This window comes from Eptatretus burgeri, chromosome 12, assembly GCF_056783735.1.
Source record: "Eptatretus burgeri isolate ZD-2024b chromosome 12, Ebu_testis_v1, whole genome shotgun sequence".
Lineage (NCBI taxonomy): Eukaryota > Metazoa > Chordata > Myxini > Myxiniformes > Myxinidae > Eptatretus > Eptatretus burgeri.
Genome location: NC_140972.1, coordinates 45185809 through 45313723, shown reverse-complemented (window position 1 = coordinate 45313723; position 127915 = coordinate 45185809). Strand labels below are relative to the sequence as shown.

At 42.8% G+C, this 127915-nt stretch overlaps 1 protein-coding gene across 7 annotated transcripts; it reads left to right on the top strand.

Moving 5' to 3' along the window:
- The first annotated feature begins 11860 nt into the window (after window positions 1-11860).
- On the top strand, window positions 11861-119838 carry LOC147015525 (sodium/potassium/calcium exchanger 2-like). 7 transcript variants are annotated; one of them, XM_085850341.1, is made up of 10 exons: window positions 11861-12056; window positions 13407-14452; window positions 64269-64377; window positions 64909-64953; window positions 80302-80400; window positions 86447-86640; window positions 103377-103571; window positions 105887-105976; window positions 109698-109864; window positions 117931-119838. In XM_085850341.1, the coding sequence occupies exons 2-10, from the start codon at window positions 13610-13612 to the stop codon at window positions 118178-118180; spliced, it is 1992 nt and encodes a 663-aa protein (XP_085706467.1). In that variant the 5' UTR covers window positions 11861-12056; window positions 13407-13609; the 3' UTR covers window positions 118181-119838. The 7 variants fall into 7 exon arrangements, with proteins under 7 accessions (XP_085706467.1, XP_085706462.1, XP_085706468.1 ...); XM_085850336.1 differs by having other exon boundaries at window positions 64906-64953; XM_085850338.1 differs by lacking the exon at window positions 11861-12056 and adding an exon at window positions 12069-12362 and having other exon boundaries at window positions 64906-64953.
- Window positions 119839-127915: the final 8077 nt, after the last annotated feature.

Here is a 127915-nt window from a genome sequence, read left to right as displayed (position 1 = left end):
GCCCCGTTGGGCCACTGAATTAATACACCAGGGGGTTGACTCAGCCTGTCATCCTTCTGAGGTCGGCGAAATGAGTACCAGTATACTGGGCCGGTGTATACCCCGGTTAAAATAGGTGTACCATATCCCTGTGTCGTAAGAGGCGACCAGGGTTGCGTCAGGAAGGGCATCCGGCGTAAAACATGTGCCAAATCACTATGCGGATCATATGGATGATCCGCTGTGGCGACCCCTAATGGGAGCAGCCGAAAGAAGAAGAAGAAGAAGAAGAAGAAGATCATGTCAAGTTTGCATATTTCCTTTTAGATATGTCGATTGAATTTACATTAGCAAGAATTGTGTAATAGGCTGCTCCAGACATTGTAATTCGATGTCTGACCTGGGTTAGATTCTCAACCAGATAATGAGCGCAGCAAAGCACAAGTCATTTTGCACTCTTTCAGTAGATTATGTAATGAAGAAGATATTGCCTTACTCGGTATACAAAACGTTGCTGCAAAGCATAAATGGACCATACTGGGCAGCAGATTGTTAAAGCAATGGAAATTGTAGAGCCAGTGATTTTCCATTTCAAAAAACTAAATTCCGTCTCTCCGAGCCATTTACCCTGACTGTTTCAAGGGGGCGGTTCCAAACAAGCTTTGCCCAGGTGAGTTTATCTGTCCCTCTTCCTCAGCGGTGTCTCTGAATGATGTACTGTATATTACCAGCAAGCCAACGCAAAAATGGAGGGGATATTAAAATGATTGTTTCTCTTGATGTTTTCAACATTATTTTTTTGGCAATCTTGTCTGTATTTCGACAATTTTCTAACGGAGGCCATTATATTTGTGTTCAACTTTCCTGGACAAAGCAATCTTTATATTCGGGTTTTCCAGCAATGTGGATCTTGAATACAGGGTAAATATGCATTGACTAAAACATGGTCTGAATGATTGTTTTAACCAGGTTGCCTTGTACAGATGACCGATTGTAAATGTAAAATACTAAAAACATGCACTGTAACAGTTACCACTGTACACCATCAGTAAACGATAAATGCTTTACGATTTCCTACCACTGCACACCATCCATAAAGGACAAACACCCACAGACACTTTTCAAATAATCGTGCCATAAAACCTAGAATCACCTGTGAGCGATCGTGCCAGTACAAGATCATGTGATGTGCCATTGTCTTTGGCTACGTGACCCTCTGTGAGCGTTTATGGACATATGTGGACTGTTTTGCGATTTCTCCTGGAATCGTGGCTTTAAGTTATACCAGTATGCAAATTTTCCATTTTCTACCACACCTACAAAGTGCTAAACATTTATATCAATGTGTGAGGTCAGTCAGATGATACAATGATACCCTTTGGTTTATTTGATACAGAAACTCATAAAGTTTTGTGCATTCTGTCAATACACTTCAATGTGAGTTCTGGTTGGCGCACGCAGGACATAAAGGCGGTATATGAATGAGTTTTTGCCGTGTTCAGCTCAGCATGTTTGCGTCCACCAGTGCACATGCAGCTGTGATCCAAGTACAACGATCCTGCAGGTTTGCCACCTTGGTGTTGCAGACAACATCTTTGACAAGCCCCCACAGAAAAAAAATAATGGGGGTTATGTCTGGTGATCATGGGGGCCAGGTGGTTTGTCTGTTTCGGCTTATCCAGCGACCTGGAAAATTTTCATTCATGACGGCTCAAATGATTAAGGCCCAATGAGAGGGAACACCAACCTGTTGAAAAATATCGGGTTGTAGGTCTTCAATCTGTGATGAGGCGAATCTTTCCAGCATGTTCATGTAAACTGTTGAGGTCACCTTATCCTCCTCAAAGACAAACAAACCCACCAAGCGGTCATGGAGAAGGCCACACCACACATTGACTTTTGGACTGTTGAGTATGTGTTCAATGATCACGTGGGTTTTATTTTTAAGGGATTATATAGTTAACTATATTAATTAACTATAATTTTTAAGGGATTCTTCACCATTGAGTGATTATGGCTAAAAACTACACATAGCATGATATCTCAAAAAGTTATAAACGGATTTGGACAAAACTTGATGGGCAAGTCGGGTGCGTGACGAGGACGAATTGCTTGCACGACGACCTGGACATGAGAATTTTTTTAATGATTCTTCACTATTCAGAGATGGGACTATAAACGATACTGAGCATATTAGCAAGATATTTCAAGTTGTGGACGGGTTATGACAAACAAAGTGGATGAGTTGGTTAGGTCACAAGAACAAGCCGATTAGATTTTGGTTAAGGTCCGAATCCAGATCTGGCTTATCAGTGAGATACAAAACATAAACTGTTCAGCCTGGCGGAGGGAGGCAGTCGGGATTGCCATATTAGTGAGTCTTTGGTATGACCCGGTCAATGTAGGTTTTCATCTGCCAACCTCCCAGATTCAGAGTGGATGCTCAAACCATTATGCTCCCCAGTCTGGCCAATCGACATTCGTGAAGTTATCGACTTTTATATTCACTGATATAAAAAACCGAAAATAATTAAACCTTTTTTTATTTTCAAGGTTTACCTACATGGTAATTTGATTTTCCAAACGCTGCGAGTAAATGGTAAGGTAAGACCATATTAGATTACACTTACTGTGTGTTTTCTTGTATTAAATGACCAATGTCACGCATATGTATCGGACGCACCAGCTGTCATTCGTTTTTACCTTGATTTGTTCTGTCTGTCCTCGTGTCTGGTAGTCCTTTTGTGTGCATCATCATTCAGTGTTGGTGCCTTCAGGGTCCAAATTCTGATGCAATATATATCAAACGACTCGTACTGTTTTCCTGAGGTTTACAAAGGGAAAGTTATCAGGAATGTTCTCTTTAGCCAGCAAAGCAAAGAATATAGAATATATGCGAAAATAACAACTTTAAAGTATTTGATAAATGGCCGACACACTGCCCAAGTGGATCTGAGTAATGTCAACCAAACTTCAAACTATTCAATACACTTAATCCTAGGTAATTGTTTTTCCATTGTGTCATAATGTCCTTGTTCTTCACAGAAATTCTGAGTGTCTGAGTCATTGTAGCTAAAATAAAGTCTGACCTACTCATGATATTGGAGAACAGCATCATGCGATCAGCCAAGGTATTCTCGGCTCAATTTCTTGGAATCCATGAGATCACTTCCCTGGCAATGATAAAGGATAGTCTCAGCTCAGATGTTTTACAAATTGTTGGGGAGACCAGGATAGCTTGGATCCCTTAAAGGGGACCCGAATGCAATTTTTTTCTTCTGAAAACCATTGTGACTCATTAATCACGGTCTAATTTCAAGGGCAGCAAAAATTGAATTTTTTTTTCCAATCACAGTGTTGAAAATAGCTTGAGAGTGTCGATTTTCAATTTCACCAGTGACGTCACATCTGGAATTCATGTTGATCCAAACGGTGGTTTTACATTGAGAAACGGTGCATGTCGAGCTTGGATTATGATACTGATTCCACCCTCATTATCAACTCTCTGAAAGGTTCTCAGTTGGTTGAAAGTGCTCAGTGGGATTTTGAAGAAATAATTGGAGACAAAATTATTGATAGAAATTTTTTCCGGTGGGATTTTGTGGTGCCGAATCATTTGGAGCCTTGTGCGAGCCATTCAGAGGAAGAAAGCGGAAGTGTTCATGAAGATGAAAATGCTGGTCACATGATCACTTCAGCTCAGTAAGGTTTGATTTTCCGTTCAATTAACCATTTATAAGGGAGATATTTTGTATTAATTGATAAATAGGTTTATATATATTTCTCGAGCAGAAATACCCATCATCTCCTGACAGCACAGGCACCACAGACAAAATGGGTGACAAATGCTTTGTCCCACTGTCGCAGGCTGAGCAGATGTCTTGTATGTTACGGGATCGTGCTGTTTCATATTTTTCCTGGACGCCATTTGAATCCATGCCGTGTCCCACCATCATGCCCGTGAGGTGTCGATGTCCCTCCTCAGTGGATGGGGGATTATGGGGGTGATGATTGATGGTGGAGGAATAAATGATGATACATACTGTACATACTTTCACTCCACTATAAATAGACGGTGGTTCATTTGACTTGCAGGAATTTGTGTTGATATGAGATAATTATTTTTCAGGTGCTCTTGTGGTAACTGCCAGGCAACGAAAACAGGTGTTTTGATTCAGCACTCAAATCATCCATGTACATGTGCTGGTCGCTGGGTAGAGATGATGTTACATTTTCGAGTGACGGCTGTTTCTTTATTCCGCGTAATCATGGGTATGGCATACTCGCTCAAACATGCCGGATAACCACAAGATCGAGCCATCTCTGTTGTTTCATTACTGTACTCTGTAACAAATTGCGAGCACAAAACCGAACATTTTTTAGTCCTGGTCCACACTTGGGTATTTCAGACAAACCTCGTCCAATTTCTGACAAACTTAGGGTGTTGCAATCACCAGTGTGGCATGAAACCATCTCCGTTTGCATTACCCTAACAAGCATCAAGGATGCATCGACTCGGCATATTTGTGGAAAAATGTAAAATTATTCGCTGTTTTAGTGAAATTGTACTGCAATGTCACCCGTACACAGTAGGATCTGGCAGTGGACTTCTAGATGTGACTTCACAGCTCTTCTGAAGAAGAAGAGAAGGAGATTTCGACTTTTAATCGCAAATTTACCCACTTTATAATTTAGAAATCGGACAACGACACATCGTATCTATTTTTTGTGTATCGGCATAGCTTAATGTCGAGGTGGTCTGAGCGGATGAGCTTCCCTTTGAATAACTCCAATTTGCTTGGGGTTATGTGAGCTAATATACAGTAGACTAGGCGTAAGTCGTCACCATCAGGACCGAGAAAAAAGTGACGACTTGGAAATGTGACGACTTAAGCGTATGCGAACATTCATGATGACTGTGGGGTGAAGGATGATGTCGCGCGTGGCCTGGACACATACGTGTGAGAGCCGGCTATTGTACCAAAAGGAGAACACAATCCTCGGGGCATAGGTGGGGGTTCATTGGTGAGTTGGAAAGTGATCAAGCAACGATGGAATTCATGAATCAGTTTATCAAAAGTAAAGATAATGAACAACTGTAAGACAACTCATATACCATCGGTGATGGTATGGTGACAAATTACATGACACACAGTCATCGTGGTGATGATTACCACTCAATTCCTATGTGAAAGTGAGTGCGGTAATGTACAAAACAAGCCAATATAAAACCGTGATCGGACTTCAACACTAAGCTCGATCACTCCTTTACTCCTTCACGAAGTAATCCGTGATGTTTGACTGCCTTAAACTCTTGGGCATCTGGTGCATGAGAAAGGACTCAAACCGGTCATTGTATTCCATGATGTTGTCTGGGCAATCCTCCACCGAAAGACAGTATCGGCCGAATATTTGGCCGAATCGGCCGAATCGGCCGAAACCGAATATTTGGCTGAGCCGACATTTGCCGAAACCAGATGATGAGCGCGTCATCGACATCTTCAAAGGACACACATTTCACGCGTTTCACGCTTACCACCGGCCTCGCGATCTTCTCCACTTGTCCAAATATCTTGCCCTTATTCTTCAAGATATCATTCAATGTCTGCCGTTTGATGTCCAACTTCTCAGCTATGGCTGATTTCTTCATCAGCGGGTTTGCCTCGCAAAACTAGATAATGACGTATTTTTCTTGGTATGTTTTAGGTGTAAGCTTACGCTTAGTCGCCATTGTGCTGCCTGCAGTGCGACCAACGTGTGTACGCAGTTATAAATAGCCTATCACTGGCGGTGTAAACAAATGAGCGAGCATCACGATTCCATGAAATTGGGCTTCTCACGAGGCAGCAGTTCCGTGTGACGAGTTAGGAGTGGTAATTTACTTGAGTTTCCATTATGTGGGAACGGACAACATCTGACGACTTAGGACGAAGTGACGACTTCGAGATGACGACTTACAGAGGGATGACCCTTTATTCAAAGGGATTTAACATGAGATAAATTTGGGACTTTTGACGCTGCTGACTTAGGCGAAGTGACGAGTTACACGCTGCCGACTTACGCCTAGTCTACTGTATGTCAAAATATCATTTCATAGACATATAGACATTCATGAGACCAAAGTTAAATGTAAAATAAGAATCTTTCTTTTTTGTTATCTTTTCATGATCACCTTGATCTTGTGTATATTTCACTATTTATGGCTCAGTGATGAGATAGTACACAGGAGTCATCTGTGCACTTATACATGACTTACAAAAACATTGGTTCTTCGGATTTTCTGCTTCTGATGTACCATAGTCTGTTACAGAGCGTCGTTGGTGCCGAAGCAGTTTCTTAGCAACGGTTACACTGGTTGTTTTGCCATCACCTTCCTCGTAATAGTTAGGGCAGGAATTTGGAATTTGGTCATGATGCCGGTGATGGCTCGCCTACTCTTCACGAAGGACACGATGGTATCTTTAATGTTCATCGTTTAACATCCATCCACGAGACGGCACACACATTGATGAATCACCCTCCCTGTGAAACATCGAGGTGATGGTTTATAGCTGGGTCGGGATTCGAACCCAGGCTAGACAGCTGACAGGCCTGCCTGTGTCGCTCTGGGCCATTGCGTCACTGACACCCTTGTAGTGAACAGCATGAAGGCTTCAGCCGTGAGACGGATTACCCACACCTCAAATGGCAAAAACCACACCCCGAGTAACGGAGCCGGTTGTGGCCCGGATTCCGAGCAGGTGGAGTAAACAGGCAGTTGAACCAAATATCAAGGAAAGAAGATTTGTCACAATGTTGGTAATTAAAACAACTCGATAAGTCACAAACTTTAACCAAATTACCCAGATCATCTTGATCCTATTGTTAACTAAGAAAATACCCAGAAGCACAGTTCACCAACATGTCAGAACATTCACTGAATTCTGCAACTGGAGCAGCAGTCACAATATGTGAGATGTTGGATTTAGCACATGATTGTCTACTTGCCAGTGTAGGCAGCAACATATGCAGTTCTAATGAAACGATTTACAGTGCACGAAATTGGGAAGCAGAGGATTACTCAATAGCAGAAGTAGATGTTATAAGTTATGTGGCTGCGGTGATGCTAATAAGCAGTGCTTTGTTTAGTGTCTCTGTGAAAGGACATCCATATGGATATATAACGTGTCTCGGCACAGAGAATCACTCCTGCCTGTTGATGCGAGTCACCAGCATGATGAATGGAGCTGACAGGAGCTCACAAGACTTGCGAGACAATGCGAGTCCAACAAAGCATGCTCCAGACAGCTGAGTCGGTCCCACTGAGGATCGAGTTCTGTTGAATTCCGAGCCTCCAATAGGGTCCTCATATGGAAGGGAAAACCCATCAAAGCACGACTTAAACGATGTGAGTTGATGCGGTGTGATGCGATCTCAACAAAGCAACTTCACCCACGTCTCTTTCCTTGACCTGGTTCCTCTGTCCGTTGACGTACTGTCTCTCTTAGCTTGGTTTGCACATTATATAAGCTGTATGCATAGTCTCTCAAGGGCCCATGTATCCATGGCCGTAACTTGTTTGGGCATGGCTCCAGGTGCCTGGGCAAATCCCTGCCCTGCCATTCTGTCGTTATTGTCCAACAATGGGACTATTTCTGAGTTATGGTGAGTTTCTCATTACGCACCACTGTTACTGTGATTATGAGCCTGGTGTTGGCTTAACGGTTGAGGTCGCTGGCTTGAGATCTTGGGGTCTTGAATTTGAGCCCCTGTTCTGTTGAAATAACACCAGGTGGGTTGACAGTCTGTCATCCTCCTGAGGTCTACAAAATGAGCATTAGGAGCACTGCCACACTTTCAGAAAATGATGCCGCCACAGGAATATGATGACGATGACTACAACTACTATTACTGTTCCATCCATCCATCCATTGGGACCATACTCTGTGCAGAGTGTTGGTGCTACCAAAGCAGTCTCCTTGGCTAGTGGGCACAATCCTGGATGGGCCACCACTCGGACGCAGGATATCAGCAAGCTGGCACTCATTTTGCTGACCTCCAAAGGATGACAAGCAGAGTCAACCCCACCTGTTGTTAATTCAACAGCCAAGTGGGCTTTGAACTCAGGATCCTCGGATCCCAAGATCACCATCTGAACCATTAAGCCAACACCAGGCATATATTTCATATCGAGGTCCCTTAATTGCAGTCTAAGACATGAAAGTACTCACATAATTCGCTCTGGGGCTTTATAGATACTACCTGATGACACCTTGTACTTCAGTTGGGGTGTTCAGTCACCGAGCAGATAGCTAACACTTGCCAAGCCAGCCGTTCCTTATCGACGGTTTCAAATGGAGTGCTTGCTTGAGTGCTTAAGCCACTTGGCGAGTGCTGTCCAAGAAACTTGGAAATTGAACACACCCCTGGATGCTGCACCTTGAATGGAAAAGAAAGTTGCATCTAAAATTCTGGGTGGGGTTTTGATCACGGTTTTACCAACCCCACACTCCACCGCCCCCACCCCTTCCCCTTTCTCCAAGGGTCCACAGACCACAGCTTGGGATCACTTGTCTCGGGCTCTCGGCTCACCTGCTCGAGCCCATGATCCGTCACAGATTAAAAACACAATTTACCAATCTGGTTCAACTATACACCAATCGATGTGGCCTTTCATTCATTTACCCTGTGACGTGTGAACGGTTCATTTTGAACCCATTTATCATGATATATATATATATATATATATATATATATATATATATATATATATATATATATATATATATATATATATATATATATATATATATATCTTCTTCCTTCGGCTGCTCCCGTTAGGGGTCGCCACAGCAGATCATCCGTATGATCCGCATAGTGATTTGGCACATGTTTTACGCCGGATGCCCTTCCTGACGCAACCCTGGTCGCCTCTTACGACACAGGGATATGGTACACCTATTTTAACTGGGGTATACACCGGCCCAGTACACTGGTACTCACTTCGCCGACCTTGGAAGGATGACAGGCTGAGTGAACCCCCTGGTGTATTAATTCAGTGGCGGAATGGGGCTTGAACTCAGGACCTTTTGGATCCCAAGCCGCTGCCCTAACCACTGCGCCAACACCAGGATGGATATATATATATATATATATATATATATATATATATATATATATATATATATATATATATATATATATATATATATATATATATATATATATATATATATGTTGTTCATCTTTCGGCTGCTCCCGTTAGGGGTCGCCACAGCGGATCATCCGTTATGATCCGCACACTGATTTGGCACAAGTTTTACGCCGGATGCCCTTCCTGACGCAACCCTGGTCGCCTCTTACGACACAGGGATCAGGATTTGGGTTTCGCCATGATTCCGGGCTGCTCTACACCCTGCCCAGTGCAGAGCCCCCGTCCTCAAGCGATCCTCCAACCCAAGCCTCCGAGTCGCCGGATTACAGGCGCACGCCACCACGCCCGGTATATATATATATATATATATATCACTCTTCCCTGGTGCATTGGAATTAATTGTAATATGAATCTTCGATGTGAAAATAATTCCACATTATTTATTTCTGTTCTGATTATCCTTTAATTCACCTCCAAATGCTCATGTCCCCGAGCTGGTTCTATACTATTTCAAAGTCTATTGCTTTCCTCCAACATGTATATATATATATATATATTATATAATATAATATAATATATAATATATATATATATATATATATATATATATATATATATATATATATATATATATATATATTGTTGCGGATTCGCGCCCGCCGGCGTGCGGACGGCCACGTAACTCGAATCACGTCACGTCGCCCACCGGACGGACAATCCCGTCGTGACCCTCTCGGACTAAAGCCGGGAACTAGTCACGGGTGGACCTTTCGGCCTCACCACGATCGTGCCAATCGGCCCCTGCGTGGGATAGGGTTGCTCGCCAAATTCGACCTACCTAAGTACCCACACGGAGGGTAGACCGGGCGATCGCACCTCGCCGCAGGTCGACTTCGGACACGGGCCACTTTAAGCGACCCGTTCCGTACTATCGGGATAACCGAGCGGTGTTATCGTCGGCCTCGACGGTTCGATTAATTATCGGGCGTTTTAGCCCACGACCAACCCTTTACGTGAAGTAAGATGGAGATTCAATAAAGGAAAAGACGAAGCGAAACGGGAAAACAGTTCAACATAAAGCACATTTATTTCGCGATGAACGGAAAGCACACATATACAATTACACCAAAAGCAAATGTAAAAGAAGAAGAAGAAACACACAATAATGCACAAAAAGCAAATGTAAAAGCAAAAGACAATGCGGAGCTAACCGACGACCGAGCACACGGCAACACTTATACAGTTTTACTTCACAGACGGCGCCGACAACACATATACTCAAAGCAAAAGAAAAAGGGACCACCCTCCACTATGAGGGGGCAGACGGCCTGGGGCCGAGACCACGTCGAGCCTACCCGTCTGGTGATGAGCCGCAAAATGGCGCTTTCGTCCCGACTCCGCGGGCCTCGCGGACAGTGTCTGGTAGGGGGTGGGAACGGGGCCCCCTTCTCGCACTATCTCAGCGCGGGGGGAAACAGGAGGGGGTTGTTGATGCTCGGGGGAAGGAGGATATCTCCCTGCCTCGGGTCCCGCGACGAGCGTCTCCATCACGACCTCGGTCGCGCCGCCGGCCTCTCCCTCCGCAGCTCCCCGACTCCGATACGAGCACCCCCTCGACCGCCTTCGCCGCCGCCATCTCTCCACAGCTCCGTCCAACCGCCTTCTCCGACTCCTCTCTTGACTCGTCCCAACTCTTCACTGACTCCGAACTCTTAACTGCTCCGAACTCTTCACTGACTACTACTGCTTCTTCTTCTTCTTCTTCTTCTTCTTCTTCTTCCCAACTCCACCGACTCCGAACTCTTCACTCCCTTGACTGACGAACGCAGCCCCTTATATGCCCCGTGGCCTTGCTCCTTCACCTTCGACCCTTTACCTCCGACCCTTCACCTCTAACTGGCTCCCCATTGGACTGAGGAAAAGTGGGCGTGAATGCTTTTTGATCCATGAATTTGCATATAGCGACCACACTCCAACGCCCCTGGAGGCGGGGCCAAATCGCCCCACGCTCGCCGATAGGACGGAACAGAAGTGGGCGTGAGTCGTTTTTGATCCGTTTTCTTTGGAAAGGCTGTGATGTTTCTGCCCACGCTGCTTGGTGCGCGCCCTGCACGAGTCCAGTATCGGTGCCCACAAGCGGCGCCGGAATGACGGTGATGCGATGGTTGCGAGGGCGAGTTGTGACGGTAAAGGTCGTGGCTGTGGTTGTGAAGCGGAGTTGCGGTTGGTGGTTGTTGTGTGATGGCTGTTGAGACGTGGTTGGTGGTGGTAGTAATGGCGGCTGGTCCAAAATAAAGACAGTAAAAGAAAAACGGCTATCTAGAAGGGTCGCAGCCCGCATGAATGACATTTATTCCCTCTAAACAACGGGTTTGGGCCTAACTACACATATACTTACAGAGATATCTCACCTAAGGGACCTGAATGGTGGTTTGCGAATTTCGTCAACCACAACAATATTATATATATATATATATATATATATATATATATATATATATATATATATATATATATATATATATATATATATATATATATAATGTCCCAAGACCCTAAGATCTTAAGCCAGCCACCTTGACCGTTAAGCCAACACTACCCTTATAGACCACCATGATGTATTACAAGGAGTAAGTTGTTCAAGGGTAAGCCATCAGTCCAGGTCTTCTGTCCTTCCAATCCGTCAACGTATCCAACAATGAAGGCTGAATCAGTAAGAGGGCGGGGCCTCCTCCATCGTACCGTCACGAGAAGCACACACCGAGGAACCAGCAGGTCGAAGAGTAAGTCGGTCGCTGTCCGTATCTCGCTGAACCGACCCAGCAGCGTCCACTTTGACCGCGACTTGAGCTGAGCTGGGACTATATATTGACGTCAACAAGAGGAGTGAGAAACGGAAGAGAGGAAGGAGCGATTCGTGTGGGAGGGGCCAACGTTGGCTCAGGTGCGTACGGTACCTGAACACGATACGCTCGGTGCACGGAATGCCGTGCTTGCGATCAAGGATTCCATCGGAACGTCGTGCGGATGACGGGAGCCTTTGCCGTGCGACGCGCTGTTAATCTCGGGGCACGTTTTTAAGCTCGAACGTCCTTTCAAGGGCTTCGAAGCGATCCCAAGGACGAGTGTATTCACTTTGCCGCGACACGAAGCTCCCCGGGCGCCGCTGCCTGGCAGCGTGCCGTGCTGTGCCGTGCCGTGCTGTGCCGTGCCGTGCCGTGTCATCCGCGCCCGCTACGTGCTCGCCAAGGTGAGCGAGGCACCGCGTGCTGCTAAACTGCCGCAGATCTGGACCAACCGTCATTCCGTACGGGTGTACGTACGTACTTTAATATACCCGGATGACTCACGATCCTCGCTTAGATTTGTCGATGATCGATAATCACTCGATGTGAACATCACCCTGTTCGGGTATGCATGCTGATCGCATATGTGTATGTATATATGTAGATATATTCGTAATTAATCGTGTATCCTCTGCTAACGGAATACTTGTGTTGAATCGATTCTGTCTGTCGGTCCAACGTGCTGTTGGGAACCGTTTCCACCTCTCGATAGTCCGTTGCCCTTGGAATCCGCGACCCTGCGGCGCTTCCTTGCGGTTCTCCCGAAGACGATCCACGTTGGGACGGACAGCTCGGAAATCAATGATTGAATGCGCTCTTTAGTATCGGGAAGCGCGATAAAATGTTTAAATGACATATGCTGTCATCATAATGTCACGTCGAGCGAAAGTGTTTGATTGTTTTTTTGTAAATAATAAATAATAGATATTTATCTACCTGTAACGATCAGGTGTCTCGGTTACAGCCCAGGTGCACTGCACACGTTGATCAGTTTACAATGTCAGTTCTGTGACATCTTTCCATCCCCTCCCCCTCCCCCCCCCCCACACCCCGGCCCACAACAATATCTCCAACAACTGAGCTGTGTAATCTTCCCATCATCCCCTTGTCTCATGGTACACGCTCGAAAGTCTCTCCACTCTTAACCCAGACATTTCATCACACCCCCCACCCACTCCCCAACCACTCTGCAAACCCACCATGTAAAACCACAATCCTCTTTGTGTATTGCAGCTGTAAAATCAAACACAAGCGCACACTTAACCTGTCGTCAAGTTTCAGAGATTTGTAGAAAGTAAACTTTATCTGTCTTAAAAAAAGAAAAAAAAAGACTCGTCACAGCGTTAGGAAAAAAATGTTTACAATGTGTGTTTTTATATCGTTGTTTTGAATGTTTTATAGAAGAACTTTGAAATGAGATGGGGGGGGGGCTTGCCTTTCTTTGCCAGGCTTGAACATATCTCCCCTGAAGGAGCTCTTGAGGAGGATGCTGAAAAATAATTTGGGATGACCTGGACGTCTGCAGGAGGAACGCCGGCAAGGTGGTCCCACGTGTGATCAGCCGTCGGCGACCGCAGTGATTCCGGCTCTTCACTTTTCCAAAAAGCTATCTGAGCTGTGCTGCAACCTTGAAGGATCTCCTCAGCAAGCAATGCCGCACAACAGGAAAAGATTCCAGGCCTTCCGAGTGCTGACGCTGCTTCTACTTGTGATTGGCACTTGCATAGCTGCAGCGACCTACAATGCCTTGACGTGGTTTGATAATGGTATATTCAATGTGGAGGGACTGCACCGCACAAGCCCAAGGTCAAATCATGAAAAACGGTTGTTGTGGTCTGGAAGGAAGCTTTTGGAACAGACGCAAAAAGTAATGGCGAACGACACCGATACGCTCGAAAGAAACGTCACTCAATCCATTGGTCAATATCCAAAGGACATATTTTCCCTGGAGGATAGGGAAAAGGGCGCCATTGTCCTACACGTCTTCGGCATGATCTATATCTTCATCGCCTTGGCCATTGTTTGTGACGAGTTTTTTGTGCCAGCTTTGACGGTCATCACATCGAAATGCAACATCTCGGACGATGTGGCCGGTGCCACGTTGATGGCAGCCGGCGGTTCAGCTCCAGAGCTCTTCACCTCCTTCATCGGGGTGTTCTTTGCTCACAGCAACGTGGGCATTGGCACGATAGTTGGCTCCGCTGTCTTCAACATCCTTTTTGTCATCGGCATGTGCTCCATATTTTCGAAAGAAATTCTGCAGCTTACTTGGTGGCCACTGTTTCGTGATGTCAGCTTTTATATAATTGACCTCATTCTTCTCATCATCTTCTTTTTGGACAATGAAATAAGGTGGTGGGAAAGCCTGATCTTATTCTGCGCCTATGTTGTGTACGTAACTTTCATGAAGTACAATGTCCCGATTGAGCGCTGGGTCAAGAGCTCTGCGCAGAATCGAGTCTTCAAGGTGACAACCACAGACCCGGAAGAAAGGGTGAGTTTCTTGGCATTGGAATGCTTTGTTTGCTCTTTGAGAAATTAATGTTTCTGTTTTTGAGACCCATAATTGAGTCTCACAACATTTGCTGACCATAGCTCACATCAGTTTGAGACTGAAACAGACCCTTATTGGACAGGATATCTTTCTGAATTCTTGGCCTAGATATTAGAACACCATGTATGACCTAAGAACACAATCTTTCCCAAAGAGCAGGCCGTTTTCTGCAGTGAAATATTTGACATATGGGTTCAAATGGCTACACAACACGTTTAAACAGCTGCATAAAAGATCCATCTATCGCTAAAAGGACAAGCATCCGTCCATGTGTGATGTCCGTGTGTGCGTTACGCTTCATGCTAAAGGGTTACTGCTGTCGTAGAACAATAAATATGGTATCGGTGTCTAATAAGTGATTTTACTTGGTTGGAAAGCGAATAATCTATTTATTTCAAACAAAAATTTGTGTGTTTAACCATAAAGATTCCTCTTTTGAAAGCCCTCTTTCTAGATTGAAAAAGAAGAAGCGGCATTGGAGCTCATTGTCGCGCTTCCAACGGTAGCATTTATTGTTCTTTGACGGGAGGAACCCTTTAGAAGGACATGGAAGGAGTACACAATTATATACTGTATAGTACATTTCTCGAAGCAATATAAAACTACACAGGAGCAGCACACAAACGACAACAACTACAGTGGCAATAACAACAGCAGTTACGTGTTATAAAAGATCCATTTTTTGCTTATTTTGCTTCATTTTTCCATCCTCATTGAGATTCACAGATAGACATGCAATATGTTTGTGAAGCACAACATGCTGTATTTTGATTAAACCCGTGAGCGAAGGGACGGGTCGGCATACTCTAGTGCTGCACAAAATCAAAGTAGTGTAGAAGTTTGAAATATTATATACCATGTACATGTATGTCTGAATCTGAGCTAGTCATGCAATCATCTCCAAAAATCATATATTGCCGTGAACATAATATAGACCCCCTAAAGGATCCTTATCCCAACCTGCCCTCAAATGGATTGGCTATGTCTATGAATGTCTTATTTTGGATGTCCGATATATCTGTGACATGATCGTAGCCATGATTTATAAGACCCAAAATGAAACGTGAAAAGGTCCAAAGACGTACTCGGTCAGTCTTTTTATTGCCCTTAATTGCTTAGGGTCCATATTACCCTGAGGATAAATGCTATCCCATCTTCCTCTGTTATTAAACTTGCATTGTTTATGATTCTAGATCCTAGGTCTGTGTGAGATATTTCAAAGTGTCTTTTGTGGGGAAAGGAAAGAAAATGCTTTTGAACATTGACTTGCATTATCATGTTTAGTTTGTTGCTGATCTTCCATGTAACTCTACTTTGTTGAATGTATTTCAAGAAATTGTTTTAGTTGTTTTGAGATGTCTTTGGTGAAAGTAACCGCATGGGTTTATCGTCATCTCTTTTTCTTCTTCTTTCGGCTGTTCCCGTTAGGGGTCGCCACAGCGGATCATCCGTATGATTCGCATTGTGATTTGGCACATGTTTTACGCCGGATGCCCTTCCTGACGCAACCCTGGTCGCCTCTTACGACACAGGGATATGGTGCACCTATTTTAACTGGGGTATACACCGGCCCAGTATACTGGTACTCATTTCGCCGACCTCGGAAGGATGACAGGCTGAGTCAACCCCCTGGTGTATTAATTCAGTGGCTCAACGGGGCTTGAACTCAGGACCTTTTGGATCCCAAGCCGCTGCCCTAACCACTGCGCCAACACCAGGCTATGGGTTTATCGTCATGTGGCATTCAAAAAGTTCAATGAATGAGACACTTAAATAGTTCAAAAAACAGACCAAATAAAACCTCAAAAGAGAAGTACTGTATAACAAGGCTGTGTGTGTTTGTGCTTGTGTTTGCACACACACACACACACACACACACACACACACACACACACACACACACACACACACACACGCGCACACACACACACACACACACACAGACACACACACACACACACACACACACACACACACACACACACACACACACACACACAGGCATTTTAAAGCTCATTTTCCCTGCAATAGTAGAGGTTAGCATATGGAATATATTTAAGTATTTACTAACAATTGTACACTTATATACCTGTATATTTAAAAGGTGTTCACTTGTCTTCGACTAATGTGAGTTTCTCATTCATAGAACCTTTCTAACTCTCCTCGTATTTCTCTTTATTTAGGTCATTTCTTACTTCACGGCCATTTACTTATTAAGTTTGTTAAACAAAGGAATGTTTAAGACTCTCATCCACCACCCCTCCCATCCCATATAGACTACTACATACATACCCTTTGTTTAAATATATATCCTCTCAACCTTTTCCCTTCTCTCCCCACATGTTGGTGACCACTGCTTCGTGATGTCAGCCTTGAAACAATTGACCTCATTATTGTCTTACTTTCACCTATCCCCCTTCTCTTCCTGCAATGTACAACAAAGAAAATAGAGGGTACTAATGGACATGCATATAATTGTTAAACAAGAAATTGTATCAACAAAAAACAACTGTTATTAGTCCCCTACCAGTTTCACTGGAGGAGACCATAGGTTTGTTGTTGGTCCATCCCACCTGTGGTTTTCCAGTTTTTATTTTTTATTATTGTTATTTCCCCCCATACCCTTTAAGATATTCAATTAAAACTTGGGACACGGCTTTATTATGATAAGTTGCAGATCAAGTTCGAGATTCAGGGCGTTTTGTAAATTTTTCAGTTACACCCTTTTTGGACTTGGAAAATATCACCTGTTGGGGACAGGTGTTGCAAAGCAATTTTTGCTCTTGCTAATTACCTCTGCCACCAAAGGTGGAAGAGGTTTGTTTTCAACTCTCTCTGTTTGTTTGTTTGTTTGCAGGATATCTCAAAAAGTTGTTGCCGGATCCAGATTAAATTTTGTGGACAGGTTCGGTGTATGACGAGGGCAAACTGATTAGATTTGGTGAAGATCTGGATCTTGATCCGACAACTCGAATTTTTAAAATGATACTTCACCATTGAGAGAGAGGGCCAAAGATGATATATATAGCACAATATCTCAAAAAGTTGTGGATGGATTCAAACGAAAGTTGGTGGAGACGTTGAGTGTGTAACAAGGTGAATTGATTCGATTTTGGTGAAAATCCGAATCCGGATCCGGATACGAGAATTATTTAGTTTTTAAAGTGATTCTTCACCATTGAGAGATAGGACCAAAAAACGATATAGTACGAGTATAGCATGATATTTCAAAAATTATTGGGCCCGATATGTTCTCGTGGGTCAGGCATTGTGTGGCGGAGGTATGCGCTCCACCAAGTGCCCTTCTAGTTTATGCTGTTTACACCTGTTGTTTTCTTTTCTATGATCAGTCATTGTATATTCAACTTCTTTGGAAACTGAGATTCAATTGAAACCCAATAGCAGGAGTTGCTAATCTCACCAGTATGAGAAATATAAAGGTAATTACTGGCAGAAAACAAGTTGTTTCACATCCAGAGAACCTGAGCACTGCCTCGTTATGTCTGAATGGAATGCTGTTTCTTACGTAGGATGTATGTGCAAGCTTCAACAACAACGATGATGAATATATTGTTGCGAATTCGCGCCCGCCGGCGTGCGAACGGCCACGTGACTCGAATCGCGGCACGTCGCCCACCGGACGGACAATTCTGTCGTGACCCGCTCGGACTAACGCCAGGAGCTAGTCACGGGTGGGCTTTTCGGCCTCACCACGATTGTGCCAATCGGCCACCCGCATGGGATAGGGTTGTTCGCCAAACTCGACCTACCTAAGTACCCACGCGGATGGTAGACCGGGCGATCGCACCTCGCCACAGGTCGACTCCGGACACGGGCCGCTTAAGCAATCCGTTCCGTGCTATCGGGATAACCGAGCGGTGTTATCGTCGGCCTCGACGCTTCCGATTAATTATCGGGCGTATTAAGCCCACAACGAACCCGTTACGTGAAGCAAGATGGAGATTCAATTAAAGAAAAGACGAAGCGGAACGGGAAAACAGTTCAACATAATGCACATTTATTCCTCGGCACACGGAGAGCACACATATACAGCCAAACAGAATGCACATCAAATGCTACAAAAGAAACAATGACGCAGAGACACTACCAACTAAGACCGACACACAGCAACACTTAAACAGTTTTACTTCACCAGACTGGCGCCGACACACATTTACTCAAAAGCAAAGGAAACAAGCCACCCTCATAGGCAAGGGGGCGGACGGGCCCGTAGGCCAATGTGTGCGCGGGACCTGAAGGAGCGGTCAGGTCCGCGAGACCGGGGGGGTGGTCCTACCCACGTCCTCGTGATGAGCCGCAAATGTGGCTGTGCAGCGGTGCCCGAACTTCGTGCTCCTTCGCGGGTTTCGTTGGCACCGCTTGGAGTGGGGTGGGAACGGGGCCCCCTTTTTGCACTCTCTCAGCGCGGGGGAAAGGGGGAATTGTTGATGCTCTGGGGAAGGAGTATAGCAGGCTTGCTTGGGTCCCGTGACGAGCGATTCCACCGCGACCTCGTCGCCGACCACCGTCTTCCTCGCCTCGGACCCGAGCTCCTTGGACTCTTCCCCCAATTCTCCTCAGCAGACTGCAGAAAACCACCTTGACGCCTTCGCCTCCCGACTCCACTCCGCTCCGCTCTCCAACCTGACTTGACTGCCTCCGTCTCCCGACTCCACTCTCTGCCACCAAAACTGACTCTCTGCGCAACAACTCCTCTGCGCAACAACTCTTTTTTTTTTCTCTCTGCCCCAAAACTCTCTTCGCTTTTCTGCCACGAAACTCTGCTTTTCTGCTCGGCATTGTATAGGCCGGCAGGAGAACCCATATGCAAATTTCCGGATCAGGATGAGCTCGGGGGCGGAGCCACGCTCGCCCATTGGATGGAGGAAAAGGGGCGTGAATCTCCCCTGATCCTAGAATTTGCATATCTCTATTCCACACAGACGCGCCTGGAGGCGGGGCCAAGCCGCCCCGCGCTTGCTGATTGGACGGATCAGAAGTGGGCGTGTAGCATTCCTGATCCGAATTCTCCTCAGAAAGGCTGCTATTTGCACTCGCGGCTCGGTGCGTATCTTGTACGAGCCCAGGACAGCCCGACGCTCGGTGCTCACAGGTGATGCGGGAATGGCCGTAGAAGGAGAGAGGTGAAGGTGGTGGAGGGTTTCTGGTGGTGGCCGATGGCCATGGTGCCGTTTGGAATGGCGGTGATGCGATGTTTGCGGGAGCAAGTAGTTAAGGTAAAGGTCGTGGCTGTTGGCGTTGTTGTTGTTGTTGTTGTTGTTGTTGTTGTTGTTGTTGTCTGACGGTTGGAGCGTGGTTGGTTCAAAATAAAGATAGAACAGAAAAACGGCTATCTCAAAGCGTCGCAGCCCGAATGAATCACATTTATTCCCTCTAAACAACTGGTTTGGGGCTAACCACACATGTACTTACAGAGATATCTCACCTACGGGACCTGAATGGTGGTTTGCGAATTTCCACAACCGTAACACTACCCCCTCCCCTTTTTACAGACTCGTCCCGAGTCGTCAAATTCTCGTGTGCCATCATGTGTAGTTCTCCCCTAGTACGTTTTACCTACGGATCCCTCGGTGCGACATTCATGGTATTCGTGTCCCCAAAATAAATAAACTGAGGGCTGAGTAACTAACTAAACAAACCCACTCATACGGACGACTTGAATAAAATTGCCGGCGCCAGACAGACATTCCGGGGGCGCACTCATATTTACAGTACATCTTAACACCTTATAAATTTTACACTAAACCATGGCCCAGAATCAATGGACTCTGCAGGCAGAAAAAGTCAAAAGAAAAACGGTGCATGGGCTGCCACTGCAGGCCCGTGTTGTAGCTGCCAACAGGACAGTCCTTGTGGCTTGCAGACGATCCTGGCGCACATGGCAATAAACAAGGGGGGCAAAGCAAAATTGAACAGGCCTGGTGAACAGGGGCAGTGGGCATGGTATGCCAAAGGTGGACAGGCATACAAAGCCGGCAGAACAGGGCCGCTGCAGGCGAACACAGCCGGCAGACGAACTGGCCGGCACAGGCCTTGAAGCATAGCAGCTGCAGACGATCCGGCCGGCACTTGTCCTTGCAGCAAAAACAGCCGGCAATGGAGATGACCGGCACAGGCCTTGCAGCAAAAAGCCAGCCGACGAAGTGGGCCGGCCTTTGCCTTTCAATGGAGGTTGGTGGAGGGAGTGCGGTGGTGCTGGCCACTCGGAAGGCGGGCTCGGACCTCCCCTACGGTCTCCTTCCCATCCTATCGCCTTTGCCTGTCACTGTCCCTACCCACTCCCTTAATTTGTCAAAAACCAATTTATCCCCAATTAATTTAAAAAAAAAATTATTTCCATACTATAAATCGTCCCCTAACCCCCTTTACTGTCTCTGTTCGGCTAACCTATCGTCTACTAGCCTACTCCCAACCCCTACGTTCCCTTCCCGGAGGGGAATAAGTGAGGGCTAGCGTCTTGTGTCGAGGCCCAACGAAGCCTCAGGATGGCCTCCCCAGACTTCAGCGATCTATAACACAAAGTGGGTCCAGCGGCCCACAACGAGAGTGAAGGGATGGATGGTGCGGAGGGGTACATCTCCTAATCTACCCTAACCATTATCTCTTAAACTACCCCGGGGCTTTCAACAAGCACCTCTCGCTTAAACTATTGGTTCTAACAACCCAGATTCCCGTCGCCTGTGTTAGTGTCCTCACAATTTCAGGCCTCGCCCCCCCAATTTTCTTTCCGTGCCCTCACACGGTTTCATGGCTGGGACACGTGGCTCCCTTGGCAGGCACGACCCTCTGCCGAAACTCCAGCTATGGCACCCCCGGGCACTACACTGCCTCCGAGCCGACCAGCTCCCTAAACACCGGGGAGTGCCCCCCATGGCAACTCCCCTGAAACGCACAGGTGGCAGGCTGGCTTCCTGGGCCCCTTTCCGAGGGTCACCCATGCCCACAACATTGCCCACGCGGCTAATGGTGCCCCGGGCCCCGCACCATGTGGGCGCACCCGTGCCCACGATGCAATCACGGCCCCCCATGGGCCCTTGGGCTACTACGGCCGACTAGCCTGGTGCCCGGGGTACCCACTCGGTGATACTCACCTTTCGCAGCCACGCTCCCAGCCCGTCAACAGGGCTCCTGCACCCCTCGAAATGGGTTTCGGGCCTACACTCCCACCAACAGCAAAACGACCTCCATTTTGTCAATTTAACTAACCCAGCTAACTCACTTTACACTGACCCGGGGTCCCTTGGGCGGGAGTCACTCCTCCCCCCAATCACTCGTCGCACCATGCGTTCCACATTCGCTCCATTCACACAGACCCGCTGGCCTCACTCACTCACCCAGCACATGTACTCACCTCACAACTCTTCAACGCACACACACCGCTGAACTCTGCCATCCTTCTAACTACCTCCCCTAACGACCTCGTGCTCCCACGTCGTCCCTTATACTAGTAGCACGTTCCATTTAACACTACGTAGCTAATCTACGTCCCCACTACACATCCAAAGTCTGTCACTGTCTCCAAAATAATCCCATACTCCATTTTCCCAACCTAAAGCTCACTAAATCCCTCTACCTAATCCATTCCACAGGCCCCATGAGGACTTACCCCTGCCCCATGAGACCGGTCTAGCTAAGCTAACCCTTCCCCCTAGCTAGTGTCATCCTGTGCCATGGCCAAGGGGATCATCCACCCATTGCCCAGGAATCCTGTTCACCCGAAAGCGAGGCTTGCTTTTCCTTTTTTTTTTTTTTTTTTTTTTTTTTTTCATCGCGCAGCAGCAGCGCGGCAACTCGCAACCTGCGCACCAGCGCAGCAATTCACAGCCGCGCACCTTTGGCGGGACGTCATGGCAGCTGTTTGCGTCCCTCGTCCCTCTTGGACGGTACCATCCGGCAGGGATTCCACCCTCCTGCCGGATTCCAACCATACACGCAGCCATGACATCACCCGGCACATTAAAAAAAAACACAAGCCCCACGTCTCGAGGGGTTCCCCACGCGAACACATGTGCTCTGCCCGTTGGAGCTTAACACACACGCCCACGTGGAGAACCCGTCCGGTCCAAATCCGTTTACCTGCCTAGACTTTGTCCGTCCGTGGGATCGGCAAATCCACCACTGGCGTTTCCGGACCGGGCTTCACTCCCGCAAGCGAGCACGTGGTGGCCTCGTGCGTTGCACAGCACGGACCTCACGCTCGCTGCTGGGTGAACCCGGCGCGGTTCCCAATCCAACTACAGCCGCCACTCGGCTTTTGTCCCTCTGTCGCCGTCTCCGTCGCCATTCGACCCACGCACACCTGCGTGTCACGACGCTCACACACCACTCCATTACATTGACCCCGGGAGACGCGGCTGCGTGCTCCCGCATGCCGACCAACATCTCCCTCACACACAGCGACCTTACACACATTGTCTCCCTCACACTCGGCCGCTCACTCACTCATGCCGTTTCCCTTGCACACTCCATACCACTCACACACGCGGGGGCACTCACCCGCGATGCCTCATCCACACACGGCGTGCTGGGAAGCACGCCCTTCGGCACACTTGCCACCACACCACTAACACACGGGGGCTCACTCACACCTGGCACCACACACACAGGGACAACCACACTGGGGATTTGTGCCACTCCAAAGGTTTCCGTGGCCTCTATACCCCCAAGCTCTCCGTGCACCTGTTCGCAGCACCCGTCCCCTCGACCTCACACAGCACGACCGAACCCACCTGGTCGTGATTCGCCTCAAGGGGGCATACTCCCTCCCCTCGTTCCTGGAGGAGGCTATCCAACTGCTCGCACCGGGTCGTACACGTTCCATGAGCTCACCCTCATCGTCCTCCACTAACTCCGTGTGTGTGTGTGCGCGTCTCTAACCCCGCCTTCATCGTGTAATCTTCCCTCTTTCGTTCCCATCTCCCGTGTCTCTGTACATTTATTGGTTTCTGTTGTTTCCTCGTGTCTATTAGTCTCTGCTTCTTTCTGGCGTCTTTCCCTTATCTTTACGTAGGTCAACCTTGCTTTCTCCTTAAGTCGCTCCCGTCCTTCCCTCTGTTTCACTCCTTGCTCTTTCACGATCTCCGCGTACCTCATCCTTGCTTTCCGTCTTAATTGTTCTATTCTCTCCCTCCCAATTCCTTTAACCTCGTCTCTTATCTCCCTCGTGCACGTCTCCGTCACCCCAATTAGTTTTTCCCTCTCGGTCACTGTCACGCTTCTCGCCCAACACGTCCCCCGAATTATTTTGTCCTTGCCTGCCTCCACCGCGGGCCTGACAGCCGTTGCACTCCCCTCCAGCTCGTTCGCTCCCACACGTGGCGTCGCCATTACGCACTCCCCTATTATTGCCTTCATGCCCGCCTGCAGGCTTCGGCCCATGTTCTGCGTCTCACCCCGCAGTTCTTTCATTTCTTCCTTCAAATTCACCTTCATTTCGTTTTTCATTTGTTGCGTATTCGTATCCATTTTCGTTTTCATTTCGTTTATTTGTTGCGTATTCGCTGTGATTGCCTGCAGAATCCTGTCGAGTGCACTCGGTTCGACAAGGATCGGGGGGTTTTGGCGGAGAGGTGGAGGGGAGGTGTCATACGCCGCGGCCGCTGCCGCGCCCATTTCGGGCTCTGGGTTCAGTTGGGGGAGTTCGTGTTCCTGCACAACCAACATTTCCTGCTTGGGGCTTCTATCCTGGACCATGGATTCTAACAATTCTACATCCATCTCTAATACCCCCGGCTCCCGCTCGCCTTGAGACACCATCTTATTTCTCGTAAGGGGTTAATTTAAATCGCTCGTAATTTGGAGGGAATCGGGGGTCGCTCCTCTCACCTCTGGACCGATTCCCGTGAATTTAGCTGGAGACAGGAGAGTTTGTTTTCCTGCTCTCTGACACCAGTGTCACGAGGAGGGGGATGGGTTTGTGTCCCACGACCTGACACCAGTGTTGCGAGGAGGGGGATGGGTTTGTATCCCACTCCTGACACCAGTGTTGCGAATTCGCGCCCGCCGGCGTGCGAACGGCCACGTGACTCGAATCGCGGCACGTCGCCCACCGGACGGACAATTGTGTCGTGACCGTCTCAGACTAACGCCGGGAGCTAGTCATGGGTGGGCTTTTCGGCCTCACCATGATCGTGCCAATCGGCCACCCACGTGGGATAGGGTTGTTCGCCAAACTCGACCTACCTAAGTACCCACGCGGATGGTAGACCGGGCGCTCGCACCTCACCGCAGGCCGACTCCGGACACAGGCCGCTTAAGCGATCTGTTCTGTGCTATCGGGATAACCGAGCGGTGTTATCGTCGGCCTCGACGGTTCCGATTAATTATCGGGCATATTAAGCCCACGACGAACCCGTTACGTGAAGCAAGATGGAGATTCAATTAAAGAAAAGACGAAGCGAAACGGGAAAACAGTTCAACATAATGCACATTTATTCCGCGGCACACGGAGAGCACACATATGCAGCCAAACAGAATGCACATATATCAAATGCTACAAAAGAAACAATGACGCAGAGATACTACCGACTAAGACCGACACACAGCAACACTTAAACAGTTTTCCTTCACCAGGCTGGCGCCGACACACATTTACTCAAAAGCAAAGGAAACGAGCCACCCTCATAGGCAAGGGGGCAGACGGGCCCGTAGGCCAATGTGTGCGCGGGACCTGAAGGAGCGGTCAGGTCGGCGGGACCGGGGGGGTCCTACCCACGTCCTCGTGATGAGCCGCAAATGTGGCTGCGCGGCGGTGCCCCGACTTCGTGCTCCTTCGTGGGTTTCGTTGGCACCGCTTGGAGTGGGGTGGGAATGGGGCCCCCTTTTTCCACTCTCTTAGCGCGGGGGAAAGGGGGAATTGTTGATGCTCTGGGGAAGGAGTATAGCTGGCTTGCTTGGGTCCCGTGACGAGCGATTCCACCGCGACCTCGTCGCCAACCGCCGTCTTCCTCGCCTCGGACCCGAGCTCCTTGGACTCTTCCCCCAATTCTCCACAGCCGACTGCAGAAAACCACCTTGACGCCTTCGCCTCCCGACTCCACTCCGCTCCGCTCTCCAACCCGACTTAACTGCCTCCGTCTCCCAACTCCACTCTCTGCCACCAAAACTGACTCTTCTGCGCAACAACTCCTCTGCGCAACAGCTCCTCTGCGCAACAGCTCCTCTGCGCAACAGCTCCTCTGCGCAACAACTCTTTTTTTCTCTCTGCCCCAAAACTCTTCGCTTTTCTGCCACGAAACTCTGCTTTTCTGCTCGGCGTTTTATAGGCCGGCAGGAGAACCCATATGCAAATTTCCGGATCAGGTTGAGCTCGGGGGCGGAGTCACGCTCGCCCATTGGATGGAGGAAAAGGGTCGTGAATCTTCCCTGATCCTAGAATTTGCATATCTCGATTCCACACAGACGCGCCTGGAGGCGGGGCCAAACCGCCCCGCGCTTGCTGATTGGACGGATCAGAAGTGGGCGTGTTGCATTCCTGATCCGAATTCTCCTCGGAAAGGCCGCTATTTGCACTCGCGGCTCGGTGCGTATCTTGTACGAGCCCAGGACAGCCTGACGCTCGGTGCTCACAGGTGGTGCGGGAATGGCCGTAGAAGGAGAGAGGTGAAGGTGGTGGAGGGTTTCCGGCGGTGGCCGATGGCCATGGTGCCGTTTGGAATGGTGGTGATGCGATGTTTGCGGAAGCGAGTTGTGAAGGTAAAGGTCGTGGCTGTTGGCGTTGTTGTTGTTGTCTGACGGTTGGAGCATGGTTGGTTCAAAATAAAGATAGAACAGAAAAAACGGCTATCTCAAAGCGTCACAGCCCGAATGAATCACATTTATTCCCTCTAAACAACTGGTTTAGGGCTAACTACACATGTACTTACAGAGATGTCTCACCTATGGACCTGAATGGTGGTTTGCGACTTTCCACAACCGTAACAATATAATCCCGAGAGCCATAGTTTTGGGAGAGTCCACTTTGTGTGATTGAGTTTTTTCAAAAGTATCTTGTCCATTGTAGTGAAGGATGGAATTAGTTGTACTTTTGGTACATCTTGTATGGCTATGGTCGATGCCAATATTATTCACACAATAGTTTCATGTTTACGAGAGAAAAAATGTTCTTTTTAATGCTGCTCGATTCATAAGTCAAGTGATATGGTGCAAACATGCATTGCAGCACTTGGCCTTGCACCATACACATTTCTCCACTTTATCTCCTTCCTTGAAGCCTCCCTTTTGCCTTTCCCTCCTCTTCACCTTCCACACACTCCCTCTCCCCCCACCCCACTTATCAAAATGATTAATAGTATAAATTGATTTTAAACTCACCCCATGCATTAACAAGCCCCAGATATGACCTGCCCATCGGTGATGAGGAGCATCCAAACCAGACACGATGTCTCCCTCAGGGAAATCTGCCTGGTACTTCTTTCTCCCAAGTCACACATAAATTATTGCTGGCACAAGCATGGTGTATTTTCACATCATGAAGATGTCCTTTCCCAAAGAGTTGTTTACTGTTATTTGATAATGACGCACAGCATTGTCTTTCCAATTGCAGACGCTCATTAAATAAATCGCCAAACCTGCCATGGTTATGGGACTGGACAAAAGGAACAGCAGAGATTGGGAGGGGGTTGGTTTTGGATTGGGGATAATTTAAGATGGTGTTGAACAGCTATCTTGAAGACCTCGATGGAAGAATGAGATTGAAGAGAATGTGGAGGTTGGTTCCACAGGGTGGGGAGAAAGAGGTACAAATGAGTGGAGGTGAGCAGTGATCCTGGATTTAGGTAGTTTTAGCGAGAAGGGGGTTTGGGTGACTGTAAATGTCTTTCAGAAACCTGGCGGTGGGGGGGGGGGAGGGGAGAGACAGAGGATGCAAGATCAGAAAGGAGGTGGTATAAGACAGAGACCACCGACCTGTCTGCAATGGTGTAGTGATACACCCATAAATTCAGCTTCATCATGGGAGATTTCAATGATCTTGAAACCTTTGGATTCCGCAGTATCTAGTTGAGCAAGGTGTGAGGCAGGGGAGCCAGCCCAAAGTTTTGTATCCCACTGATAGGCTGGATCTCTATCTGGACCTTAACCAAAATCTAATCAATTTGTTCTTGTCACCTCCCCAACTTGTCCACCAAGTTTTGTTTGAATCCGTCCATAACTTTTTGAGATATCCTGCTCAGACACAGACAGATAAGGGTGAAACATAACCTCGTTCAATCTTAAGCAGCGGAGGTAACAAAAAAACCAAATACAGCATTGGAACCTCCAGAAGGAATAGAAATCAGCAAAAATGGAGTCATCGGGAGGAACCTGGATAGGATTCGGGTTTTGGCTGCTGCTACTACTCTACCGCCAAACCCGAGTGAGTGAGCGAGTGATATCTTTGTTTTGTATTCTGCGACAAATTGTGGTAGTCTACGACAACACTGCTAAAAATGAAAAATTAGCCTCATCCATTCCAAACGCGATTGGGAAGGGCATTGCCGTATATAAAGTGTCTGGCTAACTGTGCAATAGGTGTCATGTTGCTCTCTAGCGAGCCGTGACCAGTGTGACCACTCATTTTCATAAATGCCAAGGTGAGCCAATGAAAAAAGCCAAGACTTCAGAAGGTTTCGAAAAAGCGATTATAATAGAAAACCTATACACCAAGAAAACCGATAGAAAACCAAGATGCCAAGGTGAACAACGAATAGCCAAGATCTTGTGAAAAAAGCCAAGGAGTGGTCACACTGCCCGTGACCCATTGGGTGAATAGTACTCGAGAGATGGGAGCCGATGCCCATACTCATACTAATATGTTTATCGCCGCAGATCTATGCAATTTAGGCAGCATATTCTTTTGAAAATTAGTTTACAAGTTTGGAGCTTGGTGATACCATGAATGGAGACATCCATCCAAAGATAATATTTCCAGTACTTTTCCTTATTGGATTTAGTACACGCAGGCTGGCTTTCGGCTAAATTCAGAGTACTGGAGCTGTAATTCAGCACATCAAATGAGAGATATGGTTAGGGTAGCGGCTTGGGATCCAAAAGGTCCTGAGTTCAAGCCCCGTTGGCCGCTTGAATTAATACACACCAGGAGGTTAACTCAGCCTGTCATCCTTCCGAGGTCGGCGAAATGAGTACCAGTGTACTGGGCCCGGTGTATGCCCCGGTTAAAATAGGTGTACCATATCCCTGTGTCATAAGAGGCGATCAGGGTTGCGTCAGAAAGGGCATCCGGCGTAAAACCTGTGCCAAGTCTTCCCTTTCAGCTGCCCTTTGACCTCTCTAAAGTAGCACTCTCCAGTGATGATGAGTTTCATTCCTATGTCCAAGCAATAGGTGAGACGGCCTTCCTTGTATTCCTTGAACACAGTCGGAGCTGTTCAAATGGGGAGCAACATGGTGCCTTGAAACCACGTTACTGCGATCGCCGAATTGCAGTGTTCCAAGGAGAAAACAAACGATGGCGTGTGTGCGTGTGTGTGTGTGTGTGTGTGTGTGTGTGTGTGTGTGTGTGTGTGTGTGTGTGTGTGTGTGTGTGTGTGTGTGTGTGTGTGTGTGTGTGTGTGTGTGTGTGTGTGTGTGTGTGTGTATATATATATATGTATGTATGTTTCCACATGCAGACCAACTTTGAAATAGTGCTCCCAGGTGGCCTATTTTAAAATTGTGCCCAAACATCATAAAGCACAGTTTGATAAACTTGTTCAATGTAACCATAATAGCTCTACATGTAATTTAACTGTAAATTGATTTTGGACCTTAGGTATGTGTTTGTCTGCACCACCTGTGTTTCTTTTGCTGTGCTACAAGGCCAACAGACCCAACTAGCACACACAAGCTAAACCGGCATGAAGGCCCTGTCACACCTTGACGATTTAGCCAGCGTATGCCGACGTATGAAAATTTGTCTAAAACGCTGGCACACGTCGAATACGTTATGGGTAAGTTTTGTATACGTTAAGAGCACGCTATTCTGTCGTAGTATATGTCGTAGTATGCTGGTATACGTCGTAGTACGCTGAGCTGTTAGACAAATTTTCCATGCTTGAAATTTTTCGACGTATACCAGCGTATGACTCGCACGTTCTGCGACACTGGCCATAAGTTGTAGGCACATTACACGATCATTAACACACGTCGACACAAGTTACTGTTAAGTTAATCATAAGTCGAAACATGTCGAGGTAATGGTTAGCATCCCCAAAACTTATTTCTAACCTATGAGTAATGTGTTGTAGGCACGTTACGCGATCGTTGACACACGTCGAGGTAATGGTTAGCATCAGTGTTCCAGACTCCCTGTTTTTTTTTTTTTTTTTCTTTTCTTTGGTATGACGGTGATGTTGACACTTCAATCTGTAGTGCGGTTATGATATAATTTAATTAATAGGCTGCCGCTCAACGATTTAAATCGTAACTGCACTGGAAATCGAAGTGTCAACATCACCGTCATACCGAAGAAAAAAACAAAAAACAAAAACAGAGATTCTGGAACACTGACGCTAAGCATTACCTCGACGTGTTTTGACTTATGAGTAACTTACAAGCAGTGTGTCAACGATCGTGTAACGTGCCTACAACTTATGGCCAGCGTATGCGGAACGTGTGTCATACGCCGAGTACGTCGAAAAATTTTCAATATGCTGAAAATTTGTCGGCATACTACGATGTATGCCAGCATGCTTCAGCATGCTCTTAACGTATACAAAACTTACCCTTGATACCTTGCCATACGCTGGCTAAAACGTCAAGGTGTGACAGGGCCCTAAGGCATGGCTTGACTGAGTTGTTTTGTTTTTACAATTTAACCACAAGCTGAATTTTTACCTTCAATGTGCATTATTTATAAGTTAGAAATGATCCTATGTTTTCTAGTTTGTGTAGCCTCTTTTCCCTACCTGTCTGTGCATCCATCTGCATGTTGTCAAGGGCCATACTTTTCTTACCTCCACTCTCTATGGAGGATGCTTTACTTCTGTGTGAGACAAGTATCCTGCTCGTTCGCATGTGTGCATTAATTGGACAAGTTAATTTTCACGATGTTCGAATGATTACTGACTTTTTCATGGTATCTATATATTGATGTGGGAATGTAACAGGTGATTTAACCTCTGCACTTTGCCGAAGGACCATGAAAAACTACTGTAATGGTACTGTGTGTCAGTTAGTGAGTGAGTGTGCACTGAATCTCGGATCTACTTTAATCTATAAGCCATTTGGTGAGGCTCTGCGTTTATATGCTTTGTCTTATAAACTTGTTTAACTTGTGTGTTTAACTCATTAACTTGTGTGTTAAACTTTAACTTGTGTGTTAAACAGCTTGTGTTTAACTCATTTAATTGAGGAAATTCCTCCAAAACATAATTCTTCTCTCCCCACCCACCACTGCCTCCACTTTCTTTTCAAACGCTTATTCAAGGAGACTGAGTAGATGTATATTACAATCAAAAACTCAACAATGGTTTGTTAATGTTGGAGGAAATCATAATGTATGGAATGGGGAAGGGCCGACACAACAGGCCTTTGTCTTCTTTGAAAAGATGTTCAATAGTTTATCCGTCAGGATGTCCTGTGGTTAATTTAGCTTTTCTTGTTGATTTAGGGTATCCTTTAAGGACGATTTGATTAGATTTTGGTGAAGATCCGGATCCAGATAGAAGAACTAAAAAAATTTTGTTAAGTTATTCTTCACCATTGGGAGATGCAATCGAAAACGATGTGCTGTTGTAGCATGATATTTTAAAAAGTTGTGGCAGGATTGTAGCAACACGTGGTGGATGAGTTGAGTAGGTGACAAGAAAAGCCGATTAGATTTGGATTCAGGTCCTGATGCAGATCTGGCCTATCCATGGGATTCAAAACGTGAACTGTATATCTTGGTGGAGGGATGCATTCTACCTCGTGCCGTTCTAGTGTTGTGTTATTTTATGACAAGTATGCAAGTTTAATAGAGACTATAAAGATAGATATAGCTCGTCTTAACTCTAAAAATATTTTTGAAACGAATCTTTCTCGTACATTATGAAACACCTGTTGAGTGTTCTCATCTGAGCACTTGCCTCCTGCCACTGCAATCTCAGATTCAAATCCTACTTACCATGTTTAGTTTTCCATTGGCTATTAATGTCCTTGTCGTACATCTATCTATAATTACGGCAATCTCTGTGTGTGTCTGTCTGTCTGTCTGTCTGTCTCTCTGTCTGCGACCGCCGTTTCTCGACGACCGCCGGTCCGATCTGATTGAAACTTGCCAGGAATATTTCTGGGACCCGCAGATGTGCCTTTTCAAGGTTTGATATTAATCGGACGAGCAGTTCCCAAGTTACGGCCATTTATCTGTCGACCAATGACAAGACACGGTGTTATGACGTCACGAATTACGTCACAATAAATGTTTATTTTATTTTATTATTATTTTTTTGCATAATTGACGGTCCGATCTGATTGAAACTTGCCAGGAATATTGCTGGGGACCCCCGGATGTGCCTTTTCAAGGTTTGATATTAATCGGACGAGCTGTTCCCAAGTTACGGCCATTTATCTGTCAACCAATGACAAGACACGGTGCTATGACATCACTAATGACGTCACAATTAATGTTTTTTTTAACAGAGAGATTTACATTTACAGGAAGAGAGGGGGGCAGGAGAGGGGGCGAGAGAGGGGAGGGAGAGAGGGGGGTGAGAGAGAGGAGGCATCACAATGCAAGAGAGGGGAGAGAGGAGGAGGCGAGAGAGGGGGGATGAGAGTGGGGGAGAGGGAGGGGTGAGAGGGAGTGAGAGAGAGGGAGAGAGAGGGGAGAGAGAGGGGAGAGAGAGGGGAGAGAGAGGGGAGAGAGAGGGCTGCTATGACGTCAAGACATGGTGCTATGACATCACGAATGATGTCACAATTAATGTTTATTTATTTTTCCACGATTGACGTCACAATTCTTCTTCTTCTTCGTTTGGTATGACGTCACAATCGACGCTGGGACCTGAGTATGTGCCTTTTCAAGGTTTGATATTAATCGGACAAGCGGTGCCCAAGTTATGGCCATTTATTTACCAAACCAATGACAGGACACATTGCTATGACGTCACGAATGACGTCACAATTAATGTTTATTTATTTATTTATTTATTGTTTTTTTTTGTGAATACATTTACAGAGAGAATGAGAGAGGGGCGAGAGAGGGGAGGGAGGGAGGGGGTGAGAGAGAGGGGGCGTCACAATTCTTCTTCGCTTGATATGACATCATAATTGACGCTGGGGACCTGAGTATGTTTCCTGTTTCCCAAGTTATGGCCATTTATGATACGGTTGGTCCGATCTAATTGAAAAAATGCCCCAATCCAGTCGTTGTTTAGGGGAGCAAAGGAACGAAGCTGCACATACTGGCATGCCTCACCCACGAGAGAGGGTACTGGCATGAGAGAGGAGGGGCGGGGGAGAGGGGGGGGTGAAAAAATGCCCCAATCCAGTCGTCGTTTACGCACCTATGGGCACGCACCTACGGGCCCGCACTCGTATTATTAAAAAGTACAAGCTTTTCAATGAGGAAAATATTTTTGAAACAAATCTTTCTCGTACATTAGGAAACACCTGTTGAGTGTTCTCATCTGAGCACTTGCCTTCTGCCACTGCAATCTCACGTTCAAATCCTACGTACCATGTTTAGTTTTCCATTGGCTATTAATGTCCAATGTCGTACATATGATTAAAAAGTACAAGCTTTTGAATGAGCCTTGAATCTGATTTAAATAAATAAATACATCTAATCTACAAAGTTATACTTTCTACAATACATCTAATCTACAAATCTACAAAAATAAATCAATACATCTAATCTACAAAGTTATACAAACAATACTTTCTTTCCCCAAGCATTCCCACATTCTTGTGGGATCGGCCTGCTTATGGCTCATGTATTTCACAAACGTGCTTGTGAGGCCTGATGTTTGACTGAAGGTGTGAGGAATTTGTAAATTGTTCAGGTTGTCTCCAATAACTCACATACTCTCTACAGAAGACACTGGCAGATCTTTAATTTCGAAATTTACACTATATTAACAAATGTCATCATAGGTAGACTTCAAATATACTGTGCAAATTTTGTTTTCAATGGGTGCCCGACCATATTGCTGAAGATTTGATACATTTCATACGTGATGCGCACAGTACCTTTTATATGATTATAGTTAACCAATCTTTACTTACAAAAACGTTTCTTCAATGAGATGGCTCATGCTTAAATATTAAACGCGTTATTCTTGCTTACATTTTTTTTTCTTTTGTTTCAACAAAGATTGAAATTATTGTTATGAATTTGTATTATTATTATTTTTAATACAACTATAAAAAATTGTTAGAAATAGGAGTTGCTACAACTTGTGCAATTTTCTTTTTGAAGTTAAGCTCCTGTCAGTCTAAGAAATTAATCGGTGTTCGTTAATCCGATGATAATCCTCAATGTATACACAGTTGAATGTAATTAATAAATTATTGTTCAAGTGTGAATAGTCTATGGAAGAAAATAATCAAACTTGTTTTAAATTTTATTTGAATCGCGTACGTGCACAATTTGTAATATTAACTAGTCATTATGACAAATGCTGATTATTGTCCATTTGGCCTTTGACATTATGGGCTCATCCCCATGAAGCGCGATGGAGTCACAACGTTGGATCCACTTTGAAAGGTAAAACTTCACTATGCCAACATGAAGTATTAGGACAAAGCTACCACTGGGGTTGGAATATAAAGTGCTTGCAAAAAAAAAAAAAAGTTTTGCGATTTCATTTGGAGAACAGTTTAGCCTCGATTCCTCGCCATGTTACAGAGTGAGCAGTTTCAAGTGATCGTTCAAGTTGTAGTGGGTTATACTGTGCAGGTGCCTTCGAGACTTCGCATCCCTCTCGTCAAACCACTTGAAGCATGCTATGATCAGTTCAACTACAATGGGGTGCACTCTATCATTCTCCAAGGACTTGTTCACAATTGTTTGGTGGTCGCTAGAGTACCCTTAGTGTGTGTGTGTGTGTGTGTGTGTGTGTGTGTGTGTGTGTGTGTGTGTGTGTGTGTGTGTGTGTGTGTGTGTGTGTGTGTGTGTGTGTGTGTGTCTGCCTGCAACGCAAGGCTCCACAGCACAAACCAGCAAACCGATTTCGATGAAACTTGGCGAACAGGTGCCATATGGGCTGGGAGTGTGTGCGTTTGAGTTTCGTTGCTAAGCAACCACCCGTTGCTATGCAGCGGCCAAAAAACCGCGTACGGTATTTTCAATACTTGTCCTACAGTTTTGAATGTGGAGAAACGAGACTTTGGAATTAAACACTTCAACATATTTAGAAAATGTTACTCGAGCCGATTTTTGATTTAGGTTTTATTTTTCAAATGGTAGTCCTTCAAAAATCGGGTGTCTATTTACCGTCATTTTTTTTTGTTTGTTTGTTTGTTTGTTTGTTTGTATGTAATGGACAGCTCTGGAGGCCAGATGAGTCAACCGATTTTGATGAAACCTGACAGGTAGGTTCATACCAGGATCGAGTTCGATGCTTTTGAGCACCGTTGCTATGGACACCACCATTGCCTCGTAACGGGACTTTGAAATGTTTGAAAAATCATTAAAAAAAATCATTTTTCGAAAATAAAAAATGGCCTTTAGGCTTTTATGCGCACTATAATCAACCTCTTTGTCAAAAATTTTCAGCCTGATCCGTTAAAAACTGTATGACTAGTATGCAATTATGTCGCAACCACCCATGTCGCCTACCGGCTTGTTACAATTACTTGTTTGTTTATTTTTTTACACGTGCATTAGGATACCTGGGATCTGTTCACGACGACGCACAGGTTCTAGAAAACGCAAAAGATTGTTTAACAGGAACATTCTTCTCTGAAGTCCACACCCAAATTTGTTTTGGATGAAATTAGTTCACTTATGGTTGGCAATGCTGTCTACCCTTGATTACCATGGCTTATGAAGCCATCCCGTAAATAGGCGACAATGCGTTCTGTTGAGAGAAACTTTAATAACAGAATTAGCCATGCATCAAGGTGTGTGGAAATTATATTTGATGTTTGGGTGTTGTGAAAAAGGACTGATTGTGATCTTGAAATAAACGCAAGTTGGGAGGTGCCTGTTGCGTCTTCCTTAACAATGATGAATTTTGGAGGGACTCGTTCAAAAATGATTGGTTACAAATGCAAGAGGTTCAAGAGATTGATTCTGCGAGTCATTCCATAGACACAATGCCACAGGCCAGAGGATAAAGAGCTTAGGTTCACTTGACCTATTTTTGTAACACAATTTGATTTTCAAAATGTAAACCTCAACAATGTGCCATTTTAACGTTTTTACTTTTGTCTTCGGATTAAAACACTTGTTAATGTAGATTATAACCTTTTCTCTCCCCCCCCCCCCCACCTCCTTCTTCTCTCATTGCATGCCCTTTTAAAAGCAGTTAACTTTGCTTTTGCAGATCGAATATTGATCAACTAATGTCACAAAATATACCCTCTCCACCATAAAGAACCCAAACATTTAGAATTGTTAAGGACTGTTCAGGCATTCTGTAATTGAAGGACTGTTCCAGTGTTCATTCCAAGGACTCAGCTCCCTGAACAGCTCAGCTCTGCCATTCAGTCTGTCCCTGCGACTCTGGTCAATGGTATCCAGTGTCCCTTGAGAGAGAATTTTCTTCGCCCTTCGGTAAGTTCCAAGACATCTACCGGCAACATCAAAGACAGTGGTCTTGAAACGCACTCCACAACTCTTCAGGATCCCCCAAAGCACCCAGACTCCCCAAATATCCACTCAGCCTGTTCGCAAACTCTTCAACTACCCTCTCATCCTTGAGCTTGCCAACATCCAGCCTCGGCTGGGATGGTACCATCCTCATGGATTTATGCTGCAACTTAAGAGTTGCTACAACAAGTCTGTGGTCCGTATTGAGGAACTGAGCACTCCAGTAAACCCTGCAGTTCTGGATCATCCTCCAGCAAGCATCAATGAAAACATGGTCAATCTCCTTTGCCACACTGCCAGCGTTGGAATACCAAGTCCAGCGATGAGCTTGTGGGCGCTGAAACGATGAACCAGCCAACCTAAATCCAAGACTTCTTGCAAAGTCAAGGGACTTAGTGCTATTTTGGTTCACAGTTCCAGATCCATGGGGACTAACATATATCTCATAACCATCCCTATCCATTTCAGTCGATGCATTGAAATCTCCCAAGACTAGAAGTGTATCTTCGCTGGGGCACTGATCAACCACAGACTCGAGCATGGCATGTGATGCGTTCTTCATGGTGAGATCACTCGCCTCAGTCGGAGCATATACAGAGATTAGGGAAATGACACCTCAAGTTAACCCAAGGAGACCGCCGTCTGGTGGACGACACCTCAGCACCACTCCGACACACTCTCCCGCAATCTGACCCAGGAATGTTACCCCGTGGTTTCCCTCCTATCATCAAAGATTGGGGGTCCCGAAGGCTTTTCCCCAATCCCGTCATCTGGTGAGCTGCCCTGAGAAGGGAAGCTGCACAGGAGGTACTCCCATGCAGTAGGTTTTCAGATTTCTTTGCATTTTTGTGTTTTGTGGAATGAAGGGTTTTACGGTGGAAGGAGTGCAAATCCTGCCACCAACCTCCTAATAAGAAGAAACCCAACCACAGGAGGATGACCGCAGACGCAGTTGGGCACTAGATATGGATGGCCGTTGGCTCACAAGGAGCTCCTCAACCCTTTGACAGGTTTTGTTTTTAATCCTGCTGGGTGTCCATATCCAAACACCCTCCTCACCAAAAAAACCTGGTGGGGGAGACGGTTTAGTCGCCGACAACCCGACCATTGAACAGGTTAGTACAGGTTTACATGATACCTGTAGCAAGTCACAGATCTAATCCTGCCTGACCTGACTTAAAGAATTAAGTCAGAGGATTAAATGGCACCAATTTAGTATCTCTGACTGCTGAGACCAGGTTCTCCATTTAAAGGAAACAGAGCAGAGACAGCATATCATAAACATGACTCAACAGAACGTATGAAGGAATTGAAGAATACTAATCTCCTATTCATCCCTGAAAATATTGCATATTCAGATACTAGACCCTTTCAATTTGACAAAAATCCTTGATTACACCCTTTGGGGGCATCCATGAAGTGTATACTCTTCAAAATAGTAAACTTTAACCCACCTGCCACTCCCAACTAAAGGCCCTGTCACACATTGACGATTTAGCCAGCGTATGCCTGACATGTGCAAAATTTGGCTAAAATGCTGGCACACGTGGAATACGTTATGGGTAAGTTTTTATACGTTAAGAGCATGCTGGCATACGTCATAGTACGCTGGCTTTTTTTCGTAGTACGCTGGCATATGTCTTGGTACGCTGGCTTTTTTTCGTAGTACGCTGGCATACGTCATAGTACGCCGAGGTGTTAGACAAATTTTCTATGCTTGAAATTTTTCGATGTATGCCAGTGTATGACTCGCACGTTCCACATACGCTGGCCATAAGTTGTAGGCACGTTACGCGATCGTCGACACATGTCGACACACGTTACTTGTAAGTTACTCATCAGTCGAAACACGTCGAGGTAATGTTTAGCATACCCGAAACTTATTTCTAACCTATGAGTAACGTGTTGTAGGCACGTTATGCGATCGTTGACACACGTTACTTGTACATTACTCATAAGTCGAAACACGTCAAGGTAATGGTTAGCGTCAGTGTTCCAGACTCCCTGGTTTTTTTTTGGGGGGGGGGGTTCTTTTTCTACAGTGTGACCGTGATGTTGACACTTTGATTTCTAGTGTGGTTATGATATAATATAACTAATAGGCTGCCGCTCAACGATTTAAATCATAACCGCACTATAAATCGAAGTGTCAACATCACCGTCATACCGAAGAAAGAAAAAAAAAAAACCAGGGAGTCTGGAACACTGACACGAACCATTACGTCGACGTGTTTCGACTTATTAGTAACGTACAAGTAACATGTGTCAACGATCACGTAACGTGCCTACAACTTATGCCAACGTATGTGGAACGTGTGTCATACGCCGAGTACGTCAAGAAATTTTCAACATGCTGAATATTACTCGGCGTATGACAACATATGCCAGCGTACTACGATGTATGCCAGCGTGCTCTTAACATATACAAAACTTACCCATAACGTATTCAACGTGTGCCAGCTTGGTTCGGCAAATTTTTCATACGTCGGCATATGCTGGCTAAAACGTCAAGATGTGACAGCGGCTTCACACTTCGATGTCTAGTGCGGTTATGATTTGAATCGTCGAGCCCCTGCCAATTAATAGCCTACGCCACGTGATCGTTGGCAATATGCTGCCGCGCTATGCATAAGTTAGACTATCATTGGGCATAGGTTGTGAACGCTGACAACATGCTCAGCATTCGTTGGTATAAGTTATCTATATGTGATTGAAACGTTCTGTGTACGTTACTAATATGTTATGCATACGTCCAACACGTTATTATATGCCCAAAACTTAAAAAAAAACATCAATAGTTCAGCGTACGCCAGCATTTTACATCCATTTTGATACCTTGCCATACGCTGGCTAAAACGTCAAGGTGTGACAGGGTCCTAACTCACTTTTAATTTAATTTGCATAATCCAGCAACATAGCAATTGTTATATTCCCTCTCTTCTCCCCCTCCACACTCTCCCCCTCCCCCTTTCCCCCCTCCTCCTCCATACTCTCCCCTCTCCCCCTTTCCCCCTCCCCTCCATACTCTCCCCCCCGCCCTCCCCCTCTCCACACTCTCCTCCCTCCCCCTTTCCCCCTCCTCCTCCATACTCTCCCCTCTCCCCCTTTCCCCCTCCCCTCCACACTCCCCCACCCTCCCCCTCTCCACACTCTCCTCCCTCCCCTTCACCTCCTTCTCCCCTCCCTCCTTTTCCTCTCACCTCTCTGCTTCCCCTGCTCCCCCTCCCCCTGCTCCCCCTTCCTCTCCTCCCACCCTCTCCTCCTCTGTATTCCTGTCGGCGAAGTGACACGTGGTACTTTCTGGAATAAAATAAAATGTGTCAACTGTTTGCAGGGTATAAATAGGCCCATCCCCCAATAAAGTAGAATACAGTCTATTAAAGGCACACACTAAACTGAGATAATGATTATCTCTTGCAATTTTTCTAACTTTATAACAAAACTGGTTTAAAATAATTTTCAAGAAATTTAGTTCTGTATTTTAAAATATTCATTTACACTTCGTTTTCGATTTTATATCTATGTTCACAATATGCTGCTTCTTCTTCAACAACTTCTTCACAACATACCTTTTTGGACTTTTTTTTTTTGGTAGCCGTTTTTCGCCAGACAGCGTGTAAAAATGCAGACCTCATGGGTCTGACATCTTGTGTATCTTGGTGACAACATTGGCACTTTAAATGAACAAAATGAACACCAAGTGTCTGCGCGGCAGCCATGACTTCTGTCAATGTTGGGAATGCCTATCCAGGGTCCATTTTCCGACTGAACAAGACACCATCGATGTGTCCAGGTGGGTTGTGCAATGTTTTTAAAATGTCGATAAAACTTTCTGACCCCTTAAATGAAATAAATAGCCGTTGATTTTCTCTGTTGAGACCACAATGGTCAACAATGGCACAGAATAATGCATTCACAGTGGGCATAAAATGGCTGCCCGGAAGTCGACCCTCGCAAAAAATAAATAAATAAAATTGGGGTCGGCAGGTATTATTCGGGTAGGTCAGGTTACCGGAAACTCGACATTATTATTTTTTTTTTTTTTAGGCCGAATAAGCTGTGCTAGTTTCAATTATATATCTTAAAACTTTTTGAGACACAGCAATAATAAAATCAAAGTCCAATTTGATTATAATGGGGTGAAAAAGTCTTCATGGAAACCACTGACGTACTAAAACGGATAAATTGACCATTCAGAGTTTTTGGTGAAAAATCCAGTGATCAAATATGCAAATCCTGTTCAAATTTAAAAACAATCGGATTAAAATTGACGATTTTTGAAATTTGACCTCAAGGTCCACATTTTTGCCCTTGACCACTTCAGAAAATGCCAGACTGGAAGTGATCGACCAACCATTGATTTTTAAAGTGATGATCGAGTAAAATGAAACTACACAAACTGGAAGTTTCAACAATGACTCTGTGCCAAGTTATCTCAAAACGTATGTCAGGAAACATTACCTTGCTGTGACCTTGACATTTGACATTTGAGATTTTAACCTCAAAACCAGTAGGCTTCTTGATTTTGACGAGCTCTACTAGTTAACCTCCGCCATCGAAGATGGATGGAGGTTACTGTTTGCACCCCTTTCTGTTTGTTTGTGAACAGTATTGCGGAAAAACTCCTAGACGGATTTCGACGAAACTTGGTGGGGGGGGGTTAGGTATGGTCCAAGGATCATGCCATTAGATTTTGGACTTGGTCCAAAATCCAATATGGCCGCTATGGCGGCCATTTTGAAAAAAGATTTGAATTTTTTTTTTTTTGCATTTCTACATGTTTTAAGTGATTTCCAACCCTCCCCCCAAAAAAAAATTGCTAGAGGAAAAAAAAAATTTTTGCAACTTTTTTTTCAACAAAATTTCGATTTTTTTTATTTTTTTTTTATTTTTTTATTTTTTTTTTGCATTTCTACATGTTATAAGTGATTTCCAACAAAAAAAACATGCCAAAATTATAATTGCGGCTGATTTTGGAACTTCAGGGGGATATACCCACGTAAAATCAATTTCTGTCTCGAGGAATCTATTTATGACGAATGAATTGAGTATGTAGAAAGGAAAGTTGCAAACTATAACTCTGTGAGCACTGTTGACATCAAATTGAATGAATAGGATATCAGGTTCACTTGAGTGACCGAGTAGTATTGGCGGCGGAGGTTTTGCACTCTACCGAGTGCTCCCCCTCTAGTTGTTTAAGTTTTGGTTTATCTCAAAAAGCATGTCAGGAAACATGACTTGCTAAGGCCTTGACCTGGCCTTTTGACCAAATAAAGAATAGGCTTCTAGCTTTTCGTTATGTTTCTTGAAGTTGGTTATTCTCTTGCAATCTCGATCGGTTGGTTTTGTGAAGATCGGTGTGGAATTGCAACTTGGAGGCAACTGAACAGACAAATACTCAGGAAACAAAAATACTACCGAATCTTTGATTTTGCAAGTAACAAACACAGAAATGGATACATCTCAACTTGTAGTATGATGATAGTTGAGGAAGTAAGAAGATTACGCTTTGAGGTTCCACCATACTCTGTTTATCACAAAGATTTCCAGGCATCAGGCTGTAATTGGAGTTCTTCACAGGGTCTCTGCAAGTGTAATATTTTTGCCATTTTATTTTCTTTACAGGAGACAGTCCCATGGAAGATCAAGGTAGAACTGACAGTGGTACAAATATCAAGGAAATAAATGAACGGGAAGGAAAAGAGGGAGGAGGGGAGGAAATGCTGAAACTAGCAAGTAACATGGTTGGGCCAGTGATGAATATGTACAAAGACTAGTGCAAGACTGACTAAAACAACAGCAGCATTCTTTCTTCATTACTGGTATAGAAGCTTGTCTCTGAAAAGGAAGACGTACAAGTTAATGTTGGACATTAGACAAATTGTGTTTCTTTTACCAGTGATTATGCTGAAGCCCTGCTGAAAAGTCTAAAACATTGTAAATGTATCTCTATTAAAAGTCTTGGAAAAGTTCTTTCCTTATTATACCACCCTCATCGTCCCCAGAATATGGCTGTGAATACTGTTTGCAGTTTATTAATCTAGGGAGTTTTCAAACAAAACATTTTGCTCTGCTATTTAGAAATACGGAATGGAAAATAACATTACCTGATGTAGAAATGTAGTTTGATGTTCAGTATCGAGCACCTGACGAAAACAGAGCAGACAGCAAATGACGACTTGAAGGTGACCTTTGGTCAGTTGGAATGTCCTTAAATAAATCTGTGATTATGAGCACAGCATTGCATCAATATCCTCCTTTTACAATGGAAGCACTGCTATGATTTGGAAAATTGTAAACTTTTGTGCAATCAACCAATTTTATAACATGTTGATGCAGCACAAGCATAACAACCAAAATTGCCTAATCTTTTCATTCTTCATTCGTATGCAGCACAATGCTACTGGGTTGCATCATTGGCTGAGGGTGCGGCTGTTCCTCCGATGCAATGCCTTCTGCAAGTTATGGCAGGAATTTATCATTTGACCACGGTGCCAGTGATAGCTCGCCTACTCTTTGTGATGGACACTGAGCTGTGAGATCTTTAACGTCCACCAACGAATGATTTAACGTCCCTCCGAGGGAACGCGCACACATTGATGAATCGCACCGCCGGTAAAACACCGGGTAATAGTTTTAGCTGGCTCGGGATTTGATCCCAGGCTCGAAAGCTTAAAGGAGAGTGTGTGTACCTCTCATCTATCATGCCAGTATGTATATTTATACATATGCATATACAAATACACATACAAATATGAACATCAGACACACCTCCTGGACTGTTATGGTGAGCATTGCCGCGGATTATGTCTCACACGGTAAAACCGCATAATCCGCATGGAACAACCATCCGTCTGCCACCCAGACGATTTTTCCTGCCAATGCAAACCATTCAACGAGAAGGCACGTGATGTCATCGTTGGGAAAATCAACACATGTGGAGTGTGACGACACAAGTTTGCATTAGCAGGAACAATGTCTGATGTATAAACGACAAATGTGGTCATCATTGGTTAGATATTTATCGGTATGCAATCCAGATGAGGGCAAATAACGCCGAAATCTGGATCGGTGGCTCCGCTGGATGTTTAACTGATGTTGACCATATCATCTTTGTCTGTTTGACAGAGTCACTGGGCCGAGGCCTCTGTGTTGGAGGAATGCTTTGGTTTAGGCTAATGCAAACCAAGAGGAGGCTGGTAAATGCTCTGGTATTTCCAAATGCAATGTCAGGATGTAGATTGTGGCTAATGAAAAAGAAAGAAAAGAAGCAGAATGACAGTTTTGAAATGTGGTGTTGGAGATGAATGTTAATAATCGCATGGACTTCAAGAAGAAAAAACAAATCGGTCCTTAAATAATTTCACCACAATGTACATTAGAAGTGCTGATACTAAAACCTTGGTTGTCATTCTTTGGACATCATGCATGCAGAAAAAGAAAGTCTGGAAAAGTCAACCATGCTTGGTATGGTTGAGAGAAGAGGTCCAGTCAGAAATGTATTAATTGAGACGTGATAATAAAATATACTAGAACGGCTCTCGGTGGAGTGCATACTTCTACCAGGCTGAGCAGTTTATGTTTTGTAGCCCACTGATGGGTCGGATCTGAATCCGGACCCTAACCCAAATCGAATCTGCTTGTTCTTGTCATCTAACCAACTCGTACACCTAGTTTTGTCATAACTCGTCCACAACTTTTTGAGATATCATGCTGCACATGGTTTTTGACCCCATCTCTCAATGGTGAAGAATCAGTTGAAAATTAAATAATTATCGAATCCAGATTCAGATGTTCACCAAAACTGAATTGATTCGTATTCTTCATACACTTAACCTGTCCACCAAGCTTCGTCCGAATCCATCCATAACCTTTTGAGATATTGTGCTATACATCATTTTTGGCCCTATCTCTCAATGGCGAAGAATCACTTAATTTTGGTAATCTGAAATTTTTTTTAAGTGTTGATGTCCTTGGCCCTTCACCACGCACAAAATAAATTCAGAATGATTGCTTGAAAACGGTGGCCAAAAATCGTGTGAGACAAACAGACAGGCACTCCAGACCAACATACTTGCCAAAAAGAAAATTTTTGCCAAGTAAAAATTCTAAATGTTGGCTTGGTACTCTTTGGGGTATAAGAAACTCTGTTGCTATTAAAATTGTGGGCATTAATTGTACAAAACCCTACAACAGCTATGAGCCTACCCCGATAGAATATTCTATAGGGGGAGGCGTAATTACATTTATGCCTCTGCGAAGACACTCATTAAGGAAATATCTGCTCTATTTTATTCATTATAATTATATCCCTCGGAGTCATTTTCATTTCCATTTTTTTTTTTAACTTAAGCTTCAATATATACTTTATTTGGCTCATCTTGGACAATCACGAGTATCCTGTTTGTTTCACTCTTTGAACGCTCCACGTAATTGCAAATTAATATTTATATCTTGCCTCATAAAAGATTCCACGAATAGAGGTTAATTATGCAGGACATGAGGATGCTTTACTTGTAACAATTAAGTGTTCATCAGAATGCTCTGTTCCATGCAGTTGTTTATTTTGCCAAAAAAAACTATTCCTTTCAATGTTGTAGAATTACAAAAAAAAAAAACATGACAATAATAAACTTAATACGATATTTTACAATAAATAAATTTCACAGATCTCCTGATGTCTCTGTTTCCCACTGTTTTGTCCTTCCCACTCCCACCCCCTCTTGTCTCATGTCCCCCTTGCTGTGCGTTGTGTTACCTCTCGTACGAGCCTCGTCAAGGTATACAAAAAAATAAATAAATAAATATTTTATATTTATATATATATATATATTTTTTTATTTTTATATATATATATATACACACAAATGGTGTTATCATTCTTTTAATCATTCCTTTCCCATCACCTCAATTAGTCCTACCTAACTGAACCCAATCCTCTGACAAGTTATTGTTTCTTCATCTCCTTTCTCTCTTCTTTTCATGTCTGTTCAGTTGCTTGTTTGTTTGGTGTTTTTTTTGTCGTTTTTTTTTTAGCTCATCTATGCCAAAATCAAGAAGCCATAACGATGTCAGTCAGTCCGGCAATGGGTCCATTAACATTTGTTGTTGGTGTTTTTTCCATGCTGCTCCTCTGATGCTGCTCAATGAATCAATTTGAAACTTGGCATGATGATGATGTCGATGCACAAAAACGAATGGAGCCTTTTTAAATTTTTTTATTTCCATCCAGGTGGTGAGATAATTATTAGTTAATTAACTCAAATGTAATCTATGTTTGTATGTTCATCTCGTATTGTAAGATTCCATTATCTTTCGAGATGTTTCATTGTTGTTTAATTTAAGCCTCTTAATTTTACCCCTTGATTACCCTCACCATAGGAGAGGGTATTACAGTTGGGTCTGTCTGTTTGTCCGCACATAACGTGAGTAGGTGTATTAATTACATACTACTGAAAAACCTTAAGACACTTTAAGACCCCCTTTATCACCTGCAGCCCGACTATCAGGAGATGAGCATCTGTCTCACTTGGGACTATTGATTCCATATGTTATCTCTCCATCCCACTGTCATGTTGTTTCCTTTTTACCCTCTTCCACCTGTACACTCTTCCCAGTCTCAATCTTGTATATACAGTGGAATATTTCTGTGTCCCAGCATAGTTGAAAATGACCGATCACATACACCATGTGAACACTTGGGAGCATGAGATTGATCATTGTGTTGGAGTTGGTGTCGATACAGAAATCACACTTGGAGGAAGCAAACAGTGTAACCTTGTGTCATGGAATATTCAAAACTAGACCACTTGTTATCTGCATTTAGTAATACCATTACCTTGGAAAGCTATCTCTCAATCGGTGAACACTGGGTTCCTATTCACGAACCACCAAAGTGAACAGGGGTATTTAGAGAAAGGTTAACTTCCCTCCCTTATTCAGGAATCAAACTGGGGTCCTATTATTTACAAAGTAAGGAGCTATCCACTACATCAAGGGACTCCCATTTCACATGGTTCACACAGTCCTTGAAACTCCTTAAAAGTCTTGGATAAATGTGAAAGCATTTTCCAGAACTGGGAAGTCCTGGAAAACTTGTTGAAGTCCTTGAAACTCCTGGAAAATCAAGAGAATTGCACAGATAAAAAAATAATCTGGTGCCTCTTCCTCTCCCCCCACACTCCCACACTCTCCATCAGAGTTGTTAATTCCACCAGAAAGAGACCCTTACCAATATTAACTTCCCCCAAGGATTTACCAAACCCAAAATGGCTTCTCACACATCATGCATAAATTCTGCAAGTGTTTCAGGAAACTCCCACAGTGCAAAGGGAAAGGAAGAGAGCTTGAAGGCTGTCAAAGCTTTACTATTTTAATTCCTGGTGGCTGGGTCTTGGCAGTGACCGGTATTGGCTCATAAAGGAGTCCATTCACAAGGCTTGATCCAGGGTCTGAGAAGACATTAAATATCGGGAATATAGGGGAGTTTAGGAGTCTTGTAAACTATGCATTTAGGAGTCACGTAAACCACTACATGTCTGCATGATACTTGCAGATAATGCAGAGCTAGCACTACTTGCCACTGCAGATCTGGTTGATCATCTCATTGACACCTCCACCACAGCATGTCACACAGCCACAGTATGAAATGGCAGACCTTAAGAAGCTCGTCTTGAAACTCCCGACAAAGGGTATATGAAGATGGGTACGACTGCCGTTGAACAAGCTGTGCAACACCAGTCATGCCCATCTTCGTTTACCCTTTGTAGGGACAGATAGAAACTTCGTACCTTGTGTTACCGTTCGCCTTTACCTTCCATGAATAATCCAGATTGTTGTTGGTGCCATGTGACATTTGGTGCTAATACTCGTCAGTGTAGAACACTGTGCTCATACTGGCCACAGGAAAAAGACGAGGTCCACAACTAATGGCAGTGAGTTCACTTAGGCCATACATCAGTTGCATTCTCTTCCTCGTGGATCGTACGAGCGGACTTCATGTCCTTGTGGATACAGGGGCAGGGGTGAGCATTGTGCCACTATCTGCCACTGAATAGAAAAATCGACAGGAATATTCATTGCATGCTGCTAACAACAGTGCTATTGCTACTTTTGAAGAACATTTCCTCCAGCTTGATTTGGGTTTGTCGTTAATTTCCGTAGGTGTTTACTATTGCCGACCATCTATTCTGGGTATGGATTTTTAAGCAGTGCAGCCATTCAATATTTGCTTTGTCCATCCATCCGTCTGTCAAAAAATAATTTAAACGGTACATCCGCTGAATTGACACAAGAGGGAGGTCTAGTTGCCTAACATCACGAGAAGGAAATTCCGAACTGCACCACTTCCTTCGGACATGGATGTGATTTTTGTAATTTTAATTTCCTCCTAGACGTGAAAAATCGCCGTCTATCGGATGCCTTAACACAGCTTCGTGTTCTTGGAAAAGCATCTAGCATTTTGTCGCTGAATATCACTTCGGGGTCACCAGTTTAGCGTGGAAGAAAAGACGGCTGAGACTTTCGGATTCCAAGTGAATTATTTATTCAAACGCCACCATACAACCCACTCGTACTTCTTCCGGGATTCCGGGAGCCCCGTCCCGGAAATTGCCCGATAAATCAAAGCTCAAGCAACATGCTATAAAATCCAAGGCAAAATGATGCTGCTACACATACTTTCCTGCTCTCCACCTACTTATCCCATTCAGCAACTTTTGGAAGCAGAGGAAGTTGTGCTTCTTTTATTAATTTTTTTTTTTTTTAACTACAACCTTTCTCTTCAAACAATCTATTCTGGGAACATCCTTTCGATCCATCCTGAATATGTTGTTTCTTCCCTCTGCAGTTCTGTTCTGTTCTTGTGTATGGCGGCTTGGCTGCCAGATAGCTATCATTTCTTGGAGTGTGGCAGTGCCACTGATGCTGTACCCCTATACCAATACACTGGTACTCATTTTAACGACCTCTGAATGATGACAGGCTGAGACAACCCCGGGTGTTAATTCATCAGCCAACAGGGCTCAAACTCAGGACCCTAGATCCTAAGTTAGCCATTAAGCCAAAACCAGGCTTCCCTTTGCAGTATTCAAGCTCTTTCTCAACTCTTCATGTTCTCTATTTTTTTTGCTTTAGCTATTTCTTTCTTGGCTTCCTTCTTTGAATGGTTATATTCCTCTCTATCCATGTGTTCCTTACTCTTCCACCACTTATTATAAGCATTCTTCTTCTTAGCTATTGCTTCCTGAACATAAACATTCCAACACCATGTTTCCCTTCTTTTCTACATTTTCCTGCAGTCATTTCACATGTTTCCTGAGCTATCTTCTTACATGCATCCCTCATTTGTCCCCCAAAAACCATTAACCTTAGTTGCATTCACTCGTTCTTTTTCATTGTGCAACTTCTCCTGAAATCTCTCCCTAATTTTTCTGTCCTTCAATTTCATACTTAACCCTTTAAGCCAACAACTAATCTGTGTTGTGTCAAGCATTCTTCCCCAGGTATCGCTTTCATATTAATTACACTTCCTCTGAGAGTCTAAAGTACTAACAAATAGTCAATCTGATGCTTCGATTCTCCATTCATGGATGTTATCAGCTGTTCTGCCCTTTTCTTAAACCATATATTAAGTACACATGCAGCATATCAGTTGTTTCTGCCATTCCTAATATATATTCAGCTGATTTATTTCTTCATACACATAACCCCCATGTACTCCCTAAAATGCACCTGTCTTTTCTCCTACATGTCCACTTCAGTCCCCACCTAGTATTAACTTCTCAAAAACATCTACTTTTTGCACCACATCCTCAAATTCTTCCCAAAACTGTATTCTCTCCTCCTCACCTTGGTGTACTTGTGGTGCATAAGCTGACACTACATTCTTCAACTTTACTCCTGCCATCAGCTTCAATTTCATGATTCTCCTGCTGTATCTCAACACTTCCAAAACTTTTTGTATGGACTTTCCTACAATTAGCACACTGACACCCCCTTCATCCTCTTCATCTCCTGACCAAAATAACTTGTACTTTTCCTGTCCTGAGCCAATTGTCCTTGCCTCTTGACCTCTCCATCACAATATATCTACCCTTCTCTTTATTTCCACCACTTCCGAACTTCTCCCACTCTGCCCCCACATTAGCTGTACCAACTCTCAACACGACCTCGATAACCTTATTTTCCCTCTTGTGTGCTGACGTCATATAATTGAATGAGCAGGTGCTGAAAATGGGCCAAGCAATTCAACGAGGTATTATTAGACCAGATTAAATAACACCACAATGTCCAAGGGACTAAAGGGCTGGCTCAAATCTTCATTCACTTATTTCCCGTCAGACCGCAGCTGCGATGTGCAAAGTCTTCCCTTAAATTTTGGCATATGTACCTAGCTTCTGATCCACTGCTATACCGAATCATGTACAGCATATACTCACATAATATATTAATTTTTGTACTGTACAACTATGTTCAAATGAAGTGTACCTCACCCTCAATAGTTAGTACAGTTTTGTGCACCATCCGACGTATGTGTCGATAACCATGGGGAAAACAGTCAATGTTTTTTAACCATTTTGTTTCCAAGAAGGAATCTCTTCTCTGCATGCAGTTTCATTCCAAATGAGTGAGTTCCTTCTTGATTGCTATCAGAAAGGCACCCAGTATGCAGTAATTTCGGAGTTTTTTTTTTGAATGACAACAGAATGTGATGTTGGTTATGGCAGACCCTTTGTGATCCAGCCCAAAATGTTAACCACCATTGGTGTGCCACTGTGGGCATCATTCGGAGTCGAATGGTCTTTCCCCTGACCAGGAAGTAATGCTGATCCAGGGCTTGCATCAGCAAAAACGAGGCAGACATGTTAAGTCCATTGCAATATATCGTGTCCAGCCAGTATCGCACGTTTTCCCAGTGTTGGGTGAGTTTCCTGATGCCAGAATAATTAAAGTAACACTTTTCACTGAAACTGGAATTTGACTGCAGTATTTACCTGCTCATCACTTTCAAATTGCTTTCCATTGAGATTGGAATTCAGCTTTGGAGAAAAAGAAGTCTAATGGAGCAATTTCAGTTGAACACTCACCTTTGATCCGTCTAGCCTGGCTTTGAATGTCTATCCAGCTAGAAACTGTCACCCTTGTGTTTCACAAGCTGAGCGATTCATCAATGCGTGTGCAGTCCCTCAGATGGACGTTAAACCGGGGGTCCCTTCTGCCAGAATTAGTTGGTGGATGTTCAAGATGGCCTTCGTGAAGCGTAGGTGAGCTATCTCTAGCACCACGAACAACTTCCAAATTCCTGCTCTCACCAACAGGGGGCATGCATGAATGGCACAGCCATGGACCCAGCAAATGATGGAACCAGCAGCCATGTACTGCAGACGAATAGAAAGTTCAGGTGAATGCGGTGGGTGAAGTAACAGTTCATCATCACAATCTTTTCCACACTGCACTGTCTCACAATAGGTGTGGGATGCAGACTATGTTGTAAAGTAGCCACATCCCTTTCCTTAACAAGCAACGTTTGCCATTGATCTGTTCATAAAGGGATTTTCTTTTTTAGATAGATAATTGTAGTGTGTTGGCTTAATGGTTAGGGTGGTGAGGTTGGGATCCTAGGTTCCTGAGTTCAAATCTCCCTTTGCTGTTTAATGAATACCAGGTGGGGTTGACTCTGCCTGTCATCCTTCCGAGGTCAGCAAAATGAGTACACGCTTGCTAGTATCCTGTGTCGGAGTGGTCACCTGTCCAGGATTGTACTCAACAGCCAAGGAGATTGCTTCGGCAGCACCAACGCTCTGCACAGAGGATGATCTCAATGGAATGGACGTATTGTCTGAATGTCGTTTTCCAAATTTGTGGGTAATCGGTCAAGATAATTGCCTGAGAGATCAGGATAACTGAAAGCATGATATTTCTTTATAATATTTTTCCAGTGACGACTGTCATTATTTGTGACCTCCGTCCACCGAAGGTGGACCCCTGTCTGTTTGTGTCTCTGTCTATTTGTCTGTGAACATGATATTTCAAGAAGTTATGGATGATTCAGATGAAACTTCGACAGGTTAAGTGTGTGACGAGGACCAATTTATTTGATTTTTGGTGAATTTTTGTATCCAATAATTATTTTTTCCATGATTCTTCACCAGTGAGTGATGACACATAGTACTATACGTAGTGCACAGGTTGGGTGTATGAGAAAAACAAATTGATTTGATTCTGGTGAAGATTCGGATTAGGATATGAGCATTTACAAGATTTTCAAGTTATTCTTCACCATCGAGATATGGGGCCAAAAACTATCTATAGCATGATATTTCAAACAGTTGTGGACTGATTATGACAAAACTAAAGGCCCTATCACACCTTGACGTTTTAGCCAGCGTATGGCAAGGTATCAAAATATATGTAAAACGCTGGCGTATGCTGAACTATTTATGTGTTTTTTTTTAAAGTTTTGGGCATATAATAACGACTTGGACGTATGCATAACGCATTAGTAACGTACACAGAATGTTTCGATGACATATAGATAACCTATACCAACGAATGCTGAGCGTGTTGTCGGCGTTCACAATCTATGCCCAACGATAATCTAACTCATGCATAGCGCGGCAGCGTATTGCCGACGATCACGTAGCGTAGGCTATTCATAGGCGGCGGCTCGACGATTCAAATCATAACCGCACTAGACATCGAAGTGTCAAGCCGCTATCACACCTTGACGTTTTAGCCAGCGTATGCCGACGTATGAAAAATTTGCCGAACCAAGCTGGCACACGTCCAATAAGTTATGGGTAAGTTTTGTATACGTTAAGAGCACGCTGGCATATGTCGTAGTATGCTGGCATACGCCGAGTACGTCGAGAAATTTTCAGCATGTTGAAAATTTTTCGATGTACTCGGCGTATGACACATGTTCCGCATACGCTGGCATAAGTTGTAGGCACGTTACGTGATCGTTGACACACGTCGACACACGTTACTTGTACGTTACTCATAAGTCAAAACACATTGACGTAATGGTTAGCGTCAGTGTTCCAGACTCACTGGTGTTTTTTTTTTCTTTTCTTCGGTATGACGGTGATGTTGACACTTCGATGTCTAGTGCGGTTATGATTTAAATCGTTGAGCGTCAGCCTATTAATTATATTATATCATAACTGCACTAGAAATCAAAGTGTCAACATCACCGTCACGCCGACGAAAAAAAAATAATAATAAAAAAACAGGGAGTCTGGAACACTGACGCTAACCATTACCTTGACGTCTTTCGACTTATGAGTAACTTACAAGTAACGTGTGTCAATGATCGCGTAACGTGCCTACAACACATTACTCATAGGTTAGAAATAAGTTTCGGGTACGCTAATCATTACCTCGACGTGTTTCGACTTATGAGTAACTTACAAGTAACGTATGTCAACGATCGCGTAACTTGCCTACAATTTATTGCCAAGCGTATGCGGAACGTGTGAGTCATACGCTGGCATACGTCGAAAAAATTCAAGCATGGAAAATTTGTCTAACACCTCGGCATACTACGACGTATGCCAGCGTACTACGAAAAAAAGCCAGCGTACTACGACGTATGCCAGCGTGCTCTTAACGTATACAAACTTACCCATAACGTATTCGACGTGTGCCAGTGTTTTAGCCAAATTTTGCATACGTCAGGCATATGCTGGCTAAATCGTCAACGTGTGGACAGGGCCTTTTGTGGATTTGTTGGGAAGGTGCCGAGAACAAGCTGGTTAGATTTTGGTTTCCGTCCGGATGCAGATGCAGCCTATTAGTAGGATACAAAACGTAATGGGCCATGTGCTACTATAGCTGTCCATGTACCCCCCCCCCTCCATCAACAAAGTACAATATTGCCTGCACCCAGCGGACATATCCGACGCGTCATGAAAATTATGAAATTTCTACATTTATTTTTGTTTGAAGTGAATTTGTGAGACTTTATTCATCCAAGTCATATATTAAAATAAACTGTGTCCCTATGCCAAACATTTAATTCCACAACTATGATTCTATGACATAAACTGACAAAGTTATGAGGAGGAGGAAATTGGGACCATACTCTGTGCAGAGCATTGGTGCTGCTTAAGCAGTCTCCTTGGCTATTGAGCACAATCCTGGACGGGTCGCCACTCTGACACAGGATACCAGCAAGTGTGCACTCATTTTGCCGACCTCGGAAGGATGACAGGCCGAGTTAACCCCACCTGGTATTGATTCAACAGTGAGTGGGATTTGAACTCAGGACCCGAAGAGCCAAAGCCCGCCACTCTAACCATTAAGCCAACACCAGGCATACAAAGTTATGGCACCGTTTACTCGAGGAAAGCAAAACAGCAAGCATACATTAATGGGATTCAATGCTTCAACAACTCGTGTACCAATTCAATATTTTGTATTTCTCTGATGTAACATATGGTCATAAATATTTTGAATATTATGAAGGGTGAAACGAGCCTGACAATGTATGCACATTAACAAATGAATAAGCTACCACCAAGCAAGATATATTGGGTTATGTATTCAACAAAATTAACGGGCATTGAGTTCATTAACTGGTGAACATTGTCAATCTTGATAAATGTCAGTGCTGTCTCAACCAAACTGATATGGGATATCTGACAGTTCTGAGTCCACATCAACAGAATCTTGTGGTTTCGGATGGTATTGTCGCGTCCAGGGGGTTAACCCCTACCTGGACGGATGGCCAAACTTCTCCCTTGGGAGCTTACAGCCGAGACTCTCGGAGATTAATGCACGTGCGGGAAAGAAATGTGAGGCGCTTCACCAGGATGGTAGCACAGCACTGGGGTATTACTCAACCCACAACAGATACACGGACACAAGCAAATGAAGTTGAACAAATAATAATTTAATAACAGCAATCAAATATGTATAATTCAAATTGTAATAATGAAAGAAAAACGTGAGGTTAACGAAATCTAAATGTAAATCTAATTGAGGCACCTCCGCACCGACTTAAATGCAGACAAGGGAACAGAATAATAAAAGGGAAGTCCGTCCTTTATCCCAGAACTTAGCTGTGGACCCAGGTATGCACTTCTTAAGCTTGAAGGGCAAATTAAGTTGTTAAAACCTTTGCCTTACGACCCGTAGTTCTCTTGGCAAGTTTAACTGGTTGAGATTGCGTTACGACTGACTACATTGACGTCAGACAGATGGACACCGAAATGCTTATTTTAGTGTGATGACAGTTTCACGGGTTGACAGGGTCTGCGGTCGAGCACAATGGGCCGCTATTGCATTTTGTATGGGGCCCCCAACTGACTAATGCCGCCTCTGGACCAAGGTGAGCAGGAGCTGCTCTCTTCCCTCCCAGCAGACTCGGTGAAGAAGTTGGATGATGTGTTACAACCGCTCACAACAATTACATTGGAGGCAGCAATAAATTATGATGCAGTCAATAACTACATCCAGAGTTACTTGCAATATAGAGTGGATGTCAGTGGAGGTAGTCTCAGAAAAACGGGTCAACTGTGCACTTCCTACATGAATCATATATGGCTAGTACTGTCTCTCATACAGGCGGTGAAGTACAATGACTTCCTCACATGTGCTCACTGTTTGCATCTCATGGGAGGCCTATTCTTCACAGTCTGTGGTCACAACTATGCCTGACTTATTTCTCTTCCTTCTTGGCTAACATCAAGATATCACACCCAGGAGCAATTGATTTGTTGAGGAGAGGAACGATGTGTGGCTTGTTTGTTCGTTCTCGGAAACTTGTGCTGTCGATAAAACAATGGAAGAAACATTCGTTGAGGCATGCAAAATCTCATGGTGATGCTGGTGGGGGTGGCATTGATGTTTCTGGGGTTCTCAGCAACCATGACGCATACCAAAGGTGTTTGAGAACAGCACACACTTGATCCCATGATGTCAACACCACACTGAACATGGCCGACATGCCGACAGACAACCTCAGTGGAACAATGCATCGTGATGTACAACCTGCAGAAATCTTGAAGAGTAAGAATTGTGCAACAAAAGCACAATAAGTAATTGAGAGCTTCCTCGATCCATTCATGGTTAAAGACCAGGACAAGCTTCTAAGTCTTTCATCTGGAGCTGCAGCCACCGAAGCTATCACAACTGATGTACTGAGGGCAGAAACAGCAGGAAGAGAGGAAAAGGAAACTTCCATCAGAGATAGACTGGAGAAGAATGCCAACTTATTTGAACCAGTAAAGCAGATGAACTTGAGAACCCTTGGTGATATGAACAAGGAGATGAAAGCAACAACGGCAAAGAACACAGTGGTCCAGTATAAGCAACAGGGCAATATTGTTGTGGAGCCGGTTATCGGCTGCAAGCACGACCGCTAGGGGGAGCAGTAGGGTCGACTCTGCCGAACACCCGGAATCCAGATCGTACCTTTCGGAAAACTCCGAGTGTACGGGTCCCTTACCGGACCGTGAATCGTCAATAATTCCACCACGTGGTACAGGGTTATTTGCCAATCTTCAAAATACCTAGAGATCCACGTGGCGAGTTAGAGTATTCACACCCTCGACTGCACTCGTACAAGTCGAGCCGTTAGCGTGCCCGACCCGTGCGCAACCCGAGCGGATGGTTGACGAAGTCGTGTCGGTCCAAATGTACATTTACAGCGGCAACAGCCTTTGTAATTCACCAACACGCACCATGCTAAGCCAATGGAAGAAACACAGAAACAAGCTGATACCTTTAACAAAAGTATTTATTTATAATGGGGGAAAGGGGGGAGCACGCAAGAAGCAGAGTTATCCGACTATAGAGATGCAAGTATGTACAGCAAAGAGCACTTAAACAATTCCTACTTACAGACGGGCCCACTGACACACACACACACACACACACACACACACACACACACACACACACACACACACACACACACACACACACACACGCACATGGACCTGTCCACCTCGTGTGGTTCGGCTGACACGGGTGAACCAGGCCAGCGTCGAGATGCGATGATAAAATCCAGAGCTCCCTTCAGCACTCGTCCCGGCAACCAAAACTCTCCTCTGTATCCCAAACTGTCGAGAAGGCAGTAGGTTTCTCTGTCACTTCTCCACTTATTTGAGTTGAACGTCAAAGTGAGGACTGATAACTCCACACTTGGTCAACCTGCCCGTCAGATTGACCACAACCTTGCCTGCTCGATGGTCATCAACTATCTCCAAAACTCTCCAGTTCACCGACAAACAGACGGCGCGAAAACGACTTGCGGTTCTTGTGGAGGAAGGATCTCTCCTCATCCGATCACACCGCAACCTTATTCACCCTTCTCCAGGGAGGGGGGGAGGGGATGCCTCCGCCCTCCCCACTCTCCCTAACTGGACGGTTTTGGCACGCAGAATCGCTCGTTGCCCTGTCATTGGCCAAAATGAGCGGCAAGTCCGTCGATTGGCCCGGGGGCGTGGTGACATCACACGGACCGCCTTTCTCACCATCGCAGGGTCTGATTGGCTGAGCGGTAGCCACCTCACTCGTAGCACGCTGATTAGTCAAGGGCCACCGCGAGGCTCCTCCTTGAACTCCGCCCACCATGACTTCGGCCAGAGCGAGGTGAAGGTGAGGGTGATTCTGGCGTTGTTGTAGTTGATGTTGGTGGTGTAAAAAATAAAATAAAACCCTGACTATCAAAGTAACTTCGCAGCGCATGTACATTTAATTACCCATTAGACATGGGATGGGGACCCTAACTAAAAACGCATACTTACCGATATAACTGTTCTATAGGACCTGTATGTTGAGTGCTCATGGCTTCCAGATTCGCAACACTATTGCTTTACAAATATTTGGAAAGCCCCAAAGCCAAGGATTGCAGTTGGACATGAAGGAACTGATGATGTACCCATTGACCCCTGTTCCATATAGCATCGGGACAGCTGATGGATTTCTGGCAAAGACGGGCAAGTCAAAATGTTTGCAGTATCTGACCAGAGTGTAAAGTTACTCCAGTACCATCATGGGAATCTGCACTTGTGGTCCATCGTGAGAATGATTCCCTCCACCACATGAAGGAGATAACAGCTAATTTCAGTCAAATTTGCCACAAGACTTTTGAAATGATATCAAAGACGACAGACACGGTGTTCAGCATGGATATGTATCCTGCCCATTCCGTCAAATCAATGGAACATGAACAAAGGGTCTGCAGTGAGAAACTCATCGTCAAGAGTGAAAGCACATACAAGTCCCCTGACTGGAAGCTGTTCTTGACAAACGATGAGAACAGGACGCCATTAATCAATCTCCTCTGTAAAGTACGGAGTCATCAGAGGTATGCCAGTAAGTTCCTGGGAAGAAAAGCTGTCTTGATCTGTGAAAGGGGATACCAGTTGACGTCTGAAGATGGGACGACCACGAAGAAGATCGAAATTGAAACTATGAGTTCAACCTCAGAGGAAATAGATTCCAGAGTACTGTAGTTCTATACTGTGTGTATGGGAAAAACAAGGGATCCAGATCAAAAGGCCAGACAGTGATGTGTTGTTCATTCTGCTACGCTATGCCCTCACACTGGGAAATGTTGTCATTCTCTTTGATACTGGCATGGGAAATAAGCAAAGACTGATCAACATCACTGAGCTTGCAGAGGGCTACACACAGCAGCACTGCACGGCACTCATGTGTCTCCACGTGTACACTGGATGTGAAAAAACCATTGGCTTCAAGGGACAATGAATAATCACGCCCATGGAAACTCTCCTGAAAACTCCAAAGTTTGCAGCTGTATTGTCCAAGTTTGGAGAAACGTGGGACATGGCAGAAGACATAATTGATGAACTATATAGGTGTTATCTTGCGCCATCTGTGGTTGCGCTCGAGTGTATAAGGTCAATGAACTGCGACACGTCTGCATAAAGTAGCTATGTGCCAAGGAGGACCAGCTAAACTCTTCAAAGAATGTGTCTGGAAATACTACCATCATGCTACTACCATCAAAAAGTCTAGAGCAGTGCATAAGGTGGGTAAACTATCAGATTGGAATCGGGAAGAAGGCCCATATTGCAAAACCAGATATTCCAGATGCAACGGTTGGCCATGGATGGGAGTTAAGAGATGGTAAACTTGAGCCGCGATGGTACGTAGGAAATGTTCTGCCACAATAGCTCATTGACATCATCGACGAACCACTAGATTCTGACGATATGGGCTTGGATGACTCAGATGACTCGGATGCAGAACTTTTAGATATCCCACATCAGTTTGGTGAAGACAACACTGACGGACTGACGGTGATCAAGATTAACTGTTCACCAGTGAATGAACTCTGTGCCCATTCATTATATTGAATACATTACCCAGTATATCTTGCTTGGTAGTAGCTTGTTCATTTGTTAATGTGTATACATTATTTGATCCTTCATTATAGTTATGCCCCTATGTTACATCAGAGAAGCATAAAATATGGAATTGGTCCATGAGTCGATTTACTGAATCCCATGAATGTATGTATGCTCACTGCTTTGCTTTCTTCTATTAACAAATGCCATTTCTGAACTCGCCATAACTTTGTCAGTTTGTCATGGAATCATAGTTGTGTTATCCACTGTTATGTATGTGAACACAGTTTATTTTTTAAATTTGACTGGGATAAATAAAGTCTCACATGTGCACTTGAAAGAAAAGTAAATATAGATTTTATTTTTTTCATTTTGTGACGTGCCGGATATGTACGTGAGGTGTGGACATATGTAGTCCAATAACTTTCATGAAATATTTTTGAAACATGAAAATATTGCTTTCGTAAGAACCAGCAGAAGCAAAGCTTTCATTTGGTACCTCATTTGTGTGCATTACTGCTTTTATGACCTCACAAATTATGAAAGTATGAAACATGGAAATGGAGTGTGACTCGAATAGACCACGGTCACGTTTTGAGGGTACCTCTAAATATTGAACCAAAATGACAAGTTCATCTCAACTCATGAAATGTTAACATTTGACTTCATGTTCAGGATACTCTCATGGCTCACACAAATATAGTGTCAGAGGTTTGGCAGGGGGATGCACAGGCAACTTTCGTAGCCCATGTTCTATAAACTGTTCAGCCTGGTGGAGGTATTTCCTCTACCGAGTGTACCATTCTAGTTTAACATGTAATTCACCCCATCCATGTCTGCATCAGAGGATGTACACTGAGACGAATGGAAATGATACCATGTATAACGTAATATGTTAAAAGGCTAAATATTAGTGTCATGACTTCGGATGCAATCTGTTGGTCGGTCCATTTTTAGCCATAAACCTAGCATTTACTTGAAATTGCTTCAAATTGTGGGTCGGACCAAAATAGATAATTGCTGAAGTGAAACTATCAGAATAAAGTAATTGTCTCACACTGTATTGACATTTGGAACTGTGATAAATCAGTTATTTAAAGGATATTATGCAAGTTTAATAAATATGGCACAACAGAGTGCTCGTGAAAAAATAAAACTTTGGAGGCAGATAGGAAAACGTGAATCATCGAATGAAATATTTGGAGAAACTGAAAACCTCAATCTTCCATCACTTACCTCTCCAACCTGCCCCTCCCATCTCCCCCCCCCCCAACACTGTCTCATCCCAAAGTTTTCCCACTCTCTTCTCCCCCTTTGTCCACCCATATAGAATTAGAATACTGCAACAAAGCATTATGATGTGTCAAAGAAATTTCAAATGCTTTGTCTGGTTTTTTTTTGGTTTTTTTTGTTTGTTTTTTTTTCAAAACAATGATTTGTATGAATTTCTTTTCTTTTGCTGTTTGCCTATTATAATCCTTAACTGTACTCGGTGACGTAATGGTGAGGGCGTCTGGGTGGTCAGTGGTTCAAACCCCTTCCAAGTCGTACCAGAGTTTAAAAATGGTAATTGCCGCTTCCTTGCTTGATGTTCAGCATTTAAAACGATGAAGCATGGACAAAATGCTGAGCAAGAAATGGCAAACCACTCCATATAACCCTTTCCAAGAAACTACGTTAGTAGCACCAATGCTCTGGAAGATTGATGTTTCAAGTTGGAGGAAAAAAATGAACTCGGGAGTGCATCACAGCAGTGATGGGCCAAATTGAGGTTAGTTTCTCCTTGGTCTCATGTTGTCCAGCACTCATGTCTTTTTTTCTTTTTTCTTTTTATGCATTATTTTCACACACACACACACACACACACACACACACACACACACACACACACACACACACACACACACACACACACACACACACACACACACACACACACACACACACACACCTCCAACGATGGCAAAAATGACAAAAAAGGAACAAAAACCAAATATCAACAGATAAACACCACCAAATGGAAAAATGTTAAAAGAAAACGGACTATATTAAATAAAATAAAAAAAAAGAGTTGAATACATTGGGCATAGACAAATAAGGCTCATTGGAATGGCTAAGAAGCGGTCAGCTCAACTGCGATGAAGAACAATTCATAATAAATGCCCAAGACCAGGGACATGACATGAATGGCTTTAAGAAAATGGCAGGACTGAGTCATTCGGATAGGTGTAGGTTCTGTAAGTTCAAAACGTAAAGCACAAGTCACCTCCGACCGGGATGTAAAAAAAAAACTCATGTCAGAACAGCTGTACACACAGACACAAGGTATGCAGAGTAAACTACTGGCACATCTGCAGAAATTTCAATATCCCAGTTCCACAAAACTCATGGAAACATGAACCAAAGTAATCATTGAAAACAAAGAAGTAACGCTCATGTACGACCTGCTGATCACATCGAGCGTGAACATAGAAAACAAAGCATTACAACTGGATATGGCACTTGATTATACTAAAATATGCAATTTGGTGCCTGTCTCTTTTTTTTTATTATTAGCGCAATACATTCGGTCATTACTGATCCAATCTCAACCAAACTTAGCAGGACAACGAAGGATCACACGATGGAGGTTGTAGCGACTTAATTTGCGCCCCTCCCCAAGGGGGTTTTCCACCTTGGGGAAAATCCATGTTGAGGTGTACAGTATATTCATTTTAGGATGGCTAATCACGTTGTTCTTCCAAGGCCACTTCTAATAATAGTAATAACAACATGAATGATAATAGCATAATATTAATGTCATTACACAACTATTAATACTAATAATAACCCCTCTCCACAAGGAGGTTTTCTTCCTTGGACAAATGCCGTGTTGATGTGTATAAATCTCTTATTGTGGAGTGTGTGTATATATATATATATATATATATATATCCTACCAGAAGTAAGAACATTATGAATCACAAACAAGTATGATTACCCTTTTAAACAGTCACAACTGTTGTTTAACACTAAACTGAAAGAAATCTGGAGGAATCATGGCATCCTTGAGGTATTCTATACTTATCATGTCCACCACAGACTAACGGATGCTAGTCTAGATCTACTGTAATCTCTATATCCTGGAGAGGATAGTAACATGACCCTTACTGTCATTCCTGTTGGGAGTGGGTGTACTTGTAGGTATAAAAAGAAAATAAGGCATTCCTAATTGAGGCGTCAGTTCCAAGATTATTTTGTCGAAACAAGTGAAATAGACATAAAATGTCACAGCTCCTATTGTTTTAATAATTTTGTTGTATGGAGTTAAAGGGCTAGCCCATTTTTACGTACAAATAAAATGGCAGCCAGTCTACCAGTCAGCCATCTTTGATCAGATTGCAAAATAAAGTGAGAGACACCTGTATGCCGCCATGTACTGTGCGTGTGTCAAGTTTGAATAAAATCGGACCTTGAGTGTCTGAGAAATGGTTTGAGACACATTTAAGTAACAATGGCCACCAGTCAGCCATCTTGGATCTGATCACGAAAAAAAAAATGACATGCATATGTAAGCCGTCATTCATTATCTGTGTTTCAAGTTTGAACAACATCAGTAAATGCATGTCCGAGAAATGGCTGAGGACGTGTTTGACACTGGGGTTTTTGTTTTTTTTACAACTAAAGTGGCCACCAGTCAGCCATCTTTGATGAGATGATGTGCATATGTATGCCATCATATGTCATCTTTGTGCCTAATACGAATAAAATCGGTCTATATGTCCGAGATATGGTTGTGGACGCATGCACGCACGCACGCACGCACGCACGCACACACAAAAATCGGGACCAAATCCATAAGCCCCCGTTTCGGACTAAGTCCAATATGGGCTTATAATGTGTGTTGGGGGGGGGGGATGAACGGTAGGGGAGGATGCATGAATTGGGCAAGGTGGATATAGAACAATTTCTCCCAAGTCACCATTTTTTTTCACTTTGCTCGTCCAACCTCTTCTTGCACTTCCTAAAGAAAAAACAAATTCAAATCTTTTGTTGATTTTTGCCTTCTTCAAATTATCTGGTCTCTTGACCTCCTGTTCATTCAAAATTGCTCTGAAGACAGCTCCATTTTTACAAGTCTTTAATTAATTTCTTTCTTTTTAAGTTTCATAAAATTTGTATTAAACGTATCAGCACTTTTATCGCCTTGTTTGAAAAGTACATTGTTATTAATTATTATTAGTAGTAGTATTGCTCAATTAGTGCTGTTATTATCCCCACCGTTTTTGAAAAAAAAAAAGGGGTTGGTGTGGTGGGGGGGGGGGTATTGTAATCGGCTCTGTCTCTGTATGTCCTGTTCTGTCTGTCTGTCCGTCCTTCCTGCTATCTTCTAAATGGTTGTGCAGAAATTCACCAAACATGGTAGTTACCAGCAGATGGCATGGAGGTGTGGAAGCAGTATAATCTATTTTCCCCCACCCATTGGGACAGGTTAAAATGGTCAAAAACCAAAAAATGCAATTCTGGGCACAATTTAAAACATTTTTAAATGGAGCTTTTTATTTGCAATCAACATTGGGGGATGCATGAAATATATTATGATTTATTGCATTTGACCCTCATGCTCATGCCCCATGGGTCTTAGGGTCACAGGGGTCAGAATAGAAAAAAAAATTCACTCAAAATTTGATATTGGGTTATTCCTAGTGGATCTTTGTCATATTTCAACTTTGCTTTAGGTGGGAAGTGTGGGGGTTTGTGATGGCGTGCCATTGACTTCGCTCTAATTATTATTGTGAATCAACATTCCTATACTTGGTGTTGGTTTTCATGGTTAGGGTGGTGGGCTTGGGATCCTAGGATCCTGAGTTCAACTCCTGCTTGGATATTGAATTAATACAAGGTGGGATTGATTCTGCCTGTCATCCTTCCGAAGTCAGCAATATGAAGACCAGCTTGCTGGTATACGGTGTCGGGGTGGTGACCCATCCAAGATTGTGCCAAAATAGCACAGAAGACTACTTAGGGAGCACCAACGCTCTGCACAGAGTATGGTCCCAATGGATGGATTGACATTCCTTGTCCTTTCAAAAAGTAATCTCAAAACAGAATGTAATATCACTGCAATGAAAGTTTACTGTAACTAATCATTTGCTGACAAGAGGAAATAGGAACATGAAAATGGCAGAAACGACACGAAAGATGCATCGTCACATGCACAAGAAACAACAATACAATGCAACAGAAACAACAAGAAACCAGAATACCTGAAGATGCGTTACCCCAAATTGATTTGTTTTAAAATGTACTTCACCAGTAGTCGCACAAGTAATGGGAGGTGAGCTCCTGCAAATAAAAAATTCCTCTAAAAATTCTCTTTCATTTGCCTGCCGTGCACACATTAACGCTTCATATGTCATGGTGAGTTTTCCTTGGAGAAATGGTAATGGTTTCAACAGTGTATGGTAGGAAGTAGATGGATGGACTGATTTGTAGATGTTTTATGGCTTGAGAAAAAGTCATTATCCACTTTGAGAAGCTCTTCTGGTTGTCTAATAAGCTTACATTTGAAGTTCCAAAAATGAAAAAGTTTGAACACCAGTACTGTTAGTAAAGAAATTTAGTCTGATACTTTTCAGTTGCTTGTCTCTTGTATAGTGCTACTAAATTAAGACCTCTTGTACACTCCTGTCTTTCCCCTGTGGACCTCATGCAGCCTAAGCCACAGCTGCAACGTGGAGGCAGCACTGCTTCGCTTCATAACAGCATGATGCGCAATGGGATCTTTCAGCTTATGATTCACACGTTGGACCCACTTGGAGAAGGTAATGCAATTCGACACCACCATGCCGGGGACTGCTATATGGGCCCAATTTTTTTGTTCATTTAGAATTTATTTGTAGACGTGATTTAATGTTTATTGTACGATCTTGTAATTTATAGTCAGTGCATTTTTTTTTTTTTTTGTATCATACCTGGTTATACAGTGACAAGATTGAAATTGCTTTTTGTATTATGTTGTGATTCGACTATTGAGTGGTCTCACTAGAATCATTAAAGTTTTAGTTGTACACATTTTTGGAATAAATCAGTAGGTATTTGTTTTGTTGCTTTTCAAAATCGGTATTTACCTGGCTCTTCTTCTTTTGTCTTTTTTTAATATATATTTTTTTAAACAAGATTGATTTAAGGCAAAGCAGGATAAAGGTTAATTATGATGCATCAACACCCTTCACCTTTCTTCTTCCTTATGATTTTGTTTTTAATGGTACTGCATTATATGTTTGTACTTCGATAACTTATTTACCCTGTTCATTTTCAAAGCTTTTACACTAGCAATGTCTTTCATGCAGTAGACAGTTTGGCAGAAGGGCAGCACAGACCCCACGTGAGTGATGAAGGTAAGAAGGAACATCAGCTTCTGGGTTATTTTCGCCATCGATTATTTTTCCATCATTAATACAGTTGACTTGGTGATTAAAGGTCTACATTTTTTTTTTTTGCATGCAAAACCTTTTTATTTTTATTTTTTTACAATTTCACAGTGGAGTAGTTTATATTCCCCCCCCCCCACCCCACCCCTTTGCTAAAGAGGGTGTGTACTTGGCAACAGTGATGGTAATAGCAATCATAACTACAACAGCACTCAGTGCATCACATACCTCCGTCAGCTTGACAAATTTGCGTTTTGTATCCCACTGATAGGCCGGATCTGGATCCAGACCTGAACCAAAATCGAATCAATTTGCCCATGTCAAACACCCAACCTGTACACCAAATTTCATCCAAATCCGTTCCTAACTTTTTGAGATATCCTGCTCACAGACAGATGAACAGACCGAAGGGTGAAAACACAACCTCCGTCCACCTTCGGTGGAGGAGGTAGTAATCATTCAAACAGACCTTATACCTAAAGATGCATTATTATATACCCCCAAATTACTTTGTTTTTCAATGTACTACACCAGGAGTCGCACAAGTAATGGAAGGTAAGCTCCTGAAAATGTGGTCACAATGGTAATAATAATAATCATAATTATAATAATAATTGATAATTAATGTGACCCCACTTTGGTGAAGCAGTGTGCTTCAACAGTAGTCAAGTTGATGGAAGCGAGGCTCGAGCAAGAAGTGTAGTTCCTTCTCCGGATGTAACCTGTACCCTTTATTTTAACACTCTCCAGGGATGGTCAACCTGCTGTTCGGATTAAAAGCGGAAACTGGGCCAGTGGAAAAAAAAAACAAAAGAACTTGCACACTTTTCATAAGGAATATAAAATAATTTATTAGTGATGAGACAGGACAATGCAAACGGGCAGATCAATGGGCAGGAAACATAAATATATCTACACTAATAAAAGTGTGTGTGTGTGTGTGTGTGTGTGTGTGTGTGTGTATGCACCATAACTCCAAAACCATAAAACCTAGCAGTTTGAAACTTTGCTTGCATACTAAGAAAACTCCAAGGAAGTGCAAGAGTGAAAATTGGGTGTTTGGGTTAATTAAATCACCCCTTTTGAAAAGAATTAATGGCCTTATTTAATTATATCCTTCATCAGGCGATTTTCGGTCACATCCCTCTACAGGACTTAAGGCATTTCCTAGGTAACATCACTGGGGTCTGAAGCCACCATGTTTATTGGCCTGCTCAACCATGCCTTGACTTGGACGAGGCCTCAACGATTTCTTCCTGATAAAGTTGTTTTTAGATCCTCGTGGAGGATCTCTAAGTCTTACTCACGTTGTTGTTCTGTGGATTTTTTTTGTTTCACAGCCTGCAGTTTTCATCAAAACTTCCTGAAACTTGGCGTATGTATGTAAAAAATACCCTGCGCAGACAGTAACCATCTCCAATTTTGAAAATCCCTCATAGAAAAAAAGTTATAACATCAAAATATCTCCACTAATGGAAATCGCCTAAAATATTATCTCCGAAACTAGACAAGCTTTTTGAATTCTGTTTGTGGGAATCGAACCGGGCATTAGCAGAGATGATTTACCGCACATATGATACATCACTATGACGTCATATAAATTTTCATGACGTCATTCTTATTTTTTGACATTTTTTGGATCACAACCCAGAGTTTTCATCAGATCTTCGTGAAACTTGCCATTTACATGTAAAATGGCCCACGTGCAGGCAGTAACCATCTCTGATTTTGGAAATTCTTCCTAGAAAAAAAGTTGACGTCATAATATCGCCGCTAATGGAAATCGCCTATACCATTATCTCCGAAACTAGGCAAGCTGTTTGAATTTTGTCTGCGGGAATCAAGCCGGGCATTAGCACAGATAATTATTTATCGCAAACCTGATACATCACAATGATGTCATATTCGTTTTTATGACGTCATCATTAAGAGGACGAGGATCTTGGCTCATTCGAGCTTGTTTTTTCACTTTCCTCACTCTTATTATCGAATGCTGATTTATCATAGCGACACAATTCAGATATATTTGACATTTCAGGAATCTCCGGGAGGTGTATGTTTAATGTGATGGTTCGGTGATTGGCACTGGCTTGCCGAAAATGTGAAATTTTATTTTCCATGAAGTTTCCTCTTTTTGTACATTCTTCCATCACATGACACGTCACTTCGACATTGATACGCACACATATAGATATATGTATATATGACAATAACGTCCACATGCCGCATCGACTGAGCTGCACGATGGTGGACAGTCTCCCAGGTGGTGTCTCGCAGGCTGAAAATGTTGTGCAATTTCATTTTTAGATGACATTGCTTTGTTTCACTTTTTGTGCGATCTGTTTTCATCATGTACCTGTCATTTCGACATTTATACATTAAGAAAAAACCTCCATCGACCTCTTGTTCGGAGTTCCTTCATGTTGTTTTGAGCTGTGAAAAGCGTGTGCCAACATTTTGTGGTCACTTTGGATTGGTATATCTTTGAATTACATTTTGATATTTTTTTTCGCTTGATTTCCATGTTGAAGAATTGTATTTACAAGCTAAGCCTTTGTGGTTCTTCTTGTGTGCTTTATCCAAAGCAGAACTTCAAATGGAACTTGGAACAGGTGTGTTTGCCATCACCTGGTGATTTAACAGGCTTAGCGGGAAACCAACCTTTTAAATGAGAAAAAACAAATTTAACTGATGCTTTAATGGAGTTGGGTACACCTGTTCTTTGATGTTGGTTTGAGCTGTGAAAAGTGTGCCGACATTTTGTGGTCACTTTGGATTTTTATATCTTTGACTCCGGGAGGTGTATGTTTAATAAAGGACTTTGTTTAAAGGTAAATCTTTGTGTTGTATTACCATAACGGGTGTGTGTGTGTGTGTGTGTGTGTGTGTGTGGTGTGGTGTGTGTGTGTGTGTGTGTGTGTGTGTGTGTGTGTGTGTGTGTGTGTGTCTGTCGTTGATTGGTGTCTACATATGGGGTTTCAGAATGTGGAATGGAGTGCTCCCAGGGTGAGCTCAAAGTTTCCACCTTTATTTCGGTAAGAGGTCACGATTCATGGACCAAGCTGTGAAGTTTTCTGTTTTCAAATTTTGTGCCGAGGGCTCTCTTCAGGAATGTTACTGAGCCCTTCCAACTGTAGTTTGTTTGTAGTAACATTCCCAGGGATTGTTTTTAATGTCTCTGTGAGGTTATTCGTCGTCATTCCCATTGCTACAACTCTCACTGGTACAACTTTGTCATTCTTCGGCTTCCAGGATCTTTTCACATCATGCTTGAGGTCTTGGTATTTGGTCATTTTCTTGATTTCTGCATCATTAGTCCAAATTTACTGGTATTAACACGTCCATTTGCAATGCCTTATCTCTCTCTCTGTACCTAAGTATGACATTTGGTCACAATGTTCGCTTTCAATGGGATCATTAGGTCATTAGTGAGCGGAAGGTACTTCAAAGTTTTCAGTGATTGCTTTTGATTCATTTTCCCACAAGTTTTCTGGAACTGGAATATCTAAAGTTTTTGCAGGTGTGCCAGCGGATTACTTTATAAACTCTGTTGTGTTGTGTGTACAGCTGTTCTGACATGTTTTTTTTTCATGTTCGGTCATTAAGTATCACATTATTCTCTTAGCTAACCCCACCTCCACCCCTCACCTGTCTTTTTTTTTTTCTTCCTCCCCCCCCCCACCATTTTTCTCACTGTGCCCTCCTAATAAAATGCAGCACTCTCCTCCCACACCTATGTCACTGTCTCTGACTGTCTGTCTGTCTGTCTCTCTTCTTTCCTTCTCTCTTCTCTCTCTCTCTCACTGTAATGCACTCAATACACAGGCACGAAAGCTCTGAAGTGGGAACAGGTTTAATCTTGCCACGGGGTCACAACACAGCACAGCACCGGAACATGGGCGGGTCACCTGACTCTGCTGAACCACACCCCGGTGCACCCATGTATGCATGCATTAGCATAAGCAACTGATACATCTCCTTTTACCCCCACCCACTTTTTTTTTCTTACAAATCAAGATGCTCAGGAGGCTTACAGACACGAGCTGATCTTCTAAGGGCTAACTAACTGCTGTGGGCTTCTCAATATTGGGTACAGAGTTGGGAAGGAGTTCAGGTACATTGATGGGTGAAAAGCTTTCATGAGGAAACATCTCAGGTTCAAATGCAGGTGGTGTTAATCCAGGAGTGGGTGACAAAGGCACTTGAGCCGGTTCAATGTTTGGCTCCCCATGACGTCACCTTTGTTGGTCAACATGTTTACACATACATCTACCATCACACAACTTCACAAGAAACATCATTTCACCAATGTTAGCGATAATGATGCCAGATAACCACTTGGTTCCACATCCGGAGTTCAACACGTTTACAGGATCATTGATCTGGAAGTTGCTGTATATAAACATTTGGTCATGATTACGTTTCTGTTGATAATTGTTATTCGCGACCTCGACCGTTATGTCCGGGTGCACTAATGAAAACCGTGTTGTTAATTCATGGCCCATCAGAAGCTTGGCAGGTGAGTGACCGGTGGTTTCATGTGGTCTGGTGCAGTAGTTGAGCAACACACGAGCTAGAAGAGTTTGAATGGAGGCGCTTTCATTCGTTGAAGCGCTTGGACCATTCTTGATGATCTGAACAGCACGTTCGGATGGACGATTTCTGGCAGGTTTGTAGGGGGCAAATGTGTTGTGCTTGATGCCATTCATTTTACAAAAGTTCTGCAACACTGAACTTGTAAATGACAATCCATTATCTGATACAATGGAGTTTGGAATACCATGCTGCGCGAACATGGTATGCAGAGCTTCAATTGTTGCAGTGGAGGATGAGGATGGCACCACGAGAGCTTCAATCCATTCTGAGTGGGCATCAACTATGATAAGGAAAAGCTTCCCTTGAAATGGACCAGCATGGTCAATGTGTCATCTGGACCATGGTTTTGATGGCCACGGCCACATTGACAATGGAGACTGCGGCGGTGTCTTGGCATGGGCTTGACAAGTATAACAATGGTGTGCACTGGACTCCATGTCACTGTCCAATCCAGGCCACCAAACATGGGCTCAGGCAATCGCCTTCATGGTGACTCTGCCTGGATGAGCATTATGGAGTTCACTGATAATTTCCCCATGGAGTTTATGCGGAATTATCACTCGGCTACCCCAAAGCAGGCAGTCTGCATCAATAGAGAGCCCATCCTTCTGCATGAGCTACGGTTTCTCCTTCCAGTAGTGATGCCCAATTACCTGACATAACACAGCGTTTAATTTGTGACAAATCTGGATTGCTATTGGTAGCACAAGCAATCTGCTTCGCAGTTACGAGCACCTCATCGTGAATGACGTCAGCCATGAGATGAACGATATCGCCAGATTGTGGAGGTTCTGGGATGGTTACGGGAAGCGGCAAGCGACTGAGCACATCAGCACAGTACATTTCCTTACCCAGGTGGTAAACCAATGAACAGTCATAACCAGCAAGGGTCAATGCCCAACATTGTACACGACCTGATGATGTGGGCAGAACAGGTCTGGTTTCTCCCAGGAGATCTAACTAAGGTTTGTAATCAGTCTCAATGGTAATATGTCTTCCAAAGACATGTTGGTGCATCTTTCAGGTGCCCCAGACACATGCTAACGCCTCTCATTCTCGAGCAGAGTGACGTTCAGTGCCAGATAGGGTTCGTGATGCATCCGCAACAGGCTGGAGATTACTGTTTCCATTTATTTTGTAACAATACACAACCAATGCCATATGAAGAGCTATCACAACTGAGAATAAGTTCCTCGGATGGGTCGTAATGGACAAGTAACGGTGAGGAGGGCAGCATGGTTTAGTGGCCTTCAATGCTCTTATTTGTGCAGCTTCCCATTTCCAGACAACGCCTTTCCCGAGGAGACGATGCAGAGGCTTGACGGTTGTGCTTAGGGCCCTGTCACGCCTTGACGTTTTCGCCATCGTATGCCGACGCATGAAAAATTTGTCGAATACGTTATGGGTAAGTTTTGTATACATTAAGAGCACGCTGAAGCAGACTGGCATACGTCGTAGTACGTCGAGCTCGTCGACAAATTTTCAGCATGTTGAAAATTTTTCGATGTATGCCAGCATATGACACACGTTCCGCATATGCTGGCCATAAGTTGTAGGCACGTTACGCGATCTTTGACACACGTCAACACACGTTACTTGTAAGTTACTCATAAGTCGAAACACGTCGAGGTAATGGTTAGCGTCAGTGTTCCAGACTCCCTGGTTTTTTTGGGGGGGGGGGTTTTGGGGGTTTTTTTCTTCGGTATGACGGTGATGTTGACACTTCAATTCCGAGTGCGGTTATGATTTAAATCGTTGAGCGGAAGCCTATTAATTATATTATATTATAACCGCACTAGAAATCGAAGTGTCAACATCACCATCATGCCGAAGAAAGAAAGAAAAAAAAAAAAACCAGGGAGTCTGGAACACTGACGCTAACCATTACCTTGACGTGTTTCGACTTATGAGTAACTTACAAGTAACGTGTGTCGACGTGTGTCAACGATCGCGTAACGTGCCTACAACTTATGGCCAGCGTATGCGGAACGTTTGAGTCATACGTTGGCATACGTCGAAAAATTTCAAGCATGGAAAATTTGTCGAACAGCTCGGCGTACTACAACGTATGCCAGCGTGCTCTTAACGTATACAAAACTTACCCAAACGTATTCGACGTGTGCCAGCGTTTTAGACAATTTTTTCATACGTTGGCATATGCTGGCTAAATCGTTAAGGTGTGACAGGGCCTTCAGTTGAGGCAGGAAATTACCAAAGCATGTCAAAATACCCAGGAATGCATGAAGTTCTGAAATGTTTTGTGGCATTGGTGCATTCGCAATTGCTTCAACTTTGCTCGGAGAGGGCAAAATGCCTTGACAGAAGATTTGTTCACCCAGGTATTCAACTTCAAGTGCCATAAAGGTACACTTCTCACACCTTAGGCGTAAATCCCGCGATGAGGCTGAGTCTTTGGGCCTCTCACTCTCTCACCGCAGGCAGGTCGGTGGTCTTTCTGTCTTCTACAGTCTCCTCTCCAGTCTTGCCCCCCCCCCACCTCCCTGCTATGTCTGCGATTTGTCCCCACCATATTTCCGCAGGGCGCTCAAGGTCCGCCAACTTCCCACTTCTGGTAAAACTACCAAAATCACGAATCACTGCTCATCTTCACTCTCATTCCTCTTTTTTCCCGCCTTTGGAATAAACTCCCTCATTCTGTACAATCCCATTCTTCCCTCCAGGCCTTCAAAACAGCTGTTCACCACCACCTCTTATTGTCCCCCATCCAAACCCTCGATCTTTTTCTACCCCCGTTAATACACCCCAAACCACCTCCTTCAAATTCCCTGCTTTCCTTCCTGAAAGTCCCTGTAATGTCCATCTTGTATTCTCTGTTTTCCCCACCCCATCCCTCTCCCTTCCACAGATCTCCTAATGTCTCTGTTCCCCACTGTTTTGTCCTTCCCACTCCCGCCCCTCTTGTCTCATGCCCCCCTTGCTGTGTGTTGTGTGTTATCTCTCAGACGAGCCTCGACAAGGTATACAAAAAAAAACACAGCTTGTGACAGCTAATTGAGAAATTTGTTTAGGTTCTTGAGGTACTCATGTTGTGACTTGCCAATCACTCCCATGTCATTCGGAAATATGACTGTCTTTGGTACAGTTTTCAATAATGTCTCCATCTTGCGTTGGAAAATTGGTGCAGCAGAGCGTATGCCAAAGGGGCATCTGTTGTACATGTAGAGTCCTCGATGAGTGTAGATGCACGTGTAGGGCTTGGAATCATCATCCAGTTCCATTTAAGCATCGGCATTGGTTAAGTCAAGTTTAGTGAATGTCTGACCACCCATGAGAGTGGTGAACAGATCCTCTGCTTTGGGCAAAGGGTAGCTTTCCTGCTTTGAATAATGGTTGATGGTTGTTTTATTGTCCTCACAAATGTGCACTGTTCCATCTGCTTTGAGTTTTGGAATGATAGGTGCTGCCCAGTCGGAGTACTCAACTGGTGAGATGATGCCCTCACTCTGCAGGTGGTCAAGCTCACATTAAATCATTGAGGGCACAGGTCTAGCCCCTTATGGAACAATGGCTGAGCATCTGCAGAAACATGAATCTTCACTTTGGGCCCTGAAAAGGTGCCAACACCATCGTTGAACAGGCCAGGGTACTTGTTGAGCACGGTGTCGTCTCCAGCATCAGAGTTGGAGACTGTTTACGTCACTCCAATTAAGTCTTATTCAAAACCAATCTCGGCGGAAGTGGGTTGGTCCTTCACCGCGCACTATCAGTAGTGGTAGGACATGAGTGCTGTTTCCATATCCTACAGTTATGTTAGCTGAGCAACTACAGGAACCACCGACTTGGTGTATGTTCTCAAGTCAGTAGATACCGGCCGGAGTGCAGGATCCTTTCTCGGAGGGTAGATGGAGGTGAACTTGCTCTTGCTCATAACTGATCTGGAAGCACCGGTATCAACTTTCATCCTCACCGGGATCTTATCGATTGTTACATAACTACAATTGGAGCATCGGAGCTCTTTGTTCCAACAGAGAAAATCTCATAAAGTTTCTCTCTTGATTCTTGGCTGCAGACTGTACTCTGTGACCTAACGTCTGCTGCATCAGAGTTCACCCCAATGTGATAAGCAGGAGATAAGTTCTTCAGCTTAGATCAAGAATAATGACACTTCAAGTGTCCCTGCTTACCACAGTTGTCACAGGTATAATTCCTGTCCCGACATTGGAAAGCTTGATGATTACAACCACAACGCCAATAAGTTACCCCAACCTTCTGAGTAGATTCAGAAATGTCAGGAGGTGGAGGTGAATTGTGTGGCTTGCTAAAACACTTTTGCTTGTAGCCAAAGGTTACCTTCTTAACTGATGGGTCCTGCTGCATAACTTTTGACTTGTTAGAGATCACATGCAGGCTCTCAGCCATTTTCATACACTCAGTGACTATTTCCATGACTTTAGCCAAATTGGGGTTGGATTCAGAAAGGAGTTTCTACAGAATTGAATTGTCATTGATGCCAATTATAAAGAATCACGAAACATCTCTTTGAGTTTATCTATAAACTCACAATGTTCGGTGAGTCAGTGTAAATCAGCCGTGAACTTGGATGCTGACTGACCATCTTGACGATGGTGGGTATAAAATTTATACTTGATGATCTTACCCGGTTTAGGGTGATTATATCTTTTCACGAGATTGACGAGCTCTTCATACGACTTGTATGAAGAGCTGGGACAAAAAGATCTTTGATGAGGCTGTATGTTGGGGTGCCGCATATGGTCAGTAATACAGCTTGCCCCCTTTCAGCATCCTCATTGTGGATTTTTTTTAACCCACCTTGTTGTGATCGTTGTAGGATTCTACCTGGCTGATTGTGGAATCCTATTTGACTTCAGACAGAGTTTAACGTTTGTCCGATTTGGTTATCCCGACACTGATACCCTGACACGGCATAAAACCCGATCGACACTGATAACCGATGTCCACTCAAGTCCTTCCTTGTGAAACAATTTATTATTCTAATTATACACCATACACTTCTCACCCTCGTACAATGAACTTAAGAATCCCTATTGATTGCAATATTATTTGGTTCTATTTCATTTATTCTTACTTTAGTTAACAGTTAGACCAACCCGATTCAATTCGCTTCCACATTACATCAGAGAGTTTTATTTTAACTTGGTACTTGGTCAGTTCCAAGGAGCACAAGCCACTGAGATTCTAATACTTCCTCGGGTACTTGCACTGAAACAATTTTACATTTCAAAGCATTTTGTACTTTCATGAGAGTGTGGTGGGGGCTATCAACCCAGACTGCAGACGTGTCCTTTAGACGAGAAGCCACTTCGTACATTTTGAGGCAAAGGTTCGCATTTATCAGCTCAGGTTACACCGCTCCAGACCAAGACATTTATCAACATTTAGGGCAAAAGTCTCTTGGCCAGAAAGGACAGCCAATTCAACTTATAGCATAAAAGTTACATTTCTAAAACTCCATTTGTTACAATTTAGAATACATTAACATAAATTTTTCCCCCACAGTGTCCATTTTGTTTGCCATGAAGTACTGCCTCAGACGATCTGTATCGTCTTCTCAATCATCCCCCAGTGTGTATTCACGCAATATACCGATGCACGAAGATATCCTCGTCACCACTGTAATGTACTTGATAGACAGGGACAAAGGCTCTGGAGTGGGAACAACAGGTTTAATCTGGACATGGGCACAACACAACACAACACAACACAGCACAGCATTGGAACATGGGTGGGTCACGTAACTCTCTTTAACCGTGCCCCGGTGTACCCATGTATGTGTGCATTAGCATAAACGACTGATCTTTCTTGCTTTCTTTCTTTTTCTTCCTCTCTCTCTCTCTCTCTCTCTCTCTCTCTCTCTCTCTCTCTCTCTCTGTCTCTCTGTCTCTCTCTCTCTGTCTCTCTCTCTCTGTCTCTCTCTCTGTCTCTGTCTCTGTCTCTGTCTCTGTCTCTGTCTCTGTCTCTCTCTCTGTCTCTCTCTCTGTCTCTGTCTCTCTCTCTGTCTCTCTCTCTGTCTCTCTCTCTGTCTCTCTCTCTGTCTCTCTCTCTTTCTCTCTCTTTCTCTCTCTTTCTCTCTCTTTCTCTCTCTCTTTCTCTCTCTCTTTCTCTCTCTCTTTCTCTCTCTCTTTCTCTCTCTCTTTCTCTCTCTCTTTCTCTCTCTCTTTCTCTCTCTCTTTCTGTCTCTCTTTCTCTCTCTCTTTCTCTCTCTCTTTCTCTCTCTCTTTCTCTCTCTCTTTCTCTCTCTCTTTCTCTCTCATACACCTCCCCTCCCACAGTGAATAGCAATGTTTGGTTGCGTGTCGCTTTCCCTATCTACCCTTTCTACATCCTCTCTGCCTCCCCTCCCCCCTCTCAGCCTACACATGCATTCTCTTTCTCCCCCCCCCTTTCCTTTATTGTCCCCATGAGCAAAGTGACGGGTTGGACTTTTTCACCACCAAACTAATTCCGTACCCACCTTCCTCTAAGTAGTTGAAATCTCAAATCACTCACACCAGATAAAGGGGGGCTAGGCAAGGAATTTGAAGAATACTGCACGCAGCATGGCAGAGATCTATCCGGGGTGGGCCACTTGGGCAGCAGTGCTCGCACAGCAAGTAAGGTTCGGACCATAGGCTATGACAATTCACTGCCCCCTCCCTGCCCCACCCCTGACGCCTGCATCAGCATTTGTGCATGGCCTTTTTATAACCCTCCAAACCACCTCTTTTCCACACCCCAACCATATCCTGGACATTTATGGACAGATTTTTGTTTGTACTTGGAACAAAGACAACACATGAGAGTATACATTTGCACATCATTTTTTTTTCTTGACATCAGATCCAAGATGGCCGACTGTCGGCCATTTTAGTTGTAAAAAAAAAAAACCCAGTGTCAAACACGTCCTCAACCATTTCTCGGACATGCATTTACCAATCTTGTTTAAACTTGGCAAACGGATAATGAATGATAGCTTATATAAGCATGTCATCTTTTTTTCGAGATCACATCCAAGATGGCTGATGAGAGACCATTTTAAGAGACCAGTTAAGTATTGCAAAATCTCTGTCTTTCTGAGTGAGTACCTGGGTGCTGATTGCTGTTTTCCGTTTGAGGTTGGTTGCATTGTCTTCGAGCGTTCGAATGTTCCATGTACCAAAGTGCAACTTTTTTGTTTTGATTTCTTTTTTCTTTAATTCTTTTTACCGCGGAAATTAGATGGCACTTCCTCCAGTCCCCACCGCCCCTTCCCCAACACCACAAGACTTTAAATGGTCGGAGGTGGTGGCAAAGTCCTCCTGCACTGTGTGGGATTAGAGAGAGAGTGACATGTGCTCCATCAGACTTGCTCTCTCGTCCACCACAGCCTATGAGCCTAGGTCTAGAAGCCCAGGAATGTGAACACAGCATCTGAGGGATGCATCAGAATGGTGTTAGGTTATGATCTCCCCATTTAAGGTGTAGTACTTGAATAGACAGGAGTTCCGATACAGCACGTGGTTGCGGATTTGCACCCATTAATGCAAGGGCACAGCGATGCCACTGATGCAGTAACCCCTGTTAGATGAAGTTAGATGAAGAATTTCGAATTTGGACGGGATGTCGGCAATAACTCGCCTCTTCACGAAGGACACTGGGATTTTTAACGTCCACCAGGAGTGAGTATCGAGCAGTAAGGATGGTTCCAAAGATGGCATGGCTGTTATGAGAAAATATTTGAAAGACACTGATGACATTGATCGTTTTGAAAAAAAAAGGACAACATCGGGACCTTGTATAAGTTTCCGGGAAAATTTGTGGAATTAAGGATAATTGACAAGTTTAAAAGGAAATTTATCAATTATCTCAAAGCACGAGAGACTCGAAGCATAGAGAGAGCTCATGGGATGAGCAAGCAGGTAAGATGATAATGTATAGGTATGACTTGAATTTTGTTTTTAATATATTTTTTGTCCTGTTCATTTTCTCATTGTGTTTGGATTACATGTCTTCTTTGTGCAAACATGCTGTCCATTAAGGCCATCATTTTCAGTCTGGAATGCTTTTTATCCCCTTCCTGTTTTTTGTTTCCCTTGTTGCTGCACGTGCATGTTACCTTCCTTCACCCCTCTCATGCACCTACCTCACCTCCCTCCACCTCCTTCCTCCTCTGTGTGCATATTTTCCCTCCCACATGTGCTTCGTGTCCCCTTGCGTGTTGTTACAACAACATCCCAAAGCCATCAAATATAATTAGACCAATAACCCATTCTTTCGGCCAAAAAAAATTAGTTTCCAATGTCCTAAACCAATTATTTTTTGAGGATTTTAATAATTTAAAATGAGGAGAGTTCTCATTTTGGAAAAAATAATTTTAAGTGAGCAAAATGTGTTTTTGGCCCACATTTTAATTTTCAGTTATGAACATTCAGTGCTTATACAGTAAAAGGTAAGTATGATGGGGAATATGTGGTTTGGTTCCACTTTATGAATAGCTTATAATCACACAATCATCCCTGATCTCCATGTTCTGTTCCTGGCTGCAGTTTAATCACACCTGCTTTGAATGCTCCTTTTCTTTGACCATTAATATTGATATCATATGAGCAGTAACCATGACTAAAAAATACTTCCTAATGATGCAAACAAACTTTCTTTGTTAAAAGTGTTTCCCATTGAGTAAAGCAGATTGCTGCTTTCTTGAAGGATACTGTACTGCATTTTGTGTACGTGCACAGGCATGTTAAAGGAGCTTAATGGAAAACTACCGACTGGTCTGCAAGCATCATAGCTTTATGAGCTCGGTTTTATGCATCAGCATACATAACGTATTTACAATGTACCTATACAAACATTAAAAAAATTTAAATGCAAGACGCTTTATGCTTCACATGTTTGTTTGAGGACCTTAAAAAAAAATACAGACATCTATGCTCATTGCTCACGAATGAGCTAAGCACTTAATGTACGAATGGTGACTGAATTTGTCAACATTTGTCCCATGACATCCCATGTCAACAAATAGGCAATAAGTGCAGCGGGCAAATGATCTGAAGTGTTTCTATTGGTAACCTGTTAACTTTCTATGTAAATGATAATTACGTGTATGGACATGAACTGAATAACTGTCATACAAGAAAAGACATTGAGTAATGTTCCATTCAGTGGTGTAATGGTTAGAGCGGTAAGTCAACAGTTCAAAGACTTAAACCAAAGACCAAAGACTTAAAAATACCAAAGACTTAAAAAATAGTATGTGCTGTTTCTTTGCTTGATGATTTACATTTAAAATGAATAGAGCACAGACAAGCAACCATTGTGTAGACTTGATGAGCCTCATGGTCTCCTGCATTGAAGCTCCTTTTTAAGGGAACTCATATTATAAATGTTCAAATTCTCAGTGAACTCGAGGAAAGGGTGGCGTTGGGTCTCGTATCGTTTTTATTAACTTGAGAACATTTCACAAACACTTTCATACTCAATCTCTATGACTCATATTTGAAAGGTATAGATGTAATTATATATTAGTTAGTCACTTTGCTGTTTCAAGACCCTGCCCATGGCTCTAAGAATGGAGGTGCAGCAGGTACTGTCCAATACTCCTCCTACCCAATTAGCATCATCTGTTAAAACATAAAAATAAATCATTTTTATAAAGGAATCAGTTTTTCATGGTCTAAAACAGCCTTCCACCTGGAAAGGCAGGTTGAGTAATATAAATTTTATAACAGTTTTTAAAACGTCGTTTTCAAAGTGAAGTTTGATAGCAATTTTCTTTACATCCAGATAAGATATTCGAAAGGCCATCTTTTATCCAATAATACATAACGAGTTGTGACTTTAGCCTCAAACTGGCACTTTAATTGATTGATGATATCGAGCGTATACAGTGTGTTTCATTGACCATTCATTAATTTTTTGCTTTTTGATTTGTGATGTAATAATTGTAACTTTATAACAAAATAACTTTACTCTTAAGAAAAGAGTGAATTTGAGATTTTATTTAATAAGAAAAGAAAATTGGCAAAGCCTGAGAAGAGTCACACTTTCATCCTATGTTCGAGTATGAGATTGTCACCAAATGAAATTATCAACATGTTAAAGAAATTACCTGAAAATTTAAATATCTTGAGCAAAACCTCACCTGCATCCTACAATTAATTTGCAAGTGGTCACTGGCTTTGACATCAATACAAAATTTTATTACGGAACAATGACATTTTTTATAAAGCGACGTATATCGAACAAACAGTTTCAAATTGAGCATCTCGTCACCATTAGAGCATTTATATTGCATCAGATGTGGCAATGAATACGAATTGTTGCTCCCAGCTTTCCGGCTCGATGACAGAAGATGCCATTTGCATTTTTGCTTACTCCATCCCAACAATGTTTGGAATCCCGTACTGGCATGGGCAACTTGCGAGTTCCTGCAAAGTGTGCTTTTGGGAATTATTCTCAGCAGTTTAGTCATTTTCTTGTCTTCAATCCTGATGTTACTTTCAAATTTTGAGATTACAAATTTGAGATGAAAATGTTAACGTCATGCATAATGTTGCATTTCACATACCATAATTGCTCATTATAACTAACACGATCAATTTTTTTTCCCTCATGTTTGCCGATCATGTTAGCATGCTTATTGATTTTACCACTTCTCGGACAGATTTGCAAATACAGCTGAAAGTATCAACTGAAATTTCATAATAGAAGCCTTGTGGGTATGTTTGTATGACTTAACGTGCTCCTGGATTACTGCAGGAAAATTTCGGGAGAAAGCAGTGATGCTGCATAATATGGCGAAGAGGAAGGTTCATGCCGTGGAAGGTGATACTATGGAAGACAGTAGAATCCAAAACGGTGAGATTTACTTGCATCTGATGCTACCCTTCACAACAGATTCACTTGTTCTGACCCTCTCTTTTTTATTTTTTATCAGAATCACTATTCTAATGCAGAAACTCATGTTTTTCATGAAATAGTGTCCATTTTAGCTTGTACTAAAGCAGAACAACACATTTTACATGATAAAACTTTTTTCATGCAAAAACAGTTTTATTTGCCTAAAACAAGTGTTTATAACAACACATTTGCTTGTTCTGTCCACATTTTTTGGTCTTAATCACTATTCTTATGCAACAGCATGTTTTTCATGAAATAGTGTGTATTTTAGCTTGTTCTAAGCAAAACAAAATATTTTACACAAGAAACCTGATTCACGCAAAAACGGTCAAATTTTATGAGCACAAGCGTTTTTAACAATACAATAGCTTGTTCGGCCCCATTTTTTGTTCCAAATACTATTCTAATGCAGAAACACATGTTTTTCATGCAATAGTATGTATTTTACCTTGTTCTAAACAAAACATTTCACACAAGAAACCTAATTCACCCCAAAACTATCGAATTTGCCGAATACATGCCTGGTGTTGGCTTAATGGTTCGGGTGATGACCTTGGAATCAAAGGATCCTGAGTTCAAATACCACTCGGCTGTTGAATTGCTACCAGGTGGGGTTGACTCTGCCTGTCATCCTTCCGAGGTCGGCAAAATGAGTACCAGATTGCTGGTATCTTGTGCCGGAGTGGCGACCCGTCCAGGATTGTGTCCAATAGCCAAGGAGACTGCTAAGGAAGCACCATTGTTCTGCACAAAGTATGGTCCCAATGGATGGATGGATTGCCTAATAAAAGCATTTTTAACAACACATTAGCTTGTTCTGACCTGGTTTTTGGTCTCAATCACTACGCTAATGCAGAAACTTGTGTTTTTCATCAAATAGTGTGTATTTTGGCAGGTACGAAGCAAAACAACACGTATTGCACAAGAAACCTAATTCATGCAAAAACGGTCTTATTTGCCTGAAGGAAGCATTTTTAACAACACATCAGCTTGTTCTGACCCTGATTTTTGTTCCAAATCACTATCCTTCTGCAGAAACGCATGTTTTTCATGGCATCATGTATATTTTATCTTGTTCAAAGCAAAACAAAATATTTTACACAAGAAACCTAATTCACACAAAAATGGTCAAATTTTACAAACACAAGTGTTCTTAACAACACAATAGCTTGTTCAGCCCCATTTTTTGTTCCAAATCACTATCCTAATGCAAAAACACGTGTTTTTCATGAAATAATGTGTATTTTAGCTTGTTCGAAGCAAAACAATTTTATACAAGAAATCTTTTTCATGCAAAAACCTTTTTGTTTGCTCAGGAGCGTTTTTAACAACACAATAAACCTTGTTAATGCAAAAACGCTCTTATTTGCCTAAAATAAGCTTTTTTCAAAGCACACGAGCTTGTTCTGACCATGGTTTCTTTTTGTTCTAAATCGCTATTCTGATGAGTAAACGAGTGTTTTTCATCAAATAGTGTGTATTTTAGCTGGTATTAAGCAAAATAACGCATTTTACACAAGAAACCTTTTTCGTGCAAAAACGGTCTAATTTTCATAATACAACACAACATATTAGCTTGTTCTGACCACGTTTTTGTTCTATATCACACTTCCATTGCAAAAAAAACGTGTTTTTCATGAAATAGTGTATATTTTAGCTTGTACAAAGCAAAACAACACATTGTACACAAGAAAATTTATTCGTGCAAAAATGGTGTTTTCTCCTGAATACAAGCTTTTAAATACTGGTTGGCCAAGATATTTAATGGTGTTTTTGGATCTGCAATCTCAATGCAGGCACTGATTATGTTCAACTTCCAGGAAAATATTTTTATACCTCCGTAGCTGAAGGTCAGAGGTATTATGTTTTTGACTTGTCCATGCATCCGTCTGTCCCTTATCGTTTTTTTTTTTGTTACTTCGATAGCAAGTGAACCACAAAAGGGATTTCAATCAAACTTGGCACAAGTATGGGGTGAAACAAATATGAGCTAATTCGATTTTGGGTTCAAATGGTCAAAGGTCATTAAAAAATCATTTTGCAGACCTCAACAAGTTAGAAGCATCTGATGTGTCTCTTTGACAAATCTCTCTCTCTCTCTCTCTCTCTCTCTCTCTCTCTCTCTCTCTCTCTCTCTCTCTCTCTCTCTCTCTCTCTCTCTCTCTCTCTCTCTCTCTCTCTCACTCTCACTCTCACTCTCACTCTCACTCTCACTCTCACTCTCACTCTCACTCTCACTCTCACTCTCACTCTCACTCTCACTCTCACTCTCACTCTCACTCTCACTCTCACTCTCACTCTCACTCTCACTCTCACTCTCACTCTCACTCTCACTCTCACTCTCACTCTCACTCTCACTCTCACTCTCACTCTCACTCTCACTCTCACTCTCACTCTCACTCTCACTCGCACTCGCACTCTCTCGCACTCTCTCGCACTCTCTCGCACTCTCTCGCACTCTCTCGCACTCTCTCTCTCGCACTCTCTCTCTCGCACTCTCTCTCTCGCACTCTCTCTCTCGCACTCTCTCTCTCGCACTCTCTCTCTCGCACTCTCTCTCTCGCACTCTCTCTCTCGCACTCTCTCTCTCGCACTCTCTCTCTCGCACACTCTCTCTCGCACACTCTCTCTCGCACACTCTCTCTCGCACACTCTCTCTCGCACACTCTCTCTCGCACACTCTCTCTCGCACACTCTCTCTCGCACTCTCTCGCACTCTCTCGCACTCTCTCTCTCGCACACTCTCGCTCTCTCTCTCTCTCACACTCGCACACTCTCTCTCTCTCGCTCTCTCTCTCTCTCACACTCTCACTCTCGCACACTCTCTCTCTCTCTCGCTCTCTCTCTCTCTCTCACACTCTCACTCTCTCTCTCTCTCTCTTCTCTCTCTCTCTCTCTCTCTCTCTCTCTCTCTCTCTCTCTCTCTCTCTCTCTCTCTCTCTCTCTCTCTCTCTCTCTCTCACTCTCTCTCTCTCACACTCTCTCTCGCACACTCTCTCTCGCACACTCTCTCTCTCTCGCACACTCTCTCTCGCACACTCTCTCGCACACTCTCTCTCTCACACTCTCTCTCGCACACTCTCTCTCGCACACTCTCTCTCTCACACTCTCTCTCTCTCTCTCTCCCACACTCTCACTCTCTCTCTCACGCTCTCACTGTCTCTCTCACACTCTCACTGTCTCTCTCACACTCTCACTCTCTCTCTCACACTCTCACTCTCTCTCTCTCTCACACTCTCTCTCTCTCACACTCTCACTGTCTCTCTCTCTCACACACTCTCTCTCTCTCTCACACTCTCACTCTCTCTCTCTCACACTCTCACTCTCTCTCACACTCTCACTCTCTCTCTCTCACACTCTCACTCTCTCTCTCTCACACTCTCACTCTCTCACTCTCTCTCTCTCTCTCTCACACTCTCACTCTCTCTCTCTCACACTCTCTCTCTCTCTCTCTCTCTCTCTCTCTCTCACTCTCTCATGTGACCTTTTATTTTCATGCGACCTTCAACTGAGATAAAACATAACAGTGGGTTTACATCTAATGCATGCGGAGGCATGTCCATCGACTCATTTGTGTCAAATTCTATTTTCTAGTTCTTACTATTGTAGGTTTCGCACTTTATGGATTCACAGTAATAGCTTAATCCATGAATAGGGCCATTATATTGTAGTCATAGTTAAGAATGTCCAATCAATCTTTTTATTTTTTTAATTTTTATTTTTATTTTTTTACCATCACTTGAATGTAAGGTTATGAGATTAGGGAATATGAAAATTTGTGATAGAGAAAAGTGTTGCAATGATGCAAGTATTCTGGTCATCACCATATGGTAATTTGGGAACATCCTCTTTGATTACTGTGATAGATTATTGCCCAACAGGATGATGCAGAGATGCTTACCTTCAAGCTTTCAGCCTGCAGTTGATTATTGGGCTGACAAAAAATAAAACTCAGATTTGTGATTTTGCAGGTAGGGTGTTGCATCACAAAGTGTGCCATCCCTCAGATTGCACATTTAGTTGTGGTCCTGTCTGTTAGCATTAGTTATTGGTCATTTTGAAGGTCCCCATGGTGTCTTTCATGAAGAGTAGGCAAGTTAACACCAGTACCCTGAACAAATTACAAATTCCTATCATAACTATCACTGAGAAGGCAAAAGCAAACCACCTAGTGTAATCTTTGTCAGGGGGTTGCTTTATCAGTACTGAAAGAGACAGACACAGAGACACATACAGAGACACATACAGACAGACACACAGAGACACATACAGACAGACACACAGAGACACATACAGACAGACACACGGAGAGAGCGGAAAAAACCCAACAATTATTCTCTTCTTTTATTTTCATATTTTCGATAAAAGCACACTCATCTGATGTTATTAAAAGCTGTCATTTTCTTGTCTAGTTCATGATGGAGAAAAGTGCATATGCTCAATGCTGTTTCTCTAAAGCCTGGTGTGATATACGATCCCACAATCTAGCAAAGAGACGAGGTGATCTAATGCCTGGATGAAAAACACGAAGCTCTAATTATAATGATTTTGATTGTCTTGTGTTAACACACCAAACGGACCAAAATCACAATGTGACCTCAGATGTGGGATAAACAAATCTAACAGCTTATTGTCGGACCTGGAATCAAAACCAGACGAGGCAGCTCAATGGAACTTTTTGCTAGTGTATTTGTTATTTGTTTGATGGAATTGAGTATAGATCCGTTTTTTATTTCAAAAAAAAAAAAATTCAGCTTGGTCATTGATCAAAAAAACAGTGTGTGACAGGCATTTGGAGTAATTATTTTGAAAGAATGTTTTATAACATTGAGAAGAAAAACAATAAGTGATGGAAAAAAAACAAACCCCCTCCTCATATTCTCTGGTCTACACATTCTGAATGTGCAATGCACAGTGAAACGAAGACTTCTTCATTTATATGGTGGGGACATTGTGATTGGGAGCTCACACCCACCTACATCACTACAACCTTTATAGCCATTCTAAGAATGGAATCTTCTTCTTTAACTGAAACCAATGGGGTACTATTATGCGAGAACCATAAAAATAAATTCGAGGAAAAAAAAAAATAAACATTACTTTTCAATCCATCTGGAATAAACTATGATAACTTGTCGAATTATGTCCCCCATTCCTGGTTACTTGGGAACGCTTGATCTTTGGGAATACGTCAAGTCCCTCTCTTCCTCGGAAATGAGGTAAATTACCCACAGGTGATTAAAAGACGGAAACACCAGGCGGCTGACATTTTTCAGAAACTGGTCTGACCTGGGTTGCCAGTTGAGTCCTTTCATCTTGTTGAAGCAAACTTATGTTTTCTGATAAAGTGATATGCACAAATGGGATTTCCAGCTCCATGGACAGTTCAGTGCTGCCTACTGTTTCCATTGCCCAGATGCTTAAAAAACATAAGAAAATGCATGCAAGGAAATTACAAAATACTCGTTCAATGCGATTTGTTGTTGATAAACCCTGTTGTTGACAAACTCATTGATCCATTTGATAACCCTTAATTTTTTTTAATTTTTTTATTATAACATTTCATACTTTGCTTAATCTAGTTTTGTTCTGCCATTTATAATTTAATGTCTTTCTCTTACCTGCACAAGTCAAAATACTCTTATTTTTCTTACCCTCCCTCAAAGTTCTAAATGTGGATGTGCAACCACTCTTTTCTTGCATGCGTGATTGGCTTTAACTATCCGACATCTTTATTTTTTTATTTTTTGTGAAGCATTTAATCTGTATGCACACATCCTTGCAGTGACCTCCATTACATTTCTTCATTAATTTGTGACCTTTTTGATTGTTAATTGAAATAATTGTTGCCCTGATATCCCGAATGCACTAAAGTCACTTTTAATTTTTCTGCATTGATCTTCAAACAATACATTAGAGAGTTTCATTAAATATCCTGTTTGTGGTATTTTTGGTGGATCAAAATGAAACTTTGATGTGAACTCTCCTGCAATGCCGTTACCAGCGGTTCATGGAGTGGTCAGCCCGGATACACTGCCCAACTCTGTCAATGGAGCCAATGGTGCAACATCCACCAACAGCACTGCTGCACGCAAGTTTCATCCACCAAGCACTGTGAGTGCCGACGTGGCCATGGGACCGGTTACATCATCACTGCAAAATGGAAGCCTGCATCAAATTGAGCACAGTGTCAGACAGGTGAGGAAGAATTGAAAGTAGTTTAAATTATCATAATCATCATTGAAAGTATTAATCGATATAATCTATTTATTTAAGAGGAATGATGCTTGGATGGCTTAGAGGGGTATCCACACTCTCCTCGAAGCTGTCTAGCCTGGGTTTGAACCTCGACCCAGCTATAAACCGTCATCCCAGTGTTTTACAGTCATGGCAATTCTTGAATATGGGTGCAGTCCTGCGGATTAATGTTAAATGGGAATCCCGTCTGCCAGCATTAGTTGGTGGACGCTAAAGATCACACGGTGTCCTTCGTGAAGAGTAGGCGAGCTATTGCCGGCACCATGGCCAAATTCCAAATTCCTGCCAAGACCAGCAGAGGGCACTGCATCAGCGGTATAGCCACGGCTGCAGCCAATGATGCTACCCTGCAACCTTGTACTGCATACGGATGCAGAAGAATTTAAGAGCCAGTCTGTTTGTTCCTCGTAGATTCACAAACCCTTGGGTCAATTTTCACAGATTGCTGTACTGCATTATACTCACACATGGAAGGTAAATGTCACACAATTATACTCACATGGAAACAATTATACTCATTATACTCACACAAGAAAAACTTTTAATTCTTAATCAAATTGGTATAAAAACGTGAAATAATGGTGCATTCACTTTTGTATGTCAGGTGCCACCCTCAGCAGGGAGATGGGCAGAGCTTGGCTGTGCCTCCTCGTTTGAAGGTCAATGTCTCTGTCGGGAATGGAGCAATTGCATTTAAATACCAGTATTTATATTATTCATGCAGAATATAAATTAACATACAAAGGGTCCACAGTCTCTGCAGGACTATACACTGAGTGTAATAAAGGGTCACATGCTTCTGCACAACCTTAAACAAAGCAATTAGGAGACCATTTGGCCCATCAATGCCGTGTTGCACTCCAGAGTTGATCTTTGCTTCTGCTGTAAAGAACAATCTTCTTGATGTTTTACTAAAGTCGAAACAACCCGATGACCCAACTTTTCTTATGGGAAAGGACTTAACTGTTCATGTCACAATCTCAAAAAAGGGGAAAAGTTGAGTGGATTGTGTTGACCTCGTGGACACAACAGTCGGGTCAAAATACCACCTGACCCACAACAAATTGCAACAAAAGGTTTTTCAGTGGTTTTCATTCCTACTGGATATATTGATCAACAGAAAAAGTCTACCAAAATCTGACATCCGGAAATGGGTTAAAACAGTCATTTTCAAGATGGCCACCACCGGGCTTTGAAATAACTAAAACAGCTATAATTTCTTCAATAATTGTGATAATAACATAATTGTTGGTTCTGCTCCATGGTTTTAATGGATCAGCAATCCACTGGTGTCAATAAAATTTAGATCTGATCAGTATTTAACATGAAATCCAAGATGGCGGCAAAATTCTAGAGTGCAAAAATCAAATTTTCCATCTGAACCAAAATCACTGAACCCCTGGTGCCACTGAAACATTTATTCATGAACATTACATAATAGCAGTTTAGGTTACAATTTCAGTCCTCATCACTGTCCTCTAGTTCCTCAGAGGCTTGATTTAGTGGATTGTCACAAAACGTCACTTGGCATGATCCACATGCAGACGTACACAGAAGCCCATTCTTTCTGCAGCTGCAACGGGGTGTGTCACAAGCTGTGGTGCAGTTGCAGTGTATCATCTTCAGAAGAGTGTCTGGTGCAGCATTAATGGCAGTCATGATAGGTACAAATCGATTAACTTCAAGTCCCCAGCCCCAGTCCAGAGGATCGAGGTCACCCTCCATCCCCATCCAAACCATGACCTGGTGGTACACTCGAAGACAATGAAACTTGGTGGCAGATTCCGTTGGGGGAAGACGTTCAGGTGTAACGAAAGACTTAGCAGCAGTGACCTTCTTTGTGAATATCTTGTAATGCATGGCTGCCAGAGAACTTGTGCTCTCCCCACCAAATATAACGGCCATCGCTTGGCTGCCAAGTCTCTTTATTTCAGCGTGGCTGAGCCTCTCGAAGTGAATGTATCTGTACACAACTGGAGGCCTTGATCATCCTCCAAGAGTTTCTGAAAGACTGATTTTTTTCCCAATGCTATACACACGAGATGTTGAATCACATCCTGTGAAGGCGTGCAGGAATAATAGTTGGGTGCACAACCTATTCCCAAGAAGATGCTTCATCCAATTGATGTCATATACTTTCAGATTGCTTCTTGACTGGTTGTCTGATCTGAAATATAGTGGTTTTCCATCTGGTATACAGTAATGGAGCAAAAGCATCAACAAATCTGTGTCCTCTCTGGTTAGTGTGGTGGAATGCAGAATTGTGCTGTTTACGGCTGTCTTGGCAATGTCCACATCAGTGTCCCCTTCTGCCTGAATAACTGTGCAGCCCACTTTCTTCAGCTGATCACCTATTAAGGTGATCAGCTGTTGCTTGTTACTGCCGACAGATAGGAATTCATCTCTCTTTCCGTCAAATTCAGTTTCTCCGGTGAAGTTCACAGTCGGATAGCTGTTGGCTTGTCCACGTCTCTGCTGAGTGTTATCCTTTATCGAAGGGCCTGCACCATAGCCATCAAAGACAACAGTTGCTGTCCCATAGTGTTTTGTTGTGAAGTCCACATATGCTCTGGCTATTTTGCCATATGTATCTCCCTTCTTCCACTTGAGCTTGTGCAGCAAGAATCCACCATCAAGAACATACCTTTCAGTCTTAAGGTGTGCTGAAGGTGTGGTGTCAGGTACTCCTTCACATGCCAGTGCCTTTGTACTGTGGTCATTGACTGCTTGAGTGAGTTGAGGTTTGTTGGCCTTCCTCAAGATCTTGTTGTCCTCAAAGAGGGATGGAGGGTATGGACTGAGCTAAAAACTCATCAGGTCCTCAAGTGACAAATCACAGATCTGGGATACCACCAGGAATCGCTGGAATCGCACACTGGAGTCGATGGTTTTGTGAGGAGCAACCTGGAGAGCATTAGAATTTTCAGGGTCTTTGCTTTCTCTGTCCTCTTGATGGAGAAGAAAAACACAGGTTGTCCAATCATTCTCTTGATGATTTTGTTCCCAACAGCTTCATATTCATGCACGTTGATGTCTTCGCTTGCCACGATGCCATTTATGATATTTCTCAATGTAGGATCAGAGGAGAAAGGTGAAAATGCATTCAGCTTTGTGCTTATCTTCGAGAGATCGAATGCATGTCTTTCAATTCTGGCACCAGTTGCTTCTTTATGCTGTTTGCTTGTTGCGTATGTGAGATCATTGAAGTCCTGCATGGCGACGTTGACCTCAGATGTTATGGGGGCTGACATTGTCCACAATGCTCGGTGTTCCTCTGTCATCTTACTGCCATGAGTCAAGCCACCGGTGCTCTTTAGTGATCTCATGAGTGTTTGTTCGATGACTAGATCACAGCTGAGGCCTGCCCAAAACTGGTTTGTTCGCCAGATCACATGGAAGCCATTTTGAAACTTCTCATTCACATCTGGGTGTTTGCTCTCCAGTTCACTCATTTCTTGTACGTAGAGATAAGCGGACTTCTGGTAGTTGTAGTGTCCAGCTGCTGCAAATATTGGCAAGGCATCAGCAACAGCTTGCAAGTGATCCTTCCAAGACCCAGTGCGATCTGCCTTGATCATTGCCCGAGCAATATAGAGCATTTTCTGATAATCCAGCCACAGCTTACTCGTTTTGGATTGTGCAGCAAGTTCAGATTTCTTTTTTTCAAGTTCATCAGTGATCTTCACAATTGCAGCTGATTCGTCAAGACTTTCAAGAGAGATGTCACCCGTTAGCAAGGATGAATACATTTTCTCAATCTCTTCTACTTGGAGCATGAACTCAGGATTTTCCTCCACTACAGATGCCACAATAATTCGATGTAGACACTTGCTCACCAGTAGATGGCCTCTAAATGTTGGGTGATTGCCAAACAAAGGTTTGATTATATAGACAATTTATTGATTTTACACCGTTCATTTTTTTGCCGCCTTCTTGGATTTCAGGTTAAATACTGATGAGATCTAAATTTTATTGACACCAGTGGATTGCTGATCCATTAAAACCATGGACCAGAACCAACAATTATGTTTTTATCACAATTATTGAAGAAGTTATAGCTGTTTTAGTTATTTCAAAGCCCGGTGGCGGCCATCTTGAAAATGACTGTTTTAACCCATTTCCGGATGTCAGATTTTGGTAGTTTTTTTATATTGATCAGTAGAAATAAAAACCACTGAGAAACCTTTTGTTGTGGGTTTGGTGGTTGTTTGTCATAAATTGACCCGACTACAATGTAATATTTTGTTTGATACATCTCTCTCGAACAATTTGACAATGTTAGTTGAGTGTGACCCTTCAGACTAAAAAAAAATTAAAGAAACGTCCACCAGTTTGTTCATCATGTAGCACTTCCTTGAGAAATATTTGGTGTCATCTCTTTATTACTTTGCCAAAAATTGAGAAATATTCACCCCGACCTCATATGCCTCTCCTTCACTACCTTATCCTTTATCCTTTATCCTTCTTTCTTTTAGCAAAAGTATTTTTTTCCTAACATCCACCTCCCATCCTCTTCCTTTCACTTGTATGTAACATAAATAGCACCTTCCTGGACAGAAAGCAGACATACCTGACAGTATTGTAAAATTGTATGGACAATCCTGGCAACTTTTGCAATTGACACATTTGACCCTCTGGAATATAAAGGTACCAAATTAGTCTTTCTTTGTTTCGGCAAATTAAAAAAAAATCACGCTTTGGAATTGGGAATCTTTACATTTTTTTCCCCCTTCAGTCGCGTTTTCTTAACATTACCATGGTGACTATATACCGTATCTGAAACAGTGGTACATTGGGGCATCCCCTTGAGCAGCTATTCTTGGCCATTGATATTAACTGTCAACACCTTAAATAGAATGGACCAGTGCAAGAGTAAATTGTTTGAGATTGCAAGATGAACAGTGTAGTGCTTTCTTGTGTAGTGCACAATTGCTTGGTTGGAATTCTGCCTATGATTGGTTTATTATCAAACTTTATATCTGGTTACATTATACATGGTTACATGTTATATTATACAAGTTACATAGGCTTGCTTTGAACTCTTTGTTGAGAGCTTTCCCTTACTGCAGGTGTGTGTGTGTGTGTGTGTGTGTGTGTGTGTGTGTGTGTGTGTGTGTGTGTGTGTGTGTGTGTGTGTGTGTGTGTGTGTGTGTGTGTGTGTGTGTGTGTGTGTGTTGTTAATTTATTTTCTTCTTCTGTTTCTCTTTTCATGGAAAATCCACTAAACTGTTTCTTACATTTTTTAATTCTATAAAAGCGATGCTTTACAAGAAAATTAAAGGTGTAGCAGGGCAGTCGCAGATAAATTACCTTCTCGGAAGATGTTCCTCGACAAGGTAAAGCTGTTGTAAACTCAGATAACTTGGTGGTATGAGTTGGCCTTTTGAGGTTATCCAATGGGGAGCATTTAACCAAATGTGGGATTCGCATTTGCAAGCATGCCCTATTTTTATCCTTAAAGATACAATTAATTGCACATAATGGCTAGATCTTGTATGTCACAATAAACCATGGAAACGATCACATGTAAAACCTAATGGTTATTATCCCAATACACTGCTACTCATTTCATTGACCTTGGAAGGATGACACGCTGAGTGAACCAACCCCACCTGGTATTAATTCACCAGCGTGACAGGGGCTTGAACTCCATCCATCCATCCATCCATCCATTGGGACCATACTCTGTGCACAGTATTGGTGCTGCCTAAGTGGTCTCCTTGGCTATCGGGTACAATCCTGGATACCACTCCGACAATCGCCACTCCGACACAGGATACCAGCATGCTGGCACTCATTTTTCCGACCTCGGAAGGATGACAGGCAGTCAACCCCACCTGGTATTGATTCAATAGCTGAGTGGGGTTTAAACTCAGGATCCTGGGATCCCAAGCCCACCACCCTCACCATAAAGCCAACACCAGGCATAAAGTCGACTTGGATGAGAGATAATGACAATTACGAAAATGTAGTGGAAGTAAAGCAATTGTGTAATAGATTCATTTTCTGGATTAAAGAACTAAGAAGTGCTTGCTTCCATTTTTAACACTGCCAAGTGACTAGGAAACAGAGCAAATGATTATGGATATAAACATCCAGTTACGGACACTACAACAGATCATAAATGAGTGCTTAAATCTCATAAAATCCAATATCCGTAGATTATTTAGTTTTCCTCGAATCAAGATCAAGACATTAAAAAAAAACACCTGAAAGAGCTTTTGGCACAATAATTTACAGAATAATTAGAGAGAATTATCAAAAGGAATTCCCAATCCACCACATGAAAACCATTCTGGATATGAATGACCATAGAATGTACTAAAAAGTACTAAAAGTTTCACAAAAGAGAAACTAAAATAACTTGAGAGTAAAAAGGAAAAGGATTTAATCCTTATTGTATTTGACAAACAAAGGTGGAAATGACCAACAATGAAAACAATACAATAATAAAGGTAAAAGTGGAAGAAAAATACACTTCTTGAGAAACACTATAACCAAACCACCAAGGGTTGTGTACATTTACGGACACTACAACATGTCGGTGGTGTAGACTCGTAAGGAATGGTTGAAGAGCACACATCAATCATTTTAATTGTGAACATTCTGTATTTAACTATTTGCATCATAAACACGTCATCAAAGGTGATCTCAGAATACTGTTACGAGTTCCGGGGTCAGGGGCTATCACAATTGTGGGGGAGGCGGGTGAGAGAGAGGGTCTCTCAGATCCACCCCTTGACCTCCGACCCTGAGGTCACCAGGCCATGCATAACTCTGAGGGCTGATGGGTTGTTAAGCAACTGCAGATGCCAGTTGGGATTATTAGGCCAAACAGGGTCATCGCGCCGTTAATACATACCAAGAGCAAGAAACATACCAAGGCACGCCAAGAGCAGGTCTCGAGCAGAACGAGCATTAACGGTGCGAGTGTCACCCACCGACAGGAGCCACCAGGAGCCACAACCAACGGACAGCTGTGAGGAGCTGTGAGAAGCTGTAAGGTTGCAAGGCCGTCACCAACTGTCTAAAACTCAACTGTCGCCAGCTCACCGACCGTCTGACCGGAACTGATGAGCTGAAAATAGCCGTCGCCCAGCTGTCACAAACTGACTGACTGACTAAAATGGTCCATTCGTCATTTTTGTAGGCAGCCAGTCTGGGTGGAGCCTCTTGCAGACTTCAGCCAAATCCACCTTGCCTATTGGCGCATCATTGCTTGTGACAAATTTCCAATCTCGCGATCATTGTAACAGCAACTGGACGAACAGCAGAGAGCAGCCATTTGCCAGAATTACCGAGCGAAACCGTGAAACGCTCGTACAACGTCAACGACAACGGAGCTGCCCAAACAGAGCATCAAACGTCGATGGAAAGAGGTAGACGAGCCTCCGTTCGGCCAATGGCTATCTCACATGCATGAATGTGTCTGCCATCCCATAAGAAAGGGAATCTATTATTTACCCTTCTTAACGCATCAAAGTTAGAATCCCACCAGACATGGCGATGGGTCTATCCTGGACATGCATTTCGGGAAATAACTGTCGAGGACCTAAATGTTTGTATGCATTCGTTGAATCCGATTCTGAAATCCATAAGTGTGTGTGTGTATGTGTGTGTGTGTGTGTGTGTGTGTGTGTGTGTGTGTGTGTGTGTGTGTGTGTGTGTGTGTGTGTGTGTGTGTGTGTGTGTGTGTGTTGTTATGTCTTGCTTCCTTCTTGGGACTATGGTGGCAAGGATGAATTGATTTGATTTTGGTGAAGATCCAAATCCGGATCTGGATATGAGAGTTATTTATTTTTAAGTGATTCTTCACCATTGGGAGATGGAGACAAAAACGATATAGTACTGCATCGCATGATATTTCAAAAATGTATTTGGCCCGATATGTTCTCTTGGATCAGGCATTACGTGGCGGAGGTATGTGCTCTACTGAGTGCCCTTCTAGTTTTGATTAGGAAAAGCCTATGCTGTGCAATCAATTAAAAGTGTGTATTTATGTGTGTGTGAATGTGATGTAATTATGAGGAACAGAAATGAAAAAAATGAGCGGTGTGTGTGTGTGTCTGTGCCTGTTTGTTAAATTAACAGTAAAGAGCAATTAATTGTGTTTTTAGTGAATAAACGCGCTTTAAAAACTGCTTGTTATGCCTGTATCCTCTGAAGTGCATTAATATTTCACAGTAAATATACATATATATATATATATATATATATATATATATTGCAGAATGTAAAGGCTTGCAATTCCCAATATACTGACAATGACAACCATTTCCCCCTTTCCACCCCCACTTCCTCACTTATTGCTAATCATTTTCACACATCTTTTTGCTCATGGCCTCTTTCACCCACCACAAGCCAAATTATTTATTGGGTGCACAAGTATGTTCAGTGCAAACACTCTTGTTGTTGAATGCATCCCACAATTTAGGCAGGACAACTTTTCCCATGTCAGCAGTAAAGAACAGGTATTATTTTATTACTTGCCTCACTTGGGGCAAATTGTCACTGAACAAATTGCTTTTTATCGCTTTAGCCATGATTTAAAACTTTCTGGATCGAGTGAATTTCAGAACTGTATTCTACAAATTACACCAGAAGTCTTACGATATAAAAATGTAATTATGACACGGTAATAAGGCATAACGTATTCTGGATGTCACCATGGTGAGACTGTCGTTTCCATATCTGTGGAGCCTGAGTTTGTTCTTCGGAAAATTGTTGGATTTTTATTTTGTCTCATGTGTGCTCTCTTCTGCATGAGTATGCTGTGCAAACAAAATTTTTCTACCAAGGAAGTCATTTTGTCTCATTTTATTAATAATTATTCTTCACCGATGAGAAGAATAATACAATGATTGTACATCACGAGTTTCACGTAAATGTGTCATTTCAATTTCTGGACAGAGAAATTACAATACATATTATTTGTTCATATGTGGTTTGTGAAGCATAATTAATTGTTCAATTAAATGGAAGCTTGTTCAATCACACGACTACATTTTATATATACAGTGGCTTCATGAAATAAATAAGGTGAATGGAAAAAACTTTGACTTGTTTGATCCAATGGGAACAAACACATGAAAGGCAAAAAAAAAATTGGTGACAGATTTTGATGTGACATTAATACATTGATTATAAACACAACACTGTCTGCACTTTATTATAAATTGTTTACAGTATATACGGCTCTTTAATTATCTCTGCAATAAATTGTTTGCGTGTTTGTAATTGAAAATGCAAAAATGCAGGTAACGACTTCTTCCAGCAATTCTATCAATCTCTATAAATCAATTTTGTATCTTCTACCATGTTTGAATTTGAATTTTATCCTCACCAATGCAGTATTCAAGCATTTCAAATTTAGCGAATAATTTGAGAAATATTACAATATAAAGGAGGAGGAGGAGATTGGGACCATACTCTGTTCAGAGCATTGGTGCTGCCTTAGCAGTCTCCTTGGCTCTTGGGCACAATCCTGGATGGGTCGCCACTCCGACACAGTATACCAGCATGCTGGCACTCATTTTGCCGACCTCGGAAGGATGGCAGGTCGAGTTAACCTCATCTGGTATTAATTCAACAGCTGAGCAGGATTTGAACTCAGGACCCTAGGATCCAAAGCCCGCCACCCTAAACATTAAGCCAACACCAGGCATAATATAAAGGTACCCCCAAAATCACCTCGATTAATGAATCCTTTAAAAAGAGGGATAATGAGCAACAATGTGATGTAAAAAGTGATGTCACGGTCGCACTTCCGCTCCAAGTTGTCCACCGTGGAAGGTATGATCATCATACCACATTGATCATCGTACTGCATTTCGTTGTATAAAATGACACTAAGTTCCTTTAATTTTAAGACAAACTGCAGAATATTTGGGATATAGTGCACATCATTAGACATAACGGTGTCCAAAGAGTGAATCCACCCCAATTTTTTGAATGGAATCGATCTATTAATGGGTGCTCAGCTGCCCCAGCAATCTTTTGATTCCATCAGAGAGTAAAAGAGAAACTTTAAATTGGAATAAAGTGACGGGAAGTAATACAAATTATTGTCAAAAATTCAAGGCTGTGTCTGGAGTGTTTGAGACTTTCTATTGTCACGAATCCTATCAAATCTCTGACTTGTTGGATTTCCTCTTGGATTTCTGACTTCTCCACTCATGTAGTCAATGTGTTGCCATCAGTGGAACCCGCTCCCAGTGGGGGCTAGAGTTCCCCAAGAGTGTTTTTGGCCCAGTCTTGTTCCTTGTCTATATAAATGACCTCCAATGCTCTGGAAAATCCTCTTTTCCAATTTTCAGATAACTTCACATTGTGCTGTACAGTTGCCCAGCCCACTGCTTGTCAGACAGCAGTTGCATTACTCTCTGCTGATCTGGAAATAATTTGATGCTGGTCTGATAATGGAACATGTCTTTCAATCCTAGAAAATCTCACTGTCTTGTCCTGTCGCTTTGGGTCGTCTCACTAACCCACCTGTCTATTTCAATGGTCAGCCACTGGAAGAGGTCCAGTCGCTTGAACCTCTCGGACTCATCACCAGCCATGACCTGGCGAATCTAAGCTTCACATAGTGAAGCTGGCCTCTTAAACCAGCCACAGATTGGGCATCCTCCAGTAGGTCTATCCTAGTCTTTCCTTGGGAAATCAAAAGTACTCACAGTCTATAAGGCCTTTGTCTGTAAAGCAATGGAGTGTTGCTCTCCTCGATGGGTGGATGCCCCAGCATCACATGTCTCTCCTGGATTCTGTGCAATCTAAAGCTCTCAACATTATTGGAATCTACCATGATGATATGAAGCAAAAGGTCTGTCGCTTTCATATCGCAAGAAGGGTGATGGGCTCTTTAAAAAAAAAAAAAAATTTTCCTGTCAGACTGTCTATTCTCCAACATTGCTCCCTCTGCTCTCTCAGTCCTCTGACACTCCCTGGTAATTCCAGGATACATGTCTCTTTCCAGTAACCTCCTCCTGATGAAACATCAAAAATCCAGGCTGACTGCAGAACCCAACACCATTGTACCTCACTTCTCCAGTCTATTGAACCACCTTCAAGAGACCACTCCTTTCCACTCTTCCCTCCAAGGCTTCAAGCAGGCAGTGTACTGCCACCTCATGTCATGTCCAAACCTATCTCATCATCTTTATTACCCACACAAACTCTTCCAAACAACTTTCTTCTTTGCTGGTTTTGGTGTCTCTTCGCATTCTCCCTTCATTTCCTCCTCCATCAAAGGTGGACAGAGTTTATGTTTTCACTCCTGTCAAAACCTGTCAATACTTTTCATCTCAAAACGTTATGGACAGATTCAGACGAAATTTGGTGAACTGGTTGGGTTTGCGACGAGGATGGATTGCTTAGATGTTGGTTAAAATCTGGATTCAGATCCAAGAATTTTAATTTTTTTAAAGTGATTCTTCACCATTGAGAGACAGGTCAGGTCAGGTCAGGTATGGGAGCATGTGCCAGAACAGCGCGTCGCTGCGTCCACTTTCCGCCGGTACTCCAGGGGCCTCCGTCTGGCCATCCCCCAGGCAGATGCCAGGCCCATCCCCATCTCCTTGAGATGATGGTCAACCTGTTGCAACCATGAGGCACGTGGTCGGCCCACTGGCCTCCTCCACTCATGAGACTCCCTCGCTGAGAGAATCTGGTGAGCAGGATCAGAGTCAGGAAAACGAGCCACATGTCCATACAGCCGCAACTGACGCTCACGGACTATGCAGGTAACAAATCTCATCCGAGTCTCTCTCAGCAACCGCTCGTTGGACACAAAATCCGACCAGCGATAGCCAAGGATTCTCCGAAGAGACCTGGTACCAAAGGAATTAAGTCTCCGTCTCAGATCCTTGGTCAGAGTCCAAGTCTCGCACCCATAGAGCAAGACTGGAAGTACCAAGGACCTGAAGACTCGGACTTTCGTCCTCCCGCACAGGTACCGGCAGCGCCACACCCCATGATCCAATGAATCCATGACTCCCCAGGCCCGACCCAGACGTCTATTGACCTCTGACTCGCAGCCAGCAGAGACATGAATATCACTGCCAAGGTAAGTGAATCTCTCCACGACCTCAACATCCTCACCACAAACACACAGACAGGACAGCAGCATCCAAGATGTCACCGAAAGCCTGGATCTTAGTTTTGACCCAAGAAACCCGTAATCCCAACGGCTCCGACTCCTCATTCAGCACCTCGAGGGCCCCCAAGAGGATGTCTAAAGTCTCCGCAAAGATGACTGCATCATCTGCAAAGTCAAGGTCCGAGATCTTGACATTCCCAAATGACGCACCGCAACTTGATCTCTCCGACATCCTCCCTAGAATCCAGTCCATACAAGTGCTGAAAAGTGTGGGGGCAAGTACACATCCCTGACGAACTCCAGTAACAACTGGAAATAAGTCAGAGATGGTACCACCACACTTCACAGCACTCTCAGTACCAGAGTAGAGTTCAGACATTAGATCGATCAGTTTTGGTGGCACCCCACGAAGACCAAGAATCCTCCAGAGGACATCCCGATTCACTGAATCGAACGCTTTACAGAGATCAACATAGGCTGCAAGCAGCCCCTGCCGAAACTCTCGTCTGCGTTCGGTGAGGACACGAAGTGCAAGGATACGGTCAATCGTTGACCTCTTTGGTGTAAAGCCTGACTGCTCTGGACGCTGGTGCTCAAGCAGATGGTGGCGAACCCTATCGAGAATTATCCGAGCAAAGACCTTGCCCGGCACTGAGAGCAGCATCACCCCTCGGTAGTTGTTGCAGTCTTGGCGATCACCCTTCCCTTTCCAGAGAGGGACAACAAGGCCCCTCTTCCAGTCAGTTGGGATGATGCCTGTGTTCCAGGCAGAGCACAAAACTGCATGCAACGACACGAGTGCAGCATTTCCACCAGTCTTGAGAAGTTCGGCATGGATGCCACAGATCCCTGGAGCTTTGCCCTGTTTCAACTGGTTCACCGCAGCCCGTGTTTCCACAAGCGTAGGTGGACCACAGTTGATTCAAGGGTCAGCAACAGGGATTGTAACACCCTTGACGTCCAACTCGACAGTTGGGGGATCAGCCTGGTACAACCGCTCAAAGTAACCGGCCCAGCGGGCCTTCACTTCAGACTCCTCTGTCAAGAGCCTACCACTCTCTGCTCGAACTGTAGTGCTCCGAGGGATGGGCTTGGATGAACGTAATGCGCGAATTCCCCTGTAAGCGGGACGAGAATCACCTGTCCACAGGTGATGCTCTACCCCCTCACAGATTCCTCGCACATAGGCCTCCTTGTCCACCCTCAGTGCACGTACAGTTTTACGCCTCAGCTCCCTGAACAGCTCAGCTCTGCCATTCAGCCTGGCCCTGCAACTCTGGTCAATGGTATCCAGTGTCCCTTGAGAGACAAAATTCTTCTTTGCCCTGTGGTGAGCTCCAAGGCATCCACCGGCAACATCAAGGACGGTGGTCTTGAAGGCGCTCCACAACTCTTCAGGACCCCCCAAAGCACCCAGACCCCCCAAGTGTCCACTCAGCCTGTTCGCAAACTCCTCAGCTACTCTCTCATCCCTGAGCTTGGCAACATCCAGTCTCAGCTGGGATGGTACCATTCTCCAGGATTTAAGGTGCAGCTTTAGAGTTGCTACAACAAGCCTGTGGTCAGTATTGAGGAACTGAGCACTCCGGTAGACCCTGCAGTTCTGGATCATCCTCCAACGACCGTCAATGAGGACATGGTCAATCTCCTTTGCCACACCGCCAGCGTTGGAATACCAAGTCCAGCGATGAGCTTGTGGGCGCTGAAACCATGAACCAGCCACCCTAAGTCCATGACTTCTTGCAAAGTCAAGGAACTTAGTGCCATTCTGGTTCATAGTTCCTGACCCATGGGGACCAACACATACCTCATAACCATCCCTATCAGTTCCAGTCGATGCATTGAAATCCCCCAAGACTAGAAGTGTATCTCGTCTGGGGCACTGATCAACCACAGACTCCAGTGTGGCGTAGAATGCATCCTTCACGGTGAGATCACTCGCCTCAGTCGGAGCATAAACAGAGACCAGGGAAATGACACCCAAGGAGTGACGAATCCTTAATTTCATAATACGCTCGTTGACCGGTGTTACCTCAATTATCATTGGGGTCAGCTTATTGGACACAGCTGCAGCAACTCCTTGGGTATGGTAACCATCAGAGAGACAGGGCCAAAAACGATATAGCCTATAGCATGATATTTCAAACAGTTGAAGACTGGTTATGACAAAAATTGGTGGCTGAGTTGGGTATGTGACAAGAATAAGCCAATTCGATTTTGCTCAAGGTACGGATGCAGATTCAGCTGGAGTGGGATTATAAAACAAAACTTAAACCGTTCAGCCTGGCAGAGGTAAGTGCTCTACCTTGTGTCGTTCGTTTCCTGTTTGTTTATTCCCCTGCTGATTGTGCCCAACTATTGTCCCACTCCCCCACTGTCGAATTGACCATTGCCTTCCATGAGACTCACTAGTTTTAGAGAGGAAAAAAAAATTCTCTCTCTCAACTCCTACCTTTACGTTGAGATGAGGAGTGGGAGTGGAAGGGTGTATTCAATAGGAATAGTGAATATTTAATCCTAAAACCTTGAAATTATGTAAAAAAAAAAAATCCAAAGTCATTGTGGGGGGGGGGGGGGGGTTAAGGGAAAAAGAAAAGTGCAGAATTGAAAGCTTCTGCTGAAGGGCAATTGAATGAACACAGAGACTGCATTGACCAAGGCCAAAAAGCATGCTCCAACAAAGGCCGTAAATTTCATTTTGCAGACTGACCTGACTCGTGTATGCCTGGTGTGGGCATAATGGTTAGGGTGGTGGGTTTTGGATCCCAGGGTCCTGAGTTCAAATCTCACTCAGCTGTTGAATTAATACCAGGTGGGGTTAACTTGGCCTGTCATCCTCCCGAGGTCGGCAAAATGAGTGCCAGCTTGCTGGTATCCTGTGTCGGAGTGGCGACCCGTCCAGGATTGTGCCCAATAGTCAAGGAGACTGCTTAAGCAGCACAAACGCTCTGCACAGAGTATGGTCCCAATCTCCTCCTAACTCGTGTTCCTTGATCTGTACACGTTTGCACGTGTAAAAAAAAAAAAAAAGGCTGACCATAAAATGTAACAATCCTTATTGTATGAGGGCTAGCCACTCAGCCATCTTGTAATTAGATCACAGTGAGACGGTCATTAGGACCATTCAGGATTTGAGGGTGGTAGTACACAATGCCATCAACTCAATCAAACAAGTAAAGGAGGTTGTAAACATTTTTTTTCAATGTCGAGCTGAGAATCAAGGAGAGGCATCACCTTCATAGAAATTTATCATGCATGTCACAATCCAATTCACCATGGGTGTCTTGTTTCTGACTATTTATCAAAAAATTGGCAATGTATTACATTTTGAACATTGCATCAGATTTATTTTACTGTATTCTCCTTCAAAGGATAATTGAACTCAAATGTGATGTGTTTAATATAAATGATTTGTAATGGATGAAGGCTTTGAAAATTTTTTTTTAAATAATTTCATGGAGTGGAGCAACATCTTGCAAGAGCCAGAACTTGTACATATTTATTTATCTCCTGTGTTCTCTCATTTTTAGCTCACCTGGACTTTATTCCGGTGAGGTTATGCGATCACGCAGTGTCCGTATAGTAGCTCAGTCAGTTCTGTTCTTGCGTATGTCAGCTTGGCTGCCAGGTAGCTAACATTTTGTTGGGACACGGCTGTGCTGCTGATGCTGTGGCCCTATATCAGTACACTGATATTCATTTCGCCGACCTCGGAAAGGATGACAGGCCGAGTCAACCCCACCTGGTGTTAATTCAGCAGCCAACAGGGCTTAACCTTGGTACCCTAAGATCCCAAACCAGCCACCCTAACCACTAAGCCAACCCCAGGCTTAATGAGTCTGTGAACACTTCAGTCATGATTGCTTGAACCAAACACAATTTTAATGAAATTTGGCCACAAGCTTCATATCTGATGCCTAATGAAGGTGTAATGACCTCATCAAAATCTGCGCTCATGAAAGGATTGAAATCGGACCGAAAACGCAAAAAAAACAAACATCCTGCACCAACCTACCCGGGGTGTTGCATCAGCAGCACGGCCATGCCCTCATATGAGCCAACATGAGCTATAGCCTGTAGAAACATGAGCTGTAATCAGCATCGCGAGGGCTTCTATTCAACCAATCACGTGACCAGATTCTGCACATGAACAAAATTTCGATATTTTATTGACGTTATTGACTCTTGCTCCTGATCCAGGTGAGCTTCACGATCCCTGGTCCTATTTTTACTCTCCATATGGAGTGTACTCCTACGATGCTCTATCCCAAGCAACACAAGTCTTTTTTTTTTCTTTCTTTCGTTTTTCTGTATACATAGTTGAGGCTTGTGGAAGAGCTAGTGTTAGTACACTGATCGGATCAGGAGAAAATGAACAGTTGAGAGAGGGGGGAGGCACCAACAGCAGAGTTGAAAGCCAAGATAGTTACAAAGCCTGATGCCATTCTTTGAATCAAAACTTATTTGGAAAGATTAATGAACTGTACAGTCTATTGTGCCAACATAAATGTTTATCTAAAAAGCCTTTATGACTACAAGCACTAGGAAAAAAAAAATAGTGTCTTTGTGTGTTGTGCAGAATGGCGGTGGAACTGTGGATGGAGTAGCAAGCAATGGAAATGGTATTCTTGAGATCATGACTGACGAAGAGGAAGAAGATGAGAAACCTTTGACTTTAGAGTGGCCAGACACCTGCCGAAAACGCATCACCTACCTGTTTCTCCTGCCACTCATTTTTCCTCTGTGGCTTACTTTGCCAGATATGAGGAAGCCCGTGAGTTTTCCCACTCAGTTGTAGTCTTTAGTCTCTAATTTTCTCTCTCTTCCTGACATGCGTGTCAAGGGTTCCATGTGCGTGGGAAAAGGTAATAGCTTCGAAGTGTTATTAATTTAACAGGACATCCTGCTCTGGAAATAATATATAGTTCCTCATTGTGCCACATGATGATTAACATTGCAGCCACTTTGATTCACTATAATTATTGTGTGTTTCGCACATTTGCAAATTGCTCTTTGGATTACAGCTCCTCATTAAGCCACATTTGGAGATCTTGCTTTGCCTTTTATTTAAACGGAAAAACATCAAGACAAAAAAAAGAAAACAACTCACAATTCCATCATTGCATGGTCATCTATGGATTTGGAGGATAGGTCAGCGGGCGCATACGTGGCATCGAGATATCTAGTCTGGGTTTGGCTGGCAGGATGGCCAATAATGTGTGACGAGCCAACCAGGATTGTAGCCTCGTAACTGCTTTGGCAGCACCATTGCTCTGCATAGAGTATACTACATGATGATGATGATGATGATAATGATGGTGAGTGTGGATTTTATTTTTGGTCTGACTATAAACTACCATCCTGGTGTCTTTCAGGCAGAGAGGTTATTAATCAGGGCGACCATTCCTTGGAAGAGATGTTATGCAGGGTATCTCATCGACTGGTATTCATTTGTTGATAAATAATCCACAGTAAATTTTGAAAAGAGTAGGGCAAAGTGTGCTGGAACTCTGGCCAAATTATACAACCCTACCCTCACTCTGGGCTGCTTTGTCAGCACCTGCAATCGACTAGCGAGTGTCGAGGGTACATTTTCAGTGATCGCAAGTCGGTTCATTTGTCGCAAGTCCCCATGATTTCCACATAAAGCAAAGTCGAAAGATGGCAAAAAGTTCCGACAGGAATGACCCAATATCAAATTTTGAATTAAAAACAAAAATCTTCTGTTTTGACCTCTGTGACTCCAACTCCCCACCCTCTGGGACATGAACCGGAGATGTAATCCAAAATATCGTAACACATTTCATGCGTCCCCCCAATGTTATTTGCATATACAAAGTTTCATTAAAAAAAATAGTTTTAAAATGTGCCCGTAATGATATTTTTTGCTATTTGAACCCACCCCAGAGCCCCAGATGGGGGCAAAAATGATACTGCTTTCACACCTTCTTTGAATGTGTTGATCATAACTTCCAAGTTTGGTGAATTTCTTCACAACCGTTTAGGAGGAGGTAGCGTGATGGACGGATGGACAGACAGACGGAGCTGATTACAATAACCCTATCGTTTTGGGTTTTTTTTTTTTTTGTTTAAGTGTGGGGATCATGATACTACTTCACAAAATTGATGGAAAAAGCACTTTTTGAGTTGAGGTCGACACACAAAAAAGGAAATGCATTTCACAATCTCGGAAGGATTTTTCAGGCTTTGATTTTGTGACGGTAGCAATTTCGAAGGTTTATACAGAGTGATGAGGGTTTTCGAGTTAAGTATGTGAGTGCGAAGCCACGAATAGCTTTATAAGATTGGACAAGTAATGTGCTGGGAAGAGAATGGCAGTGAAGAGGTTTTCTATTATGTGGTGTTGACACCATGTTTGTATATTTCCTTTATTCATTTCACACCATATTCTGAAGAAACTATCACGGTTTGAGTGATGATCACCAGACCAGAAATAGGAGTACATTTCAATCACGTGATTTATTCGAATTAAAAAAAAAAAAAACCAACATGATTATAGGACTCGTGATGTTTGATGCATGACTCTGCAGGAGCAGAACTATAATAGATTATACTTTCATCCTGCCAATTGTTTTCCTCAATGGAATCACAAACGGAACAATGCAATAATTTTTATTTTATTTTACAATATAAAGAAATTAGCAGAAATTTTAATACTTGCCTGTTGATTCTCCGCCCCCAGGTAACACAGCTCTCTCATGAGCTTCAATGTCTAGCTGTATAAGATCTTTCTAAAAACTTTAGCATCGCAAATGTCAATCCGACTGCTATTGTTAATATTTTTTTAAATCATTAATAACACACCTTCACCACCGGCGCATGGATTCGTAACCAGAGGGTGAACCGTTTTTCATGAGACATCTTTTGGTTTGTAAGCACCATCTGATCTGCAGTCATTTGCTTTCTTGATTGAATGTTAAGGAATAAGATGATTCTTTGCATCATGTGATGGATTGCAAAGCTTTAAAAAAAATAAAATCCTGAACAAAATTTGCAACAATTAAGATTGTATTTGGAACAAGGTCGTCGTGCACTTGTCGCCAATGTTTTTGCTCATTTTCATTTCAGACGTTGAAAAAGTACGTTGCGTTGACATTTTTTGGCTCCATCATCTGGATTGGGGCCTTTTCTTACCTCATGGTGTGGTGGGCACATCAGGTGAGGTCGCATATTTTTAACTTTCAATCAGAGTACTTTTGAGAAGGAGAAACAATTTTAAGTACTGCCTGATATGAACACGATGCTGCATTTGGAATTTGCCATCAATGCAAGAAACGCTAAACATGGAACTAGTATAGATTCACACACTGGAAGTTAAATCGCCAACATTTTTTTTGAGGAGGATAGAAGATATATTCTCACAGAGAAGCAAAGAAGAGGATTATGCACCATCAGAAAACCATCACTTGCACAGATTTAAATGCATGATGCTTCTGTGAAATTGTCACAAGGTGGTCTTTTCTGTGTGCAAGTACAAACTACTCCAAATGTATTGGGTTATGATGCACAACGAGACCTCCTATCACTGATCTAAATATATTCAATGTCTTGCCTTACAATGTGTAAATATTCCTGTTTGACAGTCCATCGATATCATATGTATTTTATTTTTTGAAAACCAAATAAACTTGTACCGTACGAGAAACATGAGAAAGCCACGACCTGCCAGTCTCACTCAATTCCGATACTTCCTTCCTAACTCAATTACGAAATTCACTTGATATTTCCAAGCAGAATGGTTAATTGGGTATTTGAGGGAGTTCGCTTCTGGTGTCTGTCAGACCTGAACAGCTGCCAATTGGTCAGCATTTTGCTCTGCCCACTTGATCCGACACATGGGTTTATCATCTGATGTCACTGCTGTGTGGCTAACTTAAGCTCACCATTTTTATGGGCACTTAATGAATACCAAGCGCAGAAATAGGACAATGGATTGATGTAATAAAGTGACAGAAATAGAAGCCAACAAACCATTCCAGAGTTTGCTTTGGTCTTTCCCAGGCAAAAATGCTACAGTTAGAACTATAGTATATGAGAGTAGTACTCTCATATACACAGTAGTCTGCAGGAATGTTATTTTTGCTTGGGGGTTTATATTTATTTTGTGTCCCTATGTCTATCCTTATGTCTACCCTAATGTCTCGCATCTTGTGATGGTCTTGGGCTGTTTGCACACCCTCCTCCAATTGTTCATTACCTCTGCCACCGAGGGTGAAGGAGGTTATATTTTCACACCTTTCTGTCTGTTTGTCTTGTTTGTCTTGTTTGTTTGTGTGCAAGATATCTCAAAAAGTTGTGGACGGATCCGAATTAAATTTGGTGGAGAGACTCGGTGTGTGACAAGGACGAACTGATTACATTTTGCTGAAGATCTAGATCCGGATCCAGCTACTATAATTTTTTAAGTGATTCTTCACCATTGAGAAATCGTGCCAAACTGATATATAGCACCATTGATTTCTTAACAACGAAGTTTTTTTTTTTTCCACTTTCCTCACTCATACTGTTTTATCAAATGCCTATTCATCATAGCTACGAATCGCTGGGTACATTGCAATGCTTACAAACAATCAGCGACACCAGCATTCGTGGCTTTATTTCATTTCTGCACATGCCATATCCTCGAGAACCTCTTAATCTAAGCCTAATTACAAAATAAGAGCTCCAGAATTGAAGTTAGCAGCAGTTCTGACTCCTAAAAATGTGTTCATTTGTCCAATCTGGATATAGTTTAGACATTCAGATATGGCTATTGCTTGCCAAGCCAGCCGTCCTTGACAACCATTGAATTGGAGTGCTTGCTTGAGTGCTTAAGCCACTTGCCGAGTGTCCATCAGTTGACGGCGGTGCAGTTCGTGTCTCAATCAGGATGTACAGTCAGCAGTTGCTTCAAGGTAGAGCATGTTCTGATAACGCATTTTCTCTATAGCACAGATTTAATGTTCAACAGAAACGGCAACAACAACAACAACCACACTATTTCATTCTGAGGAAATCATTCACTCACTGCGGATGCTTTTGCCCCACTACGTCATTCTGAGGAAATCATTCACTCACTGCGGATGCTTTTGCCCCACTACGTCATTCTGAGGGAGTTGTTCGTGATGAACATGATCCCGACCGCATGAGAAGTTCCAAGGTGCGGAGGGAGATGGAGAATGTCCTGAAATGTTACAAGGAGGTCAACAAACAGAAAATGAAGGCATCCATTGAAATCTCCATTGTGAAGTTCTTCAAACAAAATCCCAAGCGAATCAGCCTCCATTTCATCTTCTGAGCCTTCAACCTCAACTGGACATCCTGTCACACCTGAATAAGCCTGCCACAAGCAATATGTACTGCATCCAACCCCACTCATGACAACACTAATTAAAAAGTAATTAATTTTAATATTTTTATTTGTTATACTTTTTATTTATGCATCATTTACTGCTTTTTTGCTCATCCTCGTCCCCCCTCCCCTCTAGGTCTCCCTACCACCTCGCTCCTCCACCTCTCTCTCTCTCTCTTTTTCTCCCCATCCCCTTAGAATACCCATCGGCTGGATGGTGGTTATCTCCAGACGTGTGCGGACGTTGGGTGTGGGTGGTTATGTCCCGATGCTCCTTCCCCTCACACTTCCCTCCCTTGCCATTTTCTCATGCTGCCTTCCCTTTCCGCATCCCTCCTTGCTTCTCCTCCTTCCTCACCCCCTCCTCATTCCACACTCCCCCTCTTTCCTCGCTCACCCACCCCTCCTCGCTCACCCACCCCTCCTCACCACGACCTCCCTCCCTCCTCGCCTCGACCTCCCTCCCTCCTCGCGTCGATCTCCCTCCCTCTCCTTCTCTCCTCTCCCCTCCACTCCTTCTTACGCCTCCCCCACCCCCTGTCAATATTCCTGTCGGCAAATGACGGGTTGTGTTTGCTAGTAAATAATAAACAGTGATACAAGGACAATGAGATATCATGTGTTTTAGAAGTTAATTTAAACATTATTACAGACCTGTGATGTAATGGTTGGAGAGTCTGGGAGGCCTGTAGTTCGATCGGCTGAGTCATTTCAAGGACTTTAAAAAATTGTCCATGCTGCTTTCTTGCTTGTCATTCAGCATTTAAAGGACAGAGCAAGGATGAACCCCATGGGTTGTCATTGCAAGTGGGGTACTCTTTAATTTCCCCACTGACTGTGAAGAGAAAACCGTTGTCACAAAATTGGCATCACTGGTACCCAGAATGCTCGGCGAAGTTGTATTTGTTTATATGGAGTTAAGATATTTTGTGGAGCTAGGGATGCATATTTAGGAGTTCATGGCAAGGCAAACTGACATATTATTTGTACCATCATCGAGATGCGAGACTATCTGGATGACCCAGTATGCACACTCCACTCTATTCTGTCTGGCCTGTGTTTGAATCACATCCCAGGTATAAACTGGCATCCTGGTGTGTCACAGGCAGGGTGATTCATCAATGAGTGTGCCTTCCCTTGGATGGATGTTAAACTTGGTGTCCCGTCTGCCAGCATTAGTTGGTGGACGTTAAAGATCTTCCGAGCACATACCTCCGCCATGCGACACGGTGTCTCTCGAAGAGTAGGCGAGCTATCGCTGGCACCATATTCACATTCCAAATTCCTGCCCGAGCTACTGCTGGGAAGGCAATAACCAACCACCCAGTATAATACCTGCCAAGAAACTGATGTAGCAGCACCGATGCTCAGTAAGAGAGTATGCTACATCAGAATCAGAATGAACATACCTTGTGGAAGGAAAATGTGTATCTTGCAACTTTGTAGACCAACAACAGGTGCCCGATATAGTATCGATCATAGTGTATACGGTGTGTTTTAGAAGTTAATATTTGATTAATAATAGCACCTGTGTGACCTTTTTGCCAGGTGGGTGAAACCATTGGCATTTCAGAAGAGATCATGGGACTCACAATCCTGGCAGCTGGTACCTCCATTCCAGATCTTATCACAAGCGTAATTGTTGCTCGAAAAGGTTTGGGAGACATGGCAGTTTCCAGCTCAGTAGGAAGCAATATTTTTGACATCACTGTCGGGTAAGGAACCATGATAAGATTATGAGTCTTTGGAGCTTTTTGTGTTATTCGTTTATTATGATTATGATCGAATGTTTTTATTTGTTTGTTTTGTTTGTTCTCCTGAATAATAATGGGTATTTTATTTATGTATATTTCCTAAACACATGGAAGAATAAATTTGGACTGCTGAGGATGTTGCACATATGGGAGAAGGAAGGGGTTGCAGAGATGCCAAGATGGATGTCATTTTATTCTACTTTCCAGAATTTTGTTTTTACAGTAAATAACTTTGAGGTGCCTTAAGGTTTCCTCTGAACGATGGCTTACTCCATAATGTGGGGCTTACAATGTACATTTCATGTCACCACCAAATATAAGCCTGCCAGCTAACTTGTATTGTTACACAGGAAAGAAAAAGTAAGGGGAAGGGTATCACTATGAGCCTGTTAGGTATTTATGGGGCGAGGAGGAGGGGAGGGGCTGGTGGGGGATTGAAATTAACATTTTTGCTTACATAATATTGTTACGAATTCTCACCCGCCGGCGTGCGAACGACCGGGTTTAACCGAATCGCGGCCGTACGCCCACCGGACGAACAATTCAGTCGCCGCTTTCCGGATCAATGCCAAAAACCAGCCACGGGTGTGTTCTTAACGCACACCACGGCCTAGTCAACACTCAACCCGCGCTACAGGGTCCGATCGCCGAATGGCCGATTTACCTTATTATTCGCGCGGGCAGACTACTGAGAGACCGTACCTCAACGAGGCCTACTTGGACACGAGCCGCTTTAAGCAGCTCGCTCCTTTTTGGGATAACCGAGCGGGCTTTTATCGCGAGGCCTCGTTGGACCCGATTCTATTATCGGTTATTCAACAACCAACTATATTCCGAGTGCAATATGGCAGTTCAATTGGGGAAAAGGATGCAACGAGCAGGTAAACATTTGAACAAGCACATTTATTACCACACGTATGCAGTCAGGTATTCATGCAAGAAAAGCACGTATTCAAGCATGCACATATGCAATTATACAGCCAACAAAAACAATGCAAAGGAACTATGACCATCTATTAATTATGTACAGTCACTTATCGGTTTTACTTATTGGACTCGGCGCCACAACGTTCATTCAAAAGTAAAGGAAAAAACCCCAGGACAGATAAGGGGTAGATGGGACCTCTTGGAGTCTTTATAACACGGAGCCATGTAGACCGCAGAGGCTCCGCGAGACCGGGCTGGCTACCTTCACCTCGCTGGGGCGGCCCACGGTGTCCCGTCTCCACGACCCCCAGTAAGGCACGGCTCGGCAGGCCACGCACCTTGGCTCCGCTGCGCTCTCTCCTCCTTTCTACATGCCTCCACAACATCCCGCAGCAGACGACTCAGCGAGCAATCACAAACTGCAGACCTTGACAGACTTTGACCCAGGCAGAGAGCGACCACGACCTGCAGACTTCAACAGACCTCCACCGCAGACAGACATCGACCTCAGCACCTCATGGCCTTTTATGTCGATGGCACATCGCCCCTCCCTTAGCGGCGCGTGGAGGAGGAAAATTCCAGGGGCAGGGCATTTTCCTCGCCGAATCGGGGCCTTGCTTTCCCTTTTCCAGGGCATCGTTTCTTCATAGCGAGTGGTGTCGCTTTATAACTCTTTTTGTTGGGTTCTCCTCCTGCTGCGCTGGCCGGCGCAGATGTTATTTGTTGGGGGGTGGGGCCGTTGTCCTTTCTCCCCCAATGAATGGCAGGCTTCTCGCAACCTTGTGCTGAGGTGGAAACGCGGTTGTGTGGTTGTGAAGGTTGTGGTTAACGTGGCATGGTTGTTGTAATGGTGGAATGGCTGGCATTTTGTGGTGGCCATGAGGGTGGTGTGGTTGGGCGGTTGTGGTTATGGTGGTTGGTGTGAAGGTGGTTGGTGGTGAAGGTGGTTGGTGGTTGGCGTTGTTGAGAAGGTGGTTGGTGTGATTGGTCCAAAATAACGAGAGCAAAAGAAAAACGGCTAACTCAAAGATCACAGCCCTGATCACGCGAATAAATCCCATTCGACAACGGTGGGGAAATCTATCTGAACACGGACTTATCGACATAACTGATCTAAGGACCTATATGGTGCTCTGCGAATTTCCACAGCCGTAACAATATGTATAGGAGTCGGGAGTCGTATTTCAGTTACGAGTAATACTTGCTCCCTCCGGGAGTGAATTTTTTTTTTTGAAGTACTAGTACATACAGTATATATAATTTAATAAACAGGAATAAATTCCCACATATGATGAGTGTGAAAAAAAAATTCCTGACAACCTGAAACTCAAACTCAGGGCCTCTTCGCAAATGAGGTGACACCTCACTGAGATATTGAGTCTTCAGAATAGCCTCAGGAGTTTCTCACACTAACACTGCAAGCTACAATGTGCCTGATAGGTAGACCCCAATTTTTTTATATGTATATATACATGTGTGTGCATTATAGATCAATCTCCGGATAAAAAAACATTTAATAAAGTGGAATAAATTCCTCCATGGAGCTACCGTGGAAAAATCCTCAGTAGACTGTTTGGCTCACAAGCTATCCCAAAGACCCCCCCCCCACCCCACACTATATCCCCCTAAATGGTTGAGCAGAAATTCACCAAACTTGGTGGTTATGATAAACAGAATGATGGCGAGAATGTGCAAGAGCAGTATCATTTTTGTCCCAACCCTCTGTGCTCAAATACCAAAAAATGCAATTTCTAGTACATATTAAAACATTTTTAAAATCGTACTTTGTGCAATCAATATTAGGGGACGCATGAAATATGTAACGATTTTTTTGGATTTGACCCCCGATTCATACGAAGGGGGTGGGGACTTGAGGTCACGGGGCAGAACAGGGGGGGGGAATTCAACTCAAAATTTGATATTTGGTCATTCCCGGTGGAACGTTTTGCCATTTTTCAACTTCACATCAGGTGGGAATCACGGTAATTTGCAATGGCACACCGTCCACTAGGCTCGAGTAATTACCTCCGCCACCGAAGGTGGAAGGAGGTTATGTTTCTACCTCTGTCTGTTTGTGTGCAGGATATCTCAAAAAGTTGGGGACAGATCCAGATGAAATTTGGTGGGCAGGTTGGGTGTGCGACAAGGACAAATTGATTCAATTTTGGTGAAGATCTGAATCTGAATCCAGATCCAGTAATTTTTTTCAGTGAGTCTTCACCATGGAGAAATTGGGTTAAACTGATGTATGGTGCAGGATAATATCTCAAAAAGCTGTGGACAGATTCGGATGAAACTTGGTGGACAGGTTGGGTGGTGACAAGGATCGATTGATTTGATTTTGATGAACATCCGAATCCGGATCTGGATACGAAAATTGTTTAATTTTTAAAGTGATTCTTCACCATTAAGATATAGGGCCAAAAATGATATGTAGCACGATATTTAACCTCCGCCATCGAAGATGGGCGGAGGTTACTGTTTTCACCCCTGTCTGTTTGTTTGTGAACAGTATTACGGAAAAACTCCTTGACGGATTTCGACAAAACTTGGTGGGGGGTTAGGTATAGTCCAAGGATCATGCCATTAGATTTTGGACTTGGTCCAAAGTCCAATATGGCCGCTATAGCGGCCATTTTGAAAAAACGTTTGAATTTTTAGCTCACCTGTTCGAAGAACAGAGAGCTATAGCGATACCCCCAGTGTGAGCGTCAGCGTGAAAATGTTAAATTTTTTGTATTACGGAAAAACTCCTCGACGGATTTAGACGAAACTTGGTGGGGGGGGTAGGTATGGTCCAAGGATCATGCCATTACATTTTGGACTTGGTCCCCCCCCAAAAAAAATTGTTCGAGAATTTTTTTTTTTTTTTTGCATTTCTCCATGTTTTGTGATTTCCAACCCCCACCCCCAAAAAAAATTTAGAGAAAAAATTTTTTTTTTTGGCATTTCTACATGTTTTAAGTGATTTCCAATCCCCCCCCCACCCCCCAAAAAAAAAGTTCGAGAAAAAAAAATTATTTTGCATTTCTACATGTTTTAAGTGATTTCCAACTCCCACCCCCAACAAAAATTGTTGGAGAAAAAATTTTTTTTTTTTGCATTTCTAGATGTTTTAAGTGTTTTCCAACCCCCACCCCCCAAAAAAATATTGAGAGAAAAAATTTTTTTTTTGGCATTTCTACATGTTTTAAGTGATTTCCAATCCCCCCCCCAAAAAAGCTAGAGAAAAAAACTTTTTTTTTTCATTTCTACATGTTTTAAGAATTTCCAACCCCCCCCCAAAAAAGTTAGAGAAAAAAACTTTTTTTTTTGCATTTCTACATGTTTTAAGTGATTTCCAACCCCCACCCCCCAAAAAATATTGAGAGAAAATTTTTTTTTTTGGCATTTCTACATGTTTTAAGTGATTTCCAATCCCCCCCAAAAAAAGTTAGAGAAAATTTTTTTTTTTTTCATTTCTACATGTTTTAAGAATTTCCAACCCCCCCCAAAAAGTTAGAGAAAAAACTTTTTTTTTTTGCATTTCTACATGTTTTAAGTGATTTCCAATCCCCCCCAAAAAAAGTTAGAGAAAATTTTTTTTTTTTTCATTTCTACATGTTTTAAGAATTTCCAACCCCCCCCCAAAAAAAAGTTAGAGAAAAATTTTTTTTTTTGCATTTCTACATGTTTTAAGTGATTTCCAACCCCCACCCAAAAAAGTTAGAGAGAAAAATTTTTATTTTGCATTTCTACATGTTTTAAGTGATTTCCAACCCCCACCCAAAAATGTTAGAGAGAAAAATTTTTTTTTTGCATTTCTACATGTTTTAAGTGATTTCCAACCCCCACCCCTCCAAAAAGTTAGAGAGAAAATTTTTTTTTTTTGCATTTCTACATGTTTTAAGTGATTTCCAACCCCCACCCCCCAAAAAATATTGAGAGAAAATTTTTTTTTTTGGCATTTCTACATGTTTTAAGTGATTTCCAATCCCCCCAAAAAAAGTTAGAGAAAAATTTTTTTTCATTTCTACATGTTTTAAGAATTTCCAACCCCCCCCCCAAAAAAGTTAGAGAAAAAACTTTTTTTTTTGCATTTCTACATGTTTTAAGTGATTTCCAATCCCCCCAAAAAAGTTAGAGAAAATTTTTTTTTCATTTCTACATGTTTTAAGAATTTCCAACCCCCCCCCAAAAAAAAGTTAGAGAAAAATTTTTTTTGCATTTCTACATGTTTTAAGTGATTTCCAACCCCCACCCAAAAAAGTTAGAGAGAAAAATTTTTATTTTGCATTTCTACATGTTTTAAGTGATTTCCAACCCCCACCCAAAAATGTTAGAGAGAAAAATTTTTTTTTTGCATTTCTACATGTTTTAAGTGATTTCCAACCCCCACCCCTCCAAAAAGTTAGAGAGAAAATTTTTTTTTTTTGCATTTCTACATGTTTTAAGTGATTTCCAACCCCCACCCCCCCCCAAAAAAAATTTCGAGGAAAAAAAATTTTTGCAACTTTTTTTTCAACGAAATTTCGATTTCTTTTTTTTTGCATTTCTACATGTTTTCAGTGATTTCCAACCCCCCCCCCCCAAAAAAAAAATGTTGGAGAAAAGAACTATAACTCTGTCAGCACTGTTGACATCATCTATCTATAATTCCAGCAATCTGTGTGTGTGTCTGTCTGTCTGTCTGTCTGTCTGTCTATCTGCGACCGCCGTTTCTCGATGACCGCTGGTCCGATCAGATTGAAAATTGCCAGGAATATTGCCGGAGACCCGCGGATGTGCCTTTTCGAGGTTTGATATCGATCGGACGAGCGGTTCCCAAGTTACGGCCATTTATCTGTCGACCAATGACAAGACATGGTGCTATGACATCACGAATGACGCCACAAAGTAATGTTTATTTACTCTTTTTTTTTTTTTTCTTGCACGATCGACGGTCCGATCTGATTGAAACTTGCCAGGAATATTGCGGGGGCCCCACCGATGTGCTTTTCAAGGTTTGATATTAATCGGACGAGCGGTTCCCAAGTTACGGCCATTTATCTGTCGACCAATGACAGGACACAGTGCTATGACATCACGAATGACATCACAATTAATGTTTATTTATTTACTTATTTTTTATTATTTCTTTTGCATAATTGAAACTTGCCAGTAATATTGCTGGGGATCTGCGGATGTGCCTTTTCGAGGTGAGAGACAGACAGACAGACAGACAGACAGACAGACAGACAGACAGACAGACAGACAGACAGACAGACAGACAGACAGACAGACAGAACATACTGGCACTCACCTATGGGCACGCACATACGGGCCCGCCCCTATGGGCACGCACATACGGGCCCGCCCCTATGGGCCCGTACTAGTATTTAATAAATAAGATATAAGGTTCACTTGAGTGACCTAGCAGTATTGGCGGCGGAGGTTTTGCACTCTCCTGAGTGCTCCCCCTCTAGTTTCCTTTCTAATGTTTTTATCTACCACACTATTTTTATACACCCGATATATATATATATATATATATATATATATATATATATATATATATATATATATATATATATATATATATATATATATATATATATATATATATATATATATATATATATATATATATATATACATATGGGGGCGTATTATGTGATACCGGTCGTCCGTCTGTCTGTCTGTCCGTTCCTGTCCGCACTCTAACTCCCAAAGTTTTCAACTTTCACGTTTCATATTTGGTACATAGGTACAGACTGTGGAGACGGTGTGTAGCGACATATGTTCGTCATCTAAAGTGGTTGCCATGTCAACCAGGATGCTGTTTTCCATGTAGTAGCACAATTCTGTATATACCTTCTTGTTAGGGCGTATATTATGCTCACTTGCGCTCTTGTTACTGATTACAATATACAAATACATATATTGCTTTATACTTATACTTCACTGCAATGCTTTATAAAAAAAATATTAATTATTAGACTCGTCTTTTAAAAACGATAAATGTATAAATAGGTGAGCATTGGGTGGCTTTGACACCTACACTGGTTGTTTTTACATTTCTATATGTTTTAAGTGATTTCCAACCAAAAATAAATAAATTTGTTAGAGGGAAAAAAAAATTTGCAACTTTTTACAAAAAAAATTCGATTTTATTTGAAAAATATTTGAATTTTTTTTTTGCAATTTTACATGTTTTAAGTTATTTCCAACCCCCCCCCCCAGAAAAAATTGTTAGAGGAAAAAAAAAAAAGAAATTTTGCATTTTTTTTTTTTCAACAAAATTTCGATTATTTTTTTTTGCCATTTCTACATGCGCATCAATCTAGTTTAGTTTATTCAATCGTGGTTCAGTAGAGTCTGATCCGTTTTGACCTACAATAAATTGTATATCAGGTTCACTTAAGTGACCCAGCAGTATTGGTGGCGGAGGTTTTGCACTCTACCGAGTGCTCCCCCTCTAGTTCAAAAATGTATTGGGCCCAATATGTTCTCATGGATCAGGCATTGCGTGGTGGAGGTGTGCGCTCTACCAAGTGTCTTAGTTTTTTACTGTGATGTTAAATCATATATGTCATAAATGTCACGCTCACTGCAGTCACCTCACAACCCCCTTTTTTTCTCCCCTCCTCATTCCCCTGCTCTCACTTCTCAACCCTACTTATACATTATTCACATGTTTTTTTCTCAACTTATCTCGCACCTTACATGTGTAACATCTATGCAGACATCATCTACGATGACACAAAGGTGTGACTTGTTGCTCTCTGGAGATCATGGAAATAATAGGAGTTCCCTTAAAAGGAACTTCAAAGCAGGAATCCATTAGGCCCATCAAAGCCTGTGCTGTGGTTGCTAACGTATGATTGTTTGTCTGTGCTCTATTCTTTTTAACTGCTGAGCATCGAGCAAGGAAGTAGCATGTACCATTTTTTTTAAGTCTTTGGTATGACTCGGTTGGTGTTCGAACCACTTCCCAGAATCAGAAAGAATGCTCTAACAATTACGCCACAAACTTTGGTGTTTTATATTACAGAAATATCAGAACTATCAGAAAGATGCATAAATATTGAAACTTTATCCTTGCACTCATCTTGTACACATGTTTCCTTCCTCCTGTCTAGTTTGCCCATCCCGTGGCTGTTATTCTCAACCACAACGATGTTTGCGCCAATCAGGGTGCACAGTAATGGTCTGTTCTGCGCCACTGTATTACTTTTCCTGATGCTGCTATTCGTGATCATCACCATCGCATTGTGCCGCTGGCGCATGAATAAGGTTCTCGGTGCTGTCATGTTCATCTTGTATGGCGTGTTTCTCATCCTGAGTATCTTGCTCGAGCGCAGCATCCTTATCTGCCCTGTGTCCATTTGAGCTGCAAGAGCATGGAGGAAGAACAAGTCTACACGTCACGGCTGGTTTAAAAAAATAAAATCTCATTTCCAGTTTATGAACGTGCTCCTCTGCAAAAGGGCTGTGTGCTACCATCTTCCAAGACATTTTCGTCCAACTTTTTTCTCCTAAGCACGCCCATGGGCATCAGCTCTGGTTGTAGGGAAAAAACGACCTCGCTGAGTAGTTCTCGCCTGAAGCGTGAGCTCCATTGTAAAAGTCTCTAGACGTGCTGCTAATGATCCCAATGCTGCTGAAATCATTGCTGTTGTCACAAACCGTCGAAGTACCCTTCCCTCTTTGCACCTCTCTGCACCCAAGTCACTTTTAATGCTCAAGTGCAATGTGTATGCATACACAGCAAGCATGTGCATGTTTTGCTCCCATTTGCCAGTGGCATCACATCCTTTGTGTCGCTTGACTGCCACAGACCGTTTTGAATGTAACTTTGTTTTCCTGAGTTGCGCATTACAAGCACATCTAAATTGGTACAAACTGTACCTACAAGCAGGTTATCCAGCTTTTATGCCGTTTCATTGCACACAACATGCATTCGTCCTATTCTCATTTATTAGAAAAACTGATTAAAAAAAAAAAATTAAAAAACAAACAAGTGCCAGCTTAAAAGAGCTGGCTTTTCAAAAGAGGAAAAACACTAATATATTTTTTATGGAGCTACATCTTTGTGTTTTGTTTAATATGTCTGTTCATTACTTGGATCTCATTTCTTCTTATCTTCCACGTTATGCTGGGGATTGTTTTTAATGCTTATACGAGTTGATTTTGCACATTTTTGTTTGGAAATGCTGGAAATCCTTGAAAGTTCACCCTCACCCCACCCCTCCCCCTTGGCACTTGTGTTTCGTTCTTTGCATTCTTCTTTCTCTCTACCTTCACTTAAGTATCAACCTATATGCATTCACATAAAACACTTATTTTTACAATTATGCTCTGCTCTGCCTGCTCTGATATCCCAAAGTAAATTTGTGCAATAATTTCAGTGTAATCTATCGAATTTCATTGTTTAAGGGGGAACACATAAATGTTTGTTTTTTTTTCATTCACTGCACACTTACAGTTGATATTGATGTAGTTTGAACGCATGAAATGAAAATGTTCTGTTGATGATCTTGTAAAATGGACTTTATAGATGAGATGCAGAAACCTCTAAATCTTGAGAGATTAGCGGTTTGCCCAGCATGCTGAAAAAGAGAATACACAACCCTCTGTACAGTACAGTAGAACATGTCCCATGTGCTAACACTATTAGTATGTCCAATTACATTTTTGACTTTTCCTTGTCCGAGGATTTTGCAGTATGCAGCCGATAGGCCAAGGAGGTGTATTTTGCAGGACTGTGTCCAGTGTTGGTCCAGGTGAAAGAAAACTAATATTTGTACAAAACTGTAATAGCAGAAGTGTTAAAATCGGTGCAATGTGACATACACAACACATCTACACTGTATACAAAAAAAAACAACTTATCAGTTAAAGAAAAAGGCTTTATGATGGCTTAATTACTTGATCTGGACTGTTTTGGTCTGGTTTACCAAAATGAAATGCGTTTTCCTGTTGAATTGATTATATATATATATATATACATATACAGATATGATAATAAATCCTGAGGTGTTTAAATACTCCTGTGCTTGTAAATATTCTCCTTTCATTACAAGATATCACAAAAACTGCCAACGAAAGAAAAATTACAGATAACTTTCATTATTTACATCGCATGCTTTTCATAGCTAATCAGAGACCAACAAAGGCAAGACATGGATGCCTCATAATAAACTTCTAGGACCTTTTAAGTTGCTTTTGCAGATTAATAATGCAAATAATAATGTGCAGTATTTTTTTTTTTTTTTAAAGATTGCTAAGATATAATCTCCAAATGATGCAAGTTAAAACTCGAGAGCTCATGGAACACATTACCCCACACTGTCTTGAGAAACAAGGACGTGGGTGGGCGCTACAAGAAGCAAATTCGATTGGTCGTGATGACGTAAGATGCCATAATATTTTTTTCCAAGTGCTGCGAAACAGAAGGGTTTTGAAAGTGCCAAAAAGGCTATTTGTGTTCTCCAGTGTTGAAGCATATGATTAAATTGAAATAAAATAGAGATTTTAAGGGTTGTAGAAAGTTTTTTTTTTTTTTTTTTTTTTTTTTTTTTTTTTTGGAAGTTTACTGCCATTGATCCAGTGTCTTTTACACCACATATTTAATATGTTAGATTAGTTCTTCATGCCTGTTGTTTGTGTCCCATAAAAACAGTAGGTTTCCTTTTTGGAATGTTTGACTGTTTGTTTGTTTTTTTTTAATTTTTTTTTGTTTGACTGTTTGGAATCAATTTTATTTGACTGCCAGACAGGCAGACAAAGTAAAATATATATGTATATATATAAATTTCGTTCCTCTCTGTGCATATGCGATCGGAAAAATTAAGAGCCAAAGTACTATTGCTCAACTACAGGTTCGTTTTCCAATTCATGTTCTGATTCGTGATCAAAATATAACATTCAACTGAAACTAATTTGTTCCTCGATCACAACCTGACATTAGTCGACAGACAGGCAGAGAGGCAGAAGTGAACCATTTGCATAACCCTGCCTTTTTATTTGTGTGTGGGGGGTAATTATGATGATAACAAATAGAAAATGCCTGTGCTGATCTTTGCATGCTTACACGGAATGGGGAAAAAGTGAGTTTTTTTTTTGTGCACAAAATGTAGGCCTTTGGAAGAATGAGGTAACAGAGGGGGAAAAGTGACAATGAAGCAGGTCAAAAACAGAGAGGAGGAGGAGATTGGGACCATACTCTGTGCAGAGCGTTGGTGCTACTTAAGCAGTCTCCTTGGCTATTGGGCACAATCCTGGACGAGTTGCCATTCTGACACAGTATACCAGCATGCTGGCACTCATTTTACTGACCTCGGAAGGATGACAGGCTGCGTTAACCCCACCTGGTATTAATTCAACAGATGAGCGGGATTTGAACTCAGGCCCCTTGGATCCAAAGCCCACCACCCTAACCCTTAAGCCAACACCAAGCATATCAAAAACAGAGGTAATACAAAAAGGCAGGTCAATGCAATAATAACATGAATGAAGGAGAGAAGAGAAGAAAAGAAGGAAGCAATCACAGTGGTGTGCAAGAAAGAGAACAGAGTTATGTAGGTTTTCATAGAATGACTTGGAACAATGGATGCCCATTCTGCAGCCGGTTTTGGAGACTTGCATTGATATATGGTCAGCCCAGGAGAGGTTGTGGCTGATGGGGAGTCCTGGAACTTCAAGAGACTGAACCTCCCAGTGGTTGACCATGGAAATAGATTGCTGGATTAATTTGATGATCCTTTCTGTACAATGTGATAAGACTGAGATTTGCCAGTGTTGATAAGTTGTTTAATCTATAACACCAGTATCTTGTCGATTCTAGATCAGTATAAAGTGAAGCATCTGCTACCTACCTGTCAAGGTGGATGGATTACTGTGAACACAATGTGGAGTCCTCTACAAAAAGGAAGATGGTTTGTGGAAAATGCATCCTGTTGATCATCATCCACGTGGTAATAACCTGTGTAACAATGAAGGTGTTTCTATTTGAAATACTGATGGTAGTCTCATGACATTTCCAAAACCCAAGGCACGACAATGTTTGTTTTTATATTTCACGGTGTACAACTTTATTAAATTCAATTGGCTGGCAGTATAGCCTTGAGGTATGCGCACTCACCTCTTAGCTGTTTAACCTGTGTTAAGGAATCTCAGGCCAGCGATAAATTATCATCCTGGTGTTGCATCAATGTGTGAGCCCTCCCTCAGATGGATGTCGCATCTGCTAGCAATAGTTGTTGGACAATGAAGATCCCACGGTTTCTCACGAAGAATAGGTGAGCAAACCCTACCTAAATTTCCTGTCACTTCCAGTCAAATGTAGGCCTGGCCAACAGGTTTGTGAAAGACGTGTGTCAAAAACATTTAATGGACGATGCCATAAGAAAGGGAATATTTGTGGCCATTAAAGAGATAATCGTATAATTATGTCCGATTCAAGTGAAAAAGGACTTTCTTACCAAATATATTACTTAACTAGAACGAGCAATCAAAAATTGCATACCCTCGCCTGTACTTGTTTTGTGTGGTTTTATAGACATACTCACATTTTAATTGTCTTACATACTTTATAGTCATACTTGCATTCTAATTGAACGTACATTATGGTGGTACTCGGTTGGCTACCACAAGGGAGCGTTTGTGGCCTATGTTAGCACATTCTGTGTGGACAGACAGACAAATGGACTCAAATGAAATACCCTCTCCTCTGGCGAGGGTAACGAGAACAGCATTCATCAGAGTGCATACCTCCACCAGGCTGAACAGTTTGTTTTGTATCCCACTGATAGGCCAGATCTGCATCTGGATCTTACTCAAAATCTAATCAATTCGTCCTTGTCCTGCACTCAACCGGTCCACCAAGTTTTATCTCAATCCGTCCACAACTTTTTGAGATATCCTGCTCACACACAGACAAAAAAAAAACAAAGAAAGAAAGATGTCGTGCATAACACGATACTTGTGAAATTCAAATAAACAATAGTTGCCATGGAAACAGCAATTTTATAATTTGAAATATTTAACCTATCAAGTGTTTTACATGATGGAATGCTGTGCATAACAAATTTGATTGATACAGTTTGTAATTGTCCCTAATAGGTGTTTTACATGTTTTGCATGACATTGACCTTTTACTAATTTTGACGAGATTGTACACACATGTACCACACATACATACAAATAAGCTGTGTCAGTTTCAATGTGGTATCTTGATAAATTCCTGAGGTTTGGCATGAATAAAATCACAAAAAGATCCCATTTGATAACAATGGGGGTGAAATTGTTGTCATGGACATGCTTTTCCCTACGCCACTAATCAAGATGAGCAGATCCTGAAGAAAAAGAACGAAAGAGAAATTTAATTAATTCTATTTTTCACTCTTTTAGCTTGGTAATGAGGTGGTTTACCATTGGGAATATTTGGGGCCATCAAAGCCACAAATAGGATTAGTGGGGGATGTTACCGCTGAAAGCCACAAAAAAGCTAATAACCCCCCCTGAAAAGGGGGGTTATTGGTGACCTTCAAGTGTTATTGCAGAAGGCCCTCAGACGAAAAGGTCTAACGGGGTATATAGGGGACGAGTTCTAATGGGGTGTATAGGGTCAAAATAGGTCTTGGGGTCCTGGGAATCTTAGGGGCCTTTAAGGTTATAAAGGGTCTTTGAGTTCTAAAGGGTGTAAATACTTAAAGGGTCTTAAAAGGTCCAAAAGGTATAAAGGGGTCTTGAAGGCGAAAGACCTCTCAAGGTCGATATGTCTAAAAGGTATGTTTCAATCGTCTGTAATTAAGACGTAATTAATAGACATAGTCAATGTCTAATATTAAATAATTAATAGATATACTCACGGTCCAACTAACGTTCAAACAGTGTGTAATTAATAGACATACTCACAGGGGTCGACCAAGACTTCACCTCAATGAGGGTTCACTGTCCACCCATGATTTTCAGTTGTATATACAGTACTAGTGTGGATGGGATCGCTACGCTCGCCTCGCCACATGTCGTCGCAGAGATTGGCATCACAGATTTGCTGTGTTGTCATGATTTTCACCAATCATAATACAAACATTTCTTTTGTTCAAATTAATTTGTCATATTGGTGATATTATATTTATTTTGTAATATAAAAATGTCCAAGTGGTCTAAATGGTCAGGGGTCTAAGCTGTCAAATCTGTCTGAAGGGTGTAAGGATCTAAATAGTGTAAAGGTCTAAGGGGTCTGAAGGGCCTTCGGGGCCTTTCGGGTCCTCGGGGTATTTTGGGGTCATCAGTGACTTTTGGGTCTTTTGGGCTCCTCGGTGACTTTTGGGTCTTTCGGATATTTTGGGTCGTTGGTGACTTTTGGGTTTTCAGGGTCTTTTGGATCTTTTATGTCATCGGGGTCTTTGGGGTCTTCTAGGTCCTTTGGATCTGTTGGGTCCTCAGGGATTTTGGGGGAATTTTTTAGGTCATTTGGATCTTTTGGGTCTTTCGTGGTCGAAGGGCTCTGAGCAGTCTAAAGCGTTGAAACGTACTGTACATTCCAATAGTACGTAATTAGACGTATTATCGACGTATGTGTGTGAAGTCAGTCTGCAACCAACGTTCAAACAGTACGTAATTAATCAGCATATCGTCTTCACGGACTGGCTCACGGCTTCACGGACTGGCTCACGGCTTCACGGACCATGCTTTCAGTTTTTATATGAATGGACATCGAGTGAATCGGTTGAAAATTGATGATTTATGTGACTTTGACCTTTTCATCTATTGAGCTCAAAAACAACCGGCTTCCATCTTGTCACTTCATCGACCAGGTGGTGAAGTTTCGTGAAGATCGGAGTAAAAATGTGACCTGTAGCTGTAGGCAATTGACATAAATAAAGACTAGACCAATGTACTTTCGAGTCTTTAAATAAATCTTTAAATGAGTACTTTAAATGAATGGGGATGACCGTACATGTTGGGTAGCAAAGGACTTTGTGTTTGATCAAAAAGAAAGGGGTGTCGTTATTGTATCAACTCCTGGAACATTAGGAGAGCTCAGGAGATTGCCTTTTTGAAGATTGCAACAGGTGATGAGATGTCCATTTCATGCCAGATTTGAGAACCAGCATGGAGTGGAGTGGAGACATTATTGGTCCTTAATACCGAAATAGAAGCTTGGAAAGCTGGTATGGCATCAGCTGGAAGGTTTTATGGCGAGTGTTTTGAGATATGAATAGTTACATCTATACATGTGGGGAAAATGTATCTGAATAGCACTTCAATGACTTGTATAATAAGGTGACACAAGTAATATGGAGATGATGGCAAGGTGTGATGGGTGCACAATAATATTCGCTCTGACATGGTAATTAAGACCACTACTTCTCGAGTGGAGGTGGGTTGAAAAGTTCTTAATTATCGTCCAGACACTGCAGACCTGTCACCTTTTGTAATTTCATATGTTTCAACACTTAAAGAACATGGTAGCCATTAAGTTTACAAATACTGAACATGTGAAAAGCACACGTCTTGAAATTACTTTTTTGTGTGCAAGGTTCAGAACACTGAACGGATTAGGACGCAACAGAACAAAAGGAACAGTAGAAAGAGGGAAAATACAAACAGCAGTGTTTAAGGATAAAAGAGGAAGACTTGGACAAATAAAGTAAGTGGGGAGGATGCAGGGGATGAACAAAATGATGCAGTTTATCCCTCAAGAAGGATAAACTGGAAATTTGGAAGGAGGTGGGTGGGTTAACAGGGGTAGAAAAGATTTGATTTTGGAGGGAAGAATGAGATTGAAGAGAATGTAGAAGTTGGTTCCACAGTTGGGGGTGGAGGGGGGGGGGATAGGAACAAATGAGTGAAGGTGTGCAGTGATCCTGGATTAAGGTAGTTTCACCAGAAGTGGGTTGATGGTGGACTGTGTGTGCCCTGCAGAAACCTGAGGGAGCAAAGCATAGAAAGAGCGGAGGGTGTAAGACCAGAAAGGGGCAGAATAAGACAGAGAGAACACCAACCTGTCTGTGATGACGAAGTACTAGGCCCATAGACTCAGCTTCATCACAGAAGATTCCAATGATCTTGAAAGCTTCGGTGTCCAGGGCATCATACTGAGCAAGATGTGAGGCAGGGGAGCCAGCCAAGAGTGGGAGAGCAGTATTCCATCAAGCTGTGGATTAAGGGCTTGTAGGTGGATGCAAGTTCAGGTGTGCCAAGGAACGACTTTGCCTGTGTAACCATCCTAACTAAATATGCTAGTGGAGATAATTGAGGGGCGACCATAATTTATGGGTTGTCATCAGTACACTATTCCTGGTTCACCCCTTTCAGTAATTCCCTTCTGGTTTAAACTCCCAAAATCCAATCTTTCTACATACCTCCACTATATTATTCTTTTATGCTGTTTGTGGAACTGCTTTCTGTCGATAATTCATTTGCTTCAAGCAAACAGTGCACCCTATGTAATGTTACCCACCATCACTACACTGCCTAAAATATTTTCTAATTTTAAGAAGAAACGAGATCACTTTTCGGCATCGCCAGATATGCCTCCGCACATTATACATCATTATACATTATTACATCATTTTACATGCTTGTGCTAAGTTTGATTTAAATACCTGAACCCAAATTCAAAATATTAAATAATTCTGGATGCCAGACCACGCATCCGATCAGGATGAAATTTAAAACGTATTCTCCATGACTGCGAGATCATAATGGTGGTTTCACATTAATTTATTAAGCAGTTCAAGAGAGAAATCTTTTTCAAAGATTTTCATTCAGTCCAATTTAAAAAAAGAAGCTAGACCATGTGACCTATTAATTATATGTGAACACCCTGGCATCTCCAAGGCTTGGTGAATGTGTGTGTGAAGTTTTCCCTCGATCTGTCCAGCTGTTGAGATGATTTTAATAGGTTTTATGTTAAATGCAATATGGCTGCCAAACCATGTGACCTATGATGTCATAGGTGGAGAACGTTTTGTTCCTCATGGATGGACGATCATACCTGTAAAGTTCCCCTCAATCTGTTCAGCTATTTCAGAGATTTTAAGGTTTTTACGTAAAAACAAAAACAAAAAAACAACTATAGCTGTCGAACCACATGAATCTCTCTCTCCCCCCTCCCCCCAATACAATTTATAGCACGAGGTGGCCCTCATTAATTTTCATCTTGATCGGATAAAGCATTTGACGCATGCAATTATGACATACCGAAGCCTTGAATGACATCAAAAAAAAAATCACATTTCCCATGTTGAGTACGTCACATGTGCCAAGTTTAAAATTTTTTCCCATAAAGAGGTTTTGGGGCCTTTTCTCTAGCATGCCTGATATGTCACGTGACCTATGACGTCATAATTATCATTGAAACCTTCTACGTACATGAGTAGTTGCACCTATGGTGAAAATTTTGTCAATTTGATAAGCAGTTGCAGAGAAAACAGAAAATTAGCATGGACGTGCGTATGGATGGACAACCGAAAAACCTAACGGCTCCGGCGACTTCATCCAGAATCTTTTCCTTGGGAGCGACACCAGCTGAAATTTCTTAAAATAAGAGATGACTCCTGTGGAAAGTTTTTTTTCTCAAAAGAATAATGTTTTCTTCCAAGAAGACATTTTCTGTTTACACTGCATATATTTGTTGAATACAAGATGGATATTTTGTCAGAAGATGAAAAATAACAAGAATGTTTTTCTCATTTAATTTCCTTGCGTGTAGACTGCAAGAAATTTTCTAAAGAAACAAAACAAACAAGAATGATGCACCTCACATTGTTTGACCATTTCTTTCCAAGACTTTTGGACAATAAGGTAGAATACACCGCTCAAACAAAATAACGTTGGCTGGACAAATTAGGCCTGATTATAGTCTGCTGCACAACTTCGGTTTCCACATTGTTATTACTCAACTGAAACACCAAATTCCATCTAGGGTGGTATTGGTTACAGGGATCTTGATGAAGCATGAATGGTGAAATTGGGTCAAATGCGAAATTAAGATTGGATGAACATAAAAGGGAAATGCATCTGGGTCGGACAGGACAATCGGTTATTGCATGGCATTGTGTGCAATCTGGAAATGAATTTGATCCTGGTGGGGGGGGGGGAACCCACACA

What these genes read in the sequence shown, in the direction of transcription:
- LOC147015525 (XM_085850336.1), top strand. Translation starts at nt 13,610, where the DNA reads ATGCCGCACAACAGGAAAAGATTCCAGGCCTTCCGAGTGCTGACGCTG. An exon ending in GTTGGACCCACTTGGAGAAG is followed by an intron (nt 64,378 to 64,905) that starts GTAATGCAATTC and finishes TCTTTCATGCAG; the next exon opens with TAGACAGTTTGGCAGAAGGG. An exon ending in ATTTTTGACATCACTGTCGG is followed by an intron (nt 109,865 to 117,930) that starts GTAAGGAACCAT and finishes CCTCCTGTCTAG; the next exon opens with TTTGCCCATCCCGTGGCTGT.